The sequence below is a fragment of the Molossus molossus genome, unplaced genomic scaffold, assembly GCF_014108415.1.
Source record: "Molossus molossus isolate mMolMol1 unplaced genomic scaffold, mMolMol1.p scaffold_m16_p_6, whole genome shotgun sequence".
Lineage (NCBI taxonomy): Eukaryota > Metazoa > Chordata > Mammalia > Chiroptera > Molossidae > Molossus > Molossus molossus.
Window position 1 is genome coordinate 99895937 of NW_023425399.1, and position 140592 is coordinate 100036528.

Below are 140592 nucleotides of genomic sequence, written 5' to 3' on the forward strand. Positions count from 1 at the left end.
AGATCCATTTGGGAAACGCTTTATGCTATGTGTTCCTGTGGGAATGTCCTAATGCCCTTTGATATATTAAAAACGGTATTGCTTGAGTGGTCATAAATCAGTCTTTGGTGTCAGAAAGACCTGATTTCAGGGTCCTATTTTGTACCTTATGGTGTTACTTGTGTGGTCTGAAGCAGATTACTTACCTCTCTGAGCTTCCGCTTGCTCGTCTGTAAAACAGGAAAAATAATACCGACCTCACTGGATCATTGTGAAGATTAAGACAGTGCGTAAAAGGAGCATAGCACATTGTTTAAAGGTGTTGAGGAGTCTTGCAGTACAGAGGCCTGTCACCTTGACTGAACCCCCTTCTCAGTCCTATTTCACCATATACTATTACCATCTCAGGAACCTGGAGAGTTTTCTAGTACATATTTGGAAATATTGTCATGGGGTATACTATTAAATTCCTTTGGGTTCTGGGGCTTCTCTAGTAAAAAAAATTCGACTCCTGGATGGTTTTGAACCGTCCCTAGATGAGTCCAGTGACTCAAGATCTCAGTCACTCTGAAGCAGTCTTCAGAACAGTCAGGTTCTGCCCTACTCTGGCTGTCAGCCTGCCCAAGTGCCAAAGTTTGACCAGACTTAAAGTGTAACTTGGCTTCTGAACTGGATTCAAACAAGCATTTACTAGTCACTTACTGTGTAATAAAACCTGTACAACAGGGAATGGCTAAGACTAGTCCCTGTACTGCATGGAGCTCTTGAGGGTAAAGACTATAGCTTAGTGACCTCTACATTCTTAGAAATACCCACCCACAGTAAGCACTCAGAAATGTTTATTGAATGAAATGAGGTCTTGATATGATTCATGACTGTAAACTTCAGGACTTAAATTTTAAGACCTGTGCCTGGTCCATTTCATTACTGTACTTGTCCAAAACATTTTAATTACTTGGTTTGATGGTACCCCGTTCACTGAGTACCAACTAAGTGCCAGGATTTACTATATTGGGAGTAGGGAAATGAATATAAGACAAAACTATAGACTCACTGTCTAAGCGGTAGAGACAGATAAGTGAACAACAGTAAATATACAGTTCCTTCAAAAGTTTTATTCGTGTAGTCTGATGCTCAGTTTTGCTCTTCCTGGGCATTATTTGGTAGCTTACTTGAGCTATGCCCTTGGAATCAGGCTCTATTAAGGTATGTAGGCTAAGCCTTCGGAGACCATAGGAAGGTGGGAATGAATTGATATGTTGGATCAAGTGTAGGGTATCAGTCCATGGTGAGAATTCTTTCTTGGACTCTTCTGGCCTAGAATTTGTTCTTTTTTTATTTTTTTATCCTCACCTGAGGACATTTTTACATTTATCTTCAGATAGAGAAGGAGGAAGAGAGAGAGAGAAACATCGATGTGAGAGAGACACATCCGACCCCAACCAGGACCAAAGACAAACTGCAACTGAGGTACGTGCTCTTAGCGGGAACTGAACCCAGGATCCCCAGTCCATGGGCCGTGGGCCGACCCTCTCACCGCTGAGCCAAACCGGCCAGGGCTAGAATTTGTTCTTAATGGTAGGACACACTCGAAGAGTTTATGGAGCCTGGAATTAAGAATGAAGCTTCTATTGGACTTCTCAGAGCCTATAATCTCTTTATGGTTGTATCAGAGGGGATAAGAATATGTACTGTGCCCAAACTTATTCGATCATTGAATCCTCTTTTGCCAAGGAACATCTTGAAACACTGAGAAATGTTCCTCAATACGTCTCAAAAGTATTATATTTCTATTTCTATTTTTACCTGCACAATTCATTGAGGTAATGAATTTCATGTCTAAGTATAGTATTTTCTTTGTCCTAAACTTAATTTTTTAAATTATTTTTTTCTTTTTATTGAATTTATTGGGTGACATGAGTTAATAAAATTATATAGGTTTCAGGAGTACAATTCTATAATACATCATCTGTATTTTGTAGTGTGTGTTCACCACTCCAGGTCAAGAATCCTTCCATCAACGTTTATTCCCCCTTTACCCTCTTCAACCTCCCCCAACCCTCCCTTGACCTCTAATAATTACCATACTCTTGTCTATCTAAACTGACTTTCAGTAGTCAGGAATCCACAAGTACCTGCTTATTTTAGATTTAATTTAAAAAAGCTCTTTCCAGTTCTCAAAAGGTGTTTAGACTTACCAAATAGACCCCAAATCAGCTGTCTTCTAATACTCATGACTCATTAATATACTTTTAATGAACTTTTAATCATAAAAGCAGCATATGCTAACTAGAGAATTTTTTTTAAAGATCCAAGAAAGGAAGACAGCCCTGGCTGGGTGGCTCAGTTGGTTGGAGCATCGTCCCATACATCAAAAGGTTGTGGGTTCAATTCATGGTCAGGACACATACCTAGGCTGCTGGTTTGATCCCTGTTCAAGATGCATACTGGAAGCAACATCGATGTTTCTCTCATATCCATGTTTCTCTCTCTCCCTTCCTCACTCTCTCTCTTGCTCGCTCGCTCTCAAAAAATAAATAATAATAATAATAAAGAAAACATAACCTCCGGTGAGAATTTAAAGAAAAAGAAAAGAAAGGAAGACAATTACTTATAATTCTGTCACCCAGAAAGCTACTACTTCTGGTACAGTGGTCTTCAAACTGAAGTGTGAGTCAGTATCACTCAAAGTAGTATATAAGTGGACAAGGGCGTGCAGGTAGACAGATCCCACTTGGTTTCTTGTTCACACTCCACAGCAGCATAAGAAAGGCCTGTTTCGTTAACTCCAATAGATGATATGGAGTATTATCAATTAATGACCTTTCAACATGTCTCTTCTGAGACATTTGTCTTATAAAGATTATTTTTGCCTCTGAGGACAAATAACTTCATTATATCTTTCAACTAGCACATGTAATTCAACTATGATTTTCTTGAATATTCTTATGCCTGCTTAAAAATTTAGTAGTTTTTACTTAAAGGGGTAAAAATCCTTCTTCTACAAATATGTTCATGAAGATGTACAGTGAAGGTACTTTTGTCTTCATAAAGGTATAAGTTTATAGTGAAATATACTGGTTCTGTTCTTACTGATTGATGGGTTTTCAGGTATTGAATGAGTCAGGGTATGTTTTTTCTTATATGGCAAGAATAAAGGAAATGCTGGTAATGCTTTGAATGTTTGCTCTTGGCAGGATAAGAATAGAGTTGGTGGGTGGCGGCATGGGGTAAGATCAAGAAATTCTTTTCTTCCATAGTAGGAAGTAAACAATATTTAAAACTGAAAAATAAATAGCACTTTGAGCACATTATGTTTAACAGGAGTGTGGGGGAAAGAAGATAGTCAATACCAGGTGAATAGTTACGAGTAAAGGAAGGGATCCTTAGTGAAAGGTACAGAGGGAGTGAGAGGGACAGTCAGAGGACTACCATTTTTCATGAGTCCAGTAGTACTAGTACTATTCGATATTTTGAACTACTTATGTGTGTTTGTATTCCATTAATTTAAAAATTACATTCACACACACACACACAGGTAAGACACTACTTTGAATAATCATATCAATTGCTGGTCTCCAATTTTTTTCAAAATATAAATCTGAACCTAGCACCCACCCCCACCCACACCCCCACTTGAAGGTTTGTTGAGGCCTTGCCTTACCTGCCCTTTCTAGCCTAATCTTTTCCCGCAGTACCACTCTTTTTTTTTTTTTTTTGGTATGTGCCTCTGGTAGGAACCGAACCCAGGACTCTGGTCCGCAGGCCGACCACTGAGCCAAACTGGCCAGGGCAGTATCACTTATTTTTGCAGTCCCAGCCACATGGGCTTTCTCTTAATCTTTTGTCAGAGGTCTCTGTTGTTGCACAGTCTTGGCATGGACTGCTCCCTGTTCCCTAGACCTGGAATCCTCTTTCTCCTGTCCCCAAGTTTACCCTTACTGGGCCTTATGATCACAGCTCTGCAGTCACATCCCTGTGGAATCCCCTCCAGACTCCCTCTAGGTAGTGTATTCCTCTCACAGGTAGCATATTCACCCCACCTCCCTGGTGCTTGTCAGTTTATATTTTCATTTTGCTTGTGTGAGTATTTGATTGATGGTTCTCTTTCCCATTAGAACTGTAAGCTGCACAAGAACAGAACTGTGTCTAATTTTGTTTCCCTTGGTGCCCTTGCCCCTAGCTTCCTGGAACATATTAGGCACTCAATAAATAGTGGCGGCTAGCTCAATTCTCCTTGCCATCCTTCATTCTGGTAACAGGCAGTACTTCGTTCTCCTAGGGGTTTTTTCCTAATTAATATTAAAAAACAAAAATCCTCACCCTGTGACCTTAATAAGGCAAATCCTTATACATACTAATTCTAAGGCTTTAGTTTGGTGTCCTAAGATATGCGGACAGTTACCTAAAATTAGGGGAAGGGCTAGAAAAGGAGTTTCTCTGCCTAAGAAACTGGGATGCTGGCTTTGGCTATGCATAGGAAGTCAGAGCAAAGGTAAGGCCCAGTCCCATGCAAGAGTCTGGAGCACCATACAAGGCAGGGAAATAGTGGAAGAATCTGATGTTAATTTAATGGTGGGTACATTATTTTGAAGTAAATCCTTCCATTTCCCCCAAACTTTCTTTGAAGTCAGCTGGACTTCAGCTGGATCCATCCTAACCCTGAACACCACCAAACAAGAACAAGTTCTGAATTCCATAACGGGTTGACCTGGGGAAAAGGGGCAGCAGGAGAGAGAGCAAGACAATTCAGAACTAAGTTCGCAGGAGCTAGAGTCGGTGGTGACTACGAGATTTAAGCCTCCAGGAATTTTCAGAAAAGTGAAAGGAGGCATTGCCCTTTACATGACCCATAAAGAGGGGATGCAGGAGAGGGGCTGAGCCAATTTCGTGTCTATCATAAAGGACAGGGTGACTCCAGGGGACACTGTCCTTGACGGACATATTCTCAGGATTAGAAAGCTGTCATATCCAGGATAATAAGGAAGCTGAGGAGGGTGCCTAAGTTTATCCAAAGTAAAAAAATATTTCCACTCCTAAATAAAGCTAGCAGAGAAACACTGTTGCTCAGATGTCAGCATGCTAATTATACACCCAACAGACTTGGCAGGTACAAAGATTAAATTCGCCCACAAAAAAGTAAAAGGGGAAAGGAGAAGGATCAAGTTTCCCAGCTATATAAATCTCCTGGTAACTTCCAGAAACTGTTCAGGCAGCCTCACGTAGAGCTAAGCAACATTTAGTTCAGTGTCACCAAAATGAAACCAAGGTTATTTTGTCTAGGTGGTTCTCTACATTGTTGTGCTTGTCCAAGTGAGACCATATCTCTGTCAAACATCCTGGACTGGAGTTGACCTATGTAGATATACCCAAGTCTGGGTAAGCAACGCAAGTGTTGATTCTAAGTGGCTCACCAAGAGCCTTGCAATGGAACACATCTTTTTTTTTTTAATCCTCACCCGAGGACATTTTTGCATTTACCTTCAGATAGAGCGGGAGGAAGAGAGGGAGGGAAGAAGAGAGAGAGGGAGAAATATCAATGTGAGAGAGACACATCGAGTGGTTGCCACCCACATGACCCCAACCGGGGCTGGGGAAAACTGCAACCAAGGTACATGCCCTTAGTGGGAACTGAACCTGGGACTGTCTGGTCTGCAGGCCGACGCTCTAACTGCTGAGCCAAACCGGCCAGGGCAGAACACATCTTCATATGGCCAGTGCATACTGGAACAGGATTGATTTCCTCCCCCATGTGCCTTTACTGAAAGGCAGTATAACCTACTGCAGTGGTCTTCAAACCAGGGCATTTGTACCCCAGGGAGATGCAAAGACTTTTCTGGAGATACACAAGCATTCTTTCATATGAAATATTTCCTAAAATTGATCTTCCTGGGAACTAGCATAGACAAAGTGTCTTGCTGGTTCCATTGCACAATGCTCCAGATGACAAACATCTGGGATACCAAAAAAAGGGATGATTGAAATATTGAGATTGGGGTTGAAACATGAATGATCAGATAAATTCCTTTGCAAGTTGGGTATTTTCCAATTTGTTACTTTGAACAAAATTGAAGGAGGATCTAATAAAATCCAGATCAGGAAATATCTCATCTGCCCAAAGATAGGTTTTTTAAGCATCTTTATTGAGATATAGTTCACATACCATACAATTCAATGGGTTTTCATATTTTCACAGTTGTGCAGTCATAACCACTGTCAATTTTAGAACATTTTCACGAACCCCCCAAAGAAACTCCATACCCTTTAGCAGTCACTCCCTTTTTCTTCTCAAGATCCCTAGCCCTAAACTTTTTTCTACCACTAATTTACTTTCTGTCTCTCTAGGTTTGCCTATTCTGGATATTTCATATAAATCGAATCATACAATATGTGGTCCTTTGTTTCTTGCTTCTTTTACTTAGCATAATGTTTTCAAGATGTATCCAAGTTGTAGCTTATATCAGTACTTCATTCCTTTTTTTTGGCCAAATATTCCATTGTATGAATATACCACATTTTATTTATCCATTCATCAGTCAATCCAATGATAGATTATTTACAATATACCTGTATTAGGAATGAAAAGTGAGAGATTGCTACAGATCTTGTAAATATTAATGCTAAAAGAGGATAATATAACTTTAATTTTAGATAAAATTACTAAAACAACTTTCTTAAACACGATTTGCCAGAATTGACACAAGAAAAAATTGGTGACTATTCAGATTTTCTATTTTATTTTTTAAAAGTGAATTTGTGATTAAAACTCTTCTAAAAACAAAAAACAAACCACCTCCAGGCCCAGATGGTTTTGCTAGTGACTCATTCTAAACAATTAAGGAAGAAATATACCTTTATTCCACAAACCTTTCCAAAAAATAGAAAAAGAGGGAACACTTCCCAACTCATTTTATGAGGTCAGCATAACCTTGATGCCAAAACTTAAGGACGTTAAAAGAAAGGAAAATTACAGACTAATTTCTCTTATAAAAACCCTAAAGAAAGTAATTAGCTAATTGAATCCAGTAATGTATAAAGAGTTAGATATCTTGGCAAAGGGAGTTTATTCCAGGAATGGAAGTTTTGTTTAACATTTGAAAATCAACATTATTTGCCACATTAACAAAATTAATGGAGAAAAACTGGTAAAATGATCTTGATAGGTACATTTTTTGATAAAATTTATTACTTGATTATAAGAACTCTTGCATATTAAGAACAGGAGAGAATGTCCTTAAGCTAATCAATATTATCTCCAAAAAATATACTAAAAAGAAAGAAAAATACAGTAAATGTTACATACATTTAGTAATAAAATATTGAAAGCTTTCCTTCTGGAATGAGAACAGACAAGGTTACCCACTGAATACCACTTCTATACAACACTGTTTTGAACGTCTTGGTGTAATAAGACAAGAAAAATGAATGGAAGTTATAAGGATTTAAAAGGAAGAAATAAGGCCCCATTTGTTAAGATTGCAGGTTCAATCCCACAGTCAGGGCACTGGTGTCCTAAGAATCAACCAGTGAATGCATAAATAAGTGGAGCTACAAGTTAATGTTTCTCTCTCTTCTCTCTCTCTCTCTCTCTCTCTCTCTCTCTCTGTTAAAATAAATAAATAAGCTCTGGCTGTTTTGGGTCAGTGATTACAGCGTCATTGTCAGCCTGCAGATCAAAGGGTCTCAGGTTTGATTCCAGTCAAGGGCATATACCTGGGTTGCAGGTTCGATCCCTGGCCTCATGCAGGAGGCAACCAATTGATGTGCCTCTCTCACACTGATGTTTCTCTCCCCTCCCCCCTTTCTCCCTTGCTCCCTTCCTTCAACTAAATCTAAAAATCAATAGACTACTTCCAGTCAAGATGGCAGCATAGGTAAATGTGGTCTCGCCTCCTCCCACAACCAGATCAAAATTACAACTAAACTACAGAAAAACCATCATTCAGAACCACCTGAAATCAAGCTGAATGGAAGTCCTACAACTACGGAATTAAAGAAGCAGCCACATTGTGACTGGGAGGAGGGGTGGAGGGGACGGGCTGGTCCCACACCCACATGTGGCGGATAAAAATCAGGACACCTTGGCTGGGAAGGTCCTCCCTGAGGAGTGAGAGGATCCCCTCCCACACCAGGTTCCCAGCTCAAGGTTCCAGTGCCAGGAAGAGAATCCCCATCATTTCTGGCTGTAAAAGCCAGCAGGAACTGAGGCTGAGGGAGACTGAGGCTTCTGGAGCCCCAGGCAGCTCCTCTTAAAGGGCCCGCGCACAGACTTACTGGTACTTGCTCCCTCTGAGCTCCAGTGCAGAGGAGAAGCAGCTTGAAAGGCACTGGAGACATGTGGGGAGGATTTGAGTTGTTTGGCCTCAAAACGAGGGCTGGCAAGGCAGCTTTCTCTTGGACAGACATGCTGGTGGAGGCCTTTTTCTTTAGTGAAACCTTCCCCCATGGGGTCGGCAGACAGCCGCTATACCTGGGACTCCAGCAACCTGGCTCACACTGTTTGCTCCACCTTGGTGATTCCCTGAGGCCCTGCCCCAGCCAACTTTCGGGCCCACCCAAGCTGTTTCCAGTGGCTTTACCATAGGATTGGCCTTTCTTGGATCCTGCTTCAGATTTTCCTAAAATCTCTCGATCAAGCAGCATCTGGTCTCAGCGAGCCCCATACCTCTCATTAGGAGGCCCCTGGCCTGGCACTAGAAGCAGCTAGCTTGATTCACAACTTGGCTTTTCCTGGACACCTCCAAGCCCAGCTCAAGAAGCAGCCATCGGCATATCACTTTGTAGCTTATGCCGGGTGGCCCCAGATAGAACACAGGCATACCCTGCCCCAGAGCCAGCACATTCAGTGGACAGCTTCAGACCACACTGAAGCACCACCACCCAACCACCTCCACAAGTGACACACTCAAGGAATGGACTCAGTGGGTACCAGAACCCTGCTGAAGTAAGTCTTTCTCTATGTAATGGGCCCCTACACAGCTGATCGTCTGGGGTAGTCGGGGGCCAGTGGTCAGTGGGCACAGCCAGTCCTTGCAATTGCTCAGCCTGAGTGAAACCCTCCCATTGATGTGCCAACAGCAATCAAGACTCAATTACAACAGAAGGGTGTACAGTCCACACTAAAGGTGCACCTCGAGGGCCCAGCTGGGTGATCAGGGAGACTGTGCCACTAGATCCTACAGGATACCTGCAACAATAGGCCGCCCTATGAAGCCTAGGAGACATGGCAACTCTACCTAATACACAGAAACAAACACAGGAAGGCAGCCAAAATGAGGAGACAAAGAAACATGTCCCAAATGAAAGAACAGAACAAAACTCCAGGAAAAGAACTAAATGAAACAGAGATAAGCAATCAATCAGATGCAGAGTTCAAACACTGATTATAAGAATGCTGAAGGAAGTTGGTGAGACATTCAAGGAACTTAGTGAGTGAGACCTTCAAGGAACTGAAGGAAACCTCCAAGGAACTTAGTGAGAATATCAATAACATAAAAAAGGACCAGTCAGAAATGAAGGAGGCACTAACTGAAATAAAGAATAATTTACAGAGAATCAATAGAAAAGTAGGTAAAGCCAAAAAACAAACCATCGATTTGGAATATAAGGAAGCAAGAAACACCTAATCAGATCAGCAGAAAGAAAAAAGAATCCAAAAATATAAGGCTAGTGTAAGGAGCCTCTGGGACAACTTCAAGCATGCCAACATTCACATCATGGGGGTGCCAGAAGGAGAAGAGAGATAGCAAGAAATTGAAAACCTATTTGAAAAAAGAATAAACTTGGTGAAGGAAACAGACATACACATCCAGGAAGCACAGAGAGTCCCAAACAAGATGAACCCAAAGAGGTTTATACTAAGACACATTATCATCAGAATGCCAAAGTTAAAGACAAAGAGAGAATCTTAAAAGCAACAAGAGAAAAGCAGTTACCTACAAAAGAGCTCCCATAAGACTGTCAGCTGATTTCTCAAAAGAAACTTTGCAGGCCAGAAAGGAGTGGCTAGATATATTCAAGGTGATGAAAAGCAATGACCTACAACCAAGATTACTCTATCCTGCAAAGCTATCATTTAGAGTCAATGGGCATATGTAGTGTTTCCCAGATAACAAAAAGCTAAAGGAGTTCATCACCACCAAACCATTATTGTATGAAATGTTGAAGGGTCTTCTTGAAGGAGAAGAAGAACAAAAATGTGAACAATAACATGGCAATTAATAGATACCTATCAACAATTGAATCTCCAACCAAATGAGTAAGCAGAACAGAAACAGACTCCTAGATACAGAGAACGTTTTGTTGCTTACCAGATGGGAGGGGGCTGGGGGGATGGATGAAAACGATGAAGGAATTAAGAAGTACAAATAGTTGTTAGACTGATGAACCTCGTGGGAAGGGGGAGGGAGGGCAGGATGAGATAAACCAAAGAACTTCTATGCACATATGCATAACCAGTGGACACAGACAATAGTGTGGGGAAGGCAGGAGGGGGGCAGGATTGGGGAGGAGGGGGTCAATGGGGAAAAAAGAGGAGACATCTGTAATACATTCAACAATAAAGATCAGTTTTTAAAAAAATCAATGGAGAAATATCCTCGAGTGAGGGTTAACAAAAAAAAAATCAATTTTGTTTCTATATTCCAACAACAAACAGATTGAAAAATTTTAAATGACACCATTTACAGGAGGATTGAAGCCATCAAATACTTAGGAATAAATCTAAAGACAAATATATAAGATGTCTCTATTTCAAATTATAAAATATTGAGATATATTAAAGGAGATTCATACACGGAGTAGTACATCATGTTAATAAAATTGGAAGATTAATATTGGAAATATGTCATTTATTCCTAAATTTATCTGCGGTTTCCATTTCAATCCCAATCAAAAGCGCTGCAAGCATTTTTGTGAATATATATGAGCTGATTCTATCAGCGATTCAATCAGCAATTGATAAGCTGATTCTAAAGTTTATATGGATATGCAAAGGGCCAAGAATAGCCAGGAAAATTTTGAAAGAACAAAAGTAGAAGACTTCACTACCAGATACCAAGACTTATTGTAAAACTGCAATCTTTAAGACAATGTGATATTATTGTGGTGAAGACACAATGGAGTAGAATCAAGTCCAGGAAAAACCTCCACACATATATAGTATTTTATTTCTGATCAATATGAAATCCCTGTGCAATAGGGAAATGATTATCTTTTCAGTAAATGGAGGATCAAGTAGATGTCCAGCACCTAGAACAGTGCCTGGCCCTTGACAGATACTCAAAAAATATTTGTTGAGTGAATGAATAAATCGTATAAACGGAATGACCGGGAAGCCCTACCATTTTTTTTTAATATGGAATCAGTTCTTCAGGGAAATAATTTTCTATATACTCCCAGCCCATATCCTCAATCCTCACTATTTCCAAACAACTGGGTATGTGGTGACTGTTGTTTCTACCACCTAGCATGCCTCCACATCATCCTCTCCCCAGGCCCACACTCAGCTCCTGCGGGGTAGCCCACAGCCCAGCCCCCAGGGATAGGTGCACATGCTAGGCTTGGACAAGGGAGTGGTCCAGAGGAACTGGTCAGGGGTGAGCTCACGGCCCAAACTCGGCCCAGCTGACTCTTCCTGAAGATTCTCCCACTGGAGCTGGGGGAGAGGAAGTAGCCCCTGACTGTTGTATCACATCCTTCAGCTAGCAGGCTGTGAATTAAGGGCTTTGCGGGGGGGTGAGGGGGGGCGGGGGGTCCGCAGGCAGAGGCAGAAATGGTTTGAGAAAAAGGCAGCCCAGCAGCATGGAGGCCTGGGTTCAGTCTCTGAACCTCCTCTGCTTCTTTCTCCTCCTTCAACCCACGAGCTCCCCCAGCTTCCTTCCACCACATCTCTTTCTGCTTTAACAAATGGCAGCTGGGGTCCTGACACCCACCATTAAACGTCCTCACAAACCCTGGACTGGTCCCTGAGGATGCAGTGATGACTTAGACACTGTACTTAACCTCAGGTTGCTTACAGCCTCCAGAGAGAGACATGGAGGGAAAAGAGATGGCTTTATGCAGTATGAACATACAGAAAGGGGGAAGGATTGGCAGAATCAAGGCTCTGACACATCTCTCATGGCATTGGTTAGCTTCCTTAAGTCCTTATGACCATTTTATGTTCAAAGCAAACTAAGTATCCAAATAATTTGCCCATGATCATATCAATAAATACCAATTGAGCACCTATTATATGCAAGGTTCAGCATAACAGCTGTGATACAGACCTGTAGGACATTCTAAGAGGGGAAAGTATACTTCTAAAAAATAATAAAGAATACATGGCAAATATAAAGTGAAGTCATAGGGACCGTTTCTTCCTATCTGTGTCTTTCTTGGAGAGCACTTGCATGGTGGCTAAAAGCATGGTCTTTAGAACCCCAGCTCTGTCACTAGCCATGGGACCTTGGCAAAGTCACTCAATCTCTGTGACTCAGTGTCTTCCTCTGTAAATTGGATCATATAACTGCATTTGTTTCACAGGATTGTTGGGAAGATTAAATGATTTGATATAAGTAAAACACTTACAATAGTGCTTGGCACATAGTAAATTCTCAATAGATGTTAGCAAACAATATTATGTATAAATTGTATAGATTATAAGCTCTTTGGAAGCAGAAGGCCTTGCCTTCTTTGTCGCTCAGCTAACATGTAGAGACCACTCTAGATTCTTCTACTTGCTTGGCTCAGCAGTATTAATTTATTAGCAGATGCAGGCATTGTCTTGCTTGCTGGTTTCTCCATCTGCTCTAAATTTAGTACTAAATAAAGACAGCTGTGGGAGTGGAGGAGGTTTTAGAGATCTCTGCTCCAAATACAGTGGGATTTTGTTTTGTTCGAAAGCTGTAATCCAGAGAGAGTTTAGAAGCAACTGCTGAAGACCATTTTTAGGCATGATTTGCAGAAATTTGTAGCATCTATTTACATTGTTGTGGGCATCTATACTTTGAATTATCAACCGTTTGCATCTAGTAATATCCTGACTTATGTTCCAAATTTGATACTACTTGGTATATGAGCTTGCATAATTCCTAACTCATTATAATATATGGATATAAAATAAACTAGTTTATGAAAAGCGATTCACTCTTTCACTCTTGGTAAGTAGAAGAGTCAATCCCACAGTCCCAGATTTGAATAAAGGTCCCTGCTCAAATGTCACCTCCTCAGACAGCCTTCCCTATTATTTGTTTTTTGTTTTTTTTCATCCTCACCCGAGGACATTTTCCCATTTTTTGTTCAGGTAGAGTGGGAGGGAGAGAGAGGAACAGAGAGAGAGAGAGAAACATCGATGTGAAAGGAACACATCGAGTGGCTGCCACCCGCATAACCGACCAGGGCCGGGGACAAACTGCAACCGAGGTACGCGCCCTTAGCGGGAACCGAACCTGGATCTCTCAGGACCACAGGCCGACGCTCTAACCGCTGAACCAAACTGGCCAGGGCCTTCCCTATTAAAATAGCATTCCACTTTTCCCAAAAGTGGCCAGAGGTGATCTCTGAAAATGGTTTGCTATTCACTTGATCCAGAAAACCCCACAGAATCAAGAGCTTCAAATCTTCGTGTTCATTTTAAGAACACTCGGGAAACCGCCCAGGCCATCAAAGGTATGCATATTCAAAAAGCCACCACGTATCTGAAGGATGTCACTTTACAGAAGCGATGTGTGCCTTTCCGTCTTACAATGGTGGAGTTGGTAGGTGTGCCCAGGCAAAACAGTGGGGCTGGACACAGGGTCGGTGGCCCGAAAAGAGGCTGAGTTTTTGCTGCACATGCTTAAAAATGCAGAGAGCAATGCCGAACTTAAGGGTTTAGATGTAGATTCTCTGGTCATTGAGCACATCCAGGTAAACAAAGCTCCCAAGATGCACCGTAGAACTTACAGAGCTCATGGGCGGATTAACCCACACACGAGCTCTCCCTGCCACATTGAGATGATCCTCACTGAGAAAGAGCAGATTGTTCCTAAACCAGAAGAGGAGGTTGCACAGAAGAAAAAGACATCCCAGAAGAAACAGAAGAAACAAAAACTTATGGCCTGGGAGCAAATTCAGCATAAAATAAAGAATAATAAAAGTAAAAATAAAATAAAATGGTATTCCACCCCCTCTTCAAATCTAATCACTCTCTATGGTCCTTTTAAAATTTTTAAAAAATAAGTTCTTTTTTTAAAGAAACGTTATACTTTTATTTATTTATTTTTAATTAATTTATTTTTGTTACAGTTGTTTCTCCTTTTTCCCCCACTGATTTCCCCCCTCCCCTCCCTCTCTGCCCTGTCCCCAGCTTTGTTGTCCATGTCCATTGTTCATGCATACATGCATATAAGTTCTGTGGTTTATCTCTCCTCCACCACCCCCTCTCCTGGGGATTGTCAGTCTGTACCCCACTTCCACGTCTCTGGGACTATCCCATTCCTCAGACTGTTATGTTCATTATATTCCACAAATAAGTGAGATCATATGATACTTGTCTTTCTGTTTGGCTTGTTTCTCTTAGGATAATACTAAAAAATAAGTTCTTCTTGATTTTAGAAAGGGAGGGAGGGAGAGAGAGACATTGATGGGAGAGAGAAACATCAATCTGCCGCCTCCTGCATGCAGTCCTCCTGTACACACCCCTGACCAGGAATCGAACTGGCAGCCTTTCAGTGCACAGGACTATGCTCAACCAACTGAGCCACACTGGCCAGGGCATATGTTACTTTTTTAAAATAGCGCTTATTACTGTTTAATGTTTTATTATTTGTTTGGTTCCATGTTTCTTGTCTGTATCACCCACTGGAATGTAAACTCTCCAAGGACAAAGAATTTGACTCATACACCACTATACCCTTATCTAGAGCAGTGCCTGGCAAACAGCAGATACTCAAATTTTTGTTGGATAATAGAATTTTCACTTAACCCTTGGGGATAATTTTAAACAAGTATGATGATACCTCCTTTTACAGATAAAATGACTAAAGCTGAGACAGGTCCAGTAACTTACCCAGAGGCACATAGTGAGAGAGCCAGGGTTTGAACACTTGTCCCTTTGACTCCAGAGCCCATTCATCATCTCCACCTCTATGCTACTGTCTTCTAATGAAGCAAGATGTAAACACACAAGACAGAAGGACATCAAGGATGAGATCAGCTGGGATGGAGTCATTGGTAGAAGGAGGGTTGGGTCTCATGGATGGGATTAGAGAGATTTGAAAAGGTGGAAGAGGGAGGGAAGGCAAACCTCAGGCCTGGCTTGATTGTCCACAGTGGCCTCTTCCTTAGCTGGAGAATCAGTTCCAATTTGCCACCGGGAGAGCAGTAATGATGGAGGGCAGGGCATAGGGGAGGACAGCATAAGCCTACATTCCTGGGCCTTTGGGTTAAGCCCTCCAATTAAGAACCCTTTCCAAGGAGCCTCTGTGGACTGTAGTTAGAACCCAAGTCAGGGCCCGAATTTTAACTAACCCATGTAGCCTCAGGCAAATTCAGAGGAACTCCAGTTATCTGTGTGCTGGGAGGGCACACGGGTGTCCAGGCTGGGGGTGGCCTTCCGAGCCAGCGCATCTTTCTTAGAATCAGTGTTATTGTTAAACCAGGTAGGAGCGGACCCCAAAATCAGCCTCCCTAACAGCCACCACCACCAGTGGCCCAGGGGCCTGTGGCCCAGAGAGCTTCGAGTTCTCATTTCCTTGCTGATTAAATACACCTGCACAGATGCCGCCACCTGTTGGAGGAGGCTCACCGGGCCCCAGAAAGGGCTGTGGCCCCAGCACGTTTTTAGGAGCAGATCCTGCAGGTTTGTGCCGGGCTGGCTCTGCAAGGGAAGCCTGCAGTCACAGGCCCAGGGAGCACAGAGGGCAGGAAGTGCAGGAAATGTTGGTAGAGTTGACAGGCAGCAGCTGGGTGCCGTTTGCCAGAAATGCCAGGGAAGTGAAAGTCAGCTGGGCATGGAAAGCGGAAGCAGCAGTAGCAGAGGCAGCAGCAGCAGCCACTGGGAGAAAGGGAAAGAAAAATCTCAGAGCTGCAAGTGCCCTAGGAGCCTCAGAGAAGGACGGGCTCTGAGGGCCACATTTTCTTGGAGAAGGCGGCCTGAGAACGCTGGGTCCTGGAACCAGCTAGTCTTTTCCTTGGTGTAGCTGGTTCCTGAGAAGTGACTTACATGCTGCTCAGAGGCTTAGAGCGTCCTTCTCCTTCAAATGCCTCATTCCCTCCTCTAAAAGGTGGCACTTGACTTTCCTTGAATCTTTAAAAAATAAGAACTAGTGACTGTAATTTTGGTTCAAGATAAAGTGAGGTGTTTTCCTCAAGGTCTCCCAAGAAAAATATTTTAAAAGTAAGAAAAGATTCTGGGCCCTGGCCGGTGTGGCTCGGTTGGTTGGGGTGTCATCCTGTATATCGAAAGGTTGAAGGTTTCATCACTGGTCAGGACGCAACTCATTAATGCTTATCTCTCATCTCTCTCTTCCATTCTCTTTCTCTAAAATCAATAAAAACATCCTCAGGTGGTAGGGAGAAGGAAAGAGAGAGAGAGAGAGAGAGAAAGGAAAGAAAGAAAGAAAAAGAAAAAAGAAAGAAAGAAAGAAAGAAAGAAAGAAAGAAAGAAAGAAAGAAAGAAAGAAAGAAAAGAAAAATTTTGGTGATGTAAGATATTTTCCCCATCAGAGTTGAAAGCTAAAAACCCTTCACACAAATTTTCATTATAAAATTCTTTATCACTAAAATGATGTCACAGCACAAATACCAACTCTATCTTTTTTAAATGTTTTGTGTTGTTTGCTTTTGATGAGATCGTCATTCCCAGCACTCCCTGCCTGCAGTGTTCTCTCGTGCCTGTAACACTGAGACTATTGGATGCCAAGTTCACTTGCTGGACTAAAAACTGTCTAGTCTCCTGGGGAAAGACAGGGTAAATTTTAACTTTCCATTATTGTTATTGTTCATTGCCATTCAATTCCTTGGTTTAAAGTACGGCACCCAGTAGGCTCACTCTGCATGTTTACTAAATTAAAGGATGTTTGAAAACAGAAAGCTGAACATCTCATTGGAAAGCATTTGAGGTATGTAGAATCACAACTATAGGCTGTCTCCCAAGTCATTTAGTGTTCCTTTCCATTATTCCCCTTCCCCCAAGCTTTGAATTGTAGGCCCTGGATGTCTGGGCCCCAGAGGCTAGGGCCTTGTCTCTGGGACTCCTATCCAGGGGCCAGCAGTATCCGCCTCATCTGGGAGCTCGTGAGAAATGTAGGCTCTCTGGCCCCAATGCAGATCCACGGAATCAGAATCTGCATTTTAACACGATCCTCAAGTGGTCTGTGTGCTGTTCAAGCTGGAGAAGCACTACTCTAATGCACCTAGGCCGCTTCCTTCCTGCACACCTGGGCAGGAGGCCCTCCCAGACCCTGGCCTCCGGTTATAGCTATTTGGGTGGCAGGACACACTGAACACTGTGTCGATGGCTGGAGACGGCAGAGGGTTCAGGTTCCAGCTCTGCCGCTAAAGGAACCTCATCACATTGACAAGTTTTTTACATTCGATTTTACATCAAACTTGCAAGAATAATACAAAGAACTTCTATATATCCTTTACTCTGATTCACCAATTATTAACATTTTGCCACATATGCTTTAACATTCTCTCTCTACCTATATATTATTACTAGTCCAGAACAACTGGAGGGTTAGTTGCGTATATTGGTTTGCTTTCACTTAACATTTCAGTGCGTACTTTCTAAGAACAAGGACATTCTCTTATGTCACCATCACTCAGGGCCAAACCCAGGGGAGGCAAGCAAGGCCTGAGAGTGAGTGGCCCCATGATGGCTTCTTTCATTTTTGTCCCCTAGGAACCTTACTTGCCGCACCCTGCCCTGGCCCTGCACACTGGTTATCAAAGTTAGGAAATCGAACACTGATTCAATACTATGATCTAATCTATTGTCCACATTTCAATTCAATCAATTGTCCCACTAATGTCCTTTAGAGCAAGTTTTTCCATACCCAATTTAGGATCATGCATAGCATCTGTCATATCTACTGAATCTCCTTCCATCTGGAACAGTTCTGTCTTTCTTTGTCTTTCAGGACATTGACATATTTGAAAAAATATAAACCAGTTCTTTTATAGAAAGCCCCTCAATATAGGGACAAGTTATTCTTATCTCTCGATGGTTCAGTTTCACCACCTGTAGATTGAAAATAATTCCTGCTTCATGTTGAATCAAATAAGACATATAATAGACTTGACATATGGCAGGGGGGAGGGGATTAACAAGTAACTAACGCTGATTAGATGCTTATCAGTACCGGCTAAGTGCTTTAAATGCATTGAGTCCTCCCCATAGGTCTGTGACATAGGCTCTATTTTACCCCATTTCACAGATGAGGAAACGGAAACTTAGAGTACTTGGCCCAATGGGACCTGAACCAAGTCAGTCTGCCTCCAGGGACTATTTGCTTCATAACCATGCTAGTGATTCTTACCTAAAATGTACATTTTTAAGGTAAAGTTTACATAACATAAAATTCACCATTTTAATCATTTTATTCCCCCACCCCAGATTTATTGAGATATGATTAACATATAACATTGTGTAAGTTTAAGATGTACAATGTGAAGATTTGATATATGTATATAATGCAAAAGGATTACCATTATAAGATTAGTTAACATATCCACTACCTCACATGATTACAGTTTCATAGTGAGAACATTTAACATGTATTCTCTTAGCAACTTTCAGGTATATAATACAGCATTGTTACCTATAGTCACCATGCTGTGTATTAGATACCCAGAATTTATTCATCTTATAACTAGAAATTTGTACCCTTTGACCCACATCTCCCCATTTCCTCCACACTCCCAGCCTCGGGCAACCATTCTTTTGTTTCTATGAGTTTTAACCATTTTAAAGTATACAGTTCAATGTATTTTAGTTTATTTACAATGTTGTGTAACCATCAGCACTATCTAATTCCAGAACATTTACATCACCCCAGAAAGAAACCCCGTATCTCCCAATTCCCCTTTCTCCTGTCTCCTGACAACCACAACCCTACTTTCTGTTTCTATGGATTTGCATATACACACAATGGAATACTACTGGACAGTAATAAAAAGGAACCAACTACTGATGCACATAATCACATTTTGGATCTCAAAAACATTATGCTGAATGAAAGAATTCAGATACAAAAAAACAAACAACACCCAAAACTTCCATACTGTAAGATTCCGCTGTGGTTTTCCATGAAATTCTAGAAAAGCCAAAACCTTAGCAGTAGGAAGCATGTCAGGGTTGCCTGGGGCCAAGAGTATGGGGGTAGGGATTGACACAAAGGTGCACAGGGGAGCTTTTTGGAGTGATAGAAATGTTCTAACGCTTGACTGCAGTGCTGGTTGCAGGATGTATACATTTACCCAAACTCATCTAACTCCCTACTTTGAAAAGTTTATAAATGTCAATTATACCTCAATAAAACTAAAAACAAACAATCTGTGCCTCAATGAAGTTCAAATCATCAGCATGTCTTCCTTCACAGTTGGGCCCCAAATCTATCTTCCCAGCCTCATGTCCCTCCTCTCTCCTCCATGCATTCATTCACAAAACATTCTCTGACACTCGCTGTGCGCAATACCCAGTGTTAGGCACCCAGAGAAAGGGAGGAAACAGAACCTCTGTCCGCAGGGAACTCACTGTCTAGTCTGAGAGCAGAAAGGACACCCTCTCTTGACACACATCAGAGATCCTAGAGGACCACTGAGTCTTAAAGGAGAGGAATATGAATATATATTCTAGTCACTTTGAGTTTCAAGTCTGAATATAGTTTCAATTTAATTTTTGAATAGGTAATACATTTCCATGATTCAAAAATAAAAGAAATTATACGTTGAAAAATTTCCTCTCACCCCCACCGGCCCAGTTCCCACACCACCCCATATAACCATATAGTTGTTATAAATATGTACTTCCTTCTTTTTAAAAGAAAAGATAGTATAACATACACATTGTTTGTCATTTAGCAGTAAACCTTTGAGATTTACCCATATAGTTACAGCAAAAAAAAAAATAATTTCACTCTGTTTTACAGTTACATAGTATTCCATTATATGGATGTGCTATAATTTATTTATCCAGTCTCCTTTTGGTAAACATCTGAGTTATTTCCAACAATCTGTTATAGTAAACAATTCTGTAATGTGTAACCTTGTATAAGTGGTGTTTTATGTTTTGTCTTGTACACAGCAAATATATGTATGGCAACATATTGGACTTTATTTTTTTTAACCATTCCACAAATACACCAACCACTCATATATCTAGGCTGTTTTCTTTGCCTTGAAAGTCCCCATTGAATCCTTTTCTACTGGCAAACTCCTACTTCACCTCAAGATCCAGCTCAACTGCTACTTAATTTCTTGGGAAGCCTCCTGAATTCCCTCAGGCAAGATTAGGCTGCTCCTTCTCTTTTCTCTTCCAGGATTCCATTCCCCCATTATCAGAATTTTTGATTAACACTTCACTCCTCAACTCAGACTAGGAGCTATTCTAGAGCATGTGCTATCGTAGATTTATCTCTGAAACCCCTAGTACTTGGCACCTGGTAAGTATTAAGTAAAATGTTCATTGCATGGTTACACTGACAAAGGGGTGCTGTACTGCCCCTGTCCCTCACTTTCAGCTGCCTCCTGGCCTCTGCTAATAGAGGACCGACGCCAGACAAAGGTGGGCTGTGATTTCCCTTCCCCGTCCACCTAATTCCTTCCTGTCCGCCTCCACCCCTTTCCCCCTTGGGATTCTGTCCACAGCTGCCCTTGTGGCCCTTGCTGGATCTGGCATGGATAGCAGCTATTACAGCTCTTTAGAAAATAAATAACTAAATGAAATGGAGCATTGGCTCCACCCACCTTCCTTCTTCCTCATCATCTTTGGTCTCCTCTGAAGCTGAAAGAACAAATCGCTTGATAGTGAGATACACATCAGTCACCCTCAAAAAGAACTTCCTACACTGTAGGCCAAAGGAGATGGCAGTTTACTATGGTACTTTTAGGAATGTGGGAAACACTTATAACATTCACGTGAACCAATGCTAAGTGATTTTCAAGGGCAACTTGAATTATTTTTTAAAACGTTGGGTTAACTCTAAAATGTCATGATGCTTACACGTGCCTGGGGCTGTTCATTGTTGGTTATTTCCATGTTAATATATTATTCTGTTCCTTCCTAGGTGGGAAGGGCCATGCTGGAGGTGAGAACTCTCTGTCTCCACCTCTGGGTGAGAGCTCCCCACTCTTGGGAATCTTGGTTTCACAGGAGGTGGAGACATCAAAGCAAGCAAAAGGGAAAGGAAGCTTCCAAGCTTTTACCTGCCCAGGTCAGAGGAGGATAGAGAAATTGAGATGTCTCTCCTGGAGAAGTCTCAGGAAAGGTGGTGGCTTAGTTCCCCTGGAGCGCTTTGGGACTGGTCTTCCAAATCTCTTGCTTGCTTACCTCCTCAAAGAAATTGGAGAAACTATGTTTCTTCTTGTACTTTCAAAGGTCAGATCTAAACGTTCCATCTTAGTTTTAAATAATGGCAACACTTGTTCTTTCTGGCACATTACAAGTATTGGCATTTTAAAATAAGATTGTTACATCATTTTCTAAGTGTATCCAAGGGAATCTAAATATCATAATGCATCTATCATCTATTTTAAAAATACATGAACAAGCTTTTCTTTAAAAGAAATTTTACATCACTCCTTTTTCCCTTATCTTGCCCCTGAACATTTTAATATAAGATTAGGCTGGAAAGTTTTATTGATCAACCTATCATATTTCCCTACAAAAAAATTTTAAAAATTCATCCTGATTTCATTGTTGATACAATTTTGAATACATAATAGATTTAAATAACAGAAAATATTACACATTTGGATAAACTATTAAAATTAAAGCCTAGAATATATATTTTTAATCCTCACCTGAGGATATTTTTCTATTTATCTTCAGATAGAGTGGGAGGGAGGGAAAGAGAGAGAGAAACATCGACGTGAGAGGGACACATGCACTGGTCGCCTCCCACATGACCCCAACCAGGGCTGGAGACAAACTGCAACTGAGATATGTGCCTTTGACCGGAATCGAACCCGTGACCCTTTGGTCCACAGGCTGACACTCTAACTGCTGAACCAAACTGGTGAGGGCAAGCCTAGAATATTTTTTAATCCTCACCCAAGGATATGGTTATTGATTTTGAGAGAGAGAGAGACATCAATGTGAGAAAGAAACATCAATCAGTTGTCTCCCATATGTGCCCGTACCAGGGATCAAATCCACAATGTAGGTAGGTGCCCTGACCAGGAATCAAACCCACAACCTATTGGCGTGTGGGATGACACTCCAACCAATTGACCCACCTGGTTAGAATGAGTCTAGAATATTTTTGTTGGAATGAAATAGGATTCAGAGTCAATTCCATTCCTAGTTTTCATTTTTATGGATAGAAGCCCGAAACACCGTGTTCATTCATTCAATGAATACTTGTGACAACAGCTACTCTAGGCACTTAGGATCCATTAGTAAACACTACAAATAAATCTCTGCCCTCATGGAGCTTACATCCTAGAGAGGATGGTAGACAATAAGCTATAAACATAACAAATAAATAATAGTGTGTATTAGAAGAGAAGAGCCATGGGAAAAGATAGAACAGGGTGAGAGGGTCTGGGTCATAGAAAGAGGGCTCAGAATAGGTTGTGATTTTAACAAGGTCTGGATGAGCCTCATTGAGAAGGTGACATTTGATTAAAGTAAGGTGAGGGAGTTGGTAATGCAGATATCCGGGGAAAATATGTACCAGGCAGAAGGAAGAGCCAACGCAAAACCCTGACTTGGGAACATGGCGGGTATCTTCTAGGATCACTAAAGGAGGTCAGTAAGGCTGCAGCAGAGTCATCCAGGAGGAGAGTAACAGGAGATAAAATTAGAGAACGAATGACTAGGGTGGGCTGGTGGTAGATCTTGTAGAACCCTATAGGCTATTGTTAAGGACATAGACTTTTACTCTGAGTGAAATAAGGAGTCATTGCAGGTATGTAAGCAGAGGAGTGATATGACCTTGTCACCGGGGAGGGACCAGTTCCAGAATGGGTCTGCCAAGGGCCAGCCTGTAGTGTGTGGGTTCTTGACTTTGTGCAGGAAAGATGTCACAACGTAAGTCCTGGTGATTTTGAGAGTAAGTTTTTTAAAGCAGGACAGTGAAACAAAGGAAGGGCTTAGGGTAGAGGAAGCAATAGGAGAGAGCCTAGGCGGTGCTCATTATAGGAAAGAAGTGAGCTACGCTGGGCTGTATGAACTCACTGAGAAGTAAAAGTCACAGTGACAGAAGTGAGTCAAGGCAGGGCTGCTTTATCGCACTGAAGTCCGAGAAAAGAAGGCCTTAGAGTCAGGTTCAGGGTTTAGCCTGGGACAAGCTGCTGCTACCCACTGCTTCCTTGGTTGCAAGTTCCTTAGAGTTTAGGAGATAGAGTTCCTCAGGAGATAAAAAGTAAAGAAGGCACACCTGAGACAGAAAAGCAGGGGCATGCTCCAGAGAGAGCCTGCACCAGGTCTTTGGCGTAAGGGTTCTTACCTGTTTTCTAAAGACAGGACTTTTAGGGGGATCTTAGGGGAGGATCTCAATAAAATATTCATCACCTTTATGCTGATGCACCAAAATGAAATTTATTGCCCTGACTTCATCCATCCTTCAGTGTGGTTGGCACAAATGGCACCAATTGGATTTGTTATCTCCCTGAGTAGGTGATAAGCTATTTACCCTCTGGTTGGGGAGAAGTGTTAACCATTTACTCTGTAAGTGTCCTTGGTTAGGGAATATAGAATTCTGCAATTTACTAGCTGGCTGTAAACTGCTTGGCCATTTAACTATCTGTTTCAGTTTCCCTATTCCACTTGTCCAGGCTTACTAACCTGTCTCAATCTGACATGTTTTAGGAGGGTCGCCCTGACTATTATGTTGAGAATAGACTCTAAGGAGCAAGACTGAGGGCTGGGAGAGCTTTTAGAAGACTCATCCAAGCAAGAGATGATGGTGGCTCAGACCAGGGGTTAGGTGGTGAGGGATACTCTAACTCTGGACTAGACATGAGATGTAAAAGAAAGAGGGAAGTCCAGCATGACTCCAGGGTTTTGGGTTGAACAACCTGAAGAATGGACTTATATTCAACTGAGATAGGAAAGTTGGGAGGTTGAACAGATTTGAGGAAGGATATTGTTCAGCTTGTGGCATGTTACGTTTGAGATGTGCAGTGGACTGCTGGGTATCAGAATCTGGAGTTCAGAGGAAAGGTGTGAGCTGAGGATACGAATTAGGGAGTTGTCATCATACATGGTGATATCATAGATCTTAGATGTTATTGAAAGTCAGGAGACTTGATGAGATCACCAGTGAAAGTAGTATACATAGAAGAGAGAAGAAATCCAAGGAACAAGCTCTGGGCCATTATAAGATTAAGAGGTGGAAGAAGAGATGGAATCAACAGGGGAGGAACGAGACAGAAAGGGAAGGACCAGAGAAAGACCAAGACAGGTCAGTTAAGAGGAGAACTGAGATTAAATCATTGGATGTAGGCAATGTGAAGTTCATTGTTGACCTTGATAAGAGTAGTTTTGATGGAGTGCTAAGGATGAAAGCATAAATAAAATGGGCTTAAGAGAGGGTGGGAGAACCTCTCAGCTCAAAAACCTAAAATATGCCACATGTAACCTTGTGTGTTGTTATGACTTGATTATATGTGTATGTAGTCTTACTGTATTTGGCATGTTTATAAACTGTATATAAATGTCATATGGCATGTACTCTGCTGCTACAAATGGGAGGAGAAGTAGAGAAAGTATAGACAACTCTTTTAGAAGTTTTGTTGCAAAGGAAGCAGAGAAATTGAGCAGTAACTGACAGTGGAAGTGGGTCAAAGAGAAGATTTTGTAAGATTGGAGAAATAGCTACTTGTAAGCTTATGGGAGTGACCCAGTAGAGAAGGGAACTCCGATAACATAGAGGAAGGGGTATAATTGCTGGAGCGAAAGTGATGATCTTGATTAGGCAGCAAGCTTAGGATCCATTGCTTTAGCAGAAGGACTGGCTTTAGCTAGGATCATGGAACATTGACCCTATACTGGAGAGAAAGGTGAAGAAGTTGTAGATGCTGGTCTGTGGCTACAGGTAGATGGGGAAATGGGATACTTTGGAAGTTTTCATCTCATTGCTTCAATTTTCTCAGTGAACTAGGAAGCAAGATTATTAACTGAGAATGAGGATGGGGGAAAAGAGGTGTAGGTTAGAGAACCGAAAAGGTATGAAATCCAGAAGAATGGAGGAGGGAAGTAGGATTCATGGGCAGCACTAAGGGCCTACTTGTTGTTCCCAGTGATGCAATGAAAGTGAAACTAGTCAGTGTGATTGTGTTTTCCTCTAGCCACATTCAGGTGCATGGGTGCTGGCGTGGAGTAAGTGGAGAGCTGGCTTGAATCAGGACAGTGGTTTTGCCCAGAAAGCAGAACAAAGAGGGAAGAGAGTATGTGCAAGCAAATGATTGTAATAATTGGCCATGGTAAGGATGAGAGAAAGTGGATATGTGGGTTGAATTGTTGGAGTTAGAGTGCTATACGGAAATATGGAAATAGGAAGTGGTTCAGAGTGTGACATGTTTGAAATTGTGACTATGAAGAAGTTGCAGAATTTGATAAGGTTTCTGTGATTATGCCCATGGAAGCAAGTGGCTGAGTTAGGATAGGACAAGATCCTTGGAGGAGAATTAAAGGAACTGAGAGGTCAGGGTATGAGAAAACTATCTTAAGTATATATTATAACTACCTAAGATTAAGAGAGAAGTGGCACTGGAGAGAAAAAAATGAAGGGGAATGAGAATAAGATGAGGAGTACTGGATAACAAGATTTAAAGTTGCAGGTTAATAAGGAAGAGAGAGAGAACAGTCTAGAAGCAATGTTAAGGAGCAAGGAGGACACCTCCCTCACCTCCAGGCACAGTCTAAGGGGCTTATGGTTGAAAATACAGTTGCCACTACTTGAGAGGAAGAAGAAGCAGTGTCCCCGGGGTAAGCTGGATTTCCTTTAGCAAGTAGGTGAAGGGAGCCTGAAGAAAAATTTTGAGGTGAAGCTCATAGGGATTGTCATTTGCATAAATAAATAGGTGTGGTGGCCCCTTATGATTCCCACCTCCTGGTGTTCATGCCTTGTGTACTTTTCCTTGAGTAGATATGTGGGACTTGTTTTTTGCTCTGGCCAATAGAGTATGGCAAAGGTGTCAGGATATGTCTGATCACATGTTATATGATTATGTTACATAAGGCTGTAACCAATGCTTACACTGAGACTCTCCCCCTTGCTGGCTTTGAAGAAGCCAGTTGCCATACTGTAAGCTTCCCTATGGAGAGGATCACATGTCACAGAACTGAGGGAGCCAACAGCCAGCTAGAGATTGAGGTCTGAGGTCCTGCAGCCTGTAGGGAACTGAATGCTGCCAACAACCACGTGAGCTTGGAAGTGGATCCTTTCCCAGTCAAGCATCCCTTTGTGATCTTGCAGAGGACCCACCTAAGCCACTTGTGGTCTCCTGATGCACAGAAACTGAGCCAATGAATTGGTGTTGTTTAAAGCTGCTGTGGTAACATTGCTATACAGGAACAGATTAACTAATACACATGGGAATGGAAGAAGTTTAGTTATATCAATATTATTCCATTCTTTTAACCCCAACTGAGGTTTATTGTCTAAGAATCACATGTTGATCAATCATCAAATCATCTAGCTAGATCTTCCTTCAATTTTGTTGATAGCAAAGAAGTGAAAACCACCTGACTTGCAAAATAATTTATAACCTATTAATTTGGGTAGTTTACTTTCTCAGCCGACACCAACTTCTGAATTGTCCCTTTGAATTACCCTGGAGGTCTTTACATGCTGAGTCAATGCACCTTAGAAATGGGTGAGAATTTTACTTTTTTCTAAGGTGGGAGAAAGACAGTTTTGAAAGGGGATGGAATGTCTTCTGGTGCTTTCTGAAGCTGAGAAATTTTAGAAAATAGTACAGATAACAGGAAAATCTGGAAATGAATTCCCTTAAAACTAGTCTTAGAGCCCTGGCCAGTTTGGCTCAGCGGTTAGAGCGTCGGCCTGCGATCTGGAGAGACCCGGGTTCGGTTCCCGCTAAAGGCACGTACTTCGGTTGCAGTTTGTCCCCGGCCCTGGTTGGTCGTGCGGGTGGCAGCCACTCGATGTGTCCCTTCACGTCGATGTTTCTCTCTCTCTCTCCCTCCCACTCTATCTGTACAAAACTAGTCTTAGAAAGATTTCACGAACCCAAGGGGTAAGGGAACACCAGTAAAGAGGACAGTTTTAGAGGCTTTCTGGTAGAAGAGGGGCTATGGCTAAGATGCCAAGGACAACATGGGGCTAGAGGGTGGAGCACGGTGTGAAAAGTAGGAGGGGGACTAGAGTTTCTGGGCCATATGACTTACTAGATAACTTCAGAACCTTCTAATTAGTCTTGGTGGGATCCCCAACTTAAGTATTTCCTGGTTGATGAGGGGTGGGGGGAAATACACACACACACACACACACACACACACACACACAGTATGTATTTAATGAAACGTCTTAAATATAAAAGAAATTCATGCTGCTTATAAAAATTTCAAGTTAACAAGTATAAAATCAAAAACAGAGTTTAGGCCTTTCCCTACCCAACAGGCACCTAGTTAACAGGTATGTTGTAGGTCCTCAAAGGTCCCTTCTCTGGCATTCCTTCTAAATCTCTTCCAACAATAACCACTAACTTTTACAAACACTTGGCCAGTCTCTCGTGTGTGATTCCTTGACTATCTTGTGCAAGGGGCAGTCTTGCGAATTTAAACACCTTAGAATCTAGTGATCCAGGGCTGGTGGAAAGGGAAGGTGCAGTCATCACGAGTTTGTTTGTTTTTTTCCCCATAGTAAACCGCTAGCTGTTAAAGTCTAATTTTTGTGCGCACAGAGGTCTTCAAAAACAAAGCCCCGCCGATCGCTATTTATAAGCACGTACTGGACGCCCACTATACGCCGCGCTGTCCCCTGCTGCTCGGGTACTTTTTGCAAAGGGATGCCAGTTTCTCTCGTGATCGTTCCCTCCAGGGCCGGATCCCAGGCCAGGACTCTGCGCAGCCCGCGGACTGGTGCTTCGCCACGGGCGCCTGCGCAGAGCGACCCTCCCGTCACTCCGGGCGGGAGGCGGGGGCAGCCGGGAGAAAGGAAAGCTGCGGGGGGGAGGAAAGGGCCAAACCCTGAAATTACCCGGATGTGGTCTCCGCGCGCGCATGCTCAGTGTCCTCTCGACAAGTTGGCAGCAACACCTCGGCCCTGGTCGTCGTCGCCGCTGCGGTAACGGAGCGGCTCGGGTGGCGGAGCCCGCGTTCGCGCCCGCCCGCTCTCCTCAAGAAGCCCTTCCCGCCCTCCCCTCGGCTCCGTGGCCGCCCAGGGGACGGGAGCGGGTGAGGGGAGCCGGACGCCCCGCGAGAGAGGCTCCCCCGCGGCGGGGCGGCCCGGGAGCTCGAGGCGGCCCGGTCCGCGCGGGCAGCAGCGCAGCGCCGAGGCGGGGCGGCCCGGCCCGGACGCTTCGGGCGGGGGCCGAGGAGCGCTCCGGGCCCGGTCCCCTCGCGGACTGGCTCCGGCGGGAGAGCGAACTCCCCTCGCCATCGTCCGAGCCCAGGTAACACGCCATGTCCCCTCCCCTTCTTCCCCCGGCCGGGCCCGCGCACCCCTCCCGCGGCTCCCCCGCCCCGGGGCGGGCTCCCGGCGGCGGCAGCGGCGGCGGCGGGGAGCGCGCGGGAGCCGGCGGTCCGCGCGGAGTGAGTGAGCTTGGTCGCTTGACGGGCCGGGCCAGGGTCTCCTCGGCGGGTCTGGCTGGGCCGGGCTGCGGTGCCTCGCGTCCCTGGGCTCCGGGGTCGGCCCGCCGGTCCCGAGCTTCCTTCGCAGTTTGTCGCAGAATCAAGTGAAAGTCGGAGGGGGACTCCGGCTGCAGCCGCCGCTCCTCTTTGTTGTTCTTGAGGAGTTGCTCTGTCCGCTGTGGCGAGCGCGTTGAGTCGCAGTGGTGGATTGATTGCCTTGGGTGGCTCGATGCAAGTTAGAAATGGCCCGTCTTCATTTCTTTGCTCGAGCAGATTTTTGTTTTCTCTTTGTCCCTTATTTTCTTCCTGGTTGTGTCATTCTAATTTACGTTCTGGCTGTGATTTGTTGACTTACTTTTGGAGTGTTTACTGCATGCCGCCATCATCTACAATAATCTTAGCACCTAACTGACCCCCCCACCCCACCCCACCCCCGCCCAGCCTCTAATTAAAGAAAAAAGATATAGTTTATCTTATTGTTAGGGCTACAAGTACTGGGTGTGAAATTGGTGTAGGATGGAGGGCGGTGGCTCCTCCATCACTTACCCCAACCTAGATTTTCAAAGAAATGGGTGTGTTTAGTTAACTTGAAAGGTTTCTTTGCAGGTATAGAGAGGTTTTAAAAAAACCCTCTTGAAGAGTGATAGCTATTTTCCCCCTGAGAACCCTAGTGAATTTTTAAAGTGCATATATTTGTTTCTTATTAATTTATTTTGAATTCAATTTCTTAGTGGCTTTAGTTTTTGCACCATAGTTTAAGGTGAAACTGCCTATTATTTAGGAATAATAAATATAAGATAAGGTGGAATCATTTTAATTACTTTGATTTTCTAAAGGCAGGTAGTCTTGGCTAATTTTTGTTTAACAACCTTTGACTTTTGACAGAGTTAGCATCCTTTTAGTTCCAGTAGCAGTTTGGTTATTCTGGTGTTTAAAAAGTAGGCTGAGTACTTTTTGCTGGAAGAAACCATTTAGCCTTAATAGAAAACACATAATTTCAGAAATACGTACTTTCACAAAGTAATATTATTTGGAAGAGTACATTTGAATACTTTCTATTGTGGATTTTAGAAATTACCTTTGCTGTGTTGTACTGAGACTAAATGTATTTCATTTGAAATGTAGCATATGAAATTCTAGTGTGTAACTTTCCTGCTAAGGATTTAGTTTCTCTTTTGGAAAGTTAGAACGTGACATTTCAAGTTGTAAATGATTGATATAGTTAACATTTTAAAATATGATTTCTGCCCTGGCCGGCGGTTTGGCACAGCAGTAGAGCGTGGGCCTGGGGACCAAAGAGTCCCGGGTTAGATTCTGGTCAAGGGCAGGTACCTTGGTTGCGGTTAGTCCCCTGCCCTGGTGGGGTCCTGTGGGAGGCAACCAGTTGATGTGTCTCTCTCCCATCGATGTTTCTCTCTCTCCCTCCCTCCCACTCTATCTGAAAATAAAAATGGAAAGAAAAGTACCCTTTGGTGAGGATTTAAAAGTATATATAAAAACAAAACAAATTATTTCTTATTGTTCCTTTGATAATGTCATGATATTTGTTTTCTTAATTGGGTTTATTACAGAACAAATGTAATAATACAAGCTGGCCAAGCATTTAAGATTTGGAGTATATTTAGGTTTAAAAGTGGTGATGAATTATGTAGGTTTAAGTTGTTGGAGTTAAAACTAAAAGCTTTCTAGACAAAATTGATATGTCATTTGTGAGTCTATTAATAGAAGTGGCTTTCTTTGCATTCCAGGTTTTTGGGAAGGTTGCTTTAAAGAGGTATTGCATCTTGTTTTATGTTTGAAATGGGGGTGCCTAAGTTAAAACTTAAGTGTTCAGCTAAATGCCTAAATGACTTCATTTTAATCTTGAGCTTAGAAAAAAACTTTAAATTGGTTTCGAGTTCAATGAAAATTTGTACTGAGAAAGTCACTTTGAAATTTTTCAGAATAAGTTTTATATGGATCATTGACCAAATGGCTCTGCTGCTTGAAGGAATTCTGCTTATACTAGAAAGCAGCAGATCTTTGTAAAAACCTATACTTCACTATCACTTTCTTTTTTAAAAAATATACTTACTGCCCTGGCTGGTTTGGCTCAGTGGTTGGAGCATTGGCCTGCGGTCCTGAGAGACCCGGGTTCGGTTCCCGCTGGGGGCGTGTACCTCGGTTGCAGTTTGTCCCCGGCTCTGGTCAGTCGTGTGGGTGGCGGCCACTCGATGTGCTCCTTTCCCATCGATGTTTCTCTCTCTCTCTCTGTTTCTCTCTCTCCCTCCCACTGTACCTGGACAAAAAATGGAAAAATGTCCTTGGGTGAGGATAAAAAAAATACACACACACACACACACACACTTACTGATTTTTAGAGGGAGAGGAAGGGAGAAGGAGAGAGAGAAACATTGATTTCAGAGCAAAGCATCCATAGGCTGCCTCCTGCATTCCCGCACCAAGGATTGAGCTTGCAGCCTGGGCATGTGCCCTGACCAAGAATTGAACTAGCAACATTTTGGTGCATGGGAGGACACTCAACCAAGCCACACTGGCCAGAGCTATACTTCACTTTCTTAAACTGCATTGTAGTTGAGTTTTATCTCCAAATTGTGTGTGAATTCTTTTTCCTGCATTTCCCTTCAGATTCCCACTCCCCTGCCCCCACCTTCCAATTAAAGAGCAAGTATAAAACTAATTTATGCTGCCCAGTCACACCAGTCACACTCCAGCTCTCTGGCTTGGAAATTGTTGTGTGTTTTTTTTTCCCTGAATGAGCTGGTGGTGTAGTAACATCATTAGACACTATTCTAATTGAGCTGTGAATTGCTGAGGCTTCTACTAGGGCAGTTAACCCTGCAGGATCCGCTTTGTTCATTATATTTAAAATGTATATTTATTTATTTAAATTTTTTATTTATTGATTTTAGAGAAAGGGAGGGAGGGAGAGAGAAAGAAGAAGAGAGAGAAATATCAATTTGTTGTTCTATCTATTCATGCATTTGTTGGTTGCCTCTTGTATGTGCCCCAACTGGAGATCTAACCTGCAACCTTAGCATATCAAGATAGCACCTCAACCAATAGAGCTACCTGGCCAGGGCTAAAATGTGTATTTAATCTTGCCTAAAATTTTGCCTCTTTTGGTAAGAACATACATTATTTTTCTTATGTTTAAACTTATTTCATTTCTATTTCATTCTCTCCAGCTCATTACTAACTTTTTTCATTTTTCATGCTGTGATTTTAGAGTGAAAGGTTTTTTAAGCATCTTATGTTAGCCTTTCAGTGCTCATTGTACATGTTGGATTTCCTTTTCCTTTTTTTTCCCTAGAAAGACTGTGTGGTTAAGCAGAGTTTTGTTACTTTAAGTGATGATTAAAGGTGACTCTCAGATAGTGTTTAATCATGTATAAAAGGAATCAGTTTTAGCAATTTCATTATTTTCTACACTAAATGAAAGAAGGACTTAGGTTAGCATAACAGAATTTAATTCAGTTTTGTTAAATTATTAAATTTTGGGCTTTTTGCTCAATAGTTGAAAATTCTATTGCTTTAAAAAGAGAAATTAAAACAGTTGACAAAAAAGTCTAAATATTCACTTGCGTGACTTTCAGTATTACATCATTTGCATCATCATATTCTAAAACATGTTTGATAATGGGTCATATTTAGAATTTTTGAATTTTTTTGCTCATTCTAAAATGTGTAATTTTGGTGATGGGAATGTAGCTGAATTTCTTTTTCTCAGGAACAAGGTATTTTGGGTTGTGTCACTTTGACACTATTACGTGGTGTGATTGGCATCCAGGAAAATTTATTTTAACCATGAGAGTGGATAAAAATGAGGGTAGTGCCTTCCTATATAAAACTAGGATATTAGGTACTCAGAATCTTATAATTTGTCTTGATTATTTGCTACTGCAAATCATACCATTGGTAAGATAGAAAGCTACCAGAGGCTAATTGTAACGATGTCTATTTATTGCATCTTAGTTTCAGTTTGGTGAGAATCGTAAATGCCTTTAAGCTAAAAAACTATACTTTATTGTTTATATTTTATTTTTTGTTCAGATAGAGTGGGAGGAAGGGAGAGGAAGAAAGAGAGAGACAGAGAGAGAGAGAGAGAGAGAGATCCATGTGAAAGGGACACATCAAGTGGCTGCCACCCGCATGACCAACCAGGGCCAGGGACAAACTGCAACCGAGGTACGTGCCCTTAGCGGGAACCAAACCCGGATCTCTCTGGACCACAGGCCGACGCTCTAACCACTGAGCAAGACCGGCCAGGGCTTATTGTTTATATTTTAAATGAGAATTGTTTGCAGTCTGGGAAATTTATAACTGTGTGGGGTTCATCTTTTTAATTATTATTATTATTTTTTTTAACTCTCAAGGTTTAGGATGCTATATTTCCCATGATGAGAGGTTGGTATATCATCACTACCCTAACTCAGAAGTTGATCTTTTAAAGTACACTAAAATACTTACTTGGGATCTTTTTAGAGACTTTGTTTAGGTGCTAAAATTAGCATCTAAACTCCCAAAGGAACTTGGTTCTCAACCTTGCCTCTACTTTGAAATCCCTTAGGGAGCTTTACAAAACTCTGATGGCTGGATCCCACCCCTAGAAATTTTGATTCAGTTGGGTTGGGGTATAGCCAGATAGGAGTTGTGAAGTGGTTGAGCTAACTTTTTCTTACTTTTATTTTTTAATTTTTCACTTGTGTCAGATTTACAGTCTTTAATACAGTGATGTACGTAGCACAATGTAATCTTCTCACATCTAACTTATTGGGTCCCTTGAAAATATTGCCACATTTGTTTTGCTTTCAAGTCTGTCCCTTCATCTCTCCTTCTTTCCCTTATTTTATTCTTTTCATTGTTTAATTCATTTGAACTGTCTGGTAGCAAGTTTTAGGATGCTGTATTTCCCATAATGGGAGTTTGGTGTATCATCACTATCCTAACTCAGAAGTTGATCTTTTAAAGTACACTAAAAATGCTTACTTGGGCTCCTTTTAGAGACTTTGTTTAGGTGCTAAAATTAGCATCTAAACTCCCAAAGGAACTTGGTCTTTATATAGGGGTAATCTGTTTGGAAACCATACAATTTTCTAGTCACCAATTAACTGGTCACTTCATTGGTTCCTGAGATGCAAGTTGCTTTGATTTAGCTTTTGATGTCAAGGTTTAACTTGAACACTCTGAGAAAGTTGCTCAACAAGCTCAAGTAGTTGATAGTTCTTCAGAGATCATCTGTGAGGGTAGCTTCAGTTCTCCATCTATATCACCTGAGGTGTCCAGGTCTAAGAACAATTGCAGCTCTGTCTCTTGAAGAGCTATTTTTTTTTTTTATCCTCACCTGAGGACATTTTTCCATTTTTTGTTTAGGTAGAGTGGGAGGGAGAGAGAGGAACAGAGAGAGAGAGAGAAACATCAACATGAAAGGAACACATCGAGTGGCTGCCACCCGCACGACCAACCAGGGCCGGGGACAAACTGCAACTGAGGTACGCGCCCTTAGCGGGAACCGAACCTGGGTCTCTCAGGACCACAGGTCGACACTCTAACCGCTGAGCCAAACCGGCCAGGGCTTGAAGAACTATTTTTAAAAATAAAACAAAATATTCTTTTTTCCCTCCCCACACTCCATTTCAACAACCAAAGATTCAGAATTGGGAATGGAGTGGACGGGGCATGGGAATCTGTGTTATTTTTAAAAAGCACCTCTTGATTTTAAAGGTGTAGGATATTTTAGTATGCTTATCCTATTGCTTCATTTGTTTTAATACAGTACAGATTTTATTTTACAATCATTGGTGCACTGGAGTAATTTACTTAAAATTCATTAGACCCTAATTTGCATGTTTAGAATGCAAATCTTATTTATGATTTGAATAAAAGGACTGCTGCTAAATATTTTTCTTTGTAGTAAGGTATGACTTCTTTAGCTTAATGTGGATGAATATATATGCAGTTGAGGTCTTTTTCAAGTCAAAATATGTCTCTTTTTTTTTTTTTTTTTAACTTTTTTCCTTCATTTATTTTTAGAGAGAGAGGAAGGGAGAAGGAGATAGAGACAGAAACATCGATGAGGAAAAACATCAATTGGCCGCCTCCTGTGTGTCCCCCACTGGGGATTTGGCCCACAACCTGGGCATGTGCCCTGACCGGGAATTGAACTAGCGACCTCTTGGTGCATGAGTTGACACTCAACCACTGATCCACACTGGCCGGGCATCAAGTCAAAATACATTTCTAAATGTAAAACTGAATTAAGGATATTATCAATGGTATTCACTAGTGAGTTCTAGAGCATTTGATATCAATAGATGGCCAGTCATTGTAATTGAATCATCTGCTGGAAGGGTAGCCGGAAGTAGTACTCAGTGGGGTAAGATAAACCAGGAATCGTCGTACATAATAAGCATACTAGGTGTATCTATGTCATAGATATTTCCTACTAAAATTAGTTGAAGGAAGAATTTTATGTGTATGGGTGTGTAGCTGGCTAATAGTAAAATGATATAACTTCCGTGTAATTACTTTTAATCAGTTGCATATATTCATGATATTATAATTTGTTTCACTATCTTTTCTGGTAATTTGTAAAGTGAAACGTGTAGACTAGATTAGTGCCTTGTAAAACTGACATCACCTCAGACTCCTAGAGTGCTTTTTTTAAAGGTAGGGCTCCAGCCCTGGCTGGTTTGGCTCAGCGGTTAGAGCATCAGCCTGCGGTCCAGAGAGACCCAGGTTTGGTTCCCGCCAAGGGCATGTACTTCCGTTGCAGTTTGTCCCCGGCCCTGGTTGGGTCGTGCGGGTAGAAGCTATTGGATGTGTCCCTTTCACATCGATGTTTCTCTCTCTCTCTCCTTCTGTCTCCATCCCACTCTATCTGAACAAAAAATGTCCTCTGATGAGTATAAAAAATAGATAAATAAAAATAAAGGTAGGGCTCCACTCTTGATATATACTTAATAAGGCTGGGCTAATCTGCAGGGGATTCTAATACAACCCCCTTTTGAAAGAATAATCTAGATGACTTGATGGTTTCCAGTTTTTTAAAACGATGTTTCCCAGAGTGTGGCCCACAGACTCCAGGTGGGGGCAGGGTGTCCCCATGATCCTATTCTTTTAAAACATTCATGAAGTCAAAATTATTTTTATAATAAAACTGAAGTGTTAATTTGCTTTTTTACCGTGTGGACATTTGCATTGATGGTGAAGAAGCAGTGGTGGGTAAACTGCGGGCACATTAGCATGAATCAAGTTAGTGGCACTGTATGAATCTTTATTGTGTTCTTCACAGCCAAACACACATGTTAAGCATTAGGGAAAAAAAGCCAGTTTCACTTAAGAATATCCTTGGTGAAGCAGTAAAAAGCTTTAGTATTTAAAACCTTTTCCCTGGAGTGTATCTCTTTTAATATTCAGTGATTAAATAAAAGCGTGCATCAAGTACATCTGCACATCAAAGTACTTGGTTCATTCTCTATGAAAAGCACTTCTTTAATTGAGGTGCAAGCTGAACTAGCTGCTTTTTTTAAAAAAAATTATTATTTTAGAGAGAGAGGAAAGGAGAGGGAGGGGAAAAAGAGAGAGAAAGATCAACGTGGATGCCTCCTACACAACTGGGATTGAACCCAAAACCTTTCTATGCATGGCAGGACACCCAACCAACTGAGCCGCACAGGCCAGGGCTAAATAGCTGCTTTAAAAAAAAAAAATCCTCACCCAAGGATACTTTTTCACTGATTTTTAGATAGAATAGGAGGTGGGGGGGGGGGGAGAAACATCAATGTGAGAGAGATACATCGATTGGTTGCCCCCCACATGACCCCAACCAGGGTTGGGGACCAAACCGAAACCGAGGTACATGCCCTTGATGGAATTGAACCCGAGACCCCTTGGTCTGCGGGCCGATACTCTAACTGCTGAGCCAAACGAGCCAGGGCAAACTAGCTGCGTTTTTTCCCCCTTTATTGATTTTAGAGAAAGAGAGGGGAAGGAAAAGGGGGAGAGAGACAGAAACATTGATGAGAGGGAACATTGATTGGCTGCCTCCTGCGTGCCTCCCCTCCCTCCCTTCCCCCGCCCACCACTGGGGATTTGGCCCACAAGCCGGGCATGTGCCCTGACCGGGAATCGAACTGGCAACCTCTTGGTGCATGGGTCTACACTTAACCACTGAGCCACATTGGCCAGGCTAGGAGCTTTTTAATGGAACATTACTTTTATTTTTACATAAAAGAATGGCTGACAGCTAAACCATAGTTATACAGATTTGGATATTTGGCAGGTATTTCTTGAAAATGAGTGAGGAGATTGATGGTGATATTAAGGTATGTGATTTGAAATAGATATATATTTATAAAAAATGTATATACATAAAATAAAATATTTCAACATTTGGAAGATCTGTATAACTCATTACACTATTTTCCCAAATGAGCAATGCGTGATGTTACAAAATCATGCACAGGTGGGAGATCCATTCAAAATACAATGCAGACCAATGGATTTTTGTATAAAAAGAACATTTAAAAAATAAATTTCCATTTGTTGCATTTGTTATTGAATAAAAGTTGAGTATCTATTATCTTAAAAGGCCATTAAAATACTCCTCTCTTTTTCAATTACTTACCTATGTGAGGCACATTTTCTTCATATACTTTTTTTTAAAAATATGTTTTTGTTGATTTTTTTTTTAGAGAGAGAAGAAGGGAAAGAGAAATAGAAACATTGATTGGTTGCCTCCCGCACACCCCACACTGGGGATTGAGCCTGAAACCCAGGCATGTGCCCCGACCTGGATGTGAACAGGGATTTTTCATCCATGGGACAATGCTTAATCCACTGAGCCACACTGGCTGGGCCTTCATATACTGTAACCAAAACAACACATGACAACAGATGCAATGCAGAAGCAGATGAGAGTCCAACTGTCTTCTCTTAAGCTAGACATTAAAGAATTTGCAAAAACGGAAAACAAAATCAGTCTGAATACTGATGTCTTTGTGTGTTTTGGAAAATAGATATTTTTCATAAGACATTTATATTAACAGTGGGTTTATTATTTTAAACTAATTTAATAAATACACTTTTTTTAGTTTTAATTAGTAACATGGTAGATGTCAATAGATATAACTCACATAAACAAAGACTGGAATTCTCAGTAATTAAAAATGTGCCCTGGCCAGTGTGGTTCAGTGGTTAGAGTGTCAGCCCATGCAGTGAAGGATTGTGAGTTTGATTCCCAGCCAAGGGTTGTAGGTTCAGTCCCTGGCCCTGGTCCCGGCGCATGTGGGAGGCAACCAATCCATGTGTCTCTCACATACACGTTTCTCTCTCTTTTTCTCTCCCCCTTCCTCCCTACCTTCCATTCTTTAAAAATCAATGGTAAGAATATCCTTGGGCAGTGCCCTTGGTGTCCCCCAGATCTGTCTCTTGCTTCAACAGTGTTTGAACAGACCCAGGGACACCCCCCCTTCCAGCCTCTTTTCCAATCATCACCTTTGGAACTGCCTCAGACTCCGAGACCAGCCAACATCGTTTTCTGACCTGAACTTTTTATTGCAGAACAACCATGAGCTCCCAAGTTTGTCTGAACTATTCCACTGAGGTGGAGGCTGTGGTGAATCGCCTGGCCAACCTGCATCTGTGGGCCTCCCACACCTACCTCTCTCTGGGCTTCTATTGCAACCATGACAATGAGGCTCTGGAGGGCGCGGGCTACTTCGCCAATTGGCAAAGAAGTCTGAGGGTGCTGAGTATCTCTTAAAGCTGCAGAACCAGTGAGCGCGGTGGCCGTGTTCTCTTCCAGGATGTGGTGAAGCCTTCCCATGATGAATGGGGCAAAACTGAGGATGCCATGGAAGCCACTGTGGCCTTGGAGAAGAACTTGAACCAAACCCTTTTGGATCTGCATGCCCTGGGTTCTATCCTTGCAGACCCTCATCTCTGTGACTTCCTGGAAAGCCACTTAGGGAGGAGGAGGTGAAACTCATCAAGAAGATGGGTGACCATCTGACTAACCTCCACTGGCTGGCAGGCCCCCAGGCTGGGCTGGGCAAGTAGTATCTCTTTGAAAGGTTCACCCTCAAGCATAACTAGGAACCTTTGGAGCCCAGAGGCTTTTGAGGGGCCCCTCTGCATTCCCCTAGTGTCTGGCTTTTGCCTGAGCCTCTCTCTGAAACCACTAGCCTTTCTTTTAACCACCCTGGAGCCCTCTCCCATGCATTGGACCAAATAGAAACAGTAAAGCTTTTTGCAGCAAAAAAAAATCCTTGGGTGAGGATTAACAACAAAAATAATAATAATAATTAAGAATGTAAAAAAGGAGAAACATCTGTAACAAAAATAAATTAATAAAAATTGAAAAAAGAAAAGGAGAACTAAGAACAGTTTGACAGATATTTTATTTTATTTATTTTTTATTATTAAAGTCAATTATTTTATTGAGGGAGACAGGTTACTCAAACGTTAACTGGTTGTAGGCAAAGGAAAGAAACATATTAAAAGTCAGGTGGGTTGGTAAAGGAATCAGAGTACTAAAGGTTCTGCCTAACAAATATTCTGAATCCAGGATTTCCGTATTTCTCTATGGCTCGATTTCTCATGGGTTACTGGCTATTCAAAAGTTCTGGAGTCCAAAGGAGATAGGATTCTTTCAGTTATCAAACAAGAGTCTTGAGGTCTTCTCTCAGCCAAGGCATCCAGTGAAAATATAATTTATGATTCAGATTCCACTGGAGGATTATGAAGTCTCTTTCGCATTGCATTGCCGTGCTCCCTGCTCTTGGTCCTCTTTTCCATGTACTCATTCTTCAAGCATTTTCTCATCTCCCAATCAAGATCATTGCAATGACCAAAAAATTTCAGAATGCTGTGATTTTTGTGACATTCCTTAAGTAAGTTAATCAAGACGTTGCTTCTTCAGTGTGCAAGTGTGCAGATAAGTCAGGATGCATCTTTAGGAGAAGGTGATGGAGCACAGCAGGGCAACCTTTTCCTTGGGGGTAGGTTGGAAGGGTAGAAGCAGTAGGGTACTTCTCACCGACTCGAGATCACACCGGGGGAGCTGAAGTGGAGTTCACCAGGGGAGGCTCCCCACCCCAAGGCCGCCTTGCCTGGGCGCCAGAGCCAGGGCAGCTCCTGGTCAACAGCTGCTATTTTAAAGTAACTAGTTATGCCTGGCTGGTGTGGCTCAGTGGTTGAGCATCATTGACCCATGCACCAAGAGGTTGCCGGTTCAGTTCCCGGTCTGGGCACATGCCCAGGTTGAGGGCCCAATCCCCAGTGAGGGGCATGCAGGAGGCAGCCAATTGATGTTCTCTCTCATCCATGTTTCTCTCTCTCCCCCTCTTTCTTCCTCTCTTTCTAAAATCAATAAAGAAAAAAAGAAAAAATAAAGTAACTAGTTATTTGTATTGACTAGATTACTGCTTGGTTCCATTGTTTATGTGATTTATATTACATCACTGCTAGTTCTGAGAATGTTATTAATATTTGTTCAGTTATTACATACTGGGAAACACGTAGAAGTCAAATTTAAGTAAAAAGGAAATTTCATTGGCTTGGTCTGGAAATAGAGCCAGCCTCAGAGTGCTGGATCAGGGTCACAACCAGCCAGTATTATTAGGACTCTATCCCCTCCCTCCCTCCCTCCCTCCCTCCCTCCCTCCCCCTTCCTCCCTCCCCCCTCCCTTCCTCCCTCCCTCCCCCCTCCCTTCCTCCCTCCCCCCTCCCTCCCTCCCTCCCCCCTCCCTCCCTCCCTCCCCCTCCCTCCCTCCCTCCCCCCCTCCCTCCCTCCCTCCCCCAAGGACATTTTTCCATTTTTTTGTTCAGAGAGAGAGAGAAACATTGATGTGAAAGGGACACATCGAGTGGCTGCCATCCGCACGACCCAACCAGGGCCGGGGACAAACTGCAACCGAGGTATGTGCCCTCAGCGGGAACTGAACCCGGGTCTCTCTGGACTGCAGGCCGAAGCTCTAACCGCTGAGCCAAACTGGCCGGGCTATTTTAAGTCTCAGATAGGCTCAAGGCTAACTACTCTACCAGCTCCAAGTCTCTCAGAGAAGGAGCTTTTTTTTTTCACTCTGCAGTTCTGTCAGAAATCCTGGAGCTGTATCATTGGCCTGAGTTGGGTCCTTGCCTATCTTTGAAACAACTAATATGGCTAGGTAGTGGCTTTGGTTAGTCACGCTGGGGATTGTCCCACCTGCCCAGTTGGGGAAATTCTCCTTAGAAAGTCAAATTATATACTGGCAGACAAAATAAACAGGTATGAACTTTGTTGATTCTTCTAACAACCTGTAATTTATCCAGAAAAATGTTAATTTTAAAATAAGATTATTTAAGGTGAAGCTGGTATACCAATATGACACTTACTTTAGTTTTTAATGAATTTATTGGGGTGACATTGGTTAATAAAAGTATATAGGTTTCAGGTATACTACTCAATAATGCATCATCTGTATATAGTATTGTGTGTTCACTACCCAAAGTCAGGTCATCTTCTGTCACTATTGCCCCTTTACCCTCTTCTACCTCCCTCCAACCCTTCCCCCAGTCACCATGCTGTTGTAGTATGACATTTAAATCTAAGACCTATGGGTAAACAAGCACACTCTAAATTTGTTTCTTTTATTTATTTTTTAATATATTTATATTGACTTTTTTTATTTTTGAGAGAGAGAGGAAGGGAGAGAGAGATAGAAATAGCGATGTTACAGAGAAACATCTATCAGCTGCCTCCTGCATGCCTCCTCCTGGGGATGGAACCCACAAACCCAGCATGTGTCCTGACCAGGAATGAATTGGGACCTCTCAGTCCATGGGGTGACGCTCAATCCACTGAGCCACACTGGCCAGGCTAAATTTGTTTCTTGTAGTTATCATAAAGGTTATCACAAAATCTACTGATTGCATTATTCCCCTCTCAAGTTTTTATAACCATTAATACCTGTGTCTATAATTCTTTGTGCTTTTGGGGGTTCTTCTTTAACTGCCCTCAGTGTGATGAACCTCCGCTCTCAAATGTTCCTCTGTTTAGAATCAAGACTGCAGCCCTGGTTGGTTTGCTCAGTGGTTAGAGTGTCGGCCCATGAACCAAAGAGTCACGGATTCGATTCTGGTCAAGGGCATGTATCTCAGCTGTTGTTCATTCCCTGGCCCTGGTTGGGTTGTGTGTAGGGCAGCCAGTTGATGTGTCTCTCTCAGATTGATGTTTCTCTCCCACTCTTTCTGAAGATAAATGGAAAAAATATTCTTGGGTGAGGATTTAAAAAAAAAAAAAAAGAATCAAGGCAGCAACTTGTTACTGCAGGCTGAACTAAGCCTGCACATCCTTTTTTTTTCTTGCTTACTGTAAGCCTATGATTAGAATTTCTTCCTAGTAATATTTCACTAGGTCAGACTTTTTTTTCCTTGTTAAACACTTTTCACATATATTTCTATAATAGTGTATTGATCATTAATCAAAATACCTATAACTTCTAGAAAGTATACTCATGTTTGTTTCATATATAATACAGCCAATAATTCAAAAGTGAACAGACATCTGAGAAATAAAAACATACCAACTTTTGTTAACTAAAGTTTATGAATTTCACAAGAGCCCTTCAGGCCAGCACTCAGCCTTTTTAGTTTTAGAGAATAACTTAATTAGCTTGGTTGTCTATGGAACTGCTATTAGACCTAAGGTCAACATCAGGTTAAAACAAGGCTAGAGACAAAACACAATAGGTGGATAGATAAAAGAACAAACCTTTGTCCCTTTTACTGATTTTTTTCTACCTCCCATTACCCCAGTCACCATAGGATTGTTTGTTCTATACACAGGACAGCACCCCCTCCCCAACAAACAGTGATGATCTAATATCTGTATGTTAGAGACTTTCAGATGGGCTTCTCTCTTGAGCTCTTTGAAACTTAGCATACTTAACCTCTTAAGTATTATTCTGTCATCATTCAGTTAATCTGTCTAGGAAATGTACCTTGGCTGGTTTGGCTCAGCAGTTAGAGCATTGGCCTATGGACCAAAGAGTCACGGGTTTGATTCCTGCCAAGGGCATGTACCTCAGTTGCGGTTTGGATTGGGGTAGTTTGGGAGGCAACCAGTCGGTGTGTCTGTCTCACATTGATGTTTCTCTCTCTCTGTCATTCTCTATCTCCCCCTCCCACTTTATCTGAAGATGAATGGAAAAATATCCTTGGGTGAAGATTTAAAAAAATAATAATAATAATCTAGGAAATGGATCTTTTTTTTTTTTTTTAATCCTCACCTGAGGACACTTTTGTATCTATCTTCAAATAGAGCAGGAGGGAGAGAGGGAGGAAGAGAGAGAAAGAAACATCTATGTGAGAGCGAGACATCGAGTGGTTGCCACCCACACAACCCCAACTGGGGCCAGAGACAAACTACAACCGAGGTATGTGCCCTTAGCGGAAACTGAACTCAAAACTCTCTGGTCCGCAGACCGATGCTGTAACCGCTGAGCCAAACCGGCAAGGGCATGGATCATCTTTTGAGTGTCCCTTTTCATCCCTTATACTTAATTGATTAAAACATCTAGTCTGTTCTGTCTAGAAATACTTCATTGATTTCCCCCTTTGTTTTTATTGCCCATGCCTCTTATCTAGGCCCTATCACTCTTCTGATTACTGTCTTCTAACTAGTTTTCTGTTTTGCTTTCCAAAGCTATTTTCCATCCTCTTGCTATAGTTTTCTTTCACATGTATATCTAATGCTCTTATTTCTCCCTCTCATGAACCTACTCCAGAAAAAACATCTGTACCCTTACTCTGTGATTTCCCTTTAGCCTGCAACTTCTTATTCACATGTGGTAGTCGTCGGTACTATTCCACCAATAATCTGATGGCTCTCTTCTGGCACATGGTAATATTACACTTTTCTCTCTCACTCCCCCACCTTGAAATTAGGCATGGTCCAGGGTTTCTCAGCCTTGGCACTACTGACATTTTGGACTGGATACATTTTTGTTGGGGAGGGAGGTGTTGTCCTGAGTATTGTAGGATGCTTGGCAGTAGCCCTGGCCTTTACCCACTAGCATGTGGACTTTCCATGCTTTCTCATTTATAGTCCCAAATCAGCCCAGGCGGTGTGGTTCAGTGGTTGAACTTCAACCCATGCACCAAGAGGTCACCAGTTCGATTCCTGGTCAGGGCACATGCCCAGGTTGTGGGCCAAATCTCCAGTGGGGGGAATGAAGAAGGCGGCCATTCAATATTCTCTCTCATTGATGTTTCTATCTCTCTCCTTCTCTCTCTAAAATCAGTAAAGAAAAGAAATTTATAGTCCCAAATCACTTTAACACCTACCTCTTTTTTTTTTTTTTTATCCTCACCTGAGGACATTTCTTCCATTTTTTAAAAGTTCAGATAGAGTGGGAGGGAGAGAAAGGGAGAGAGAGAGAGAGAAACATCGATGTGAAAGGGACACATCGAGTGGCTGCCACCCATACGACCCAACCAGGGCCGGGGACAAACTGCAACCGAGGTACGTGCCCTTAGCGGGAACCGAACCCTGGGGTCTCTCTGGACCGCAGGCCAATGCTCTAACCGCTGAGCCAAATCGGCCAAGGCAACACCTACCTCTTTTAGCATCTATTAGGTAGTGTAATATATTTGGATCTTCTACATCATTGGTTCTCAATGGAATAAGTACTGCTCCTTAAGGGATATTGTGGAAATTAGTGGGAAGAGCTTTGGTGGATGGGGGCCAGGCATGCCATCCTACAATGTGAGGGACTTTGAAGAATTATCTTGCTTCCCATAACACTTTCAAACACCCCAGAAATTCATGTAGGTGGAAACATATAATTAGCCTAGAACCCAACTCCATCTTAATATGTACTCATTTTTTCAGAAATGAAGTTTCTCTTAATTTGGTTTCTTAATTGAAGTTGTTTAGTTTGAAACTTTATCAGGAGTTCACTATTTTGAAAAATCCATGTCACTAACTGCAGTTCCATTGTGCTATTTGAGTTGCCAAAACACACCTAAATTGAAAGTTTTGCATTTGTAGTTGTCATATTGATGATGATCTACATGTAAGTACATGTAAGTATATTTTCTAAATATATTGATATGCTGGAGCACTTTTATTAAAATACTTTATTATAGTCATCTTTTTTTTATATAACAATTAGGGCATTGTTAAAATTTCAAACATGTATAAATAGGTGAGAATTGTTTCAGGATAGCTAACGATGATAAATAAATTGTTACAAAATGAGATGTTGGTCTAATAGAGCTGAGAAACACTTTCTGATTATGTGCTGCTTGTTTTGTATCTGTAGTGATTTGCACATAGTAGATACAGTTTTTGTTGGATTGGACAATTTGTGGTTCCAGATTGCTTTTATGTACACTGTTGCATTTGATTACCATAGCAAGTCAGTAAAGTTGGCAAGGCATGTATTATTCCCATTGTACAGGTGAGAGAATTGAGAGATATAAGTAGCTTCAGTCATGCTGCTAGAGCTTTAATTAGAACATATAATTTTATTTATACGAGTCTTGTACACTGTCATTACATACCACTCTTAAAAAATTACAATGTAGAGGTGTTTAATGTAAGAAAACATTAAACAGCTGATTTTTTTTTTATACAAGGAACTTTTAAATAATGTTTTAGGCACTTGTCTTAGGAATACAACAAAGACAAACACATATGAAAAAGGTCTGTTTAAGAAAGCAAAGATGTTTTCAAAGACATGTGCAATTAAAGCAGTTTTTGAGCTACCATTAGACCCAAAGAATAGCTTAAATTTTAGAAATGATCACATCTGATGGTGAGGTTATGGTGAAATAGTTATACTCAAACACTTTAATTACATTATAAATTGATACAAATATTTTTGGAATGTAATATCAGAAAATGAATTCAACAACAAAGTATTTGCACTCTTCAAAATTTGTTGCAAGAAAATGCCACAGAATAAAAAGCTATGGTAACTTCACAAATTTTTACCTGGCATATGTCAGGAACTGCATGGTGCTGGGAATTTTTAGGCTGAGAAAGTGTTGCTATTTTTTTGAACATCTAGATTTGTGGCAACAGAGTGTGAGACAAATACATAATCAACTAACTATAATATAATGTGTTGTTTTAATTGGGGTATGTTTTAAATTTGAGGGAGAGATCAAGTAATATACAGGGAGCATATAGTAAACAGACCAGGGAAGTAATTCTATTCTAGGATTGTGGGAAGAGGAGATAGTGTGTTAGGATATGGTCTTGGAAAAACTGAGATATTTAAATGGCATTTGAAGGATGGCTACGACTTAACAGGTGGATAATATGGTACTGAATACAAAAGAGCAGAGAAAGAATCTGAAAGCAGATACAGAAGAAATACATTCATTTAAAAAGCTTTAAGGAGCATGTACATGTACTAGGAATTGGGTGTATACTGATGAATAAGACAAATACAATCACTGTCCCCTAGAGCTTTCAGTCTAGAAATTAAAATTGTTATGAGTTGGCATTCAAAGTTCAAACTGGTGGTGGTACTCTTGGGCCAGATTTGAGTCAAAAATGTATTTTGTTTGTCATACACAGTGGTTTCTCTCTCTCCCTCTTTTTTCCTCCCCTTTCCTCACAAATAAATTGCCAGTACTTACAAATGAGATTTCATATACAAATGGACATTGAAGATCTGGCAGCATGGGCTAGCATTCAGAAATGTCACACTTCTGCCAGAAGTGAATAGTGGCTTCCCATGTAAATGAGCATGCACTTGTACTCCTCTCTGTACTTTTCTTTACACCTACCACATTTTATTCATTTATAAAATTTGCTTGGCTCCTATATACCTTTTGAGTTGTGAGTCCTTGGTTGAGTAGTTTACTTACTTCAGTCCCTGCCCTCCTAGATTTTCTTTAATAAAGTTTTAATAGGAGAAAGTGCAGAAAAATGCCTAATATGTTTTAGAAAAATAAATCTTTTTAAAACAATTAAAATAAACATTTTAGTATTCAGATAATAGCTGCTTTTTACTGAACCTTATGTGCTAGGAACTTTATACTATAGATTTTCTCAACCGAGTTCTATATACTCTCCTTTTAATCCAGATTCAGAGAGATTGAGTAACTTAATTTGTCCAACTACTTAGTGTGAGGGCTCAGATTCTAATCCAAAATCCCCCATGTAGGTTCACTTTGGTTATCTGGAAAGTATACCTTCAGACATGTATTTATTTAATGTATGCACATGGTAAGTATTCAAAGATAGAAGAAAAATTGCTTCTCTGCATGGGGCTTATAATTAGTTGAGGAGATAGACATTAATGTAAAACAGATAACAGTAATGGGGAACACATGTTAAATACCAAATGATTGATATAAATTCTAAGGATGCCCCAAACTATAACAGTGCCAAGGAGAATAGAAAGGAGGAAACTGATAGAAATGACTAAGATAAAGAATTATGCAACTTTGTGAGAGAATGTGGGGTAGTGAAAGAGAGATAGGTCAGAGATGATTTACAAAGCTTTCCATGTTGGCTAATTGAATGGAATTAATGCTTTAAAAATAAAGGTCATCAGAAGAGAAACTGGTTTTGGTATAGATTGATGAGTTAGTTTTATTTATTTGGGGTGGATTTTTTTCAGATAGAGTGGGAGGGAGGGAGAGGAGAGAGAGAGAGAGAGAGAGAGAGAAACATCGATGTGAAAGGGACACATCGAGTGGCTGCCTCCCGCACGACCCAACCAGGGTCAGGGACAAACAGCAACTGAGGTACATGCCTTAGTGGGAACCAAACCCAGCTCTCTCTGGACCACAGGCCGATGCTCTAATCCCTGAGTCAAACCGGCCAGGGAGGGGGGTGGATTTTTAAAGATTTGAGTAAATAGCAAAAGAAAATAAAAGCCAAATAAGCATGGAATGCAATAACATCGACAAACAAAGAAAAACAACCCAGTATACAAAGTGCAGCCTCCACTCCTGCTGTATGTCATTATTCTTAGACTGATGGCCTTTTCTTATTTCATGTGGGAACTTGAGGTCAGATAAGTTACTTTAGTTTTGTAAATATTGAATGGATTCTTCATTAATACTTATTTTCTGTATTTTAATTTGTTTTGAAAACAATTGCCCTGGCCCGTGTGGCTCAGTTGGTTGGGCATTCTCCGTTCTCTGAAAGGTTGCCGGTTTAATTTCTGGTCAGAGTACATGTCTGGGTTGCAACTTGGTCCCCAGTAGGGGGAGTACAGGAGGCAGCCGATCATGGTTCTCTCCCATGGATGTTTCTATCTCTCCCTTCTCTTTCTCTAAAAATCAGTAAATAAAATATATTTATAAAAAAAGGAAAAATAATTTGTGTTAGTTTTACAGGTAAAATCTTTTGAGGAATTCATTGGTCTTTTTTAAATCCTCACCCAAAGATATGTTTTTATTAATTTGGGGGGTGGGGAGGAGTTGGAGAAAGAAAAAAAGGAAGAAAGAAAGAAACATTGATATGAGAGAAAAACATTGATGGTTTACCTTACCTTTCCCCAACTGAGATCAAACCTGAAACCTAGGTATGTGCCCTGACCAAGATTTGGAACTGCCAACCTTTTTGGTGTAGGGGACGACACTCCAACCAACTGAGTCACCTGGCCAGGGCCCAGTTAAAAATAACTTTATTGAAATATAATTCACATATTATAAAACTCATCCTTTAAAAGTGTACATTTCAATGGTTTTCACTATAGTGTAGAGTTGTGCATCATAGCTATAAATTTTAGAATATTTTCATTACCCCTAAAAGATATTCCATACCCATTAGCAGTCACTCCTCATTCCTCTTCCCCCAAGCCTCTGGCAACCACTAAACTATTTTTTGTTTTTCTGGATTTGCCTATTCTGGATGTTTTGTATAAATTAGATTAGTGGATATGTGACCATTTGTGACTGGCTTCTTTCACTTAGCATGTTTTCCAGGTTCATCCATGTTGTAGCAGGTATCAGTATTTACTTCCTTTTTATGACTGAATAATATTACATTGTATGGATATACTCATTTATATATTTATCAGTTGATGGACATTTGGGTTGAATTTACTTTTGGCTGTTATGAATGATGCTGCTGTGAACATTTATGTAAAGGTTTCTGTATGGACATAGGTTTTCAGTAATCTTGGGTGGAATTGCTGGGTCCCAGGGTAATTCTATGTTTAACATTTTAAGGAATTGTCAGACAACTTTCCAAAAGTGGCTGCACCGTTTTACAATCCCACTAACAATATTGGAGGGTTCAATTTTCTCTACTCCCTTGCCAATACTTATGGTATATCCTTTAAAAAAACTTTTTTTAGTGATTTTCTTGGGGTGATATTGGTTAATAAAATTATATAGGTTTCAAGTATACAGTTCTATAATACAGCATCTGTATATTGTATTACGTGTTCACCACCCAAAGTCAGGTCTTCTTTCATCCTTTACCTTCTTTTACCTCCTTTCATCCCCGTTCCCTCTGGTAATCACCAACCATGCTGTTGTCTGTATCTAAGAAGTTGTTTTTTGGTTTTGGGGTTTTTTTTTGCTTAATCCCTTCACCTTTTTCACCCACCCTTTCTTCACTCTGACAGCATGTCAGTCTGTTTTCTGTATCTGTTAGTCTGTTTCTATTTTGTTTATTTTGTTAGATAGATTCTACATATAAGTGAAATCTTATAGTATTTGTCTATCTTTGTATATCCTTTTGAATTATCTAACCAGTGGGTGTGATATCACCCACAAGTGGTATCTCCTTGTGGTTTTGATTTGCATTTCCCTAATGACGTTGAGCATTTTTCATGTGCCTTATGGCCATGCTTTTAGAAATGAGTATTAAAATCCTTTGCCCATTTAAAAACTGTTACTGTTTCATTGTTGTCAGTAGTCTCTTTTAACAAAGATGGATGTTGTTAACTGTTAAACGGTATTTGGTACTAGGTGAAAGTGAATTTTTCATGTGTGTTAGTGATAGACTATTGGATTTAATTAGTTGTTTATCAAGAATGTTTTTAAGTGCTGGTCTTCATAAGTATTTCTTTTTAAAAGTACTAAGATTTTACTTTAGGATGACTAATACAGTCAACAAGCATTGTTGACAAGCATTGATTGAGCATTCTTCTATAATAATGAGAAGGCCTAACTTTAATATTTTTGAATGTCAAAAACAGCAACATTTTAATTGCCATTTAAAAATTTAAGCACCAAATTTTAATTATGTGCATTGAGTCTTTGACTTAACTGGATCAGTTCCATCTTTTCCCAAGTAATTGAATCTACTTCATAAAATGTGTTCTAATATCTGTCTTTTTTTTTTTTTTTTTTTTTTTTTTAAGGTTATCCTGAATTCCACATGTTTAACAGTTTACCTTGCAACATTAGCCAGTGTTTTTCGCTGCTTCCAAAAGATCAAAACTGCTCTGGATATTGGAGACATATTTGATTTAAAAGAAATAACTTTAACAAATGGACAATATGTCTATTACGAATACACCAACAAGTAATGATGCCTGTCTGAGCATTGTACATAGTTTGATGTGCCATAGACAAGGTGGAGAGAGTGAAACATTTGCAAAAAGAGCAATTGAAAGTTTAGTAAAGAAGCTGAAGGAGAAAAAAGATGAATTGGATTCTTTAATAACAGCCATTACTACAAATGGAGCTCATCCTAGCAAATGTGTTACTATCCAGAGAACATTGGATGGAAGACTTCAGGTTAGTTTTGTGCTAGAGTTTTCATATATCTTCTGTAGTGGCAGAATAAAACAATTCTTTTTGTTTCTTTGGGATAATTTAATTCTTGCTCCATCTCTTTAGATATTATACCTCTTGTACCAATATGCATTATGGGAATGTATGAGAGAATATGTATTCCATATAGTAAAGATATATTTTTTAAGTTCTGATAAAGTTAAATGTAGAAAATTTGGAACATAAAAATAAAAGGCAAAAGAAAACCCACACCTTGAGCACTTTTTGGTGTTCATCCTTATAGCTTTTTTTCTCTCTCCTTTTTTTGGTATTATATGCACATTTTAAGAACCCAAGTTATACTTGGTTCTTTTATAATTTAGAAATCTGATATTGTATGTTTGGTACTTTTATATTAAAAACAATCTAAAATAATTCAAGTATATCTTTAAAACTTGAGTTAAAAGGCTTATATATTACAAGTTTCCTTTTTAAAAAAAATTTTTTTTTTTGTATTGATTTTTAGAGAGAGAGGAAGGGAGAGCGACAGAGAGATAGAAACATCGATGAGAGAGAACATCGATTGGCTGCCCTCCTGCATGCCCCCCACTGGGCATTTGGCCCACAACCTGGGCTTGTGCCCTGACCAGGAATGGAACTGGTGACCTCTTTCTTGGTGCATGGGTCAACGCTCAACCACTGAGCCACACCAGCCGGGATACAAATTTTCTTTACCTTTTGTTTTGACTGGTCATATTTTTTATTTTTTATGTAGAACTACATAAGATATCTGTGCTTAATACTTATAAAGAAACATACAGAGATCTTATGTCGTTAGATTTCAGATTTTTTTTTTTTTTTTTTTTTATCCTCACCGGAGGACATTTTTCCATTTTTTTGTACAGATAGAGTGGGAGGAAGAGAGAGAGAGGGAAACATCGATGTGAAAGGGACACATCGAGTGGCTGCCACCCATACGACCCAACCAGGGCCGGGGACAAACTGTAACCGAGGTACGTGCCCTTAGCGGGAACCGAACCCTGGGGTCTCTCTGGACCGCAGGCCAATGCTCTAACCGCTGAGCCAAATCGGCCAAGGCAACACCTACCTTTTTTAGCATCTATTAGGTAGTGTAATATATTTGGATCTTCTACATCATTGGTTCTCAATGGAATAAGTACTGCTCCTTAAGGGATATTGTGGAAATTAGTGGGAAGAGCTTTGGTGGATGGGGGCCAGGCATGCCATCCTACAATGTGAGGGACTTTGAAGAATTATCTTGCTTCCCATAACACTTTCAAACACCCCAGAAATTCATGTAGGTGGGAACATATAATTAGCCTGGGTCTCTCCGGACCGCAGGCGGACGCTCTAACCGCTGAGCCAAACCGGCCAGGGCTAGATTTCAGATTTTTATTTCTAGATTTTAGGCATACTTTCTACAACAGACTCATTTTTTTTGCATCTTTAAAACCCAAGCACAGGCCTTGAAATCATACCTGAGCTCACTGTTTTGTAACCATGGCCAATTAAGTTATTTTGAGCTTTGTTTTTCTCATTTATGAAATGGGTATTAAAATACTGACTTTATAGGATTGTAAGGATGAAATGAGAACATGTATAAAGTGCCTTATGTAATGCATGATACATACCTGATGCTCAATAAATGGTTGTTTATTTTTTCTAGGTGGCTGGTCGGAAAGGATTTCCTCATGTGATCTATGCCCGTCTCTGGAGGTGGCCTGATCTTCACAAAAATGAACTAAAACATGTTAAATATTGTCAGTATGCATTTGACTTAAAATGTGATAGTGTCTGTGTGAATCCATATCACTATGAACGAGTTGTATCACCTGGAATTGGTAAGTAGACTTTGCTTTTATCCTTAAAAGCACAAAGGGAAAAGATCCCAATAGTGTTTTAATTTTTCTAAATTAAATTATAAATTTGGAAGTAGCCCAGAACTTCAGCTAAGATTAAAGAATCAGACATTTTTAAATGAAATATAAGTATTTAAATTTCAACTCTGAAACAAACTTACATTTTGATTGCTAAAACTAAGTTGGTGTTTTGCCCATTTAGAATGTTTTTAAAAAATAAGATGGAAAGCATGATAGAGTTGAATATTACGTGTATTGTTAAATAGCATCTATTTTTGAATTGAAATGGTTCGTGAAGTTTTAACTCTGGCTTATATTTTACATTCTGTAATATTAAATATAATATTTAATATTATATACAAGAAAATATTTTTATGGTAATGATTAATGTTTCATTTTCTTTTCCCCTTTAAAAAATTAAGATCTCTCAGGATTAACACTGCAGAGTAATGGTAAGTAATCTGTTTCTTATACTCTGTTTTCTTTTATTCTGTCCTTTCTATTTTTTATTTACTTAGAAATTGTGGGTACTGGTAACATTTATGAGAAAAAAACTTGCTTTGGAAATGTAGATTTGGGGGGGGGTGCATGCATCAACATTTAAAACTGTATTTAAATAAACTGTTGGCTCTTTGGATTTGAACTGCTATTTATGAACTAAAGTATAAAAATACAATAGGGGAACATAAAACATACAAAGAAAGAATATTTTTTGAATAGGTTAAAACTAGTTATTTTGGAAGAAAATCTCACAGAGCTAGTTTAAATGGGTATAAATACTTGTAATGTTTGGTAATTTGGAATCATGTATAACATTAAAAAAAAAAAATACCAGTATTCTAATCTTCTTTTCAGCCTAACTTATTTTTATGAATGATAGGTAATTTTAAGAATGATTTAAAACTACATATATTAATATTTTTTAATCTTGTTTATTTTGAGTAAACAAAACAAGGGTACTTTAAAGTATATGCTGATCACAGATATCTAGTCCTGTTTTAAAAAAGGAGAAAGTGTTTTGAGGTGGGAAATTTAACAAATGGGTGTGCGTGTGTTCTGTTTTATTTTTAATGTAATATTTTTTTAGAACAGAGATCTGTTAAAACTTTAGCTCTGTTACTTAGAACATGTTAATAAACTCAAAATTCTGTAATAACTAATTAGTTTGCAGAGAAACTCTGATGAAGAACCACTAACCCCTTAAAAAGGTGTGCCATTGTTCTGGAGGGAAATTAGTGGCTCAGCACCTCTTCTGTTGAAAAATCTTAGAAGTGGATCAGAAATATCTTCTGACCTTAAACAAAATTTAGAAATACCATGATAGTCAACTTGTTTTTATTCTCCATTTTTCTTTCATGTCACTGGTAATAGAAGACTTGAGTGCCTTGAGTACTTGTTAATGATTAATAGGTTTCTGAGAACAGTGGGTTGGTAATGGAAGCTGCTGTGGTGGTCTGGGAATAGTAGCTTTAACATTGGTTAAAGCCCTATCACAACAGATATTGATACCATGTCACTTCCCATTCTTCACCATTCTCCATGTTTTTGGAGAATTGAAGCATTTAGCTCTTGGGGTATTAGGGTTTGGGAAACTGTAGTGATAACAATTATCAGAATCTTCCTAGGGAGGTGGTTGTGAGGGAATCCAATTCTCAGAACTCATCACACTCCTTTCCTATCCGAAAGACTGCTGTTACTGAGTACTTATTTTTGATGGGATTGTGTGGATTAATAGCCTCTTTTTAGTGGCTCTAGGGCTGTCTTTAGCCTTGTAGATCCCCCTACTCTTGATTATGTAAAGGCTGACTTCAAAGGCTTATTTCCTCAGAAAACAGGCATTTCTCACAGCTCCTTCTAAATTTGGTCAAAGAAATAATACAAGACCAGGTAATTAAAAGTTAAGAAAATGGGTTAATTCTTTCACTTTTGAGTTAGGATTATGGTGGTAATCATTTCCAGCTGGTCTCATCTCTTCTGTGAAACTTTCCATGACCAAATCAACCTTTGTATTCATTTTAACAAATATTTAATGAGCATATATTGCTTGGTACTGTGTTAGATTCTAGGGACAATAGGATAAGTAAGGTATATTTTCTCCACTTAGAGAGCTCATAGTCTAATGGAGGAAAGAAAAGGTAAAAAAGACAGTGACAGTACCATCAGACAAGTACATGGCTTACCTGCTGGTGGTGATAAAGAGTACAGACTAGGATGAGCCCGGTGGCTTCAGCTTTTCTGTTCCTTATACATTCCTTAACCCTCAATGAACATTTTACAATAACTATGTACATGTATGACCACTCTTAAAAATATGGTTAAATTATAATAGCGAATTCTAAGTACTCATTTTGTATCAGGTACTGAGCTAAATGGTTTATAAGTATTGTATCATCATCCTCACAATACCCCTACATGGTAGGTGGCATTATCCACACTTTATCAAAAATGAAGAGACTGGTACCTGGAGAGGTCAAGGAACTTGTCCAAGATTAGACAGCTAGGAGGAGCTAGAGTAATGTTTGCTCACTCTTAGATATTTGAACAATAGAAACATATTATAAAAGACTGCAAGCTCCATGAGGGCATCGATCTTTCTTTTGTTTATTTGGTGTATCCCAAGTGCTAGAACAGTGCCTGGAACATAAGTGCTCAATAAATATATATACATATATATATATATATATATATATTTTTTTTAGCAAATGAATTTGTTGAATGCTGCTCCATTAAGAGAAATACTTAATAGTTTGGTGTCTATTTTTCTAGACTTTAAAAATATATACTATATGTTTTTTTAATTTTATTTTTTTGAATAGGCAATACATGGTCCATAAATCAAAATACTATAAAAAGGTATACAGTGAAAAGAAGTGCTCCCACCCCTGCCCCCATTCCCCCCCACCTCAGGTAATCACTTTTATTAGTTTCTGGTGTTTCCTTCCAGGATTTCTTTATGCAAAAAATACGTGTACTATTTCCCTCCTTTATTTCACAAAGAGCGTATTGTGTACTTTTCTGGACCTTACTTTTTCACTTATGGTATATAATTTTTTAAACATGCATGTGATCCTAGTGTACAATAGTGTTTTGTAACCTATTTTTTTTCTCTTGACAAAAATATATTGCAGACATCTGTCTTGTTGATGCCTACAGTTTTACCTAAAAGACATATGTTTTAAGTTATTTGATTTAGAGACCTGGAGGCTGGTAGAGGTCCCAAATGTACATTTGGAAAACTTTAGCCAAGAAATTAGGCAAGAGAAAGTTATGAGGCATGCTTCTTTAAAATCTCTTTAAAATCAAGATTCAGTTGTTATGACTGCACATTAACCCGAAGAGTCTACTGGAAAGTAGAAGCAATGAGTATCAGTTCGACTGGCTATATCCTCATATCAGTAGTTTTCTCCTTATGTGTATTAGCAGTATCAGTGTCTTGGTAAAAAGATCCTAGTCACTATAACAGCAAAAAAACACTAAAATGCCCAGGAATTAGAGACATCAGGATCTATATAAGAAAATCACAGAACTTTGTTGAAGAGTGTAATTTTAAAAACAGATTGAATAAATACACCCATATCCACTTTATGTCCCAAACTTTGTATTTTTATAATTTGGCCAACATTAGTGATGAGTAGGTTGGGTTCAGTTTTTTTGCTGATATGTAATGATGTGTCAAGTATCCTTTTGGTTATTTTCCTGTTTTTGTCGAATTTTCTAAAGAGAAACTTTGGAATGAATTTATGTGTCTTAAAATTACCAATGTTTTCATGACTTTTGATTCATGAAAATCCTTTAACAGATTGTACATAGAAATTTGAACAATGGAGTATTCTTACTGCATTGAAATATTCTCAGTTTAATGAAAATATAGTCATGTAATAATTGGTATTTATGTGTAAGGTTTTTAAAAGATTGACATAGGGAAAGATAAGGATTGCTATATGCTGATTCTTAATGGAAAACAGAATGTCTTTGTGGACTATTAACTGCTCTACGAAGAGAACCTAGTATTAGAGTTCAGTAGTTTATAAAATTCTGGGGTAGTGTTCAGAAGCAATAAAGGATTATTTGCTACGGATAAAAAACCCTAAAACGATAGCCCAAGAACAGATATGGGGATTTTGGGTAGAGAACATCTGACATTATAGATACAGTTTCTGTTTGCTTTTTTCCTCATAACAAACCCTATTTCCTGGTTTGTTCAAGGAAAGGTGTTATGTTGTATAGCTAGAGTCTAGCCCACATAGATGAAAGATGTTGATTATTAAGTTTTTTTTCACACCACATACTTATCAAACATCATTATTTAGGTTGGGTTTCTAGAAGGAAATTTCAGTTTGACTTAGCATTTAGGATTTTTCTCTCTGGTTCTAACCCTTCAGGGACATTCAGTATACTTCACTTTCAAAGACTATGTTACTTAATAATTCTGGATCCTGGAATTGGATAGCTATCAGATCCCACTCATACTTTTACAGTGTGTGAAATCAGCAAAAAGATACAGCTTCGTACTCAATCTCAATTTGGTCTTCTCATCCGGATAAATATTTTCCCCAGCCATTCGGTTTTCGTCTACCTCATGTTATATTTAAGGTGATTATTATTTCTAGGTTAATCAAGAAACTAAGGACTACCTCTTCGGGACCAGTGCTGCAAATTACTGGAATATAGTGTAGCTTCAGATTTCAAAGAGGTCTGTCAAATTGACTGATAGAATATATCTGATGCCAGTAACTTTAAATAAATACCTTTTGCTGATAAAGTAGTATGCTTTTAAAATATTGTGAAAAAATTCTGAGTTATTTTATACTATCATTGATTTTAGGTGTTGTCATATTACTTATAATTTTTTTTCTGGGAATAGAAGCTTATAAGATTTAAAAATATGCTTAATTTTCTATATAGCTCCACCAAGTATGTTGGTGAAGGATGAATATGTTCATGACTTTGAGGGACAGCCATCGTTATCCACTGAAGGGCATTCAATTCAAACTATCCAGCATCCACCAAGTAATCGTGCATCAACGGAGACATACAACACCCCAGCTCTGTTAGCTCCATCTGAGTCTAATGCTACCAGCACCACCAACTTTCCCAACATTCCTGTGGCTTCCACAAGTGAGTTGGAGAATCAGATGTAGTCAGCAAGTTGAATTTCCCTAACCATTGTATATTTATATTTAGTCACTTGGAGGAAAACTCCAAGTAAGTAATAATTAAAAGTCCTATGGTATCGTTCATTGGTAAACAAGTATTAAATAGGTTTTTGGGTTGGTCCTGGAAAAATTGGTTTTTAGTTTATTTAAACATTTTTATGTTGGTGTATAGTCACATAGACTTTTAAGTAATGACTTAGAATTTAAGTAATGATTTTGATTATATTTAAATTAATAGTCTAATGTGTACTATTGCATGCAGAAGTAAGAAGCCTCTTGATACTGTTTAGAGAAATAGTTAAGTAGTTAAGAAGTAGTTTTAAACCAACATGTTTATAAAAATCTAAATTAATGGAGTTGTGAACTTTCCTTTAATCAATGTTTTTATTTTGATTTATTTGGCAGAATATTGATTTATAATAGTCATCCCAGTCTCCGACTGTGCAAACTTAGAAGAGGGGATCATGACAAACTAATATCCCTTAAGATAAATGTTAAGTATTTTAGTCAAATTTGAAATAAAGCTAAATTCTATGTAGTTAATGCTACATTTTCTTCAAATAAGAAGTCTATTTCTAAAGGTTTTTCCCATAATAGAGGTGTCACCTTCTCTGCCACAGGACTATTAGGTTCAGCTTTTCTTGGGGCTTGATCAAGGCAATAATGACCTGTTCTGTTACTACCGTTACTTATTTTTATAGTCATCAAAGGTTGGACAGTGTGATGCTTAGAGTAGTTTCGTAAAAGTAATCACACAGCAGGTTCTTGGCATGTATATATTCTTATTTGCACTGGTTGCTAGCACTAGATGTTGATCTGGACTGATACTTTGTTAGCTGCTACCAAAGGAAGCATTATTCTGTTTAATATCAGATCAAATTCAATATAGAAATTTGATATTTGAGAAAAATGGAGAACTGATTTATATATTGAGTTTTTAAAAATGTTTTATTGATTATTTAAAGAGAGGAAGGGAGAGAGATAGAAATATCAATGTGAGAAAGAAACATCTATCAGCTGCCTCCTGCATGCCCCCTACTGGGGATTGAACCCACAACCCAGACATGTGCCCTGACCAGGAATCAAACTGGGACTTCTCAGTCCATGGGGTGATGCGCAGTCCACTGAGCCACACCTGCTGGGCTATAATTGAGTTTTTGAGTAAAGTATACTAACTTTACCCCCTCTTTAATTGACTTTGTCTCTTCAAAACAGTATCTTTTGGATTTGCTATATAAGATGACACTCTTCACCATAGAGACTTAGATATAGTCTCTATGTGAAAATATGTGAGAATAGTCTCACATAATCTAAGTGGGTCATATTGATAAAGCACATACTCGAGAACCCGGACCCTTAGCCACTTGGTGCTTCTGTTATCTGTCTATTCTTTATTTACCAGTTTGGAAATATAATTGACAAAGAGAGTGAGTAGTGATGGAGAATTAAAGAAGGTACATTATAGCATAGATTTAGTGCTAGAGCACAGCCACTTAACCTTTGTTGATATTATCTGGAGGTTGAAATTGCATGCCTTTGTTGATGCTTGCTAACGTGACTTCATTTTAACTATCTTGTTCCATGGGGCCTAGTCCTATGAAGACTAGAAAAAGTGATATGAATGAAATGCAGATACTTTTGTCCTGGTATTTTTTGGATATATTTTCACAGTTGAGTAGTGATTACTTTAGGTTTTAGAATTTGTTGCATAGTTTTTTTCCCCATTTGATCTCAAGAAGTGTATTGATAAAATTAAAAGAAAGAAAAGCAGTGGGTCTAAAATAGAGAAATTTGAAGACTGTTTTACATGAGCTGATTTAATTTTATCTTATGTACTTAGAATTGTATAACTGGAAATATTCATTACAGATAACTGCAGTGGGCTACTTTACAGTTTGTCATTTGGCACCTGAATGTCTTCAGGGTTTCTTTCTAAATATCTGTAAATTAAAATCTTAAGATAACTTGCAAAAAATTTTGAGGGTAGAGATAAGTAGGAAGGGGTGAGTACTAAAAACAGTTGTCTTTTAAAATAAATAATTCAATGAGTATTGAAATATTACTCTTTAGCTTTTAATTTTACAGACTTAGCTTTAAGGAAATGTGATTTGTAGGGAGGAGAAAAAGATTCTTTTCCTTGATACTTTGAGCAGTGGTCATCTACTCTCTTCTCTTTGATTATACCCACAATTAAATGAGAAAAACTGAGGTTATGCCAGTGACAAATAGCAGTTATGAAATGTCAGTGCTTTACAAATGACATAAACAATTGAAATCAAGTTTCTTTTTTTTTTAAACTAAAAAATAAGGCCTTGAAAATGTAGGCCATTCAGCAATATCATAGAATAGTTTTGAATTGGATAGAAGCCAGAGGAAGCTTAATCTTCTGTTACATATAGAGAGGGCAATGGATTTCCTGTAAATACAGGAATAGAATAATGTTCTTGGAAAGAGGGGATTCTTGGTTTCTAAAAGTACATGAAAAAATTTCAAAGTAGGCTGATGGTCTGATAGTTGTTGTTTTTTTAAATGCTATACGATTGGACAGTGGAGCTTGAATTTTTTTTTTTAATTTTCTCACCTTATTCATTACATTTCATTTAAAATATTTGCCTGCTCTGCTTTTCATTTATGAAACCCTAGCAATCTATCATTACCAGTACTAGAGCTGATAATAGTGAACTTTCCAGTCTTCAACATTTTCTTAAACCTGGACTTTTGGAGTCCTAATCAGAAAGGTCCAGAGCTGGATGGAGTGGCCCTGGGTGAGTTGATGTGTCTCTGAAGAAGTTGGTATGATAGGCTAGACATATAGTGGGCATTTGCTGGCATTTGAAGACTACTGTGAAGAAATAGGCTACTAAAATTAGCTAGACATTACTTAAGATAGAATAATTTTAAACTTCTTCAAGTTAAGGTTTGCCTTTATAGAGGACTTCAGGATTTTATTTAATAGGCCATGAATGAGTTACTTTTTGCCCATTTTTATAGTTGTGACTATCAGATATAATTTGGTCCTTCATTTACTGTATAAAACCATAGGATTGAATCTATAAATGTACCATCTTAATGTCTTCTTGTTCCTCTAGGTCAGCCTGCCAGTATACTGGCAGGCAGCCATAGTGAAGGATTGTTGCAGATAGCTTCAGGGCCTCAGCCAGGACAGCAGCAGAATGGATTTACTGGTCAGCCAGCTACTTACCATCATAGTATGTACATGCTTTTTAAAATATTTTAAGTAGTTGAGAAAACCAGGCAGACGTTATAAAAGCAAATTAATCCATATGGGCCTTAATTTTTAGACAGCACTACCACCTGGACTGGAAGTAGGACCGCACCATACACACCTAATTTGCCTCACCACCAAAACGGCCATCTTCAGCACCACCCGCCTATGCCGCCCCATCCCGGACATTACTGTAAGCTCTTGTTTTTGTTGTAAGGGCTTTTTCTTTTTGAGGAGTTAATTTTTTTTTCCATTAAAAAAATGTTTTTACATCCTTTATTCATTTTACAATTTAGTTTTATTAAATGATTAGTGTTTTTCAGTATTTTTTATAAAAAGTATTATTTTTTATAATTACATTATTATACCTTTGTTTTAGAGGAGTAATGTTTACTAAATACATTTATTTTTCTGTTGCTGATGTTTCATTAACACCACATTGATTTCCATTCATTTGTTTGCTTTGTATATCTCTTAGATCTCATGTGTATCTGTATATCCACCCCAAGATGATTGAAACCCTTTGAGTGTCAAGATCTCAAGGTTTCTCTCACTGTAGTATTTAGCATAGGATAGACACTCCAGTGTCGAATCCATCATTACTCTGTGCAGGCTTGATTGCGAGAGATACCCTACTGCTTAACCATAGCTTATAGTTTCAGGCAGAATAGGAACACTGTTCATTTGGCTTAGTAAAATCAAGAGTATAGATCGTTCATATGTATTAAATATTTTTTCCTCAAATAAAGATTAATACTCTCAAGGAAACTTGGAAGATATAGAATAGTATAAATAAGAAAATAAAAATTACCCAGAATCCTACCACCCAGAGAAATCCACTTCTAATACTTTGTCATGTTGTCCTTCTAGTCATATAAATAGGTATATATAAATTTGGGGGGGGGGGAGGATATCATACTGTGTATATTGTTATATCCTGTTTTGATTTTTTTTTTTTCAGTTATGTTACTGTTTTTTCATGTGTTAAGAGAATATAATTTTTAATAGCTGCCGGGCCAGCATAGTGGTTAAGATTGCTGAATTTGGACCCTTAACTGGCTGTGTGACGATTGGCAAGTTATTTAATCTCCCTAAGCCTTAAGAGTGATAATAGTAATATCTACCTCAAAATTGTAAGAAATAAATGTAATAATTCATGGGAGATGTTCAGCACAATATCTTAACATAATAATCTCTCAATCATGTTAGCTACTGTTCCATTATGCAGATATCCTTAATTTAATAAGCCATAAACACTTGTTTTTAGAATGGATCTAACAATCTGAATTATTACTATACATTACATTATAAATGATACTGTATTAAATGTTACATCAGTAATTTGTAATTTACTTTAAATTTTGTATGTACAACTACTGTAAATTGCTTAACAGCACTTGGCACTAACATGTTAGCTATTAAATATCTACAAAAGTAATTCAAGAGTATTTGCTTATTATAATTATGAAGTAATCTAAACTAAGCTTTTAAGTTCTTAGACATTGCAGAAGCTTGATCCAAACAACTCCTAAGGTATGGTAGTTATATTTAAGTAAGGTTTATTAAAAATTTTAGCATTGGTGAACTTTTAATAAATAAAATTGGGATTTTTATTGTCTTTTCTTTAGGGCCAGTTCACAATGAGCTTGCATTCCAGCCTCCCATTTCCAATCATCCTGGTAAGTGTATTATAAAATTGACCCCCTATATTTAGATTTTCTTTATGGTAATAGAAACACACACACACGCACACACACAAGTTTTAATATAATTACAGAATAACTTAATGTTGACATCAGTTCAGTTTTCATTATAGCATTAGTTAATAGTTTACAAGTAACCAATATAGTCACACATAAATTATCTATATTAGATTCTTTCTAACTGTCTCTGAAAGAAGATACAAGAGCTATCTACCAAAATGCTGGTTTTAGCATTGAATACATAAATATGCAGCAGAAGAAAAGTACGTTTCACAATAAAACAGATGTAAAATTGTAGCTTATAAAGCTAGGGAAGGATCTGAAAAAAATGCTGAAAAGTAATTCACTGTATCTGTCTTAGAAGATATATTCAGGAATCTCTGGCTGATTGGAATTTAGAAACTGATTAAATTATGCTCAAAAGAGTAAATAGCTAAGTAGATTTTCTCAGTTCATGGTTTGAATATATCTTTTTAAACTATAAGAGTAATAAAACAAAGTTTAGAAATAAAATACCAAAGGCTTCTTAACATAAACATAGGATTTTGATTTTTTTTTTCTCCATCCCTTCATATCTGTTTTCTTATCATAAAAAGATGCAAAGTATATCCTTTCAACTCATCCCCTTAATTTTCATCCTAATTTATTTATTTATTTATTTATAATTTTTATTTATTTTTTGTTACAGATATTTTACCTTTTTTACCCAATTGGCACCCCCCTCCCCACCCCACCCCCGCCCCGTCCCCGTTGTCCATGTCCATTGGTCATGCATACATGCATATACGTTCTGTGGTTTATCTCTTCCCACCCCCCCACCCCCTCTTCTGAGGGATGTCAGTCTGTGCCCTACTTCCATGTTTCTGGGTCTACTGTATTACTCAGACTGTTATGTTCATTATATTCCGTATATAAGTGAGATCATGTGGTATTTGTCTTTTTCTGCTTAGCTTATTTCACTTAGGATAATACTTTCCAGGTCCCTCCATGTCGTCTCAAAGGATAAGAGATCTTTCTTTCTTACCGCTACATAGTACTCCATTGTGTATGTACCACAGCTTTTTTATCCATTCATTTACTGATGGACACTTGGGCTGTTTCCAGATCTTAGCTATTGTAAATAGTGCTGCTATGAACATGGGGGTACATATATTCTTCCTGATTGGTGTTTCAGGCTTCTTAGGGTATATTCCTAGAAGTGGGATCACTGGGTCAAATGGAAGTTCAATTTTTAATTTTTTGAGGTAACACCATATTGTTTTCCATAGCGGCTGCACCAGTCTGCATTCCCACCAGCAGTGTATTAGAGTTCCCTTTTCTCCACACCCTCGCCAACACTTGTTGTTTGATGATTTATTGATGGCGGCCATTCTGACAGGTGTGAGGTGATACCTCATTGTTGTTTTAATTTGCATCTCTCTGATGATGAGTGATGTTGAGCATTTCTTCATATGTCTCTTGGCCATTTGTATGTCCTGTTTGGAGAGGTGTCTATTCAGCTCCTCTGCCCATTTTTTAATTGGGTTCTTTGTCTTCCTTTTGTGGAGTTGTATGAGCACTCTATATATATTGGAAATTAACCCCTTATCTGATACATCATTGGCAATGATGTTCTCCCATACAGCGGGTTGCCTTTCCATTTTGATGATTGTTTCTTTTGCTGTGCAGAAGATTTTTAGTTTGATGTAGTCCCATGTGTTCATTTTTCCTTTGTTTCTGTTGCCTTAGGTGATGTATCAGTGAAAATTCTGCTGTGTATGATGTCCGAGATTTTGTTGCCTACATTTTCTTCTAGAATTTTTATTGATTCACGGGTCATATTTAAGTCTTTTATCCATTTTGAGTTTATTTTTGTGTATGGTGTAAGTTGATGGTCTAGTTTCATTTTTTTGCATGTAGCTGTCCAATTTCCCCAACACCATTTATTAAAGAGGCTGTCTATACTCCACTGTATGCTCTTGCCACCTTTGTCAAATATTAATTGAGCGTATTGCTTTGGGTCCATTTCTGGGTTTTCAGTTCTGTTCCACTGGTCTATATGCCTGTTCTTGTGCCAGTACCAGGCTGTTTTGGTTACAGTTGCTTTGTAGTATAACCTGATATCTGGTATTGTGATCCCACCTACTTTGTTCTTCTTTTTCAAGATTGCTGTGGCTATTCGGGGTCTTTTTTGGTTCCATATGAACTTTTGAAGTATTTGTTCTAGTTCTATGAAATATGTCGTTGGTATTTTGATGGGGATTGCATTGAATCTATAGATTACTTTGGGTAGTATGGACATTTTAATGATGTTAATTCTTCCAATCCATGAACAGGGTATGTGCTTCCACTTTTTAATATCTTCCTCTATTTCTTTTTTCAATGACCTGTAGTTTTCTGCACATAGGTCCTTTACTTCTTTGGTTAAGTTTATTCCTAGGTATCTTAATTTTTTTGGTGCGATGGTAAATGGGATTGTTTTTTCAGTTTCTCTTTCTGTGAGTTCATCATTGGTGTACAAGAATGCCGTGGATTTCTTGACATTTATTTTGTATCCTGCTACTTTACCAAATTCATTTATTAAGTCTAGTAGATTTTTGATGGAGTGTTTAGGGTTTTCTATGTATAATATCATGTCATCTGCAAATAATGACAGTTTCACTTCCTCCTTTCCAATTTGGATCCCTTTTATTTTTTCTTCATGTCTGATTGATGTTGCTAAGACTTCTAGTACAATGTTAAATAAGAGTGGTGAAAGTGGACATCCCTGTCTTGTTCCTGTTCTTAATGGAAATGTTTTTAGTTTCTGTCCATTGAGTATGATGTTGGCTGTAGGTCTTTCATATATGGCCTTTATTATGTCGAGATATGATCCCTCTATTCCCACATTGCTGAGCGTTTTTATCAGAAATGGATGCTGGATTTTGTCGAATGCTTTTTCAGCACCTATTGATAGGATCATGTGGTTTTTATTCTTCATTTTGTTTATGTGGTGTATTACATTTATTGATTTGCGAATATTGTACCAGCCTTGCATCCCTGGAATGAATCCCACTTAGTCATGGTGAATAATTTTTTTGATGTATTTCTGGATCCGATTTGCTAATATTTTGTTCAGGATTTTGGCATCTATGTTCATCAGGGATATTGGCCTGTAGTTTTCTTTCTTCATAGTGTCTTTTTCTGGTTTTGGAATTAGAATTATGCTGGCCTCATAGAACGTGTTTGGAAGTCTTCCTTCTTCTTGAATCTTTTGAAATAGTTTGAGGAGAATGGGTGTTAGTTCTTTTTTGAATGTTCGGTAAAACTCCCCCGTGAAGCCATCTGGGTCTGGGCTTTTGTTTGCTGGGAGAGTCTTGATTACCTCTTCAATTTCCTTAGTTGTTATTGGTGTGTTCAAGTTTTCTATCTCTTCCGGGTCCAGTTTTGGGAGTCTGTGTGTTTCTAGAAATTTGTCCATTTTGCTTAGATTTTCGAATTTGTTGCCATATAGTCGTTCATAGTATTTGTTAACGATCCTTTGTATTTCTGTGGTGTCGGTTGTTACTTCTTCTCTTTCATTTCTGATTTTGTGTATTTGGGTTCTCTCTCTTTGTTTCTTGGTGAGTCTAGCTAAGGGTCCATCAATCTTGTTTATCTTTTCGAAAAACCAGCTCTTTGTTTCATTGATCCTTTGAATTGTTTTTTTGGTCTCTATGTCATTTATTTTTGCTCTGATCTTTACTATTTCCTTCCTTCTACTTGCTCTGGGGTTTTCTTTTTGTTTGCTTTCTAATTCTTTAAGTTGTGAGGTTAGACAGTCAATTAGAAATTTTTCTTGTTTTTTGAGGTAGGCCTGTAGTGCTATGAACTTCCCTCTCAGAACTGCTTTCGCTGCATCCCATAGATTTTGTGTTGTTGTGTGTTCATTTTCATTGGTTTCCAAGAAGTTTTTAATTTCTTCCTTGATCTCCTCGGTGACCCATTCATTGTTTAATAACATACTATTTAGCCTCCATGTGTTGAAATGTCTTTGCATGTTCTTGTTGCAATTGATTTCTAGTTTCATGCCATTGTGATCTGAGAAGATGCTTGATATGATTTCAATCTCCTTGAACTTGTGGAGATTTAGTTTGTGTCCTATCATGTGGTCTATCTTTGAGAATGTCCCATGTGCACTTGAGAAGAATGTGAAATCTGTAGTTTTGGGGTGTAATTCTCTGTAGATATCTATTAAATCTATTTGGTCTAGTGCTTCATTTAGAGTCTCTGTTTCCTTGCTAATTTTTTGCCTAGAGGATCTATCCAGTGCTGTCAACAGGGTGTTGAAATCCCCTGCTATGATTGTATTGTTGTCGATTTCTCCTTGGAAGTCCTCCAGAAGATTTTTAATATATTTTGGTGCTCCTATATTGGGTGCATATATGTTTCTCAAGGTTATATCTTCCTGTTGGATAGATCCTTTCAATATTATGTAGTGGCCGTCTTTGTCTCTAGTTATGGCCTTCATTTTGAAATCTATTTTATCAGAAATGAGAATTGTTACCCCAGCTTTTTTTTGCTTTCCATTTGCTTGGAAAAATTTTTCCATCCCTTCACTTTCAACCTATATGAGTCTTTTGTTGTGAGGTGGGTCTCTTGTAAACAACATATAGATGAGTCATGCTTTCTTATCCAATCAGCTACTCTGTGTCTTTTTATGGGAGCATTCAATCCATTTACATTTAAGGTGATTATTGATATGTACTTATTTATTGCCATTTTGGTTTAGTGTGGTTCTATTTTTCTTCCCATTTCTACTGCTAATTACAGCAGTCCTTTTAACATTTCTTGCAGTGCTGGTTTGGTGCTAATGTATTCCCTTAGCCTTTTTTTTTGTCTGGGAAGCTCTTTATTTGACCTTCTATTTTGAATGATAGCCTTGCTGGGTAGAGTAGTCTTGGATTCAGATTCTTGTTTTTCATGACTTTGATTACTTCATGCCATTCCCTTCTGGCCTGTAGCGTTTCCTGTGAGAAGTCAGCTGAGAGCCTTATGGGGTTTCCTTTGTAGGTAACCTGTTGCTTCTCTCTTGCTGCTTTCAGGATTCTCTCTTTGTCTTTAATTTGTGGCATTTTAATTACTATGTGTCTTGGTGTGGGCCTGTTTGGGTTCTTCTTACTTGGGACTCTCTGTACTTCTTGAATTTGAATGCCTTCTTCCTTCACCAAATTAGGGAAGTTTTCTGTCACTATTTTTTTGAATATATTCTCTATCCCTTGCTCATTTTCTTCTTCTTCGGGGACTCCTATGATGCGAATATTATTACGTTTCCAGTTGTCCCACAGTTCTCTTAAGCTGTCTTCCTGTTTTTTAATAGTTTTCTCCTTTTGTTTTTCTGATTGGTTGATTTTTTCTACCCTGTCTTCTAATTCACTGATCCGGTCCTCAGCTTCCTCTATTCTGCTTTTTAAACCTTCCAATGTGTTTTTCATTTCTGATATGTCATTTTTTTATCTCTTCTTGGTGGTTTTTAATTTCCAATTGGCTTATTTTCAGTGTCTCTATGTCCTTACTCATGCTGTTCAGCTTCCTCAAGATCATGGCTCTGAATTCTAGCTCTGTTAACATGCCTAATTGCTCCACATTGATCTCATCTTCAGTGGAGGTCTGTTGCTCTTTCATTTGGCTTCTGTTTCTATGTTTCACCATTTTGGCTCTCACTGTGGGCTTTGGAGCCTGTCAAGTTTTCCCTGTGGGTGTTGGTGTTGTGCTGTTTGTGGCTCCCTCTTCTGTGTTTAGATGAGCGAGGGAGGACCCACGTTAAACACCACTGTCAAGTCTTACTTTCCTGGTTAAAGTTGCCAGCCCAGGAAAGGTACTGTTATCCTCTAGCTTTTTGCCTGGAGGCTAGCAGTCAAGGTTACTTGATGAGTTTTGGGTTGTCAGTTGATTGACAAACTCCCTCAGGTGCTCAGCACAAGGAGCTTTCATGAGGGTGGGGCAGATGCTGGTTGTTAATGAGCCTCAATTAGCACTTCAATGGCCCACAGGGTGGGGTTGGATCTCCGAGCCAGGGGCTGCTGCCTCTCCCCAGAGCCCTGGGAAGGAGCAATGTGGCCACCGTCCTGGGTGGCTGGCACTCAACAAATGCTCTGGTTGCCCTACAAATCCCAAGTGTCCCGCCACAGTTCCAGTCCAATCTGCCCTCCCTCTGTCGGAGCCCAAGGTGAGTGGCTGTGGCTGTTTTAGCCTCTGTCCCGGCTGTGCGCTGTGGAGCCACCTGGGAGTGTGACCCGAGGGCGCTGCTCCCAGCTAAGGCCGCTGCCGAGCTGCCGACAGTGGGCTCCCTGCCCCGTCTCGCACTTTCGCAAGCCTACCAGGATCAAGTCGGTGTCCCTGGTTATATGGTCCTCCAAGCTGCTTTTCTGTTGCTTTTCCCCATCAATTTGTCTGTGTTATAGTTGTAATTCCAGTTTGGTTCTGGGAGACGGTCTGTGTAGCTTCCGTTCACTCCGCCGCCATTTTTCGATGCCCTTCATCCTAATTTAAAAAATGTTTTATTATAAAGAATTTCAAACATATACCAGTTACCAGAATAGTATAGGAGATCCCTCTCTCATTAAACTCATTCCTTGGTTTTGGCTATTAACAACTAATGGCCAATCTTGTTTCATTCATACCCTCACCTGTTATTTTGAAGGAAATCCTAAATAGTCATTTTATAGGTAAATATTTTAGTATATATTTTCAATAAAGATTTAAAAAATGTACCTATAGTAACCATAATGATCAATTTAAAGGATAACTTACATTTTTTCAGATAGATCTACATAATGTTTTTAAACAATGTTCTGTTATTTATTATTTATGTTGGCTCCATTTTTTTCTTCTGGCTGTTAAACATTGAGGGTGAGATCTCTATGCTTATAACTTAAAAAAAAGTTTGTTTGTTTTTTTAAATTCTTACCCGAGGATATTTTTTCATTGGTTTTGAGAAAGCGTGGGAGGGAGGGAAAGAGCGAGAGAGAAACATAGATGTGAGAGAGACACATTGGTTGCCTCCTGCACGACCCCTGCTGGGGCCAAGGATTGAACCTCCAACCCAGGTACATGCCCTTGACTGGGAATCAAACCCAAGACCCTGAGCCAAACCACTGACCAGGGGGCTTATAACTTTTTTTAAAGAAAGATTTTAAATGGATTTTTTAGAGACAGAGAAAAGCATGACTGTGAGAGTGAAACATTGATTGGTTGCCTCCTGCACACCAACTACAGGATTGAGTCCGAAACCCGATCATGTGCCCTGACCTGTAATCGAATCAGCAGCCTTTTTGGTGCATGGGACAGCACCCATCCAACTGAGCCATATTGGCTAGGGCTGCTTATAACTCTTATATTTCAGTTAAAGAGATTTAAAGAATCTCTGGATCAGAAGGCCAAATTAATTTTATAGTGATCACATTAGACTATGAAAACCACTTTTTTTTTCTTTATTGATTTTTAGAGCGAGGAAGGGAGAGGGAGAGAGGGATAGAAACATCAATGAGAGAGAACATCAATTGCCTCCAGCATGCCCCCTACTGGGGATTGGGCCCACAACCTGGGCATGTACCCTGACCGGGAATCAAACCAGCAACCTATTGGTGCATGGGTCGGCGCTCAGCCACTGAGCCACACTGGCCGGACTGAAAACCACTTTTACATATGCTTACCAGCAGTAAATGTGATAGTTTAATAAACATTGGGCTGATTTAGGAGGTAAATAATACTTGTTTTGATTAGGAGAAAAATTCTGATAGGGCAGAAACATTTTTAAAACATATTAAGTAAATTATTCTTGTTAGTGGATTTTCTATGTTATTTGCATATTTTTTTAAACATTTTTGTGGGTCAAGGGATAGCCTTTATATAAACATTTTTATTGAGGTATGTAATACCTCAATAGTACATAAAACATGTATACATACAGTCAAATGAATAACATGGAAACCAAACCTGAATAACCACCACCCTAATTTAAAACAAAAACATTGCAGCACCTAGAAACCTTCCTACCTAATGCATTTTGTCTCAGTTAAAAATGTTTCCTCTCCTCCCCTGAGAGAGAACCACTACTCTGCTTTTTCTAGATATTATTTTTTTCCTCTTTGAAAGTGATGACTGTATCCCTAAATAGTCTAGTTTAGTGGTTTGGTTTTTCTTGTATTTGAAATTATATAATTTAAATCATTGTATCAGAATTTTAATTTTGTTTGTGAATGAATATATTGTGATACGAGGGGAAAATCTAGAATCTTACAAATGAGAATTTTTGCTGGCTTTGAGGCAGCATCATTGAGAGTCAACAGTGGCCCCTGGTAACTTGGCAGGGCTCTGGCAGGGTGGTGGTCTCAGTCTTCATAAGGCTTAGTGGAAGGTGATCCGTAGGAATGAGGGTAATTAGGGCTCTGAAGAAAGACCTACCCTGGATGGAATAGTGGAGTGGGGTTAGGAGTGGTGACATTTAGCTAGTTATTTGGACTCAATGTTAGATTCTGCAGTTGCTTTTGGCTTCATGATAGATTTACTTCATTCTTCTCAGGGTAGAACTGATATTGAGGCCTAACAGTTTCTGGTGGTTAGGGAATAGCATTAACTAGTTTTGAGGCTATGCATCTGTAGCACCTTGCATTGGCATTAAAGCCTTTGTCTGAGTATAATACCAAGTGACTTAATGGTGAGGATGATCTTGAAAGGTCTTTTGTCCAAGTGGTTGTGGGAGGGGATCAGCTCTGCACACACACCTTTAATGGAATCAGCTGGTTGGAACTTAGATGACTGTGAACTCTTTGGCTATGAATACTAATGGGCCCCAGAGCAGTTTTACCTCACAATTGTTCATTTTTCCTATTGTACTGTTAGGAGAATATTCTAACTTATTTCCCTATTAAGAGAGCTTCCAGTCATATTGCCTTCCTCCTCACCATTTAATATCTACTTTACACTATTTTTTTTTTTTTTAATCCTCACTCGAGGGTATGTTAATTGATTTTAGAGAGAGAGGAAGAGGGGGTGGGGAGAGAGAGAGAAATAGTGATGTGAGAGATAAACATCTATCCATGGCCTCTGGACAACAGTCCAACCAACTGAGCCACATGTCCAGGGCTGCTCAGTATTTTTTTTGTTTTAATTAGGATCTAGTTGTTTTTCTGCTGAAAAACTTACATTGATTTTCCTACTTACTGTTTGGCCATAGGATAAAGTCCAAATTCCATAGCTGGGCAAAAAAAAGTATCTCTGATCCTGGTCTTAGCGTACTTCGCTAGTCTTATGTCTTTATGCTTTAACCCTCCTGAGCTCTGTACCCAAGCTTGCTCAGCTGTATCATCCCTCTGTACTTTTTTTTTTTTTTGCATGTGCTGTTCTCCTTATATGTCTTGTGCTCTAAATGTTCATCAAATTAAATCTGTTGTTCTACAACAGATTACTCCCCAAATTTAACAGATTGAAACAGCAATAACAATTTATCTTCATTTCTATGGGTCAAGGATCTGACACAGTCTCATGAAGTTGTAGTCAAGTTGTTGGCTTGGGCTGCCATCATCTGAAGGCTTTTCTGTGGCTGAAGGATTCACTCTCAGGGTGATTTCCAACATACCCAGCCAGTTAGTGTTATTGTTGGCAGGAAACTATAGTTTCTGTCTGTATAGAGCTTCTTGAGGGTCTTCACATAATAGCTAACTTCTCCCAGAGTCAATGATCAAGAGAAAGCAAGACAGAAACTTGGCGTCTTTTAAGACTTAGCCTCAAAAGTCACATCATTTCCATAAGGTTCTATTTTGTAAGGAGGGGACTACACAAGGATGTGTATCAGGAGGTGAGGCTCACTGGGGGTTATCTTGATGCCCTTATCATGCATTCCTACTCTACTAACTGTAACAAACTCTTTGAAGATCCAGCACAAGTTCATCACTGTTGGAAAGCCTTTTCTAATCCCTTGTGTCCCCTGTATCTAGTACTTTCTAATCCTTCTAAATTAGTTATTAGTTTACATATCTGCCATTTTGTTTCATGAATAAATAGAAAAGAAACCAGAATGAAGAATTTGTATTAGGTATATGGTTAATGCAGCCCCTTAAGGTCTAATTAAAAAATGCTGCCCTGGCAGGTTTTGCTCAGCAGTTAACGTGTTGTCCCTCGGACCAGAGAGCCCCGGGTTCAGATCCTGCTAAGAGTACATACCTTGGTTGCAGTTTGTCCCCGGCCCCGGTTGGGGTCATGTGGGTGGCAACCACTCAATGTGTCTCTCTCACATCGATGTTTTTCTCTCTCTCTTCCTCCGTCCCTCCCTCCTGCTCTATCTGAAGGTAAATGCAAAAATGTCCTTTGGTGAGGATTAAAAAAAAAAGAAATCCTAAAATAGCCCAGCTGGTGTAGCTCAGTGGATTGAGCACCATCCCACAGACTGAGAGGTCCCAGTTTGATTCCTGGTCAGAGCACATGCCTGGGTTTCGGGCTCAATCCCCAGAAGGGAGGCAGGAGGCAGCCGATCAATGTTTCTCTCTCACATCGATGTTTTTCTCTCTTTCTAAAAAAATCAATAAAAACATAGTTTAAAAAAATTAAAAGAAAAAATAAATGCTAAAATATTCTACCACAGATGTAGGACCACTTAGGAAATATGAATATGTAAAATATTTTAAGTAAAAATTATCAATATGCAATGAATCTATTTGAAAAATTATTTTTGAAGATGAAGAAATGTTTTAGGAAATATAAATTGTATAAAATAAAAATAATTAGTATTGATCATTACCTTCCTTGGTGTTAAAGATTTCAGATAGGCCATATGCTTGGTGATTTCTGTGCTTTGATTTTGATGACTAAGTTGAAAAAATACTTTCAGAAAAGGTCAACATTTTCTTTATGGATTCTATTTTTGCTTCTTAAAGCCAAGATATATTCAATTTAAATATTGATTCTAAATTAAAGTGAAGAGTTTTCTCATTTTCTTTGAGATTGTTTTGGTAATTCAAAAATGGATTCAAAATCCACAAATTTCCAAATTCAAGCTGTGTTCTAGTACTTTGGAGCTATCCACTATTTAAGAAAATTTTTTTTTTTTTTTATCATCCTCACCCGAGGACATTTTTCCGTTCTTTGTTCAGGTAGAGTGGGAGGGAGAGAGAGGAACAGAGAGAGAGAGAAACATCGATGTGAAAGGGACACATCGAGTGGTCGCCACCCGCACAACCAACTAGGGCTGGGGACAAACTGCAACCGAGGTACGTGCCCTTAGCAGGAACCGAACCCGGGTCTCTCCGGACCGCAGGCCGATGCTCTACCACTGAGCCAAACCGGCCAGGGCAAGAAAATATTTTTTTTAGAAAAATCTTCACCGAAGATATTTTTAATGATTTTAGAGAGAGAGAAACATCGATGTGAGAGAGAAGCATCAGTTGGTTGTCTCTCATATGCGCCCCAACTGGGGACCAAACCTGAATCCTAGGTATCTGCCCTGACCAGCAATTGAACCGACAGTCTCTAGGTGTATAGGATGACACTCCAACCAACTGAGCCACACTGGTCAGGGCAAGAGTACCTTTATGTGTTCATAAAAGATTCTCACAGGGCATCTCATTCAGATCTAAATAATAATTTATAATGAGTCTCTTAGGTGCTTTATCCAAATTTTTAACTTTTAGAAAAGTTAACCAAATTAAAATTTTTTTTATTGAGTGACTATTTCAGAAATTAAAGATAATGCTTTGAAGACTTATATTTTCCATTGTAATTGAACATTTATTTGATAAAACTGTGCTTTATGTTTCCCCATTGCAAAACACATTTAGCTAAGTGGTTATATGGTAAAAAATAATTTCACATTGTTAACTCAGTCTTCTAAAACCTTTCTCTGGCCAGTGATGAGCATTCAATAGGCTTTATGAGATGGGCTCAAATTCACTAATTTAGGAATAGGAAACTAAAAAGATCAGCCATCAGCAAGCACATAACAATCTCACTTCTTTCAGATGAGTTGGGGCATTAAGAAAGCTCTCTCTGAGTTGAGTAATTTCAGCCTGCTGTTGATGCTAGTTTTGAGAAGCTACAGGCTTGTCACTTATATGGCATTTGGTTCTTGGAGCAAAAGATCAAAGAGAGGCTTAATGAACTTAATGAATTCCTATTTACCTGCTTCTGTTTTAAAAATAACAATATACCCTCTTGACTGGTTAGCAAATTTAGAAAAGTTTTTTACGTGGTGTTTTTTATCCCAACACTGCTAATTTCCCTGGAACCCATTTACTTAGATTACCTCTGGCCCTCTCTGTCCTCACAAATAGTAAACCCCTTCTTCTTGCTTTCTTAGGCCTAATAACCTCTTAGTAGCTGGTCATTTTTCATTCCTGGTTTGTGGCACAACTCTGATGCCAGTTTCTTTTATCCTCAAGTCTCTTAAAACTCTCCTTCCTAGGGCTAGTAGGTCAGCTCATTCTAAACCTGTTCAGAGATGTAGCTTTATGTAACCATTGTTGTATGGTGTCTGCGTGGTGACTGGAAAATAATAAAATAAGGTTTAAGTACAGGTGCAGATGTTGCAGTTCACAATGATAAAAGTATATTTTATTACTTAAACAAGAAGATTATACAACTTCTTTTCCCCACCCTGAATTGACTCTCATGGAACAAAGGTTGCTCACCATGGAACTTGACTTCTGTATAGCGTTCTTCAGTATCAACTAGGAAATGCATGTACATACACCTCATTTTTTACTCAGCATTGTAAACATTCATGACTTCAGAGCATTGTTTGTAACAAAATTTACTTTTGTACTAATTACATAAAAACCTGTTTTAAGTACTATTACTGGTTTTTGCTGCCAAAACATTGGATATTTGATATTTTGTCTTAGAGAACCTCTTTAGTTTTAGCTTCAACAAGCATACCTGCCAGTTGTGCTGAAGCTTCTTATTCAGAGATTAATGTGATGTCTTTAATAAAGAATTTTACTATAAGGAATAACTTTATAAATATTTCAAAATAGTCTTTTTAATAAGGAACTTTAGTATCACTAGTTTTCATATTTGAATGATAATAAAAATATTTAAAGGAATGGTTGTATTCATGATTAGTTGATTTGATCTGTGTGACAAAACATTTGAAATTTTAAGTTTTCAATCTTCATGGTCTGTAACTTCATTGGAAAGAAAATACTTTGTTCCTTGACAACATTTTGAAAATCAATTAGATACATAAACTTTATAAGGTTTTTAAAAATGTATTTTAAGCATCAGTTATACTTCATTTTAAGATTGGGGGTTGAAAAGATCTATTTTTTTTGTCATTCTCACTATCCTTTCAGATTGCTGAAATTTTTATTGCTTCAAATTCTTCTAGTCCAGTCAGAGTTCATGAATGACACATTGAGATGCAGATAAGTACTTGGTTTATCAGAAGAAAACTTGACAAACCAAACCAAGTAGTGCCTCCTTTTTGTCCAGTTATTTAAAATTATTTTAAATCATTTATTGTTGTTCAAATGAATACACTAAATACATCTTCAGACTTAAACTTATAGTAGTTAACATGAATTGACTTCTCAAAGAGATGGAACAAATGACCTTTCACCCAAGAGACAATTGAGAATTCCTACTCATAGCAACTATACAGTCAGAGTGTAATTAACCTTGATTCTGATCTGAATGATTGGCTGACTAGCTTATGTCCTTACTCTCAAATAGGGAACTAGAAAATTATACTATGGGCTGATGTTTCCAAGAATACTTCCGAGAGATATGTCTTAAAGTCAATGTGTTAAAAAAAAAAGTTCAGACTAGCTCAGTTGGTTAGAGCATCATCCCAGTATGCCAAGGTTGTGGGTTCGATCCCCGGTCAGGGCACATAAAGAATCAGCCAGTGAATGCATAAATAACTGGAACAAAACACAGTTTCTCTGTCTCTCCCTCCCTCTGCCATCCCTTCCCCACTCTCTCCCTAAAATAAAAAAGTTAATTAAAAGAAAGAAAATATGTGCAGGCAAATGAAATACCATGATAAAATAATTTATTTTAGGTTCTGATCACTTTTGTTCTTTGAATTCTCAGTTGACTGGGTCTTTTAAGGTAAGATCCAAATTCCAGATTTAAAAATTACACTAGAGTTTCAAGGATGCTAGGGACTGAGCTGAAAAATAGAAGACATGAAAATGCCCAGTTTTTTAATGCATTGTCATTTTAATTAAATTCTTTTGGGTGCTCTTTAAAGGCCTCCCCTGTCCCTTTATCCTTTATTTTAGGAAAAACTTTGTCTTATGGAGTGATGTTCGATCCCATTTATCTCCTATAGCTCCTGAGTATTGGTGTTCCATCGCTTACTTTGAAATGGATGTTCAAGTAGGAGAGACATTTAAGGTTCCTTCAAGCTGCCCCATTGTTACTGTTGATGGATACGTGGACCCTTCTGGAGGAGATCGCTTTTGCTTGGGTCAACTCTCCAATGTACATAGGACAGAAGCCATTGAGAGAGCAAGGTATTGATTGTATAGTTATTTTAAAAGGTGGACACAGTACATTGTCTTTCATTCAAAATTATATTTCTTGATGTAGATTATGTGTGTTTGGGAAAAAAGAATAAAAGTCATCTTAAAAATTCAGAATAGTGCCCTGGCCAGTTTGGCTCAGCGGTTAAAGCGTCGGCCTGCGGTCCAGAGGGGCCCGGGTTCAGTTCCCGCTAAGGGCGCGTACCTCGGTTGCAGTTTGTCCCCAGCCCTGGTTGGTCATGCGGGTGGCAGCCACTCGATGTGTCCCTTTCACGTCAGTGTTTTTCTCTCTCTCTCTCTTCCCCTCCCATTCTATCTGAACAAAAAATGGAAAAATATCCTTGGGTGAGGATTTAAAAAAAAATTCAGAATAGTAAGCTTTCCACTTGAATTGTAGATGTTTGTTATTTGAAATATGATAAAAAATGTTCTTTTTTACATTTATTTATTTATGTATAGTTGGTATACAATTTTATATTGGTTATATTAGTTTCAGGTATACAGTATAGTGATTCAACATTTTTATACTTTACAATGTGATCACCCATTAATTGTAGTAGTCAGTCATCTCACTGTGTAAATGTATCAACTGTATTAACTAAATTTTCCTTCCTCTTTTCACCCATCTCCCTCCCCCCTCCCCTCTAGTGACCATCTCGTTGATCTCTGTTACTATGAGTCTGTTTTTGTTTTGTTTTGTTTTTCGATTCTGCATTTAAGTGAAATCATATGGTATTTGTCTTTCTCTGCCTGATTTACTTTACTTAGTGTAATACCCATGTTGTCGCAAATGGCAAGATTTTATTCTTTTTTGTTACTGCATAATATTCCATTGTGTATGTATACCATACACATCTTAAATCTTCTTTAAGATTTTTTTTTTTTTTGTAAGTGAGGTTTCTGTTTGTTTTTTGTTTTTTTAAGTATGTTTTTATTAATTTTTTTTTTTAGGGAGAGAAATATCCATGTGACAGAGAGACATCAATTGGCTGCCTCCTGCACGCCCCCCACTGGGGATTGAGCCTGCAGCGGGCATGTGCCCTGACTGGGAATCAAACCAGGACCTCTCAGTCCATGGGAAAATGCTCAGTCCACTGAGCCACAGCAGCCAGGCAGGGTTTTTGTTTTGCATAGTAACTAGACCTTTTGGACTCTATTTTGAAAACATTTTTATTTCCTCTGATCATATATTATTTCTACACATCTACTGAAAGGAAATAATATAAAATAAAGATAGGTTGTCTGGCCAGTGTTGCTCAGTAGTTGAGCATCGACTCATGCACCAAGAGGTCACCAGTTCAATTCCCAGTCAGGGCACAAGCCCGGGTTGTGGGCCTGGTCCCCAGTGGGGGCATGCAGGAGGCTGACAGTTGATGTTCTCTCTCACTGATGTTTCTCTCTCTCCCTCTCCCTTCCTCTCTCTCTCTGTAATATCAATAAAGAAATAAATAAATAAAGACATGTTTCTGCAGTTAATTATACTATTAGAAAACAATAAAAGGGAAATGGTTAAGTAAATGTTGATAAACTTTTATTTTTTTATGTAGTCATTAAAATGTTAATAAAAATTTATATAATCAAATGTAAATGTTTAAGATGAAATATAGGAAAACATGCACAATGTTAAGTACTGTGTTATCTTAACTCCTTAAGAAAATGGGTGCATGTGTGTGTGAGAGAGAGAGAGAGAGAGAGAAAATAATCTCGGCTCTATCACTAGCTGTGTGTCTTTGGCAAATTACCTACTCTCTAAGCCAGTGCTAATAGAATTTTCTGTAATGAAGGAAATGATTTGTATCTGTGTTTCCAGTACAGTAGCCACTAGCCACATGTAGCTGTTGAGCACTTAAAATGTGATTGTGATTAACTCAATTTTAAAATTATTTTTAATTAATTTAACTTAAATAGTCATTTGTAGCTAGTGGCTATCAGTTTGGATGCTGTATCTATAAGCTTTAGTTTCGTCATTTATAAAATGGGAATACAGTCGGCCCTCGTTTATCGTGGTTAATCAGTTCCAGACTCTACCGCGATAAATGAATATCCTCAAAGTAGGATTCTTTAATTATACACAGTCGTCCCTTGCCACTTCATGTTTCGACTTTCGCATCTCCAAATTTTTTTATTTATTTTTTATCCTCACCCGAGGACATTTTTGCATTTTTTGTTCAGACAGAGCGTGAGGGAGAGAGAGGAAGAGAGAGAGAGAGAGAAACATCGACGTGAAGGGACACATCGAGTGGCTGCCACCCGCACGACCAACCAGGGCCGGGGACAAACTGCAACCGAAGCACATGCCCTCAGCGGGAACCGAACCCAGGTCTCTCCGGACCGCAGGCCGACGCTCTAACCGCTGAGCCAAACTGGCCAGGGCGACTTTCGCATCTCAAGGGACTGTAGTAATATTTATTTAGCTCATTGAATTATGAGGATTCAATGAGAATTTATTAAATGTTCCTGACATGTAGTAAGTAAGCTTCATATATATACCCATCATTATTATATATGAATAAGATATTTAAAAAAGAAGGAAATAGCCCTGGCCGGTTTGGCTCAGCGGTTGGAGTGCCAGCCTGCGGACCAGAGAGTCCCGGGTTCGGTTCCCACTAGGGGCACATACCAAAAAAAGAAGGAAATATACAGAAACATTAACAATGACCATCTTTTGGTTATGGTGTTATATAAAGCCCTTTATTTTTTTTTAATTCTTCAATATTAGGTATGCTATATAATCTGAACTAATATATATATTTAAATACTTACCAAAATAAAATGTAATTCTCTTTTTCTTCCTAAGGTTGCACATAGGCAAAGGTGTGCAGTTGGAATGTAAAGGTGAAGGTGATGTTTGGGTCAGGTGCCTCAGTGACCACGCAGTCTTTGTACAGAGTTACTACTTAGACAGAGAAGCTGGGCGTGCACCTGGAGATGCTGTTCATAAGATCTACCCAAGTGCATATATAAAGGTTAGTGGAAGTTTTACTTAAATATTTCAGACTTGGGAGGCTCTGTTTGTTGTTTAAGGAGTGGAGATGGAGGTGGGAGGAGTAGAAAAATGTCTTTTTATGTATTAAATCTCAGAAATTGTTTATAAAATACATTTCCTTGGGGTATTTATTGACATGACTGGTTACCTAGTTTTGTGGTTGCATTTATGCCCTATTAGCAAATTTGTTAAACATTTTAGAATAATACACAGGCTCTTGAAAATATTGAGTGAAATTACCAAACACATTTCTTTGTTACAAAATATGTAAAATTTTGAAATTTCATCTTAGCTAGTCTTTAGGATTTTGTGAAAGGAATTTCTGAAAGTAATAGGTTTTTTAATTAACCTGAGAAGTGGAAAATTCAACACCAATTTTTTAAGGTTAGTTGTTTGTGTATTAAATGAGTTATTTGCTATATCATTTTTCAGAAATTAAGCCTAAGGTATTTTTATTAATTATTACATAGTCAGCTCATTTTAATTTTGTAATAAACACTATTTGAAAGAGAACTATTATAATTTGATAGCCTGAATATATATGTATATTTTAAATATGTTTTTATTGATTTTAGAGAGGAAGGGGGAGAGAGAGAGAAAGAAACATTGATCAGCTGCCTCCTGTGTGTGCTCTGACGGGGGTTTGAACTCACAACCCTCTGGTGCACAGGACGATGCTCAACCAGCTGAGCCACACCGGCAAGGGCTTATTTTTTATTTTTTACTCTTTGCTATTGTTGCTTCCTATGTAGCTATTTTGCCTTCGTCTGGAACCCAGGGACACATATCTTAGAACCAATTCTTATATTTAGAAGGTAGAAGGATTTCATCCCTTGAGGAAGTTGAGTTCTCATCCCCTGATACTCAGGGCCTGATTCTTGTTGCATAGATTTTTCTGATACTTATCTCTGCCATGGACAAGAATTTTATGCCTAGGTGCATTTCTGAATTAGCTGTCAGGTATTTTACCAGCACTTAATTCATGAGCAAATTCCCAGTTGTAGCCCTCAGAGAGTCTAGCCATTGTCTCTTTCCATATTTCTCTAAGACGAATTTCTGTCCTCTGCACCTTCTGTTTGTGGTTCTGGTACTCAAAGTACCTCCTATCTTTAGCCCTGCTCCACTGTGGATCCATCATCATTTGATAGACATGGGTTGTTTTCCACTTTTTAACTAGTATGAGAATGCTGCTATGAACATTCATACAGAAGTTTTTAGGTAAATGTATGTTTTCATTTCCTTGGATATATAACTAGGAGTGGAATTGGTGGCTCATAGGTAACTCTATGCTTTACTTTTTGAGGGACTGCCTGACTGTTTTCAAAAGTGGTGATGCCATTTACATTTCCATCAGCAGTGTATGTATGTGGATTTCAGTTTCTCTACATTCTCATCAACAATTGTTATTATCTTTTTTATTTTGCCTTCCTAGTGGATGTGAAGTGGTATCTCATTGTGATTTTGATTTACATTTCCCTAATGTTTAATAATGTTGAATATGTTTTCATGTGCTTATTGGCCATTTGTATATCTTCGTTGGAGAAATGTCTGTTCATATCTTTGCCCATTTTTAATTGGGTTGTCTTTTTATTACTGAGTTGTAAGAATTCTTTATATATTCTGGGTATCAGTCCCTTATCAGTTACATAATTTTCAAATAATTTTTTTAGTTCTTTGGCTTATTTTTCATTTTCTTGATATGATTTGCAGCACAAAAGTTAATTTTGATATTATTAAGTTGATCTGTTCTTTGAATACTTGTGCTGTTGGTGTCATGTCTAAGAAACTATTGCCTAATCCAAGGTCATGAAAATTTACTCCTGTGTTTTTTCCTAAGAGCTTTATAGTTTATGCTTTTACATTTAGGCCTATGATAAATTTTCAATTAATTTTTGTGTGTAGTTTAAGGAGATTGATCCACCTTCATTCTTTTATGTGAGAATATTCAGTTGGTCAGCAACCATTTTTTGAAAAGACTGTTCTTGCCCTTATTAAATTATCTTGACACCCTGATTGAAATTAAATTGACGTTAGGGTCAAGGCCTATTTCTGTATTATCAATTTATTTCATTGATCTGTATATCTATCCTTATGACAGTATTACTCTGCCTTGATTGCTATAGCTTTGTAGTAAGTTTTGAATTGGGAAGTGTGAGTTCTCCAGCTTTGTTCTTTTTCAGGGTTGTTTTGGCTATCGCCACTCCCTTGTATTTCCACATGAATTAAATGATTGGCTTGGAGAATATATATTTTTAATAGTTTTTCTGTCCTTTGTATGTATTTGGAGCAGAGAGAGAAGGTGGTTATGCATACCTACTCATCCATCTTGACTGGAAGTCTTGGATTACTTGTGTAATTTGAAGAGAATGGACAGAGCATTACAATGTTGAATATATGTGCTAGACAGTAGTTATGAACTTATCAAATTTGGGGTAGTATTTAAAACATTTGAGTTTAAAAAAATGTGGAATCTTGTATAATTAATTTCTAGGATTGTCAAATTAAGTGTAACATCTCTACTTTGGTATAAATGACCCTTTAAAAGCCCCCAAGGTATGAGACATGCCATTACTTGATAAACTACTGTTATGGATAGATTTTTATGGTAATCTCAAGCTTTTACCATGAACAATAAAGAACTATCTTGTGGGACATTTTAGTGGAGTAAAAAACATCTCATTTTTGTCATAGTAACTAAGATAAAAAAATAATTTCTGTTTGCCAAGTATGTTTCTGTTCTTCAGAAGAGCCTTCTTATTAGCCACAAAGAATGCTAAATCTAACATTGGTATTTTCTTCATTTGCTAATTTTTGGGGCAGCAGTAACTAAAGAATCCATTTAGGTTGTCGGATATATTCTCATCGGAGATGATATTACTGGGGTGAATTTTATGCAGATAGCATGAAGGAGTGCCCACACACTGGGAATATACCCCCAACCCCCCAATACACACACAAATACATTTTTCCCTTTTTAACACATTTTTGACCACTCACGAGTTAACACGTGTTTTCCTGCCCAAATGTTGCGGACCACGCACGAGTTAGCTCGGGGTTTGCACTTGCATTAGCTATTTCAGTTTTTGAAACTCGGGGTAATATAGGATTATTGTATTTGTGACTCTTCGCCCTGAGGATTGAAGTTTGAAAAACAGCACACCGTTCTATATTCTTGAAGTAACTAGGGAATGGATATCTGCTGGTTCAAATGACTGCAGCTCAGAGCCTAACATTCAGTTTGCCCAAAAACATGCGGTCCCTGGCGTATGTCTTAGAGATTTCTATGCAGTACGCAATGTGTTAATTTCTATATTCTTGAAGTAACTAGGGAATGGATATCTGCTGGTTCAAATGACTGCAGCTCAGAACCTAACGTTCAGTTTGCCCAAAAACATGCGGTCCCTGGCGTATGTCTTAGAGATTTCTATGCAGTACGCAATGTGTTAATTAAACTGAGGAAAACAAGTTTGGAAAATCATTCTTTTTAGTTTACAAACCGAGAAACTAGAAATAAATTGTGGGGTTTTTTTCTTCTAAGATGTTGATTTTCTTCCTGCTTCTGTCATGACATAGTATCATTCATCTTACATTTATGAAAATCTGATTTAATGAAATGACATTTCACAAGCTTTAAATGAAGCAAATGTTTGAATTCTCGTTTTAGTGGCCTTGCTCTTTTGCTTTCAAAAGTAGGTAATATCTGTTTTGTTTAGTGTTGCTTAGCACTGGGCTCTCAGGTTTTTTTAAAGCTTTGTTGGGATATTGAGATAAAATTCATACCATAATCCATTTAAATTCAGTGATTTTTTTTTTTTTTTTTTTATCCTCATCTGAGGACATTTTTCCATTTTTTGTTCAGATAGAGCGGGAGGGAGAGAGAGGAACAGAGAGAGAGAGAAACATCGATGTGAAAGGGACACATTGAGTGGCCGCCACCCGCACGACCAACCAGGGCTGGGGACAAACTGCAACCGAGGTACATGCCCTTAGCGGGAACCGAACCCGGGTCTCTCCGGACCACAGGCGGACGCTCTAACCGCTGAGCCAAACCGGCCAGGGCTAAATTCAGTGATTTTTAGTATATTCACTGAGTTGTGCAGCCATCACCACAATCACTTTGAGAACATTTTCATCACCCCAGAAAGAAACCCTGTACCCTTTAACTATCACCCGCAAACCCCCATTTGCCCAGCCCTAGACAACCACTGATCTACTTTCTCTCTGTATAGATTTGCCTTTTCAGAATATTTCATATAAATAAAATCATATACTGTGACTTTTTTCACTAAGCATAATGTTTTCAAGCTTCATTCATGTAGCATATGTGTGCATTTCATTCCTTTTTATGGCTCAGTAATATTTCATATACCACATTTTGTTTGTCCATTCATCAGTTGATGGACATGGGTTTCCACTCTTTGGCTATATTATGAATACTGGTATGAACATTTGTGTACAAATTTTTGTGTGAATGTATGTCTTAAAATCCTAAATGATAACATAGGAGAAAACCTAGATGACCTGGGATATGGCAATGACTTTTAAAAATGTGTGTTGTTGTTAATCCTCACCTGAGGACATTTTTTCCATTGATTTTTAGAGAAAGTGGAACAGAAGGGGGGAGGGGGAGAGAGAGAAAAACATTGATGTGAGAGAGAGACATCAGTTGGCTGCCTTCCACTGAGGTTGGGGATCGAACCTGCAACCCTCTGGTGTGCAGACCGACACTGTTATCACTGAGCCACACCAGCTAGGGCAGGCGATGATTTTTAGATACAACACCAAAGGTATGATCCATGAAAGAAATGATCAATAGACTGGAGTTCATTAAAATGTAAAACTTGGGCTCTGTGAAAGACAACATCAAGAAAATAATAAGCCCTGGCCAATTTGGCTCAGCGGTTGGAGCGTCGGCCTGCGGTCCTGAGAGACCTGGGTTCGGTTGCAGTTTGTCCCCGGCCCTGGTCAGTCGTGCAGGTGGCAGCCACTCGATGTGTCCCTTTCGCATCGATGTTTCCCTCTCTCTCTCTTCCTCTCTCTCCCTCCCACTCTGTCTATACAAAAAATGGAAAAATGTCCTCGGGTGAGGATAAAAAAGAAAATAATAAAATAAGCTACAGACTGGGAGGAAATATTTGCAAAAGACACATCTGATAAAGGAATGATATCTAAAATATAGAAAACTCTTAAAACTGACCAAGATTAAAAAATCAACCCGATTAAAAAATGGGCAAAAGCCCTGAATAGACACCCCACTGAAAAGATATACAGATAGCAAGCAAGCATATGAAAAGATGTTCAGCTTCATATATCATTAGGGAATTGCATATTAAAACAACAAGATACCACTACATACCTAGTAGAATGGCCAGAATTCAAAACACAACCCCAAATGCTGACAAGGAAATGGAGCAACAGGAGGTCTCATCATTGCTGGTGGGAACGCAAAATGTCACAGCCAGTTTGAAGGACAGTTACATAGCTAAATATACCCTTACTATATAATCAACCAGTCATGCTCTTTGGTATTTACCCAAGTGAATTGAAAACTTAAGTCCAAAGAAAATCCCGCGCATGGATGTTTATAGAGCTTTATTCATAATTACTAAAATTTGGAAGCAACCTAGATGTCCTGGATAAATAAACTATAGGACAGTCACACAATGGAATATTAAGAACACTAAAAAGAAATGAGCTATTGATCCATAAAAGGACCTAGAGGAGCCCTGGCTGGTTTGGCTTAGCGGTTAGAGCATCAGCCTGCGGTCCGGAGAGACCTGGGTTCAGTTTCTGCTAAGAGCATGTACCTTGGTTGCAGTTTGTCCCCGTTCCCGGTTCGGTTGTGTGGGTGGCAGCCCGTCATTGTGCGATCTTTCTCTCTCTCTCTTCCTCTCTCTCTCTCTTCCTCCCTCTCTCCCTCTCACTCTCTATGAATGCAAAAAGTGTCCTCAGGTGAGGATTAAAAAAAAAGACATGGAGGAACCTTATCCCATAATTCTAAGTGTCTGATTCCAACTCTGTAACAGTCTAGAAAAGACAAAACTATGGAGACAAGAAAAAGATCAGTGGTTTTCAGGGATGGGGGGGGGCAGGGAGGATGAATAGGGAACAAGCACAGAGGAATTTTAGGGCAGTGAAACTACTCTGTATGATACTACAGTGTTGGATACATGTCATTATACATTTGTGCAAACCCACAGAATGTACAAAACCAAGAGTGAACCCTAATATACACTATGACTTTGGGTGACAATGACATGTCAATATTGGTTCCTTGATTGTAACAAATTACTATTGTAGTGTGGATTGTCAGTAGTGGGGGAGATTGTACTTTACTTTTTGCTCAATTTTACTATGAACCTAAAACTGTGCCAAAAAGGTAAAGTTTTATTAGCTTTTTTCTTTAAAAATGTGGTTGTAGAGCTATTTGGCTTTGCAAATATTTCAGTCCTTCCTTTCAAGAGGCCATAGCCCAGTGGAAAGGTTCAGATCTAATAGTCTCTTGGGAAATCTTAAAAACACAGTGGTTCCTATTCAGGGCATTGTGGAATTTCTGGTTTCCATATCTGATTTTGTCATGCTTTCTGTCCTGAAGTCTTTTAGGACTAATAATTTGACCAGGTAATACATAAATACATATTTGGCAAATTCATATCTCTTTAGAGAATGAGATGGTCTTAATTTTGCTCAATGCTAGAAAATAGGCATTGAGTAGAGAAATAAGTAAATAGGAATGTGATTTGCTAATTTGAGAATGTTTTGTTTATGGATTGTATGAATATAATGGTTAAAGACAATCAGAAGTTATTTAGGCATCTGAAAACTATTGGTTTTGGTTTCAAACCTGTTTATCTGATTTTTTTTATTGTCAGAATAATTATGCTTGCTCGTATTTAGGTATTGTGCATACTAAGAGAGAATAAGGAATATGGTCACATGATTCAGAAACTGAAATGATATAAAAAGTTTGCCTTGAGTAGCCTTACTTTTACTCTGTCCTTGTCATCCTTTCCTACACTCTGCTTTTGTAATCTTCCAGTGCTTTGTTTAATGCAAATATAAGCAAATACTTATTTTAGGAAATTGGTTTGTTCTCTAGAAAAAAGATGATGTGATCATCATCCATAATTTCAGTTGCTTACTGAAAGAACATTCCAATACTTTCATAAGGCTGAGGATATAAGTGGCAACCCCTTTCTTATTATGCCAGCTCTTGGCATGGCTGAAAAAGAACACTGGAATTATTTATGAACTCCTTAACTCATCCTGGAAGATCAGTGGCTACAGAGGCGGCCAAAAATAAATTAAGTAACATTTATTGACAATTTACTGTATACTACACAAAGTTTACAACCCTATGAAAAAGCATGTACACTTATCATACCCATTTCATAGATAAGAAAATTGAGATTGCAGAGAGGTTAATAAAGAACCTATGTAATTAGCAGATATCAGTAATAGTGTTCAAAGCTAAGCTTTTTAAAAAAATGATCAGCATTTTAAAAATACAGAAAACTAGCCCTGGCCGGTTTGGCTCAGTGGTTAGAGTGTCGGCCTGCGGTCCCAAGAGACCCGGGTTCGGTCCCCGCTAAGGGCATGTACCTCGGTTGCAGTTTGTCCCCGGTCCTGGTTGGTCGTGTGGGTGGCAGCCACTCGATGTGTCCCTTTCACATCGATGTTTCTCTCTCTCTCTCTCTTCCTCTCTCTCCCTCCCACTCTATCTGAACCAAAAATGGAAAAATGTCCTCAAGAGAGGATTAAAAAAAAAAAAAATACAGAAAACTAGAGAGAAACTAGTTTAATGAAATTCCATTACCCATTACTGAGATTCATTAGTTAAGATCTTACATTTGCTTGGTCTAGCCTTTCTTCTTTGTTTTGTTTTTTTCCCTTTTCTTAAATTGAATTTAAATGCATTTTCTTTGTTTCTTAAGTATTTAAAACAAGTCCTAAATATCATGCTATTTTGCCCTTATGTATTTTAAATCCGCATCTCTTAAAAATTCAGGGTTTTTAAAAATATATAGTGACAATGCTATTTATTACATTCCTTTGAATAGCTAGAATGATAAAGAAAAAAAGTTGCATATATGACCAAGGTCATCAGTTCAGCCTAAAGAAAACTCACAGTTTGTTTTGAAAGGGTCCGGGAGATTTCTTAACTTTATTTTACACAAAGGGGTCATTTTTTTTCACAGGGACAATAACACTGACCCACACTGAATTAGATCAAGGATACAGAGGCATGTGGCAACCACAGCTGTCCTGTTAGGAAAGGCTATCTTTCCCAACTACCTATTATAGTATACGTAAAGACGTAAATTTTCTTATTACTTTTTTTTCTTGAGAGCTAAATGAAGCTGTACATTTTAAATAAATTGTGTATTGATTTTGATGTATGGGATCTTTTCTGATGGATGTATAACATTAAATGCATACTTTTTTTAAAGGTCTTTGATTTGCGTCAGTGTCATCGGCAGATGCAGCAGCAGGCGGCCACTGCACAAGCTGCAGCAGCTGCCCAGGCAGCAGCCGTGGCTGGAAACATCCCTGGCCCAGGATCAGTAGGTGGAATAGCTCCAGCTATCAGTAAGTATGCTTTTGGTTTTTTGTTGTTGTTTTTAAGTGTAATGGTTGGTGTTTTATCTTGATTCACTCATTTGATTAGTTACTTTAAGCAATAATAGAAATTAAAGTTCTCTTTACTGGGATAACATTTTTGAATTTATTAAAAACCTGTTCTTTTGTAATATTTGCCCTTTGTCTAGGAACCTGTTTTTATTCTTTTTGTGTCAAAAGGGAGTATGGGATGAAAAAGAAAAGGGGTTATTGTTATATTATTGGTCATCTCCCCTTTTTTTGTTGATACTTTTAATTCCTACCTCACCAGCCAGGGTGGGTTGTTATCACTGACATGCTTGGCTTTATTCTGGAAGGAAAGCATATTTCAATTTCAGAATTAGGCACCTCCTTTTTTTTTTTAAGTATGCTAAGCATGGAGAGAAAACTAAGTGAGGGTGGTATTTTGATAACTTGTAGACTTTTTTTTAATTTTAGGGTAAAATTGAACTGTGTGCCAGGTTTCACACTGATGGGGAATTTTTTACTGCAGAGTTAAACTCCTGACTATAGACTTTTATGATGGAAACACGTGGCACCCATCTTCCACGTCTGAAGGCATAACTAGTGATTCATTCAACCCCTGTTCTTAACCTCTTCAGTGTGGTAAGCAAATCACACTGGCTAAGAAAACTGCAGTGGCCCTGCAGGTTTCTCTACAGTACATGCAAATTCCTCCCGTTAGTTTCATTGTAATATTGATGAATGCAGATTGACTATATGACTGTATGTTCTGACTGGAAAATTAGATACAGAGTCTCCATTGTGACTGATGTTCAGGAGTTTACAATTTAGAGATAGATAAGGCATATTCATTTAGAGAATTTGATTTTTCTAAAAATTCGGGCATCTAAATCATTAATTTGCTAGTTTTGATGTTATAAACATGCTTTTACTAAAGAATCCAGAAATATTATTAAATTTCTCATTCTTATTTATTGCCCTGATTGAGTTATTATTGCATATTGTGTGTTACACTGTGAAATTGAGAGACATCATCGGGGTCTTCCAAGAAGTTTTAATGGAACCAGGACTATCAACTATTTCATTATTAGTCGTGTCTTACTCTGAACTAGGCTGTGTAGACAGACAGGAAGGTTCTTAGAACCATTCTGTGGACATGCACTACTACCCATTAAAAACAAGTTGTTTTCTATCCCTTCACCTCCATTTCTAAAGAGAAAAATTGGTGGGGTGTTGGTAGATTGAAATAATTTACTTTATAATTGGTGGTAGCTAGATGACCCATGTGAAATGTAAATTGTCTTAACCAAAGTTTTCAGTCCCTGTTGATAAAATTTAGATCTGTACTTCTTGGCACTTTGACAGAGAATTATATGCTGGGGAGAATGAATTAAAGAAAGCTGGTCACTTTATTGTAAGATGTGGGGAGAATGAGAAGAGATCAGCCTGTTCCCCTGATGTCTTTCATATCTTTTCTGTTAGGTTTGTCAGCTGCTGCTGGAATCGGTGTTGATGATCTTCGTCGCTTATGCATACTCAGGATGAGTTTTGTGAAAGGCTGGGGACCCGATTACCCAAGACAGAGCATCAAAGAAACGCCTTGCTGGATTGAGATTCACTTACATCGGGCCCTCCAGCTCCTAGATGAAGTACTTCACACCATGCCTATTGCCGACCCACAACCTTTAGACTGAGGTCTTTTACTGTTGGGGCCCTTAACATTCATTATCAGGATGGTGGACTATAAAATACAATCCTGTTTGTAATCTGAAGATATATTTCACTTTTGTTCTGCTTTATCTTTTCATAAAGGGTTGAAAAAATATGTTTGCTGCCTTGCTCCTAGCAGACAGAAACTGGATTAAAACAGTTTTTTTCCTATTTAGAACTTTTTAGGCATGGCTCAGAGCTTGACGATCAGGAAAAATACATTCTTATTAAATTTACTTCACCAGTTACGTATGAAGGAATCATTCCAGTACTGGAAAATTTAGCCCTTTAAAATGTCTTGACCCTTTTATATGCAGAACATCGGTTTGTGTGTTATTCTACAGAATAAATTCAATATTGCTGATTTTAAAGGCAGAGAAGTTCTCAAAGTTAATTCACCTATGTTATTTTGTGTGCGAGTTGTTGTTGAGCATACTTTACTCCAAAATATTGTGCCATGTGGGTGAGTTAATTTTACCAAGAACAACTTTACTCTGTTTAAAAAATAAGATAGTAATGTATTATAATCTTTTATCCAAAATATTTTTTTTGCAAGTTAAACTAGTGAAGATGATTTCAATTCAGATTGTCTTGTGAGTTCGATTTTATTTTCACCAAGGCAAAACACTAATCTCTGTGTATACTGAGAATTCCTTAAAATTACCAGACAAAGAAATACCATTTACAGTTATACTTGTTATCCCTGTTGGATAACTATCGAGTAGAATACTTTTGCCCTGTTAAACAGTAGATGTATTCTTCTATATTTCTAGGCACAGGGTTGGTTACTAAGAAGCCTAGAAGAGTAATTTCTTTCCTTCATTAATTCATAGGGAAGGTTTTGTATTTTTAAAAACACTAAAAGCAGTGTCACTCCACCTAATATCTCACCATTCTGCAAAGGTGGCAGTGCTTAAACTAAATGATGAGTGTTTTGGAAACTGCTAAATTCTATGTTAAATACTGTGCAGAATAATGGAAACATTACAGTTCATAATAGGTAGTTTGGATATTTTTGTACTTGATTTGATGTGTGACTTTTTTTTTCATATACTGTTAAATCATGTATGTTATGACATTGTTTAAAATTCAGTTTTTGTATCTTGGGGCAAGACTGCAAACTTTTTATACCTTTTGGTTATTCTAAGCCCTTTGTCATCAATGATCATATCAATTGGCAGTGACTTTGTATAGAGAATTAAGTAGAAAAGTTGCAAATGTATTGACTGTACCACAGACACAATATGTATGCTTTTTACTTAGCTAGTAGCATAAATAAAACCGAATCTCAACATACAAAGTTGAATTCTAGGTTTGATTTTTAAGTTTTTTCTTTTGCACTTTTGAGTCCAACTTCAGTGGCGAGACACCTTCTAGTAAATGACAGGCAACAGCCAGTACTGCAGCTTTGGTTTTTCCCTCACACTCTACTGGGACTTCCCCGTGGACATTATGTATCAAGTGTAGAGTTGGTTATTTTTTGAACTTTTATTTTACTGTAGCAAAAATAGGCCTAATTGTCTATAAGATAAATAGGTTGTCTACAGAATAAATAGTGTGAAATAAAATTAAGGAATATCTTTCAGGTGTTTTTACCTTTTGCTTGGAGGGCCTTTCTATGCATAGTAAGATTCTAAGGTGTGTTACAAGCACTTAGCATGATAGTCATCCTCATATTGACTTAGATGAACAAGTCTTCAACTTCCTTGCTTAGAAGATCATAAGATCACCCTAGAAACCACTGAGTTTGCTTATTGCTGTGATTTAAATATAGATCTTGGTCCAAGCTACATGGCTTTTGTTCTAAAAATACTTCTCTACCAACTCACTAGTACTCTTGAGTACTTACAAATACTTTTGTTAAAGACCTCATTTCCATCTATAAAAGTTTGGTGGTTTAAGTTTTATTGGCAGATTTTTAAAAAAGATATTATTTTGTAGAAATTACTGACAATAGGTCCATTTTACTGTGAATGAAGAGTAGGAGTGAGAGGAGTTTTAGAATGACAGATTTTTAAATCCTGATTATTTGATTAGAACCATAAGCATGCTATGATATAATCTATTGCCTCCCTTTCTACTTTAAGGAAGGTTTGTTTTCATGTTTTAATAAAACATGAAGTCTGGGTAATTATCTGGGGAAAATATTGTCTGAGAAGCCCGTCTTTGAGGCCTAGCCGCCTGTCTTGGTTGCTTTCTGCTAAGAGCCATAAAAATGCGTAGAAGTACTACTAGTTACTAATTGCTTTATATTTGTACCTAGATGCAGTCATATGCTTTGGAGAAAACATCTAGTATGTTACAATCAGTTATTCCTGAGAGCTTAGTTGTTAAATGGTATTTCCATTTCTTAAATGTAGTCATCTTTAATGAGTAAGACTAAATAATCACCAGGTTTAAATTGTTATGGCTACTTTAAGGGTAGAATAGTTTCTGCAGTTCTCAGAATCTGATTATTATGAGGGTATGGTACTGGGTGAGTTTTCTCAGCTAGTTCATATCTCAGAGACTTTGAAAATACTGAATTTCAGTGAAAGCTGAGTGAGAGATGAACCAAGTATGTACTTGATAATCCAGTATGAGGCCCATTCCACATTTGTCCAGTGCCTTTCATACCCAAAGGGAATCCCTAGTGGTGTTGCCTTTATTTTCCAGGGAGTAGATTATTCTGTGGGATATAGTCTAAATGTCTCATTTTTTTAAAGTATACTATACCTAGTATACAAAGATAATGACAATAAATCACTGCCATATAACCTTGTTTTTCAGAAGCATGGCTCATTTGTATTGACCTAACCACTAAATAGGTCTCCTGTCCCATTCCTCCTGTAAACATTGTAAGGTTTACAGGTTGGATGGTCTGGCTTAAGGATAACCATACTTGAAACATCCAAGTAAACAACATATATTAGCTGTTTTAAAAGTACATTTTTGTGGTGTAAAGGGAGATATTTGTAATAGAAATTTTGAAGGTAAAATATAATGTCCTGTCTTCCCCATGATAAATATTTTACTTTAAAAGTTCATTGCAGTTATCTTTTTTATTGTGCCCACCTGGAGAAGGGTAGTTTTACATTTTCCCAAGGTGCTCCTTCACTATCTGTGGAGGTTAAAGAATATAAGGTAAAATATTTCTGTTCTTGGTTTGGTGTTAACTGGTTAATAGTTACTCATTAGCTATTATGCAAAATCAGATTAGTTCAAATCCTTTTTGAGAGTCTTTTGGAAGAAGCAATTTTATTCTGAGTAGGGCAGAATCTTTTTTGTTCATAGTTTTTATAGTTTGCTTCCTTTATCATTGAGCCATTTACTGGCATTTTATTTAATAGCGAATTGGGAAAATGATAAAATTTAGGTCACTGAGGTTACATGAGTATATGAAAGCAATTGCCTGTAAAATCAGTTAACAACTCTTTTGTAGATGGGGCTTGGCAAAGACTAACAGATAATAGAATGAAGAAATGCATTCTTGTTCCTTCTGGAGGCAGACCCATCTTCTTGCAGATGGCTATCTGTAAATAATCGCCCCAGTCTTCCTTTGCAAGATTATAGAAATAGGCTATGAGAATCTTTTTGTGAAAGCCTTTCTATTTTTTTCTGACAGCTAGATAATGTCTTTGCTCTTAAGATATATCAGGAAGGATGTAAAAAGTTTGTGGCCTTATCAAGAGCAGCATCCTGGGGCCCAGCCTTGTCCCTAGCACTTATCCCAGTGTTACTAGGTTGTTTATCTTGTATCACTGAGGAATGGATTTTTTTTTTTTTTTTTTGCATAATCCAGACTTGCCTTATTTAAGCAGTAAAACTTTTTTATTTTAGCCATGTCTGATGGAATTATTTAATATGTATGTCAGAAAACATACTGGATATGTTTCTTTTTGTGCCTAGCTCTCTCTCTTGACTTCAGGGGTGGCTTAGACAGATAGGACTGTTGACTTTACTAAATGGTTGCAGACTGCTGTGGTTTTGAATGTTTAGTTTTTTTACCTCCCATCGTCTCCATTTCTGACATTGACCACTTCCTGTGCACCCCCTTATCATTTCTTCTTCCCTTGCTGATTCATTTTTTTCCAGCTGCTTGGGCAAGGAAACCAAATAACCAAACTTATTAATACTTTGTTTGAATACAGGGGCAGACTGGAACAGGACCCAGGAAACTTTCCTGTAAAGTATTAAAAGGGACCTCAGTGCTTTGGCATTTGATTGCTTAAGAGTACTTCCTGATTCTTGCTCAGTTTCAGGTAGTTGAGCTAGAGAGAAGTGAGTCATATTCATATTTTCCCCCTTTGCCGGATTTTGAAAGGTTTCATTGCTTCCACTTGAATGCTGCTCACATAAAAATTGGGGTTACAAGGGTTACTAAATTAGGTATCAATAGCCAGAGGCAGTACTCTTGCCAAGAGGACGGACACCAGCAAAACAGAACAAAACAAAAACAAATCTTGGAAAATGAGAGGATCACTTTGTTTCATTTTGGTGTCCCCTTTTGAGCCCTAAGTTCTGGCCTTCCTCCTTTACAGATATTTTTGACCTACAGGTGCCTTTATGAGAATTGAGAGTTTGATATCCTGCCCCAAGAAGTAGCTAAAGTAATTGCTGATGTTTTCAGGGATTTTGACATCAGACTTGAGTGAATGAATGAACCCTCTTTTTTTTTTTTAAACTGTAGGAAGGACTGAGGAGAAAACTCTGGTGAAGACAATCATTTCTCTCTTGATGTAGATGGTTTCAGCAGTTTATTTAAGCTGCTTTCTGAGGTCTCAGAGCCAGTGCTCTTGTTCAGTCTGAAACGAATGGCTCTGGCCTGGGACCAGACAATTGTCCTTTCTAGTTTGCGCTCTGCCACTAATTTGATGTATGACCTTGGGCAAGTCATTTACCTTCCTCTGGGCTTCAGTTGCCTCATCTGTAAAATGAGGGAGTTGGACTAGATGAGTTCTTCCAGCTCTGAAATGTAAGTGACCTTGCCTGCCTTGCAGCAGTGTTTGATTTCTCCTTACCTTTGCTCTGCTGTTTGAGGGGGCGTTTTTACTTATTTCCACGTTATTCCCATGAGACTAGGCTTGAGATTTTATTACTATTCTCCTATGGACAAGAAGTTACATAATATGTCCTTAAGACTTAAATTCAACCAAAGGCCTAGCACTACCTTGGGGGCTGCAATAAATACTCTAAACAAAAATGAGAGGGGGGTTAAAAACCTTCATTTTATTTTCCCATCATCTCTATTGAAGGTTTATTAAGGCTTTTTTTGAGTCATGACATTCTAACTTTGGGGTTGGTATGTGTGTGACATCGTCCCCTTAAGTGCTATGTGCTGGTAATTTTTTTTGTTATTCAACTAAAGTGGATTGAAAACATATTGTAAATGCCTAAAGATATTAGAGGTCATTAATTTGGGTCTTTGGTTTTTTAACTCTTCTATGCTTAGAACAGAGAAATTACTTTGAACTACATCAATTAAAATGGTTTATACAACTCAAGGAAACATATGGATAATCACTTATTCTTGGCTCTTTTTAGTCCATTTTGATTAGAAGACTCTTGGCTGGAGCATTTCATTCAGAGTTCTCTTCCACCCTATCCTTGAATGAGTGTAATTAATGAAGTTGGCTTTTACAAGGACCTTGAAAGCCTTCACTGGGGTTGGGTTGAGGGTGGGGGGTTGGGGAGTCCTGGTAGAGGCCAGCTCTGTGGTAGCTGGAGAGGAAGGGGTATAACCAGCTGCTGTTGCTATGGCTGCTTGTCATTGATAGAAGGACTCATGGGCTTGAATTGATTAAAAGGCTAAACATGGAGTCGGTAAACTTCCTCCAGGTATTGGGTTCTGGCCAATGCCTTGGACATGTGATTTAAGGGAAATGAGTGAGTGATTGTTGATGAAAATGTGGTGGGCTGCAGAACCATTTGGAGGAAGCGACTGGACTGGGATTGGAACGGTTTGGTGGTGGTGTTTCCCAACTCGTCTCCTCCCCTGAGCTCAGGAACGCAGCTATGCTAAAGCTCAGAGGAGAGCCACATGTAGCCTTTGCTGTTGGGAAAACTGGTCAGCTAAAGTTCTGGTAGTTCTTTGTGGCTTTCTGTATACTTTTTCCCTGGTTGAAGTCTGTGGCTAAAAAATAGTTAAACTTTTCCTGAGAACTCTGTAACAAAAGTATGTTTTTGATTAAAAGAGAAAGCCAATTAAATCATTATGTGCTCATTCTTTTTCTTAAGCTTGTGGATGTTGTGGATCTGGAAAGAGTTCCTAATCACAGACAATTCTCAAACTGGAAGATAATACTTTCCTGCATTGCTCTGTGACCACTGAAACGGGAAGTATGGCGTTTCAAAATATGTCCATGGAAGAACACCCCCATTCTTTTCTCATTTCTAAAAGGGGAGAGTGGAGCCATGCTGCTTGGAGGACATGTAGGCACTAGGGGAGACCCTGTCATTGCCCATCTAAGGATCATTCTCCCCCTGCTGCCTCCTGTATGAAATAGGGGTCAGCGCGGAGAGGTGAGTGTCAGGTAAGGCAATTCTATGACAATGGCTTATAAAGAGTACGACCAAATTAATACCTTCTTTCTGATCTTGCTGGCATGAGTTCCAGGGATGTTTACGAGGCTGAGAGATTTGGTCTCGCCTAGAGTTTACAGTATTTTTAGGCTAGAACTTGAACAGTGTAGTAGATTAACATTCTGTTGGGGATAAAAGCATCGCTTTGTGGAGCACCCAAGGAAAAGGGCAGTTGTATATATTCTTATATGAATTCTTTCCCTGCCCTCTGCTTTTGACCCTTGATTCTTTGTGTGTTACATCTCTTGCCTTATTACAACTCCCACAAATGGCAACCTCAAAATTTAGGACATTCCCAAACCCCTTCAGACTGTTCCCACCCCCATCTTCTCACTGATAAAATGCAGTGCCCTTTCCCGTCAGCCCTTTCTGTTGTAAAATAGTAATTCTAGTTCTGGCCCTACTTTGAGGGTGGCATCCACTTCTACATTTTAATGTAGTATTGTTGGGCCACCACTTGATTTCAGATGGACAAGGATGAGTTCAGGGAGACCAAGAATTTGTCATCAGCAGACCTACCCTAAAAAAAGGTTAAAGGAAGTTCTCTAAATAGAAAGGAAATGAAAAAAGAAAAATTGGAACATCAGAAGAAATTAAGAACATGGTAAGTAAAAATAGGGGCATATACAAACACTTTCCTTCTCATCTTGAGTTTTCTAAATTGTTTGATAGTTGAAGCAAAAATTTTAACACTGCCTAAGGTAATTCTAAATATACATAGAAGAAATATTTAAAACTATTGAAAAAGCTATGCAAAGTGATAAACTCAAATACTATAGATAAATCAAAATGGAATTCTAAAAAATGTTAAAGTAATACATAATGGAGGAGGAAAAAAACAAGAAAAAAAAGAACAAAGAGAAAAAGTGACAGACTTAAACTCTGACATATCAATAATTACATTAAATATAAATGCCCTAAATATACCAATTAAAAGAAAGATGTTAACAGAAGGGATACAACATGACTCAGTTGTATACTGTTTTCCAAAAACTCACTTCAAACAATATAGGCAAGCTGAAATTGTGTGGAAAAATATATATCAGGTAAACATTAATCAAAGAGAAGTAGGAGTGGATGTGTTACTATCAGATAAAGTAGATTTCAGAGCCAAGAAAACTACCAGAGACAGAGAAGGCCATAATATTATAATAAAGAGGTCACTGCATGAAGAAGATATAATATTCCTAAATGTGTGCACCAAACAACAGCAAAATATGGGAAGCAAAAAATGTAGAACTAAATGGAGAAATCACAACTGCATTTGGGGATTTCAACACACCTTTTTAAATTCAACATCACCATCGACCAATACAATCTAATTGACATTTATATAACAAGACATCCAACAGCAGCAAAATACAATTTTCAAATTCAAACAACATATATACCAAGATAGACATTACCTTGGATGGACCTAAAATTCAACAAATTTAAAAGAATTGAAATCACAGAGTAGTCTCCAACCATAGTAGAATGAAACCAGAAACCAGTAATAGATAACAGGAAAATCTCCAAACACTTGAAAGTAAACAACGTATTTCTAAATCATTCACAAGTCAAAGAAGAGGTCTCAAGGGAAATTAAAAAAATAAAATAAACTGGAAGAAATGAAAACATACCAACGTTTGTGTCATATAGCTAAAAGCAGTGCTAAAAGGGAAGTTTATAGCATTAATTGTAAACATTAAAATAGAAGAAAAATCTTCAATACTATAAGCTTTCACTTCAAACACCTAGAAAAACCCAAAGCAAGTGGAAGGAAGGAAATCAAGTTGGAGCAGAAATCAATAAATTTTAAACAGTAAAACAAAATCAATGAAGCGAGCTGGTTCTTTGGAAAGATCAGTAAAATTGGCAAACTTCTAACAAAGAGAAGAACAAATGACCAATATGGGGTATAAAATGGTGTCACTAGCCATCAAAAGGATAAGGGAATACTATAAACAAGTGTACATACATAAATTTGACAAATTAGATAAAATCGACCAGTTGTTGGAAAAAACACAATTCATCCAATATGAAGTAGATTATTTGAATAACCATATAGCTATTAAGGCCATTGAATGTATTTTATTATCTTTAAAAAAATTTTTTATTGATTTTTTTTTGAAGAGAAACAGATTGGCTGCCTTTCCTGCACGCCCCCTGGGGATCGAGTCTGCAATTCCGGCATAGGCCCTGACCAGGAATCGAACCGGGACTTTTCTGTCCATGGGACGATGCTCAATCCACTGAGCCAAACCAGCCAGGCAGGAAATTGAATTAATTTAAAAATCTTCCAAAAGAAATCTTCAGTCTCAAGTGATTTCACTGGAGATTTTACCAAATGAAGAAGAATACCAACCACCAAAGTCTTCTCCAGAAAATAGAAGAGAATACTTCCAGATTTACTTTATGATGCTACTGTTAACCTGAAACAAAACCAGATGAAGACAGTACAAACACACACACACACACACACACACTCATAGACAAATCAAAAACAACTCAGACCACCATCTTATGAATATGTACACAGAATTCCTTAAAATATTACCAAAATAGAATTTAGTAATATATATTTTTAAAAATTATACACCATGGCCAGCTAGGAATGCCAAGCTGGTTCAATATTTGAAAATCAATCAATCTAAACATATTAGACTAAAGAAGAAATGTCTAATCGTAGCAATTCACACAAAGCATGTGACAAAATTTAACACCCATTCGTGATAAAAATTCAGGAAAAATCCTACATCTAGCATTACACTTAATGGTGAAAAACTGAACGGTTTCCACTTAAGATTGGGAACAAGTCAAAGATGTCTGCTCTCACTACTACTACTCAACATAGGCTGTAAGTTCTAGCCCATGTAATAGCACAGAAAAGGAAATAAAAGGCAAGCAGGTTGGAAAGGAAGAAATAAAAGTCTCTATTTGTAGGTGACATGTTAGTCTACATAGTCGCAAGGAATGTATTTTTAAAAACTTCTAGAACTGATTAGTGAGTCCAGTGACATCACTGAATACACGATTTACATACAAAAGTCAGTTGTAGTTTCATTATAAGCAGTGAACATGTGGACACTGAAAATAAAATACTATTTAAAAAATAAAAATACTATTTTCAATCACTTAAGAAAGAAACAGGTGTAAATCTAACAAAACATGTATACGACTTGTATGTTTAAAACTACAAATGGCTGATGAAATAAAGATACATAAATGGAGAAACATGCCATGTGTTCATGGATTGAAACATTCAACATAGTAGAGATGTCATTTCTCTCCAGATTGATACACAGGTTTAATGCAATAACCATCAAAATCTCAACAAGATATTTTTGTAGATAAAGATAAGATTATTCTGCCCTGGCTGGTTTGGCTCAGTGGTTAGAGTGTTGGCCCACGGACCAACGAGTCTCAGGTTCGATTCTGGTCAAGGGCATGTACCTCAGTTCCGGTTTGATCCCAATGCTGGTCTCGGTCATGCGGGGGGCAACCAATCTATGTGTCTCACATCAATGTTTCTCTCTCTCCCACTCTGTCTGAAGATAAATGGAAAAATATCCTCAGGTGAGGATTAAAAAAAAGATAAGATTATTCTAAAATGTAGAAATGCAAACTAGAATAGCTAAGACAGTTTTGATGAAGAACAAAGTAGGAAGAGTCAGTCTACCTGAATTCAAGATACATAGCTACAGTAATCAAGACTGGGGTATTAGAAGGATAGATACACAGATCATTGGAATAGAATGGAGAACCCAGAAGCAGGCCCACAGAAAAATGGACAACTGACTTTTGTCAAAGATGCAAAAGCAATTCAATGAAGAAACGAGTTTTTTCACCAGATGGTATGGAGAAACTAGATTATTCATAGACAAAAAATGAGCCTTGACCCAAGTCTTACACCTTAAACAAAAATTAAGAATGAATCCCAGACTTACATATAAAACCTAAAATTAGAAGTCTTTTAGAAAAAAATCTTTGGGATCTAGGATTCAGGAAGAAGTTCTTAGACTTGACACCAAAAACATAATCCATAAATGGAAAAGTTGACAAATTGGATTTCATAAAAGTTGAAAATGTTTGCTTTGTGAAAGACCCTGTGGAGGATGAAACAAGTTATAGACTGAGAAAATATTTGCAAGCCACATATCTGAAAAGAAATAGTATCTAGAATATTTAAAGAATTCTCAAAACTCAGTAATAAAAAACCAAACAATCCAATTAGGAAATGGGCTAAAGACCTGAAGAGACATTTCACTGGAGAGGTTTTACAGATAAATAAGTACATGAAAAGATGTTCAACATCACCAGCCATTAGAAAATTGCAAATTAAAACCACAGTGAGATGCCACCATACATCTATCAGAATGGGTAAAATAAAAAATAGTGACAATATCATATGCTAGTCGGGTTGCAGAGAAAATGGACCACACACACGTTGTTAGTGGAGATGTAAATAGTATAGTCACTCTGGAAAAACTGGCAGTTACTTAAAAAAAAAAAAGTAAACACACAACTACCACATAGCCCACCAATTGCGCTCCTGGGCATCTATCTCAAGAGAACTGAAAATGTTCACACAAAATCCTGTATTTGACCTTTTATAGAAGTTTTATTTGTCATAGTTAAAATCGGGAAACAACCGAGATATTATTTAGCAGATGAATGGTTAAACAAACTGTGATATATCCACACCATGGAGTACTACTCAGCAATAAAAAGGAACGGACTACTGATACAAGCAACCATCCTGGTGAATCTCCAGCCTACACTGCTGAGGAAAAAAAGACAATCCCAATAGATTACAAATTATTCCAATTATAGAACATTCTTGAAATGACAAAATTACAGATGTGGAGAACAGATTCTTGGTTGCCTGGGGGTGGGGAAGAGCAGGGATGGGAGGTCAGAGGGTGTGAATGTAAAAGGGAAACAGGAATCCTCGCAGTGATGGACGTGTGCATGTTGACTGTGAGTGTGGATAGCCTGGTGTGGTATTGCACTATCATTTAGCAAGACGTCACTGTTGGGGATTTCTCTGTAGCATTTCTTACAACTGCATATCACTCTATAATCTCAAAAAGTTTAATTTTTTAAAAGGAATTACTATGAGGCTTCTAGTGAAAGACAGTGTCTTACCTCACACCTCCCCCCCTCCCATTTCTGTTTCTTCACTCTTTTTTCTGGGTTTGCCTTCATTTTTCTAAACAGCATAATCAGGTTGGCATTTCTTGATTTTTGAAAAAAAATTTAGGCAGCCATTGACTTGCTACTCTGAAAAATGAGGACTTAGCTGTTTCACACCCTCACACTACCACCATTCATTCTCATTCACCAGTGGAATTAAGTAATAACTTTTGATTAATTCACTATTCACAGCTGAGCCACTTGCTATACATTTTCTTTTGCATTTTTCCTGAAGTTCATTGCCTTAATAGTTTAATTTGCTTATTTTTCTATGTAGCTCTCATTGGAAGCCCCAGACTTTGCAACAGAACACTAAAATTCCTTTCATCGTGGTCAGTCACATCAGATCACCATTCAGCTCCATTATTTAATTACTTTTCTGGAGGTGACCTCTGCCTTTCTGTCCCACTGTGGGCAAGGCTCACCTCATAGTTGTCATCCATGGACATTTCTTCACCGCGAATGATAGGATTCTTGAGGATGACTTGCTTGGGACCAGAAGGTGAAGGTGGGGTGGGGGATATGACATGGTAGTGAGTTGCCAGTGACAACCAAGAGAGTGGGCCTTTCTCAAAGAGAAACTGAACAGATGGTGCAGAGGGGATTTAAACCAATTCAGGTGGCCACACCTCTCCACAAGCAGCCGGCTGACGGGACCAGGACTCCTGGCTGCAGTGACAGTGGGCGTCATCAGCTTGGAATCAGAGTGGCCTGGCGGGCTAACCCCGTCTCCACTGGCAGTCAGGACAGGCTGTAGGAGCTATGGGAGCTGCACTGTGTACCCGGAGAGTCCAACTCTCATGTGCTTTGCAAGATGCCTTATAATTTTGTAAACATCCCCATTTGCTACAGTTCTTGGCAGTCACTTTTTTTTTCTTAATTTTTTAGAGAGAGGAAGGGAGAGGGAGAGAGAGATGGAAACATCAATGAAAGAGAACATCAGTTGGCACCTCCTGCATGCCCCGCACTGGGGATCGGGCCCACAACCTGGGCATGTGCCCTGACCAGGAATTTAACCGGCAACCTCTTGGTACATGGGTCGATGCTCAACCACTGAGCCACACCGGCTGGGCGGCAGTCAAACTTTAAATTAAAACCATACCATGTAATATTTGGTAAATAAAAATGAATGAACTTAATGAATAAGATATGTAATGTAATCAGAACAAACACCCACAAACTCACTCCCCATCTTCAGAACGAATACAATGATGGCAGGAACAACTTTGTACAAATCTCTTGTGGGCCCAGCCAGTGTGGCTCAGTAGACTGAGTGTTGTCCCATGGACTGAGAAGTCCTGGTTTGATTCCTGGTCAGGGCACACGCCCTGGTTGTAGGCTCAACCCCCAGTAGGGGGCGTGCAGGAGGCAGCTGATCTATGCCTCTCTCTCTCACATTGATGTTTCTCTCCCTTCTTCTCTCTCTAAAAAGTCAATAAAAACATATATATATTTATCCTTATCCGAGGGCATTTTTCCATTTTTTGTTCAGATAGAGTGGGAGGGAGAGAGAGGGAAAGAGAGAGAGAGAGAGAAACATTGACATGAAAGGGACACATTGAGTGGCTGCCACCCGCACGACCAACCAGGGCTGGGGACAAACTGCAACCGAGGCACGCGCCCTTAGTGGGAGCTGACCCCGGGTCTCTCTGGACTGCAGGCCAACGCTGTAACCGCTGAGCCAAACCGGCCAGGGCATTAAAATAAAAACATATTTTTAAAAAATCTCATGTGGGTTTGGGTGCCCAGGGCTGCTGGGGTTTGGGGAACCCTTTAATTGAGAAAAACCTGCAGGACTGCCATGGCAGACAGCTGGCTGCCGCACCTGCCACGCTGGGCAGAAAAAGGAAAGCTCGGGTCACAGAAACACAGGGTGAAGGGCACTTCTGGGATGCCTGTGACCGCTGCTGTCCCCTTGGGTGTTCCCATAGGACAGAGCCCCAGGAACACCCACGTTGGAGCGGCCCTTCTCCAGCACCCCTTCCTCACCTCCTGTTGGGTGAGCTGGTCTCCCCTAGCACACCGGGTCGGAGGGCATGAGTGCGCACTGCACTCGGCGTGCCCCCCCCATCTAGCCCACGGTTTATGTTTCAGGCACTCGGTCGGATGTGCTGATTGGAGGGCTGGAAATGCGCCGCGTCCCTCTCTGTTCTGTGCTGCTTTCCTACCGGGCCGATCTCCGGGAAACAGACATCCAGAAAGAACTGGCCCCTCTGGGCTGTTTTCCCCAGAGGATGTCATTAGCAGATTGCCCAGGTCTCACTAGAATCGCTCGCTGCCTGGGAGCTCTGGCTCTGACGAGAAAGGGCTCCCTGTCCTTCGGGACCGTGAGCAATCCCGAGAAACGTGGTCCTTGGGCCTGCTGGCGTCACAGCCACGTGGCCGTGGGGCGGGGGCACCGCTCACCCCCTGCCCTTCCGCTGCCTGTTCCACGCTAAGCCTCTCTTCTGAAAACCCCAACTGCTGAGAAGTCTCGCCTGCTTCTGAGCTCCTGGCTTATCCTCCCCAGTGTAACACTTGTGTACTAACCTTTCTGTTTCCCTCTTGTTTCAGGGAGTCTGTGTGTGCATTTTGTCTGGAGTGTGATCTCTAGTAAGCCAAGAATCCGACTCTGGCGAATTCAAGCATCTCCACCGGAGCAGGAGATCTGGGCTTGGAGTCCACAGAGCCAGGCACGGCCGGGGTCACGGCCCAGAACTGGTCTGCTGGGCCCGACAAGGCAGCCACCCTGGGCTCTGATGTTGCTGCTGCCTCTGGAACCTGGAGGTAAGGGCCCCTGCCACAGCCATTCTTGCCACGAATTCGTCACTGTCCCCACGTCTTTCCCTGGCCTGCAAAGCAAAGTCTGCATCAAGTGGATACATGATTGGAGAGCCTAGATCACGTGACCACATCCCGGCTGCAAGAGAGGCTGGGAAAGCAAGTATCCAGCACGTGTTGCTTCTGTAGTTGGGGGAGGGGGTGCTTCAAGACTAGGCAGCTCAGACGCTAGGGCAGGACCATGGCCTGCGCTGGTTCACACTTTCTGTAGAGCCCAGAGCCGGTACTTGTCACATGCGATTAGTGGGCTGTTCCCAGCCTGCGACTGGGGCGTGACTCAGCTAAAATTTGCCCAGGATGATCCACAAAATAATAGATGGTGGGTGCACTTGTCACTATTTCTGGTTTTCGACTCAATTGCTCATTTATGGAACCAGCCTTCGTGGAGGCACTTCAGAATGTCAGAAACTGAATATTTTGGTAAAACGTCAAGGTTGTTTTTCAGTATTATGCCATAAGGCTGCTATGAATATCTACGTAGAAGTCTTTGGATGGGTGTCTGTTTTTATTTCTCTTGGATAAGTACCTAAGAGTGAATTGATTGCTTGTATGCTCAGTGTATGTTTATGTTAAACATTTTAAGAGAATACCAAACTCTTTCCCAAAGCGGTTGCATCACTTTACTTTCCGACCAGAAAAGAATGAAAATGTCAGGTGCTCCGCGTCCTCGCCGACATGTGCTGTTGCCTTTTTAATTTTACCCGTGCTAGTGCGTACATAGTGGCATTTCACTGTGGTTTCAGTGTGCATATCCTCGATGATCAGGGATGCTGAGCATCCTTTCAAGTGTTTATCGGCCATTTATTTATCTCTTTTGTGTGTGTGTGTGAGCCTGTCTTTTGCCATTTAACAAATCGAATTATTTGCCTACATCAGATGTATGAGCTGTGAACATGTTCTCTCCATCCATGGCTTGCCTTTCCATGTTCTTAATGGTGTCTTTCAAAGAGCAGTTTTTAAATTTGGATTAAGTCAAAATTATCAAATTTTCTTTTATTGTTTGTGCTATTTGTATCCTGAGAAGTCCCTGCGACCTAAAGAATCTGAGCCATTTAGCATAACCTAATTACAGGAGTGAGCCCGTCACCTTCACCGGGTGCGCCTGGGGCGCAGGAGGTCTCGTGGGCCATTGTAAGATTCCACTGAGCCCACCACCTGAAAGGGATACGAGAGACCTTGCACATTGGGCAGGATGTTGTATTTGAGCATTTCCGGGGAGAGCAAGCAGCAGTGCGCCAGGAGCCCCAAGACTGAACGGAGGAGCAGCAGCAGCAGGAGAGGCGCTGGGGCTGGGCCGTAGTGAGGCATGAGGCCCACACAGAGGACTTTGGACTTTAGTAAGAATGTGAGGTCTGTTTGACTTATGTTGACGTTGGAATGCTTCTTGTCATTGCCCAGAAGGGAGAGACTACATTCCAAGTTAATATTCCATTTTAGCAACTAATGTGAAAGAGAGAGAGAGAGAGAAACACAGGCACTTAAACCTGGAGTAAACACAGTCTTTACCGTGACCACAAAAGCAACACTGATGGTCTCATAAAAAGGAAGAGGAACCAAGAGTGACACAAGTACATCCCTGCCGTGTGTAAGACAGCACCGCCTCCTAAGTGCGGCCAACCATTTGCTTGCAGCGACAGACCGGGCCCGAGAGCCTCGGTGGTAACTGAAAATCAGACCAGGAGCGAATTGCCTTTGGCAGCTGTCGTGGGTTGAATTGTGTCCTCCAAAAAATATGTTGAAATCCTAACCCCTGGTACCTGTGAATATGACCTTCCTTAGAAATAGGGTCTCTGCAGATGTAATCAAGTGAAGATAAGGTCACCAGGGTGGCCCGAATGTCATACGGTGTCCTCATGAGAAGAGACACGGGCTGACACACAGGGAGAGGTTCTGTGAAGATGGAGGCAGAGGCTGACGCCAAGGGACGCCAAGATCACCAGCAGAAGCTGGAAGGGGCAAGGCAAGGGCCTCCCCTGCAGGCTTCAGAGACAGTGCGGCCCTGCCGCCACCTTGCTTTGGGGCTTCTGGGCTCCAGAACTGTGGGCGGGTTTCTGCCGTTTTCAGCCACCTTGTCTGTGGCGCTTCGTCGTGGCCGCTCTAGGAAATTAACACACTTACTTGTTCATTCATTCATTCTTTCTTTAAATGTTTTATAGAGAGAGGAAGGGAGGGAGATAGAAACATCGATGTGAGAGAGAAACATTGATCAGCTGCCTCCTGCACGCCCCCCACTGGGGATCGAGCCTGCCACCCTGGCATGTGCTCTGACCAGGAACTGAACCGGACCTTTCAGTCCACCGGACGATGCTCAATTTACTGAGCCACACCGGCCAGGCATTTGCATTCATTCATTCTTTAAACATGGAACGTGTGTCCACTGCACTGGGCTCTGTGCTGGGGGCTTCCCTCTCCGCAGGTGAGATGGTCCCAGTGCGGGGAGGCGGTGACCTCAGGCCTAGCAGGCTGGGTTCTCTAAGAAGTTAGTTCTGGGCCAGGCCCTGCTGCAGTCTTCTTACAGGAGCGAACCCTTAGGGAACTGGGGCCTCAGTGAAGGAAGACAATGGCTGAGGGGCATGCACGGTGTGAAATCTTGGGGACAGAGCAAGGGCAGGAGGACTTTGCTGAACACCTCCTGGGCTCCTGGAGGCACATTTCCTTGGCACACTGAGGACCAACAAACAGGACTACTCAGACAGGAAGGGAGTCACCTGAGAACATGAGTAATCTCTGTGTGGTCATCTCAGGTTGTAAGGAACTGACAGCACCTGGAGGCCTGTGTCAGGGCTTGAGGGGCTTGGCATCGTCAAACCTGAAATTTCTCATTGTTGCACCTTCGACAATTTTTATAGCTTCTTTATGCTTCAGTTTCTTTAATCTCTCAAACATTGACAGGCGATCCTTAAGTTTGATGTGAGAATAAATTGAGAAAAATGTATGTGAAGTACTTGACAATGTGCCTGGTGTATAGGAAGGAGTCAATAAAGCTTGGCTCTCACCATCATCATCAGATCCTTAATGGAAAACCAGTGTTTTGGGGATGCCCTTACCTTTGAAATGCAGGGCCTGGCTATCAATGTGCCCGCCGGAGGGGGACTGGTTTTGGATCCTCACTTGGACGCTAGCGACCTCCTCTCCTCACCCGTGCACCTCTCCTCCTTCCCCCACCCCCGGGCCTGTCTGGGGACCCTCAGATCTGGTCTCAGCCTGGCTCACACTTCAAGCTTTGGGCACCGGCGGCCGGATTCCAGGCACAGGGCGAGGAAACCCTTTGCGTGGGGAGGCTCTCCTCCACCGCGGAGCTGCCGGCGGGAGCGCATTCACTGGGAAAGCAGCAGGCAGCCAGGGAGCAGGTCTCCTGCGGCCCGACTGGAGTCCAAGTCTGGGGCACTTAGCTGGCCGGTGCCTGCGCCGGGTTTGCTCCCAGGAGGGACAGAGGACCGGGCGCGCGGCTAGGGGCGAGCTGGAAGGGGACCGAGGTCTCAGAGCAGGGCGAGCCCAGGGGCCGGGAGGGGCCGGGAGGGGCCGGGAGGGGCCGGGAGGGGCCGGGAGGGGCCGGGAGGGGCCGGGAGGGGCCGGGAGGGGCCGGGAGGGAGGGGCCAGCGAGGGCACCGGAGAGCCAGGAGGCTCCTCTGCGGGCTTTCCACTTCCTGCGATGACCACCAGGTGTCGCCATTGTCCCGTGAAGGCGGCCGGAGTGTCTGCCCTTTGCGGCTCCTCCTTCCTCCCCTCCACCCCAGGTACCTCCGGAGTTAGACGTCGTCCTGCAAAGATGACACACACTGCGTCCCAGCCTTGAGTCACTCGCCTGGTAACAAAGCCCGGTGGCGAAGGTCTTCGCCGTGTACTGGCCGCTGCCCACTGACACGGGGCTGGCCCACCTGCTGCCACCTGGGGCCGGGAACCAGACCAACACTGATGCTCCTGACACCAGAGTTCGGCATATTGCGGATCTTTAATTCGATGTTGCAAGGACTCCTGGGAGGTGTCCCTATGACAACTGTTATTTTAATCCACAGAGCCTGGGCCAGGCCCTCGCTTGCTCAGAATCAGGAAGGTGGCCGAATCTGAGCTCCGCTCAGGACAGAGGCCGCCGGTGCTCGCTGGCCAGTGTCCATCCTGCAGGTCTGCAGGCCTCCCGAGCCCCTTTCCCCTCAAGTGGGCTCGGAGGGGCCAGAAGCCTCTCCTTAAAGCTAGGACTTGGCTTTCAGAGCAAGGGAAGGAAAGTTGCGCCCCCTCACCCACACACACCCCGTCCCCTGTCTCAGCTCTCCCGAGTCCCCGTTCACTGAAAGGCAAGGGGAATCCCTTCCAGCAGGGGGCGCTCCAGGCCAGAGAGGAAATTTTATAACCAGGCCCAGGAGGCATGAACAGGACAACTAACATTTAGTGAGCACTTCATGTATGTCAGGCACTGTTCTAAGCGTATTACCTGTAGTTACTCGTTAATCCTCTCAAAAATGTTATACGGGAATATTATCTCTGTTTTACAGATGAAGAAAGTGACGTACGGAGATCTTTAAGACTCCCTGGGGCTCAGTTGCCTGAAAACTTAAGTTTGGAAGGAAAGTGTCTCGTGAAGAGACTTAAAGGATCAAGAAGGAGTGTCACCCCACCCCCATGTTACCCATACGTTATTTTTCTGAAGTAGCAGGAAATTTCATGGTAAGTGGCAAGGTGTAGGGGTGACACCAGGAAAATTTATTTTTTGGATACACTGCAGTGGCACCAGAACATTAGAAAAATTGCTGGAGAGACTAGAGGAAATGGCTTCTAATGAGGTGAAGTTTTCTCTTCCAGATGGTTAAGCCTTGGAAAGAAGATGCTTACGGCACCCGCCGGTGTGGAGGGAAGGCAATGCCGCTGCCCTGGAAGGTGTGTGTTCCCACCCACTGATGGGAATTCTCAGTGAGAGGGCCCCGTGACGTGGGCAAGGGCAGCTTGGCGGAGACAGGACCTTGGAGGGGACGCTCACTGAGTTACTGCCCTGACCGGAGGCCCATGGGGGCCCTCAGTGGAGATCTGTGCGGGCAGACGGGTGTGTGACCCACGTGCTGGGGGGGTGGGGGGGCTGGTGAGTGGTGGTTTTGAAGCATCACCACAGTCCCAGAACTGCTAACAATGTCAGAAACTCCATCACCAGAGAGAAGAGGACATGGCACAAGGCTGGGTCCTAATTTTGCCCCCCTCTGAATTTAGAAACTTCTTCTGGGGAAGCACCCACTCTCCCCCCTCCTCTAGGAACATCCTTCTAGGCTCAGAGCCTGGTTTCAGAGAGGGCTTCTAATAGCCCAAGCGGAATGAGTTCATCAGATACTTCCCAGAGCCTGGGTGCGGAGGGTCCCTGGGCCGCCGGAGGAGGGCGGGTGGTGGTGTCCCCCTGTGTAACTGCCTTTGCTGTTAGACCTCAAACTGCCACCAACTCCTGCCTCCGGCGTGGCCGTGGGCTGGGCGTGGGAGCACGATCACAAGAGCCCTCGCACGGCCCTTTTGGGTTGGCAAATAGCTACTGGGGGGACATTACTCCTTGAGAATGATGCACCTCCTTCAGTCAGAGTGCAGAGACCTTCAAGGCTATAGTTACAGAAGAATTGGCTCCCCCAATCTGACGGCCATCTCCTGGGCACAAGTCTCCTGTCTCAGGCCACTGCTCTGGTGGCTGGGGTTCCCATGTGCTGTCCGGCATGGCTCTCGCCCACCACAGGTGAACTTCCGCTTCTTTCCAAAGAAAGAAGCTGCCTACGTTTGGGGCCAGTCCCCATCCTCCACGACAGCCACAGACAATGCAGTGCCACGCACTGGGAGGTGTTTAAAAACACAGTTTTAATGATGTGATAGAAAGAACACGAGCTTTGAAGTCAGACCTGAATGCAAATCTCAGTAACACTGTTTATTAGCTAAACTATCAGGGCAAGGTTTCTAAGCTGTAAAACAGTGGTGGTGGTGATGGTGGGGAGTGAGAAGTACCTTATGGGATGTTGGGCAGATGAAAAGAACACCCCATCCTGGGACTTTCCACAAACATGGGTCAGGCAGCATGGGCACCAGACTGTTCCGTAAGAGGTGTCCCCAGCAGGAGTCAGCCTCCGGCCCCCACTGCCCTCTGGTCCCCAGGATGAAGGTCCCCCTCCCCCACTGCATGCCTAGTTTGGAATTGCATGGGGGGAGGGGTGTTATGGGAGGGAATTTAGAGAAAAAAGATAATGTTTAAAACAACAGAAGCTAATACTTTCGAGGGAAGTCTGAAAAGAAAAAAACTTCTGGCAAAGAAAAAAACTGTAGAAAGGAAGGAATAAAGAGAATGAGGATTCAGGTCAGAGAACTCCTCACAGATGGAGCCTCGGCAAAGGGCGGCCGAGGGGCTCAGCAGGGTCATCAGCGAGGACCCCGCAGCCAGACCGCTCGTGTCTCACCCCCGCTCTCCCACTGAGGAGCTTGGCCTTCGTCCATCTGTGCCTGCGTTTCCTCATCTGGAGAACAGGGTAGTTGCCCCCATAGGACTGTTACAAGGGTCAAATGATCATTGTATAGAATCACTCAGCGAAGTGCCGGACTTGTAGTGAACGCTCCTTAAGTGCCAGCTAGTATTCTTTTTCCTTTGAAACAAAAACTTAGAGAATTAAGGGGAACAAACAGGTAGGGCGCGTGGAGACGTGCAGCCTAACTGTTCTTTTACAGGTGAAGACATGGAGCCCAGAGAAGCACCGAGCGGATGCCCCAGCCTGGCCTCGTGCCCACCACCTGACTCCCGTCTTTGCCAGGTCTCCACAGCACTCCTGGAAGTCTGGTCCACCCACAGCACAGCACCTGGGTAGGGCACCATGGCCTGTCTGGGCATCAGTCAGGGTGCCAGGGACAGGCGATCCGGCCGCAAGGAGGTTAAGCACACAAAAGGTGATTGCTTATGCAACTCGGAAGCTAGGAAGTCTGGGATGCTTTTCAGACACAGGCGGATCCAGGGCCTGAAATGATTCCACCAGGACTCTGTCTCTCCCTTGTTTTCCTTCAGGTGCACTTCATTCTCGGGTTGGCTCTGCTCACGGGATAAGGGTGGTCACCAGCGACAATAAGCGTACGTTATCCTAATATATATATATATATCTCCTCACCCGAGGACATTTTTCCACTTTTTTGTTAAGATAGAGTGGAAGGGAGAAGGAATAAGAGAGAGAGAGAGAGAGAGAGAAACATCGATGTGAAAGGGACACATCGAGTGGCTGCCACCCGCACGACCAGCCAGGGCCGGGGACAAACTGCAACCGAGGTACATGCCCTTAGTGGGAACCGAACCCGGGTCTCTCTGGACCGCAGGCCGACGCTCTAACCGCTGAGCCAAACTGGCCAGGGCTATCCTAATATTTTTAAATGTAGGTTTTATTATTCAGATATGGTGAGGCCAACAGATTAGGAGACAATTGCAGTGAAAAGATAGTATGTTGCCCTGGCCGGTGTGGTTCAGTTGGTTGGGTGGTGTCCTATATACCAAAAGGTCTCTGGTTCAATTCCCAGTCAAGGGCACATGCCCGGGTTTCCGGCTCTATCCCGGGTAGGGGGCATGTAGGAGGCAGCCAATCGAAGTTCTGCTCTCACATTGCTGTTTCTCTCCCTTCCTCTCCCTTCTTCTCTCTCTCAAAATCAATGAACTATTAGAAATAAAAGAGGCCCAGCCGGTGTGGCTCAGTGGATTGAGCGTTGTCCCCTGGACTGAGAAGTCCCTGTTCTGTTCCTGGTCGGGGCATGTGCCGCTGATGTGGGCTTAGTTCCCAGTAGGGGGCGTGCAGGAGACAGCCGACCAATGTTTCTTTCTCACATCAGTGTTTATCTCTCCCTTCCTCTCTCTGTAAAAAAATCAACAAAAACATATTAAAAAAAAGAGTATGTTCCTCTCAGTGCCCAAGAGGTGGGGGCTTGCCGTGCCGCGCAGGGCCACACGGGGGAGCACCAGGCTCGGTCAGGAGAGACAGTGGGCAGGAGGAAAAGTGGGCCAGAGCCCATATTACAGTTTCTGTGGGAAGGAATGGGCCGATAGGGGAAGCAGGTTGAGGACTGGCTAGTCTGAATTTTTCCGGAGGACTCTGGGGTGTAGAGGCTGCCCCTGTGTCTGATGTGGGCCTGGGGTGATCAGGGCAAGGGGTGGCCTGGAGCATAAGCTGGTGGAAGAGGCCAGGGGAAGGGCCTGGCTCGGACAGGTGAGTTTGCACATGGAAGTCCTGCACGCAGTAGAACCTTTTACTATCTCTAGGAATTGTCCAGCCCTGGGAGGGGCCGATCTTCCAGAGACAGCAAAGCCCCGAATGTCGAAGCATCAGAAACACAGAAATTTTAAAAAAACTTTAATACGCCTCACAGCTAGTAACCCCAGTAAAGAACAGGCCCCTCTCCACATGGTCAGCAAACGTCCGGGAGAGGCTCTGATGGGCCCACTGTGTGACACGCTCACCGCCAAAGGCTGGCGAGGGTGTGGAGAACCGACCTCACGCATTGCCGACTCCTCTGAATGTAAACGGGACAAGCCCTGGGAACCGTTTGGCAGTTTCTTCACAAGCTAAGCAGACACCGTGTGACTCAGCCATGACACACTATCCTAAGAAAATGGACGCTTACATGCACACGAAAATCTGTGTGTGAATGTTTGTATGTTTATCTGAAAGAGTCTCCCCAAAAGTCGATCTCAAAATGTCACATTCTGTCTGATTCCATTTATACAACATTCTTGAAATGAGGACATTGGAGCGATGGAGGCGATTCCTGGCTGCCAGGGCTGGGATGGGGGAGTGAAGGGGTCCCAGGAGGGCAACCTTTGTGGTGCTGGAGTCGTTCTTTCTCTTGAGCGGTGGTGTTACAGGAGTGTGTGCACGGATGAAACAGCACAGCTCTACACACACGTTGTGTTAGTGTTGATTGCCTGGCTCTGATACTGTGCTATAGTTACATAAGATGTAACCACGGGGGGACCTGGGTGAAGGGTACATGGGACTTCTCTGTCCTATTTTTGCAATCTCCTGTGAGTCTGTAATTATTTTCTTAAAAAACGTAAACAGCTCTTAGCTCAGAGGGGAGCTAAAGCCCTCCGTGGGAGCTCTGGCTGCGTCAGGTCAATGAACGGCCACAGTTGCCTTGGGGGAGAGGCCGGGCCCTGGCTCTGTTTTCCTGCTTGTGCATCAAGTGGAGAAATCCCTGTTTTTTCCTCCATGCACTCCGCCTGCAGCCATGACTGTGCTGAGTGATGAACTTTAGAGTGAATCAACCTGGTTCTCTGTAGAACTGAAGAAGTTAAGACCGTGGGTCTTTAGACACAAGAACGTTGATGGGATTTTATGTATTCAAGCTACTGGTCCGTCCTCTGTCCCTGATGGCACCCTACCCTCAGGGCCCTGGAGCCCAGTCTTGTTCCCCAGGATGAGCGCTCTGTCAGACTCACAGTCCCCCCTAAGGCCTGCCTGTTGGGGTTGGCACCCTGATGGAATGGGGCAGCCCCTGGAGCCAGCCCCTAAGCTCCCCCACTGAAGGGCTTGGAAGCTCTTACTTGTCCCAGGAGACCTACGGGGTGTTTCCTGTAGTCACATGGGCAGGTAGGAGGAGGGCAGCCTGTCTCTGGAGGGGAGGGGAGGGGAGGAGACTGGGCTTTAGTTATAAATAAGTTTGGTTTACATGGTTCAAGTCAGCCTACCAATCGATCGAGGGTGGGGGCAAGATGGGACGTGACAAGCACACAGCAAGTGGGCCCAGCAGGCGGCAGAAGCCCCTTCTCTTCTGTCCCCAAAACTGATGAACCAGCATGGAAACAGCCCAGTTGCCTGGACTGGGGAGCAAAGCTTGCCAGGCACATGGCCAAGGGTGTGAGTCCCACATCTCCCTGGAAAACCAGTGGAGAGGACGGTGGCCTGGAGGGAGATGGCGGGGCGCTCTGCCCAACCAGGCGAACCCCTGAATGCAGGGGCCTCATCACTCGCCCCGTTGGCAATCACAGCATCCACACTTCTACTTGTTTTTTCCTCTTTCTGTTCTTTTAGGGGGACAGTCCGTGTGTGGGTACGGGAAGACTGCTAAGTGGAACAAAGGAATGGAAACGGTGCATTTAGAATGCTACCTTTATGCTAGAATGAGGCACAGTGAGAATGTCATTCAGGCTTGCTTGGATTTACATCGAGAAAATACAGGATGGTCAGTGTGGCTCATCGGTTGGAGCATCAGCGAGGGCACCGAAGGGCAGGTTTGATTCCTGGTCAAGGGCACCTACCTGGGTTTCAGGTTCATCCCGGGCACGTGCAGGAGCAACCAATCTCTCTCTCTCTCTCTTTCTCTCCAGTGTTTCTCTTCCTCCCTTCCACTCTCTCTAAAAAGGAAAAAATATCCTCAAGGTGAGGATTAACAGCAACAAAATTTTGCCTCCCAGAGATACATTATCTGTCCTGGGGGCCGAAGCCCCTGCAGTCCTGGCCAAGAAATCTCGGTGACGTGGCCCCGGGACGCCCTGGAACGTTAGAGCTGGAAGGCCGGCCCAGGCTCAGGACGCCCCAGGGCTCCGGTCACCCCTGGCCTCGGGTCCCCACTCCAGAGCCAGCTCCTGTATGGGGGGGGGGGGGCTCTCAGCGCCTCGGTTTCAAGGAAAATGGGTGAAATGGCCACCTTCCCTTTCGTCATGGGATGCCAACACACCACCAAACTGGGGCAGATGGCGACCTCACGTGCCGGTGGAGAGTAGCGAGGAGGCGCAATGGGAGGGGCAGCCGGGTAAACCCCACTTTCTCTCTGACACAGGCAGCCCTCTTTCCTGTCTGCGCCTTTTGGTAGAGACGGGGGGGGGGGGGGGGGCACGACCCCCCACTGTCCCTGCCTGGAGAAAGCGGTGATGACAGCAGCCGGCCGCCCTGGGCCCCGTGAGGGAGGCGGCAGGCGAGGGCCGGGGCCACCGCGGAGCCCCTGCCGCCCGCAGCGGGCAGCAGACTCTGCCAGGCGGGGAGGCCCGGCCGGTGTGGCCACGTCTCCTCTCAGAAGCTGGAACCGTATTTCCACTGCCGTCTCTGATGTTACAACATTGCACATGATTCCGAGCACTGTGAGCCGCCGCGGGCCCATCGAACAGGTCCGAGGGCCAGATGGAGCCGCGGGCTGCGCGGCCTGACCTCCCCCCAGACCTCTCCGGCCCTGCCGCCTGCTGGCAGGTGCCCGCTCGGTGCCCGGGAAAGGCCGGGACTCCCGCCTCCCAGCTGTCACCCGGCCGGGCGCCGCCGCGGCGCGTCATTCCGGGGCTGCGTCCGCGAGGGATTCTCTGCAGGAGCGAGTGGCAGCGGCTTCCACGCGTGACGCTCGGTGACCCCGAGCCAAGCCGTTACGTCTCTCCGGGCCTCAGTTTCTCCGTCTGTAAAACGAAGGTCCAACCAGACACTCCTCCAGATCAAACCTGCACTGGCTCTAGGACCGGCTGTTTTGGGGGGTGGGTTGAGGGGGAGATTTTGTAACATATTAAAATGCAACAGTTCCACTCGTGGTGTCGGCTGAGCCTCTAAGGCGGGACTGTCCAACGGAAAACAATGCTGGCCTCAGACTCATCTAAACTTTCCTAGTAGCCACATTAAAAAGTTAAAAACAGGTAAAATTAATTTTAATGACACATTGGATTCAATGCAGTTCATAAACATATCAGGTCGACGGGTCATCGGTTCGGGAACTGTGATGTTTTACGTTACCCGAAACCCAGTGTGTGGTTTCAACGACAGCACCTCGCGCGGCTGCCACACTGGACAGTGCAGTGAGGTGCCAGTCACCTGCGTGGGGACGGGAATCCTGCCCTTCGTCTGGGTGGGTGAAGCCAGTGCGTACCCTCCCCCCTCCCACTCAATTTTTCTTTCTGCTGAAAAAATGCCCTCATGGTGAGGGGCGGCCACACCGCGTTCAGTTTCCCCAGCACGCCCTGCTCTCGGACCCAGGCACCGTCTGTCAGCTCTGGGGGCACTTCGGCGTAAGCGAGGCCCACTGAGATGAGGAGCAGGTGAGGAGCCCACCCTGGGACGTCTGACCACTGCCTGCAGCCTGTGAGAGCCAGGGGGACAGCTCCCCTGTCCCTCACCCCGACCCTGCAGGAGGAAAACTGGAAGGGAACAGAAAAGACACCCACGGGCCCCCTTTAAGAAGGCAGGCCCCCGGGCTGGGCAGCTGGGGTGGGGGCGGGGTGGGGTAGGGAGAGCAAGATTTAACTTGAAGTTTGGAAGTCCCAGATTACTCCACTGGGCTGGGCTTATTCATTACTAAACTAAGGCGATTTTTGTTTCTAAAACTAATCATTGGATTTGCTTTAAAATGTTCCAGCGAAAACAAAGAGTGTGTGTTTGGGGAGGGGCAGGATTGACCAAACAAGCATGGCTGTTGATAGTGGCTGAAGCTGGGTGATTGCTTACAGTGGGGTTCCTCACACCATTTCTTTGTTCTTGGTCATGTGTGAAAACCTCCATAATATAAGTTTTCAAACAGTGACCAGAGGATTTTTTACAATTGGGAGTGAACAGGAGAGGCACAGAGGCCCGAGATTCACTTACCGGTAGGCTCAGAGCTAGCCCCCCAGAGCAGGTTTCAATAGGTAAATTATGGGCAAAAATGATAAAATCAAATTGTTTTCTGAGCACATCCCATGAGACCTACTTGTTCAATGGGTCAAGTTATTTTGGTTTTGGTTTGTTGCGTTCATATGGTCCCAACGGGCAGCCACTGCCTTCTCCATTCCAAGGCACATGCTCTGGCTGAGGCCCCCCAGTGCTCATCCCAGCAGGGTCTGGGCTCCCCGACTTTTTCTGTTTACTTGACGACACAACTGCTCCTCACAACAGACATCCAGATGAATATTCCCAAAGTTCAGAAGACCTCAGGGTGCAGGACAACCTATGTGAAGACACTGAACACAGGAGGGGCCATTAACCACCAACACTTATTTGATATATATTCTTTTTATCCTCACCTGAGGATATGTTTATTGATTTTACAGAGAGGAAGGGAGAGACAGATACATTGATTTGAGAACATCAATCGGTTGCCTCCTGTACATGCCCCGAACGTGCAACCTGGTTATGTGCCCTGACTGGGAATCAAACCTGAGACCCTTCAGTGCTTCGGCCAATGCTCTAACCACTGAGAAAAATTGGCCAGGGCTCCATACTCTAACTTTTAACCTCTCTGTATCTTTTTATTTTGTAAGCAGTTTATAATTGGGTTTTATTTTTTTATGATCACTCTTTATTTATTTTTATTTTTTTCTTTATTGATTTTTTTTTTTTTTTTTTAGAGACAGAGGAAGGGAGAGGGAGAGAGAGATGGAAACATTGATGAGAAAGAACATCAGTTGGCCACCTCCTGCATGCCCCCCACTGGGGATCGGGGCCCACAACCTGGGCATGTGCCCTGACCAAGAATTGAACCAGTGACCTCTTGGTGCATGGGCTGACGCTCAGCCACTGAGCCACACTGGCTGGGCTAATCTTTATTTTTTAATTGGAGCATTTAGTCCATTTATATTTAATATAATTACTGATTTGCTAGGGCTTAACTGTTATTATTTGCTCTCTTTTTGTCCCAATTAGTCTGTTCCCTTTTTTTCCTCTTTCTAGCCTTTTAAAATTATGTCATCTTTTCCTTTCTTAATTGGAAAATTATATATATATTTTTAAATATATCATTTTAGTGGCCAAACAAGGATATTACAATACTTTCTGAGTTATCCAATCCTAGGAGACACGAGTGCTCTTACCTCCAGCAGACAACAGGAGTGCCTTGGAGAAACGTGAGCTCCATCTCCCCCGCTCCGATGTCCGTGCTGCTCCGCGTAGCCCCGCCCAGCAGCCTCGGAGGCGATCACTCGCAACGTGCCGTGCCGTCTGTCATCTCACTTCTGTGCCGCCAGCCAATGCGTCCAGGCTCCGAACACCCGATCCACCTGGTCTCTGCTCTCCATCAGATCTTGGCCCAGTAATTTTTTTACTCTTATGTTAGCTCTCTGAGGCCTTCAATCCTTTTTATATTTGGTCCAACTGCTCTTGGTAAAACACTTGGTCGAATTTGCCTCTTCTGTCATAAATGGACATGGATGTGGTGCTGCTCATTATGTTCTACTAGACGGAGGCCCACCGAGAGGTGTGGGGGCAGGTGCTGCTGACAGACTTGGAAGCTGTGGCTCTCCGGCATCTTGGGTGTCTGGGAAGCTGACTCACAGGCCAGCACGTGATGTTGTACCGGGGGTGGGAGTGTCAGCCAGTCCTGGGAGCTGCACGCATTGCTTAGCTGTCTGAGTAAACATAATCCAAAAGGGCACCTGAGGTGACCTGTGCTGTCCTGAGCAGAGACTGGATCTGTGCCCAGAACCCAGTGCCACTGGGGCCTACCTAGCCTCTACAGTCAATACGAAAATAGCCTCTTTGTTCCACCTTCACAGAGATGAATACAACAAGTGCTCGGTGCTGGTTCAACAGCCTGTAGTTCAAAGACAGGAGTCTGCGCCAACGGTCAGAGTCAACCCACCCTTGCCTGAGGCTGAAATAAAGGTGAGGGACTGGCCATTCCTGGAGTTATTGCACAGTCTTCTTGTGAATATGAAGGCAGCTGCCACTGTGGGCGGGGGCTCTGCACGACCTTCACTGGCGAGGACATATAGTACCTGGCTTGGTCTGGGGCTTGCACACCTGGCACAGTGCTATTTTCTTGGTGTTATGGACTGAATTGTGTTCCCCCCCAAATTCATATGTTAAAGTCCCAATCACTAACACCCCACCAGAATATGAGTGTATTTGAGGACAGGGTCTTTAAAGAAGTAATTAAGGTTAAATGAGGTCACGCGGGTAGTCCATCATCTAATAGGACTGGTGTCCTTAGAAGAGGAGAGACCAGAGATGCATACGCACAGAAGAGGCTGTGTAAGGACACGACAAGAAGACTCCGCCTGCGAGCCAAGGAGACAAGCCTCAGGAGAAACCAGCCACGGTGATCCTGGACTCCCAGCTCCAGGGCTGAGAAAATCAACTTCTGCTGTTTGAGCTCCCAGTTGTAGTGCTTTGTTTTCACCGGCCTAACAAACAAATGCACATGGGTGGGCTCAAACCCTCGCAGTGACAGGGAGGTGATGGTTGGGGGGGTGTCCCCTGGAAACACCCCCACCTAGTCCGGAGGTATCTGGCTTTGGAAAACGACTTCCCAGGGCTCTGTGGGCTCCGTTTGTGTCTGGGCCTGTTAACCATCCTTATTTTATCTTCCTTTATCAAACATCCCCTTCCAAACGAGAGGATTCTAGCTAGTTCCCGTCTCAGAAAGCAACCCAGAGCTCTGGGGCTTCTGTCCCAAGGGGAACCTGGTACCCGAGTTCCCGGCTCTGCCGTAAGCCCCAGAAGCACAGTTGATTACTCCTGGGTGGTTCCCCATCCTGCAGGGAGTGGGCACACCTGGCCCCATCACAGACTTGTTCAAGACTCGCATGAACTCACCATTTCGAACCCCAACGCTCTTGCACTCTGCATTTCTTACTTTGTTCCTGGGGACAGTGGGGCTCTTGGGAAGTCTTAGAAACAACCCAGACCACGCTGTGGCCCTTGTCCTCCCAGCCATGACAACTCAGACCTAACTCTGGTGACGCCCAACCCCACCAGTGAGGGCGGCCAGGGAGCACCCAGCGCTTCAGTGCCCGTTTCCTTCCCGGTGGCGCTGACCTCGCCCGCCTGTGGCTGCTCCCAGAGGCTGTGCACACGCGTTCACGTCACCTTACATTCGGTTCCTTCGGCAACAGCACAAAGGGCCCACGCAGGGACGCTGGTGACAAGCAGTCCGCACGCACTCAGCCCCTAGCAGGGTCCGTAATCAAGGCCTACCTCCTGAGCCCTCTCTTCGCTGGTCCTAATCCCCGAGAGGCTGTTCCAGCATTGTCCCCGCAAAAGCCCTGCTCCTAGAGAATGCTGGCTCTCTAACTCAAACCCCGAAGTGATGATCTTTAGACAGGACACCAGAAGTAAGTCTTATGATTGCCCTCAGGGTGGACTGAAATTATTTTGCTTGTCATATTACTTAAATAGGTATGAACACAAAATTATTTAAACTCTGTATTCTTAAGAACACTTACATAACTCCAAAACTGAAACCAGTGTACAAATGGAATACAAAAAGTCCCTACAAAACTGCGGAAACTTGAGTTAGCACACTGAACAGTGGTTTTTATTTATTTTTTATTTTTTAAATGTTTTTCCTTGATTGATTTTAGAGAGCGAGGAAGGGAGGGGGAGAGAGAGATAGAAACATTGATGAGAGAGAACATCGACTGGCTGCCTCCTGCATGATGTCCCCCACTGGGGACTGGGCCGACAACCTGGTCATGTGCCCTGACCGGGAATCAAACCGGTGACCTCTCAAGCGCATGGGTGGACGCTGAACCAGTGAGCCACACTGGACGGGCATTAACAGTGATTTTTAAAAACTGAGATAATTGACATGTAACATCGCGTAAGTTACTTTCATGCGACCTGTTCGTTATGTTTCTGAACCCACATGCTGAATAGCGTGCTCAGAGCCACCAGCGTGAGGAATGACATGCTCCTTCCCCGTCTTTCCTCTGCTGAGAACACTGCAGCATCTCACGTGGACAGAACACCTGATGTTTATGAACAAAAGCTTCTCCATTCATTAAAAAAATTAATACCCCGAAATCTCTAGAAACAGTTATGAAATGATCTTATACATGAGGTGGAATATGTTCAAATAAACTTTCAAGACTTTTGTTCAAATGAAGATTAAAATTCTCATAGAGGGGTCACGGACCTCCTGAATGTGGCTAGAGCTTCTCGGGGTGTTTGTAGACCCCAGTTTTAATTAAGATTCCTGGATTTGAAGGTCTGGCTTTCACATGAGAAGCTCCCTGTCGGCTTCTCTCCGGCCCAGGTTTACCTTCAGCTCCTCTCGTTGCCCTGGGGCTGAGGTCACCCTGAGGGTCCAGGGACCAGCCTGGCTTCTATTTCCTGTGTGGGGCCAGGAACACTTGTGCAATGCGACCAAATCACAGAGGGCTGTCAACGGCCCAGGGAACTGCTGCCTGCTCCACCGGGCCCCAGCTGTCGGTGGAGTGTCCCTACCTCTGGCCTGGGGCTGGCAGAGGGAGTGGCCGCCGCCTCGCCCCTGATCCTGGCTGGGCTGGACTGGCTGCTAATTGTGCCTCCACCAGAGGAAAAAATAGTTCGGTCCTTGGAAAAAAACTAGCGACTCACACGACCGGAATAGCAACTGCAGACATTTAAAAACAGAAACACCTGCCTCTCGGAATTGTGACAGGAAATGAGATTTCAAAAATGCCACAACGAAGCTGGGGAGAAGCAGCCCCTCCCTAGTCTTTCCCCAGCTTTTCTGCTGCCAGCTGGGCCGCCCCCAGGAAAAGCCCCGCCCCAGGCCTGCCCCGGGCCGCCCCCTCCAGGCAAAGCCCCGCCCCAGGCCTGCCCCGGGCCTTCCCCCCCTAGAAAAGCCCCGCCCCAGGCCTGCCCCGGGCCGCCCCCTCCAGGCAAAGCCCCGCCCCAGGCCTGCCCCGGGCCGCCCCTCCCTAGAAAAGCCCCGCCCCAGGCCTGCCCCGGGCCGCCCCCTCCAGGCAAAGCCCCGCCCCAGGCCTGCCCCGGGCCGCCCCCTCCAGGCAAAGCCCCGCCCCAGGCCTGCCCCGGGCCTTCCCCCCCTAAAAAAGCCCCGCCCCAGGCCTGCCCCGGGCCGCCCCCTCCAGGCAAAGCCCCGCCCCAGGCCTGCCCCGGGCCGCACCCCCCTAGAAAAGCCCCGCCCCAGGCCTGCCCCGGGCCGCCCCCTCCAGGAAAAGTCCCGCCCAGGCCTGCCCGGGCGCCGAGGCTGGGGGCCTGCCTGGTGCTGTCCAGGGGCCGGTCCTGCCAGACTGGCCTCCGTGAAACTCCACACTCCCTTGTGCCAACCTCCTGGGTGGGGCAGAAACTCGGGGAGGGCTGATGGTAGAGGGAAGGAGATGTGCGGGCCCCTGAGACCCACCCACGCTGAGTCGCCTTTGACGGCTCACGGGCTGCTGGCAGCTCCTCAGGACGGGTGGCTTCTCTTTAGGGGCTTCCAGGGGGCTTTCGGGGGAAGGGGAGGTGGGGTGTTCAGTCTGGAACAGGGGTCTCCAAAGTGGGGTACGCACATCCCAGAGGGTATGGAAAGTGATCCATGGGGTCGAGGAAAGAAAATAATAGTCCGTCTATTTAATGTTACACTTCAAAAAGGAGAGAGAAGGCCACACATTATTAATGCTGACGTGCGAGGGAGGGAGGGACAGGCTCTGTGGCTTACTTGTGCCCACTGAAGGGAATTGACAGGTTCTATTGTCTTTTTTTTAAGTAAACCAACTGTCATAAAAAAGAACGAGCGGCCTTACCAACTGCAGAGAAGGGACCTGGGGCAGGCCTTCGCCGACGCCTCCCGGCCCCACGCGAGCTCGCTGTCGGCCGCACGAGGTGAACGACGACCCGCCGGAGGGGCCAAGTCGGAACCGACCAGGAGACCTCATGAAATAGGACTTACACCCGCGACCTTTCACCCCGAATGCTGCCTGAAGTGTGTTCTGCGCTACGAGAGCGTAACCAGGCGTTCAGAGACATTGTTCATCGCATCCTTAGAATCTTCCTTTTGGGGTGTTTTACATTGTTCATAATAGAACCGCAGTGCACAGGCATCATTTAGGAAATACGAGAAGCGGTCAGAACGTGCGTGGCTGGGCCAGCAGCCTGGTCAGGGTGGGGACCGCAGAAGCTTGGGGGCGCGTCATGCGGATGCTGCTGGGCTGGGAGCAGGCTTCTGGCTGCAGAAATGAGCACAGCACAGGGAAGGCGGAGGGGCAGCCCCGACTCTGCCGTCTCAGCGTTCCTCTGACCCCGATGCCACCCCGCACCCAGCCTGCCGCACCGCCTGGAAGTCGCCCTCGGAGATGATTCCTGAGCCTAGGCCTGGCTTTGCAATCACCTCTAGAAAGGAAGGAGCTAGAGACAGAGCAAAGGGATGGGGCAGGGGGGGACGGGAAGGGTGGGAGGGCGAGGGGCTGTGGTCCCCCTGCGGGCCTCCCGCTGAGGACACAGGGCTGGGAGCCCTGAGGCTTGCACGGCAGAGGGAAAGGCTGGAGTCCCTGTACGGCCCCTCACTAGCTTTTGACCTCCAATCTTCCATAACAGGTGGGCCACAGGAAATCGGACATCACAGGAAAGAGAGCGTGTATTTCTCATTGTCTTGCTGCCTTCTGAGGAAGCGGGTCTTGGGAGCTGCGGGCTCCGGGCTCCTGTGCTGGGATCAGTGAGGTGGTGGGTAGGGGGCCCGGAGGAGCCGGAGGGTCCTGTGAGGCGGGGTGGGAGCTGGAGGCCAGAGGAGGAAACCGTGAACAGCGAGGAGTGGGTCACACACTGCTGCTCACACCGTTCTCCAGGGCAGGGCTCTCGCCCTGGGCACAGGCCTGATCCCGAGGTCTCGGGCAGGCACAGCTGGGCCCCTCTGCCCTGCAGCGCCCTCCCACACATTCACGTCCAGTCTTCACACGCACTGTCACAAGGCACACCTGAGCCAGAAGTTATGACACATGTAGGGATGTAGTTTCAATGGGATTCCCATACAGGCTGGGCAGTGGAGAGTCAGTGTTCCTTAATTAGGCCCGGATCACATCCCTGTACTTACAGGCCGCTTACTGCTGAGGGGAGACCTACTGGGGATCAGTTTCCTGCACCTGCTCCCAGTGCAGAAATACTAGACTCCAGCCCCAGGCACGCAGCCGTGGGAGAAGGGAGCAAGCATGCGCAGGCCCTGCCTGGCCCCAGGGCAGCCTGTGCCAGGGGCTGGACAGGTAGGGCAGGCATGGGGGCCCTGGGCTCCCCTCTTCCTCAGCACTCCTCATGGGGCTCAAGCTTCGTCTCTAGGGTTAGCTATGAAGGCTCCTTTGCCGCCAACTGAGAGCCCAGAAAGGACTGATGGGAACTGTGTGGAGACAGGCTGTGGAGTCTGAGACCTGGGTCCAAATCCTCGCCCACCACTGAGCCTCGGTCCTTGTTCTGTAAAATGGGGTGAGGAGGCAGCCGGCTGAGCATGGTCGTGAGCATGAAGCGAGTGTGTGCAGAGTGCCCGTGGCGTGCTCCTTGTACCGCATGGTGTGCTGCTGATCCAAGGCGACGAAACTGCAGAAACGCCTGTGGCTTCCTCCACTGAAAGCTAAACTTGGACAATCTTATCCAGGCATTCCTGGGGCATCTGCAGGTGAGAGAATCCACTCATTCATTCATTCATTCATGCAACACATACATACTGAGTGCTCACTGCATGTCAACAATAAACTCACAGGTGTGTAAGAACAAACAGAGATGAAAGCCAAAGGGCTATGCATTCAGAAGGGCCTTGGAGCTCTGGTGGGCCTCCCTGGGGACTGTGGTAAGAGGGGGCAGGCAGCTGGCACTGCCACCCTGACGAAGCAGCAGCAGAACCAGAGTTGCTGCCAGGCCTAAGGGCCCACAGTGAGACAGTGGGGAGGCTGAGGCTGGAGGGGCTGGCCCAGCCCCTCCTCACTCTGGGTGGGTGCGAGCCTGCTTGGTCCCTGCAGAAACTCCTTCTTCTCTGCACACTTGTCCCCTCCTCCAGTCTTCCTGGTGCGCTGAAAGCTTCAGAGTCAGGCCTTTGGAGACAAGACCTGGATGCAAACCCTGCTCCCTTACTGTGCCTCTGAACCTCATTCTAGTGCTCTGAGCCTCAGTTTTTCCATCTGTGAAATGGTGACAATTGCATTTCCTTATTTACTCTGCTCAGGAAAACCAAATAAGATAATGAGAGGAAGTGCAGCCCGGCCTGTGTGGCTCAGTGGTGGAGCATCGACCAATGCACCAAGAGGTCATCAGTTTGATTCCCGGTCAGGGCACATGCCCAGGTTGTGGGCCAGATCCCCAGTGGGGGGCATGCAGGAGGCGGCCAATTGATGTTCTCTCTCATCGGTGTTTCTATCTCTCCCTCTAAAATCAATAAAGAAAAAAAAATTTTTAAGGAAAGAGGAAGTGCTTTCAGGTCCACAACATCTTACACCCAGCGTCTACCATGTGGCAGATCAAAGTGGCAGTCTACAGGGTGGCAACCTCCTCCTCAAACGGCTTTCATATTTTAAAAACAAGGAAGTACTAACAAAACCCCTTAAACATAACAGCACCATGGAGCCAACTGACCCGTCAGCCTCTTTATGGGGAGGCAAGGATCCTCACAGCTGGACTTGGAGAGAGGAGGAGCTGAATACTGGTGCAGCTGTGAGCCAGATGGGGGAACAGCTGGCTCAGCCTCAGCCAGGGGATGCCAGGGTTAAAGCCACAGCTCTTGTGAGGTCTGAGCAGCTCCAGTGGGGCCCCAGAGGCAGTGGCTGCACAAACAGCCCAGCGGGCAGCTGCCCCCTTCCAGGCGGGCCTCATGGCCACACTGCAGATGGCATGGACCTGTCTGCACCCCCACCTCCCTGTCTCCTGCTCACTCAGTTCCCCACCCAATCCTTTCACCAGAGCTGTTATCCCCACAAGCCCCTGGCTGAGGACACCCTACAGCAAGGGTCTGACCTTTTATCTTTGTACATGAGCTCAGAATGGTTTGCACACTTTTAAATGGTGTGAAAGTCCTCTCAAAAGAAGCATAATATTTTGTGACATGTGAAAATGATATGAAACTTAAATGTCAGTACCCACAAATAGTGGTCTGTTCCCTTGTCACATGGTCTATGGCTACTTTTGCGTTACAACAGCAGAGTTGCACAGTTGTGAGAGAGATTGCATGCCCTGCAAAGCCGAAGATATTATCTGGCCCACTGCAGAAAAAGTTTGCTGATCCCTGACTTAGAGAAACCTTCCTTCTAGGAGCATTTGCTCTTTAATTCACACTCGTGTTTTAAGCAAAAGAGATGAAGCTCTAATGGTGGAATTGAGGCATCTGTCTGTGACAGATGGCTTCCTCTGGCCGAACCTTCTAGGGGAGGATGTGGGGAAAATTAGAGCCAAGATAACAAAGAGACAGCAGGATGCCAAGTAGAAGACGGGTTTCTAATTCCAGCTTCAACTCACAATTATGTGATTTCGAACAAAAAGCCTTTTTACATCCTGGTGCTTTTCTCATCTGTCAAAGATCTGTCCTCTTGACCTCAAACAGGAAGACAGTAGCTGTGAAATGCTTTAAGACCTAAAGGGTCTCACATGCAAAGATGAGCCAATTCGAGAGCATCCTGATAAGGTCCATTTCTTCCTTTAAAGGCAAGGAAAACAAGGCAGCTGTAGGCGCGGGGACCCCATTCTTCCCCCAAGTCAAGATCTTTGGTTTGACAAGACTGTGAAAGATCCTTGACATTTGTGCAAGTGACTTTTTATTCAATCCCAAGTCACCCAGAAGGACCCTGAGTGGTATATCTGTCATTTTGCTGAGGTACAAACGTGTTGGTCACAGGTCATTGAGTAAAACTAGTAGATGGCCCAGCCAGCATCCTTGTCCCAGGACAGCTCACGGTTCTTTCCCTGTAGCAGGTGTAGAAACTGATAAAGTGATGAAAAGCTTCCTTTGCAAACAAACATTCTGTGTTCATGATGTTGGCCCTCTCAAAAGTCTTAGTAAAGTACTTATTTGCAATCAGGAGACAGGCCTGTGGCAGCCATGTCTAGGTGCTAACGTACATGCCTTTAAGGACAAGCCCAAGAAGTGGAACTTTTATGGCAGTCTCAGTGATAGGTTCCTAGAAACAGGATTTCCACAGCACCGGGTGACCACAAGTTACCTGAGGGGGCCCAAGGCCATGGATGGATGACAATCACATTTTATTTGGACATCAAAGTACATAGCAGACTGAACTGCAACCCCACCCTGCAGTGGTCCCAGAGCACACAACAGAACTTTCCCTTGAGGTGCTTATTTCCATTCCACTAACAGACATGTGTGCTCTTAAAAATGCAAAGCCACACCTGAGCCCGTGCCAAAGACCGCTGCAACAAATTGCATCACCTGGACTTTTTTGTTTATAATAGCTAGCCAGGTTGGCAGTTTAGATTGGCCAGTTGTGTGCTATTTTAAACCCTTCCTGCTCCTTTCCTCATTTATGCCAAGGGTACACAAAGCTGCCCAGACAGAAGGAATTCAATCAGCATTAGAAGAATGCACTGAAGTCCTGTTTCCTAAGCCCCAGGGGAGATCTGAGTGGGAAGGAGGACTCGCTAGCTGAGGACAGTCTTTTTGTTGTTGTAAATCCTCACCAGAGGATATTTTTACCATTGATTTTTTTTTTTTTTTTTTTTTAGAGAGAGTGGAAGGGAGGGAGGGAGAGAGGGAAGAGAGAAGGAGAGAGAAAGAGAGACAGAGAGATCGACTGGTTGCCTCCCACATGCACCCCAACCGGGGCTGGGATGGAACCTGCAACCCAGGTACGTGCCCTTGACCAGGATTCAAACTTGAGACCCTTCGGTGCGTGGGCCTATGCTCTAACCAGTGAGCCACACTGGCCAGGGCAGGACCGTCCTCTTTACATGTCTGTTTCCCCAGGCTGAGTGCTGGGCCCTCCTGACAATGTTAGTGGGAGGGAACAATGAAGGGTGGCAAGGAGAGGCCTGGAACAGGAGGGGCTGGAAGGACTACCTGAGGACTCATCCTGGCTGAGTTTCCAGCTGCCACCCCCAGAGCCCCATCCCTCTGCCTGACCAGGTCCAATTGTCCCTGGCAGAAAGGGCTGCAGGCGGGCCCTGTCATCACCCTGCCCTGACCAGCACCCCCTCCCAGGCAGAAATCTTACTGAGCCAAGATGCTCTCTTTATTGGATCTTCCAGTGAGGGATCTGAACAGCAGGGCGGAAGGTCACCTTTACCTTGCATGTCTTCCCCTGGAGACATGTGTTCCTCTGCTAGTCTCCTCCCCTTTCTGAAACTCTTGCTGGATGCCCTGCACGCTGACACCTCCACATAGCCAGCCCCCCAGGGGGCTTCATTTTGGAAGCTGCCTACACCACATCCCAGCGCTGAACAATGCCATTCCTCAGCCACATGCTGCTGTGTCAGAGAACGAGGGTCCTCTCCAGGCCCACATCCCTCAGAGGACTCCCGGCTGTATGCTGTATCGTGGGGAGAGCAGGCAGAGATGCGGGATCAGGTCCACCCTGAGAGAGGCCCCACGCTCTGCTCTGTATCTGCTAAGGGGGCCAGGCTGGCCTTGCAGAGAGTAGAACACTGTGCGTAACCGCTCCCCACCCCCGACCCCCAACTCCAGTGCCTGCATGTGCTCGGTGCAGTCATGTAGAATAACATACACCGAGGTCCAGAGAGTTTGATTACTGTGAACACGTAGGAATAAACAGGCAGTTTTTTTTTTTTAAATTTCTTTTTTCTTTATTGATTTTAGAGAGAGGAAGGGAGAGGGAGAGAGAGATAGAAACATTGATGAGAGAGAACATTGATAGGCTGCTTCCTGCATGCCCCCCACTGGGGATCAGGCCCACAACCTGAGCATGTGCTCTGATTGGGAACTGAACCGGCGACCTCTTGGTGCATGGGTCGACGCTCAACCACTGAGCCACACCAGCCAGGCTAGACAGGTAGTTTTTATGAATGAGATTTTTAAAAAATTTATCTTTATTGTTTTTTTTATTAATTAATTTTTGTTACAGATTATCTTTATTGTTTAATGTATTACAGATGTTCCTCATTTTTCCCATATTGACCACCTCCTCCCCATTGCAGCCCCCCTCCTGCCTTCCCCACACTATTTTCGGTGTCCACTGGTTATTCATATATACATATAAGTTCTTTGGTTTATTTCTTCCCACCTCCAAGCCCCCTTCCCTTTGAAGTTTGTCAGTCTAACAACCAATTTGTTCTTAATCCCTTCACCTTTTTCACCCATTCCTCCAACCCCCCTCCCATCTGGCAACCAACAAAATTTCTCTGTATCTATGAGAATGTTTCTGTTCTGCTTGTTTATTTTGTTTGTAGATTCAATTGTCAACAGATATGTATTCATTGCCATTTTGTTTATTCATATTTTTTATCTTTTTCTTCAAAAAGACCCTTCATCACTTCATATAATAACGGTTTGGTGGTGATGAACTCCTTTAACTTTTTCTTGGCTGGGAAACTCTTTATATGGCCATCGATTCTAAATGACAGCTTTGCAGGATAGAGTAATCTTGGTTGTAGGTTCTTGCTTTTCATCACTCTGAATATCTCTTGCCACTCCCTTCTGGCCTGCAAAATTTCTTTTGAGAAATCAGCTGACAGTCTTATGGGAACTCCCTTGTAGGTAACTAACTGCTTTTAAGATTCTCTTTTTGTCTTGAACGTTTCGCATTTTGATGATGATGTGTCTTGGTGTGGGCCTCTTGGGGTTCATCTTGTTTGGGACTCTCTGTGGATTTGTATGTCTGTTTCTTTCACCAAGTTAGGGAAGTTTTCTGCCATTATTTTTTCAAATAGGTTATCAATTTCTTGTTCTCTCTCTTCTCCTTCTGGCACACCCAAGATGCGAATGTTGGCATGCTTGAAGTTGTCCCAGAGGCTCCTTACACTATCCTCATTTTTCTTTTGGATTCTTTTTTCTTTTTTGCTGTTCTGATTGGGTGTTTTTGCTTCCTTATATTCCAAATTGATGGTTTGCTTCTTGGCTTTACCTACTCTACGATTGAATCTGTGTAAATTATTCTTTATTTCAGTTAGTGCCTCCTTTATTTCTGACTGCGCATTCTTCATTTCTGACTTGTCCTTTTTTATGCTTGAGGCCCTCACTAAGTTCATTTAAGTTCTCACTAAGTTCATTAAGCATCCTTATAAGCAGTGTTTTGAACTCAGCATCTGTTAGGTTGCTTATCTCCATTTCGCTTAGTTCTTTTTCTGGAGTTTTGTTCTGTTCTTTCATTTGGGACCTGTTTCTTTGTCTCCTCATTTTGGCTGCCTCCCTGTGTTTGTTTCTGTGTATTACTTAATGAGAGGTATGGGGCTAGCTGAGACCAGATGCTGCTCATTTGAAAGAATTTAGGAAAACCTGAAGCAGGATCCAAGACAGGCCAATCCTATGGTTAAGCAAGTGGCAACAGCTTGGGTGGGCCTGAAGGTTGGGTGGGGCGGGGCCTCAGGAAATCACCAGGGCGGGGCATCCAGTGTGAGCCAGGTTGCTGGAGTCCCAGATATGGCTTCTGTCTGCCGCCCCAGGGAAGGGCTCACCAAAGGAACAAAGGCCTCTGACAGCATGTTTGTCCCGGAGAAGGCCCCCTCTCCAGCCCTCGCTCCAGTGCCAAACAGCTCAGTTCTTCCCCATGTGACTCTGGTGTCTTTCAAGCTGCCTCCCCGACACTGGAGCCTGGAGGGTGTGAGTCCGATAAGCCCGTGCGCGGGCCCTTTAAGGAGCTGCCTGGGGCTCCAGCCGCCTCAGCCTCCCTGAGCCTCAGTTCCCGCTGGTTTTTCCAGCCAGAAGTGATGGGGATTCTCTTCCTGGCACTGGAACCCTGAGTGGGGCACCTGGTGTGGGACGGGGACCCCTCAGTCCTCAGGGAGGACCTTCCCAGCCGAGGTGTCCTCCTGATTTTTATCCGCCACACGTGGGTGTGGGCCCAGCCCATCCCCTCCGCCCTCCTACCAGTCTCCACGTGGCTGCTGCTTTAATCCCGTAGTTGTAGGACTTCCATTCAGCACGATTTCAGGTGGTTCTGAATGATGGTTGTTCTGTAGTTTAGTTGTAGGTTTGATGTGGTTGTGGGAGGACGCGATACCGCGTTTTCCTAGACGCTGTCTTGACCGGAGCCCACGAATGAAATCTTTCACACTCAGGGGACTGTGCTGTACCGCAGGTAATAGGAGCCGTGAATTCCGAGAGCTGGGCATTGTGGGAAGTTGTTCCGACCAGGTGGCAGGCGCGGGCTCAGCTCCCCAGTCCTTATTCTGCCACCAGAGCCTCCTGGTTTCCAGTTCTGACAACCTCCTCCTCCTCCTCCTCTGTAAACTGGGTGACCGCTCTCACAGGACTGCTGGAATATGACATCAGGAGCTCTCTCTGGAGGGACGGATACCAAGAGAGTGAGTGCCAGAGGCCGGTCTGAGGACTCTGGGGTGGAGGGGGAGTTTCTCTCCCTGGTTTGGGCCTCAGGATCCCCTGCTGTACTCTGTGAAGTTCCTTCCCATGGTGCCCTCTTTCCTGGTCAAAATAGAATGTTTCTCAACCACAGAGCTTTTTGTTCCTCTTTTACTTGTGTTTAGAAGCAACTATGTAGCCTCCAAGGCCCCTGAAAAACCTGACCCTGGGGAAATCCAGGTGCCGGGCCAAATGAGAAAGGGGTTCCCAGAAGCCCAGGGAAAACCAACGGTTGTGAAGCTGGAGGATTTCCTGATGACGAAGCTTCAGCGACTGTGAGCGCACGAAGGGTTTTAAAGATCTGGATCCCACCTGCCTCCAATGACAGCAATCACAGCAGAGGTACGTGACAAGTGCGGGACACCTTCCGGACATCGACTTTACTCTCAGAAGGGTATGTGGGGACTTAAGCCATTCAAGATATCTCATTATCAAATATGAATGTTGCTCAGAAAATGTAAATTGCTCATTGATCGATGAAACACGGGCTTTAAAGAAACCTCAGGCTGCCTGGCTGGTGTGGCTCAGTGGTTGAGCATCGACCCATGCACCAAGAGGTCACCGGTTCGATTCCCGGTCAAGGCACATGCCCAGGTTGTGGGCCAAATTCCCAGTAGGGGCATGCAGGAGGCAGCCAATCAATGTTCTCTCTCATCGATCTTTCTATCTCTCTTTCCCTCTCCCTTCCTCTCTCTAAAATCAATAAAGAAATAAAAAAGAAATCTCAGGTTTGCAGTTTGCTCTGCAAGCCTGGCTTTGGAGAATTTAACTCCCCCACCAGCACCAACTGCACCAACTGCGTCAGGACCTCAAGGGGCAGGTCCAGCATCAGTGCATCCAAAAGGCTCCCAGGTGACTCTAATGTTCAGGCCAGATTATGCAGCTCTGGCTCGAGGGCGTGTTTGTTCCTGAAACTCACAGCCGTAGGTGGAAAGGTCTGGAGGGGTTGTGGTCCCTTTGTAGATGAGCCAGTGATTCTTCAAGATCTCAGCAACAGAGTAACAAATGTACCTGGTGCTTTCCTGGACCAAGGCAGTGTTAACATCAAAACCTGGCAGATGAAGTCTACCAGGGTTGGCCTCAAATGGTTTTGTCGCTGCACAGTGCAGACACTGGACACAGATGAGGAAGAGAACCATGGACTCCCACTTAGGCAGCTTTTCCCATGATTCCCCCCCCCCCATCTTTTGATAATGGGGAGTAAATGATATGAGGATGCCTCTCAAAGCCGTGTAAAGTAAGATAGCACTCCCCAGCGCCTTCCTGGAGGCGGTGCTTCTGCAGACCTCTGGCTCCTTTGTGGAGCCAGGGTCAAATGGGAAAACCACTGAGAGATGAGGCTTCCCAGAAAGGTGCAGTTCTCAAGTAGAATCTTGGCTCCCAGAACATAGATTTTAGGCAGCTTAGTTTTGTTCCACAAGCATAGTACCTTTCACCAAATAGATTCTCAGGAAATTTGGAGCTGCCAGGCTTAGGGACAGTCTGTTCTAGGTGCCAAGTGAAGCAGTTGGAGGGCCCGGTGAGCTGTGATGCCAGCCCCCAGGGCACAGTGGTCTGGGGTCTGCAGCAGAATGATCTTAAGAGTTCTGGAAAGTGTGAAGAAGGAGGCCCAAGACTCAGGGATCCTGACTGGCATGTCAATTAGAATGTAAGCTGTTCAAGGGCAAGGAAGCAAGTGGAGCAGGGATGCAGAACCGGGGCATCAGAATTCTAAGTGTAGGGAGTGACACAGGTGTTCTCTTGTCAATGTTGTGTGACCTTTGGGCTTCACCTGAGGATGGAGGCTGGACGTTGAATCAATTGCCAATGGCCAGGTATTTAATGAATCATGACTACGTAATGGACCTGAGGACAGAGTTCAGAGAGCTTCCGGTTGGCGAACACGTGGAGATTTGGAGTGTCTCGCTTGGAGAGCATGGAGGCTGTGCGCCCTTCCCCCACACCCTGCCCTTGGCATCTCCTCCACCTGGCTGTTCCTGTTTATATCCTTTTACAATAAACCAGGGGCCTAGTAGTAAAATGTTTCCGGAGTTCTATGAGCCACTCTAGCAAATTAATCTAAACAGAGGGGGGCGGTTGTGGAACCTGATTTATAACCAGATGAACGTGAGCTTGCAACTGGCGTGGGAAGTGGGAGGGGCAGTGGGACTGAGCCCCTAACCTGTGGGATCTGAGGCCCACGCTGCCGTGGTGATGAGAAAATGTCTGAGATGCTCTGAATTAAATTACAGTGGCCTGAAGCATTAAGACAGAGCAGTTAGCCTGTTAATGAATTGCTGTGGACCAGCTAACAAAACATGACTGCTCACGTCCCTGAGTATGTTGGAGCTTTGTATTCATTTCCAGGTGGCTATTTGTGCGATTATCTAAGAGCTAGGCACCATCGGCCCCAGGAGCCCCCCGCTTCGTTTATACACATTTTCCGGATTGCTGTCCACAACCAGTCCAAAGGAGCAAAGACTTCTTCCTTTCTCCGACTGCTCCTTTCCCAGAACCACCAGCCCTGCTTTGCCTTCTACAGCTAATGCAAATGCACGTAGGACTCACATCTTTCTCCTGGTCCTGGATGCATGAAGATGCTCGCCAGGACAGCAGACATGTTGACTTTTCCACTTGGCACTGCGGTCGGTGGTTTAGACTCCATGCCCAGGACCTGGTCTTTTCTTTTTCTAGCAATGGCCCAATAAACCCTTTCCTTTAAAGACTGTCAGCCATGCAAGTTATAATTTTTGTTTAACAATAGTGTCAGAATTGAGATGAATTCCTGGATACCCTGCTGATGTCTGAGAAATGCTAGTTGATGGTGTGGGGACCCCCACCCCCACCCCAACACAGTGAGACTCATAGGTCTGTGCATTGATTTAAACAGCTTTTTTGGGAAAATGTGAAAATGCTGTAGAAATTAGGAGGTCAGAGTGAGAAAGCAGCTGGGGATTGAAATGTGTTCCACTAAAGAGATGAGGTCTGTCCCCATTTTTATTTTCTTTCTAGGATAAGGCAAACTACGCACTAAGAGATTACAAGCACTAAGTGAAGGGAAGTTCCACGACTCAGGAAAGACGACTTCAGAAAGGCAGCCAAGTTATCTGGATAGTTCAATGTCTGCTCAGGCTATGCCTCAAGGGTGAAATTAAAAACCTAAGTAAAAAAATCTTGATCAGTTTTGACCAATTTTGACATTTCATTCGCTTGGCTGAGTACGTTAGAGTTCAGTATGAGTCCACAAATCAATTTTTAAACAAGAATTGGTGCCTTGCCTTGGCTGGTTTGGCTCAACGGTTAGAGCGTCGGCCTGCGGTCCAGAGAGACCCGGGTTCGGTTCCCGCTAAGGGCGCGTACCTCAGTTGCAGTTTGTCCCCGGCCCTGGTTGGTCATGCGGGTGGCAGCCACTCAATGTGTCCCTTTCACGTCGATGTTTCTCTCTCTCCCTCTCTCTCTTCCTCTCTCTCCCTCTCACTCTACCTCAACAAAATATGGGAATATGCCCTCAGGTGAGGATTAAAAAAAAAAAGAATTGGTACCTCAAATCTAGCTCAAATCCTTCAAGGTCATGATCCTTTGAAAAAATTAACCCTATTGTATTAAGAAGTGCTACTGAATTCTTTGGCTGGCATGCCCAGGGGTCAGGGGAACCGCTGAACAGAAGGAAAAAAGCTCATACCTCAGTCATAAGCAACTAATGAGACATATTCTATTAAACCTTTCTGAAAACGCTTAGATTTGGGGACTTTTATTTTTACCTTAAATCGGTTACTTAAACTCTTATACATGTTTTGTTTTTTCTCTGCAAAGTGGAGATGATAGTCCCTACACCACTAGGGCTGTGGTAAAGATTAAATTAAGATTATGCACCTGAGTTCACTTTGTACTAACTGGGTCACCCAACCAGAGACCGTGTTCTAAAACCCAAAGGCTCCTTACTTTTACTTTACGTTGCTCTTCAGTGGCATTTCAATTTTTTTTTTTTTTAAATAGGGTCATTCTGGGTTTTAAAAAGAACCAGAACAAGAGGGATGCCACCTAGGAAATCAAATTATTTCACAGCACCTCTAGGTCCTCACCTTATTTGAATTGCATGTAGTCCTCAGAGGTAATTACTGCCATTTTACAGATAAGAAAAATAAGACTCAAAGTACATAATCAGCAATATATAGGATTAGATGCCCTCTATTACAGCCAGAAATTGAAGGGACGTGAATTGAAATAGAATCCAAAGCTGGAAAATAAGTCTTATAGGCCCAGCCCAGGAGCACTTTCTGAGACTGACCAGGAAAAGCACGGGCGATGACTGAAGTCATATACTCTGAAGGATGACACTCAATTCCCCTTCAGTACTCTACTTGGACTTAAAGACCTCAGAAGGTCAGACTTGGAGTCCAACTAATTCCATCTTTTACCTGGAAGGGTTTATTACCCGAAGGGTGGTGGTGGAAGGGATAGCAGAAAGATGCTATTCCTGGGGAACGCGGAAAAAAATAGGGGGGAAGTGGGGGCGAGGTCACGGAGGACAAGGTTGGGGAAATGGAATAGGTCAAGAGAAGGCTTGTCTACTAGTAAAGAAAGTGAAAGTACCATTTTTGTAATTTTTGACCACAAGTTCAGTCTCTGAAATGAGGATTTTTTTTTTAAGTACTAGCACATTACATGCTTGGAAAGAGAAAATGAGATGGTGGCTTCTCAGAATATGAAATCTGAGAACGTTCATCCATGTCTGAAAAGACGGACCTAAGATATGGCTAGCCTGTAGATAACTGGAACTTCAAGAGTTAAAAAGAAACATCGTAAACAAACCACTGGAAGGCTTAAAAAATGTACAAAGTTCCCAAGTACAAATTCTGTAATGTATAGAATAACAAAGGAAAATTGCAATTTAATCCAAACACAACTAGGAGCCCATTCATAGTCCATCCTTGGTTTTATCAATAGCCAGATATGGGGGTGGAGTCCTTAACTGAGGTAGGAGGGACTGTTTTAAGTAGCTTTAAGAGCTGCTTTTAGACACCCACACAGATACTTTCACACATATACAATTCTTAAAATTACTTGCAACAAGTTCTTGTAGACTCCAGCAATGTGGAAAAAAATTAGTCCATTCCTCATTTTTCTTTTTTTTTAATCCTCACCCAAGGATATTTTCCCACTGATTTTTAGATAGAGTGGAGAAAGGAGGGAGGGAGAGAAGCTTCGATGTGAGAGACACATGATTAGTTGCCTCCCACATGACCCCAACTGGGGCTGGGGATCGAACCTGAAACTGAAGTATGTGCCTTTGACCTGAAATTGAACTCAAAACTCTCGGTCCTCAGGCAGACACTCTAACCGCTAAGCCAAGCCGGCCAGGGCTCTCTGGTTTTGGTCTTGTTTTCAGAAAATTTTACTTCTCTGACAGTACTCGTAACAATTTTTAAACAATAGGCATGACTATTTGTGAACTCTATTATCATATTCTGTCAACTAATAGTGAACTTCAAAAACTTTAAATCTAGGCAATTTACAAATGTTTAGCATTAGTGAAATCCACAGGCTATCAAGTATCCCCCTCAATCCTTTTCGAAGTCCTAGCTCTCTAAGTTTTAGATGTCTTTAAAGTACAATGACTAGTTTCCATACTTCGTACCTTACATCTATGACTCAAGTAGGCTTGAGATCACTATCCCATTTAAGTCTCTTGTTAAAATGCCCTGGTAATTCCCCTGAAATTACAGGAATAGATGATGTCCAACGTTCCATTGTGTTTGCTTTCCATCTTGGGAAATGTCACGGAATAGACAAAAATTTTGGTGCTTTAAAATAGAGAAATACCGCCCTGGTTGGTTTGGCTTAGTGGTAGGAGAGTCGGCCCACGGACCAGAGACCAGGGTTTGGTTCCCACTAAGGGAACGTCGTACCTCGGTTGCAGTTTGTCCCCGGCACCAGTTGAGGTCGTGTGGGTGGCAACCAGTCGATGTGTCTCTCTCACCTTGATGTTTCTCTCTTACTCCCTCTCTCCTTCCCGCTCTATCTGAAGATAAATGCAAAAATGACCTCGGGTGAGGATAAAAAAAAATAAAAGAGAAATACCTACAATTTGCTTTCTAGTTTTAAATAATATTTTCACTTTAAACAGAGTCTACTGTTAATTTACCCCAGAAAAATGTTAATTTAACAGAACCTCCATCTGTCTCTGGGGCATACGTAGGTTGTCTCTGTATTTTGAGGTTTTTTTGTACAGCCTTTAAGATGATGACTTTTCCCATCTTGATGTTCAAATAGCATGTGCAGTAAATTATACATAAACTGCTAAAGGCTTTGGGTAAACATTGGAATGTTGCTGGTAAACTCTGGACAAAGATTTTTATCATCTCGCCCTCATTTACTGTCTTCTTAAACTAGCAAGCTTATTACTAAGCCAGATCTTTTCAGTTTGTAGTGGATGTTGACTTTTACATTTAAAAAGGTACTTAAACACACTCTTACAAAGACTGCAGATTTTAAATACAAAAGCATCCGGAACTCAGTTGAGAAAGAGGTTACAAACCTCCATTTTCCACAGTTCCCTCTTTTCCCTTCCAGTCTCCATCAATTAATTGATCAATTAACTGTTTACTATTGAAAGTATCTAAGCTCGTCTCCTCCCTACAGAAGTTCTCTTGCATGGTGTACAAATACTCCTTTTAAAATGTAAAAGCAGATAAACATGAATACAGAGGCAGCGTAGAAAATCCCAAATTGCAGGAAAATGTAATATTCTTTCACAATTCTCAATTACTTCACATGGTCAGCTAAAGACGCTCAGTGGGGAGAATTGCTATTATAAACTATTATATGGAATCTCATTAGATTTCTCAATGTCCTTCCCTATTTCATCAATGCTAGTGGAGCCCAGAAACTTAAACCACTAATAGAAAATGGTTCAAGTATAGAATAGCAATAAAATCACTAAACCATGTTGTGGAAGTATACTGACATGGAAAAAATGTTCATGATGTATTATAAACATCCCTAACCCTCACTTTTTAGAACAAGCTTTGGAATGAGAAAAGTAGAAATTTCGAGGGGAGAACCGGCAGCAGACTGAGAACTGGCACGTTTTTATGCCAACAGATTCACTAGTAGTAATTTGAAATATAACAACATACCTATGCCAATTTATCTAGTCTTCTTGACTCTTGCTAAAACTTATTTTGCAAGGGAATTCTTGTGTTAACAACTCTTACAGAAATAATTACATAACATAATTAAGCTGTTAGCCAAACCAAATGTTTTCAGGTTAGCACCTATTCTCCAAGGTTGTAAACTACAATATTGTCAAGTCCTTTTCAATAATAGGTTTGCCTAAATTCTTGATTGTTCACATTGCAGATTATCCAGTATGGGGCTTTGAGTCCCTGGAAACACAGGTCCACAGGGTTCCTGGGGTCTCTCCCTCAATACTTCACATAAGCAAGAAAATTAACTCAGGCACAAGAGGAAGGCAGACCCAAATTAGAACTGGGTAAGTGTTTATCTTGGCTGACATTAGTTTCAGACAAAGTTTTGTCTTCCTCTGCCAAAGAAAGCCTTCAAAGTAGATTATTTTCAAGGTTCTGAAAGATCTTGACCCTATATTGTGTAAAAGTTAAGAAATTCGTATTTATTGGTTATTCATTAATGTTGGAATTGTATAAATACTGCAATATACACCCAAATACATTAACTTTCATACTTTTGGAGGCTAAGCTTAAAATGAGCAAAATAACTCTAGGGCAGTGACCTTGCCCACCTTCAAGTCTGTGCACACCAGTCTTCTAACACAGCCTCAGAATCACCCAAACCAGCCGTGAGCAGACTTACTGTGGGTGTGTGATAAATACCTCTAAGTATTAAGAATCAATAGAATTTTCGTTTCTTTAAAACAATCCTAGAAATATCTTTCTTCTTGTTAACGAATGGCAACAATTTACTCCATCCAGCATCATCAAATCAAGTTCATCAATGGAGTAATATTTTAGTCAACACAACCTTTAAGAAGGTATGTAGTAATTGCAAGTTAAATGCAGGGTGGTAATCATAGGTTTACAGTCGTGAGTATGCAAAACAGAGCTTATTGATCATATATTTTTCCATACAAACTGTACATCTACTTTTGCCCACCCCACATGTGTACCTTCATATTAGAAAAAAATTTGGTTTTATATATTTGGTGATTAAAAAGACAAAAATCCTCTGCCCTGGCAGGTGTGGCTTGGTTGGAGCGCCGTCCCGGGCACCAAAAGGCTGAAGGTTAGATTCCCAGTTGGGGGCACAGACTGCTAAGAGCTGTTTCATTCTCACCTCGATGTTTTTCTCTCTCTCTCTAAAAAAGAAAAATAAAATTCCTCAACAAAGGATAGAAACTAAATACAGTCTAAGATGGATTCAGGATTTTAGTTAATATATAACAAGTCATCCTGGCCGCTTTGGCTCAGCGGTTAGAGCATCAGCCTGCGGTCCAGAGAGACCTGGGTTTGGTTCCCGCTAAGGGCATGTACCTTGGTTGCAGTTTGTCCCCGGCCCTGGTTGGGTTGTGTGGGTGGCAGCCACTCGATGTGTCCCTTTCACATCGATGCTTCTCTGTCTCCCTCTCCCTCCCTCCCTCTCCCTCTCCCTCCCTCCCTCTCTATCTAAACAAAAAATGGGG

At 42.0% G+C, this 140592-nt stretch overlaps 2 protein-coding genes and 2 pseudogenes across 4 annotated transcripts in view; 3 read left to right on the forward strand and 1 right to left on the reverse strand.

Moving 5' to 3' along the window:
• The window catches only part of ELAC1 (elaC ribonuclease Z 1), a 16568-nt gene extending 15159 nt beyond the window's left edge, over positions 1 to 1409 (forward strand). The window contains exon 5 of the mRNA XM_036244826.1: positions 1361 to 1409. Within this exon, the coding sequence (XP_036100719.1) occupies positions 1361 to 1364 (4 nt within the window). The 3' untranslated portion in view covers positions 1365 to 1409. The remainder of the gene's footprint in view (positions 1 to 1360) is intronic.
• A 27240-nt stretch (positions 1410 to 28649) lies between these two features.
• Positions 28650 to 96501, forward strand: SMAD4 (SMAD family member 4). 3 transcript variants are annotated; one of them, XR_004957020.1, is made up of 13 exons: positions 28650 to 28749; positions 50257 to 50635; positions 52299 to 52473; positions 52914 to 52943; positions 57397 to 57609; positions 60737 to 60856; positions 60950 to 61066; positions 62502 to 62552; positions 76843 to 77026; positions 79833 to 80001; positions 88472 to 88610; positions 89134 to 89246; positions 90087 to 90190. XR_004957020.1 is itself a non-coding variant. In XM_036244217.1 (12 exons), exons 2-12 carry the CDS (start codon positions 50387 to 50389, stop codon positions 90296 to 90298), a joined length of 1659 nt encoding a protein of 552 aa, XP_036100110.1. In that variant the 5' UTR covers positions 28650 to 28749; positions 50257 to 50386; the 3' UTR covers positions 90299 to 96501. The 3 variants fall into 3 exon arrangements, 2 of the variants coding, with proteins under 2 accessions (XP_036100110.1, XP_036100111.1); XM_036244217.1 differs by lacking the exon at positions 89134 to 89246 and having other exon boundaries at positions 90087 to 96501; XM_036244218.1 differs by lacking the exon at positions 90087 to 90190 and having other exon boundaries at positions 89134 to 90068.
• LOC118618178 lies at positions 38232 to 39085 on the forward strand (annotated as a pseudogene).
• Positions 39515 to 40012, reverse strand: LOC118618179 (annotated as a pseudogene).
• Positions 96502 to 140592: the final 44091 nt, after the last annotated feature.

Coding starts and splice junctions, on each gene's coding strand:
- SMAD4 (XM_036244217.1), top strand. CDS start 50,387: ATGGACAATATGTCTATTACGAATACACCAACAAGTAATGATGCCTGT. Junction 52,944..57,396: donor ATTAACACTGCAGAGTAATG/GTAAGTAATCTG, acceptor TTTTCTATATAG/CTCCACCAAGTATGTTGGTG. Junction 57,610..60,736: donor CATTCCTGTGGCTTCCACAA/GTGAGTTGGAGA, acceptor TTGTTCCTCTAG/GTCAGCCTGCCAGTATACTG.